Genomic DNA, 144179 nt, shown 5'->3' with positions numbered 1-144179 from the left:
GGAAATGATGGAAGTGTGCTGGTAAAATTTGCAAATAGCATATAATTTGGGATATTATGAGTTAAGATGATTAAAGAACTGCACAGAAAGATGAACTTGAGGCTGGAGTAATAGCGACGGAACACAATTCAGTGGTACTGCTTGCAGGGTCATTTGGGGACTAATAACAAAAAAATTAAGTTGTAAGCTGAGTAATCATCGATTGCAAATGAGTGAGGAAGGGAAGGGTCTTAGCAGAGTAGTTGATAAGAGCTTAACTCTGAAGCGGTGGTGTGACGCAGGCGTGATTACAGCAGTGCACTCCGAGGATGTATCAGCAGAGGCATTTCTGTTCGTTAGGGAAATGTTAATATCTCAGCACAGGCACTCGTGAGACGTCAGTTGGAAAACTGCAGTTCTGATCATCCACTTTCAGGAAAGCTGATTACAAAGTGGAACAGATACAGAAGGGAGCTTTCAGAATGATTTGGGAAATGAAACGTGTGATTGCAGCATGGAAATATGATTGCTATTTATAACTGCAGGGAGTAAAAATGAGATTAACGAAATGGGGGGAGAAGAAAGGTGGGTTTTTTCAAAGATAGTGTAGCCCCAAAATGTAGTTTACTAAAGTTTTGAGAGGAATTGTATGGTTTGTGTTGCCATCAGAAGCCAGACAAGGGACTTGGTGATTCAAGACACCCTTCCTAAACCCTCAGGGGAGATGCACGTTTGAGGTGTCGTTATTTCCAGACTCTGGGATGGCATCCATCATACAACCCTCTCAGGCACGCAGAAGGCTGGGAAGGCATCTGTAACATCTGCAAGTGGGATACTATTTATCTACATGCAGAGTTTGTTGTTCACAGGGCTCCGATAAAAGACAAGGGACTTGGTGATTCAAGACACCCTTCCTAAACCCTCAGGGGAGATGCACGTTTGAGGTGTCGTTATTTCCAGACTCTGGGATAGCATCCATCATACAATCCTCTTGGGCACGCAGAAGGCTGGGAAGGCATCTGTAACATCTGCAAGTGGGATACTATTTATCTACATGCAGAGTTTGTTGTTCACAGGGCTCCAATAAAAATAATAAATTTTAGATTCAAAAAAAAAAATGCCAAACCCTGTAAGCTTTTAGCTGCTGACCTCTGCTTTTGGGCTTATTCTTGGCTTTCCTGTCAGAGCTCCACTTCTGTTGTCACTCCTTAATGTAGCAGACAAACCTGTTCACCTCCCTGGGATAACCCCTCCTATTGAACTGCTGTAGAAGTGCTTTGGAGTTGTAACCTCTGTACTGCTTGAAGTACTTAACATTTTAAAAAGTTTAATAAAAAAGGGAAAAAAACCCTCCAAAACAATGAAAGCCAGTGGATGTTAAATACTCTTCTGTACATGCTCATCTGGAAACTTTCAAGCGTTGACATTTGAAAGTGGTGAATATATATATATGTATACAGTATCTTCTTCAGGTGAATTGTGAGGCTCTGGGAAGGACTATTTAGGATCACCCACCCCATGAGTATCCATATGGACAGCGGTTTGAACATCCAAGTGTCTGATGTTCTCTGAAATAGGTGTCTTTGCTTCCTACCTGTGTTTCCCTTGTGGGGTGGGGAGGAGTGGCCAGGTTGGTCTCCAGCCTTTCCTCCTGGAAGACAACCCTCTTTCAGGTAGTTTCCCATCTGCTTTAAAATTCTTATTTTTATCTTACTTGTCCCCAGCGTAAATGATTATTGGCCATAGATAGATTAGGAACATTGCTTCTTTCCCAGTGTTTCCAGAAAAAAAGTTAAAAGTTAGTCTTGAGCAGTCTTTTGGGAAAACATTATTTTGCATTTTACTGCAATTGGCGTTTATTCTTGATAACCATTTGTTTTAGTATCCACTCAAGGACATTGTACAGAAGTAAAATCTAGCCCATGGGCCTGTAATTGTTTAGTACTCAACTTGCTTTTCTTCATTTATTTGAAGAAAATACATAAGTGACAGCTTTATTGAAAATTATCTTTGTTATTATCCGCTCTTAATTGTTTTGAGATGGAAATTAAGCAACTCCTCAGTGCAGTCACAAGGAGATGATGTTTTGCTCCCGCTGTGCCCCTCTAATTTCTTGCCCCACTCGTTCCCATTACATATTTTGTCATTATCCCCCTTCTGCATCTCACACTTGCTGAAAAGTGAAAAAATGTTTGGACGTTGTCTGCGTAGAATTCAGCACTCACCTCGTGCTCCTTGTACGCTGAACCTCCTTATTTTCTCCTCGCTTGTCTTTATATACACGGCTGATTTTGAGAGGAAGCTCTAGCTTTTCTCTGTTAATGCTTTAGGAACTTCACCAGTTCAGCCATTTCCAACTGTATGAAAGATCTTCTGCAGAAGTGCAGACAGACAATTTAAACTATTGTGACAGCCACACAATAAGTATCACTGGGCAAAATCCCAATTTCTGTTAGTGTTGAGTCAAGAATTCGCCGTCTCAAACTTAGTTGCATTTTTGTTGCTTGGCATGTGTTCTGCTCTTCAGTATTTAAAAGTGATTGTTTTTGTTATGTCTAAATGGGAAGGGAAATTGGGACATGTAGCCCTCATAATAGAGAGGCAATATAAAAGTGCTGGTATAACAGTTTCACAGTAAGGGACCATGAATTTGTCCAGTGTAATTCTGGAAAGTCCTTGTTGTAGGGGTTTGCTTCCAGTCCTGTTTATACATTAAATGCCAGTGTAATGTTGTTTTCAGATGAAGACTTTTCTGTCAAGGACACAGCAACCTCTAGAGCCAAGCGGCACGGGGAACAAGAAGACACTCTGCAGGAGTCGTGGAACTCCTTGGTAAAGTTCAATTATTCCCATCGTGGCCGGATCTCTGACATGGATTTTCAAGGGGATATCTTTGATGAATTTCTCCATCAACAGAAAATCAACCGACCTGGAGAATATCAGCAAGTGAGAAAAGAGGGATTACAAACACTACCAAAAAGGCAAGAAGAAGAAAATGCCACGGAGGCACATGATGGAAATGATTTTAAAATTCCTGTTTTACCTTACGGGCAGCACTTAGTGATAGACATTCGAACAACATGGGGGGACAGACATTATGTTGGTCTTAATGGAATTGAAGTTTTCAGTTCTAAAGGAGAGCCTGTTCAGATTTCAAAAATAACAGCTGAACCACCTGATATAAATATATTACCAGCTTATGGCAACGATCCCAGAATAATAACCAACCTAATTGATGGGGTAAATCGGACGCAGGATGATATGCATCTCTGGCTGGCACCATTTACCCCTGGAAAACCTCACTTCATCTTTATTGACTTTGCGAATTCCTGTCAAGTAGCTATGATTAGGATTTGGAATTATAATAAATCTCGCATACACTCTTTCAGAGGTGTGAAAGACATTATAATGGTGTTAGATGAACAATGCATCTTTAAGGGAGAAATTGCAAAAGCTTCAGGAACGTTGTCTGGAGGTATGCTATCATTTCTTATTTTCTTTGTGGAAACAGCAGTACAGTACAAACAAATACATTTAGCCTGTGCTATCATTTCTTATTTTCTTTGTGGAAACAACAGTACAGTACAAACAAAGACATTTAGCCTGTTTGTTATCACTTCCCACTTCAAAGTAAGCTGGCACTTTGTGTAGTGTTTAGTTCTTTTAATTTCATAACATGATACAAAACACACTAATGTATTCTTCAGTGATATTGTGAATTTTAGTAGCATATAGAGCTTATCTCAGTTCTTAACAATGTCTTAGTAACAATTATATTTCAGTAGCATCAGATAGTCACTAGACATTTAAACATTGCAGATTTTTACTTGTTTTCATGGATAGGATGTTTTGGACAAGGTGATGAAGAAGCTTTTCTCCCATTTTCTTTTATATGCATTTGAAATTTGACTGAGTTCTCTAGGTTTTTCTGCTGTGCAGTTTAAGTTTGGGAATGAACACACTAATTATACCGGTAGTCAGTATCAATTTGTCCTATATTATCTTTAAACACTACTGCAAACTAAACATAAAGAAGGATTGAAATTAAATTTTATCACTCAATATTATCTTTAAACACTACTGCAAACTAAACGTAAAGAAGGATAAGGATTGAAATTAAATTTTATCACTCTAATAATTCTTATCACTCTTGTATATTCTCTTGTGTGGTTTCTCCACTTAATTCTGTGTGTTGGCTTCAGCTCCAGAGCACTTTGGGGATACTATCCTGTTCACTACCGATGATGACATCCTTGAAGCTGTGTACTGCTACGATGAGACTTACGATGGAGAAATGGAAAATGGCAGCTCCTTGAGATACGAGGAAGAGCTAAAGAGGCCCACGACTGCTGACAGGGAGGGAGATGAAAGACCTTTTACACAAGCGGGGTTAAGAACAGAGAACCAACAGGTAGGGGCCTCTGTGTTCAGAACTCTCTAAAAATGTCTTTCTGAAACATGACATGGAAGTATTAGACACTGATTTCCATGATGGAGTATGGCTCTGCAGCACAGCTAATGCAGCTATTTGTCTATTTTGAAGACTTTTTTTTTTTATATACCAGCTCAATAATTTGTGATTTTTTTTTTTTTTTTTTTTTTAAGCCCCAGAGGTCCTCCAAGTTTTGGTTTCCCTGATAAATTAATAAGACTATACTGGATTGTTTGTCTTATTTTCTTTACTTGGACAGAGATTAGAGGGAGCTCTTAATTTAGGCACTCCTGAAGTTTTATGCCACTGTTGGTGATTTTTTCCATGCAGTTATTCGTGTAATGAGTAATTACACTCCCTGTTACTCCAAAATAAAGATTTTCCCATCTTTTCCACACAGAGTATACTCTTGCTTGTTCCTTCCTCCACAAATTAAGTGACTTATGTGAGAAGGATCTCCCCCTCTCAAGTCATATTTTTTTCATCTTTTCTTTTTTGACTCGTGTCTCCACAGACCTCAGTGCATTTTGCAGTATAAAAATGCCCCATTACTATTCCATATGGTGGGTATTTTACTACTTGGAGGAAAGCTGTGTTTTCAAGCACTGGAGTCTTGCCTCACACCATTCCAGCCCAACAGTCTGGTGTCTAAGCAAAGATCTTGCAAGATTTTCTGCTCAAGATGGTGTGAGGCAGTATTTGACCTGATTTCCATCCAATCTTCTACCTCCTTAGAATGTTCATGAGCACCTGCTGTTGCTTCAATGAGGTTATATGTTTCTAGGGGACACACTCTTGTAAGTCTGTGAGGAGATCAAAGCTGAATCAATCCCAATTCCTGCTGGTTCAGCTACAGGGCTCTCAGTGGTATATGGTTCCTAATGAGTCTTGTGCTGTTGTCAAGCCTTCTTGTCCTCTGTTGTCCTCTTCTCTTGGTGGCTTATAAGACAAAAGACAATGTCATGACACTGGAATTTGATCTCACTGCCAAGATCATGAGTCAGTGACTCTAATCAGTGCTACTTAACAGTGGCAATAGTAATTTTTGTCTCCTTTTTGCTTGGGGTGTCTTAAACTGTTCAGACACCTCATACAGTGCAGGAGTTCATGAACACAAATCGAAGTTCACCTTTCTTTTCTTTCTTTTCTTGGTCACTTGTTTATTGTGAGCACTCACCAGGACCTCTTCCACTGCAGAAGCCTAGACCTGGATTGTCTGCTCTTTACTCAGAGCCTCTGCCTTTTTTTTTTTTTCTGTTCAGCTCTGCTGCTCTTCATACTCCTAACTCTGAAACATGCTGTATCAGCAATGGAATAACAACAGCTGTTGTGACTGAGCCATTGATCTCCCTGTCATTCTCTATTTGCTGGTACCTTCAAGATTTTGTAGGTGGATGCTTAGACTATCGGAACGATACAGGTCTGCCAGATGACTTGTCTTGCCCAGCGTTACGTTGTCATTCACACTAGCGTTGGGTTTAAACACTCTCTACCAGTTGATCATTTGCCCTTTTTTCCTATAGCATGTTCAGTGGGTGAAACAGTGTTTTAGTGCACTGACTGCAGAACTTTTCAAAAGCTCTTATGGAAGTGTCTTGCTTTCTTGTGAGTATTATCCATGATCATCTGTCTTTCGCATGAATTCAGTAATCCTCAGCTTTTATAGCAGGTCAGAGCTGTAACTGGTGCACTTGATCCAACTCTGACCGTGGGCCAGTAGTGGATGCCGAGGGAGAATGTAAGAATAGAGCAAACATGCAGTGGTGTTTCTCTGAAACACTCATCCAGCCCTTAAAATTTTGTCTCACGAGGACTGTTTGACTTAACATTTGTGGTTGTTATCCTGCTGTGGATTTCTGTTGTGTTAATTCACCCACTAGCTATTGAACCCATGTGCACTTTTACAACGTGCAGTGCTCAGTGGTCAGTTTCCCACCATACCTTGCACAGCACAAAGAACATCTTTTGCTTTTTCTCTAGCTTCATTTTAATGTCCCGTAGTTTTTTGTGTTGGAAGAAACTAAGCAATTATTTCCCATTTCCTTCTTCAAGCCACTCAAGAGATTTATACCCCTCTGTTACAATCTCTTTTAAATCCTCTTTTCCAGAATGGTTAGTCCTACTTTAGCTATTCCTCACGTGGAAGGTGCTGTACAGTAAGGTCAGGCATAGGAGCATGGTATTACTTTCTACTTTTTATTGCTTTTCCAATAACTCCTGTGCTATGGTGGTATTTTGTTCTAGCTGTAAGGATCTCAGAACACAGGTAGAACAATGTTCACAAGCAGAAGTAGTTGAAATAGACAATTAGACGGTATTTGAAAGAACAGATAGCGGGCACCAGTGGAATGAAGGGATCTGAGTGTCCAAGAAGGGAAAAAGAGGGAGAAAAGAGGTGATAAGGTGGCTTGGCACAGATGGTTTATGGCCTGCAAGGGAGGGCATTATCCTGCATCCTATAAAACCGGTAGCTTTATTGCTTCCATGGGTTTTGATATTCAGCAGAGTTGCAAATTTTAATTCCCAGACTGGTCTTTTAAAGTTGTTCTGAGGAAAAGGCATCAGACATCACAGAGAGAGTCACTGTTTTGTGAGAAAGGTACCCCCCAATAGGAGGGGTTTTTCTGCCTTCTGTGTGTTTATTTCAGTGCACAGTTCTTGTTCAGTGTCACCTCCTTAACTATGAGAAGAACATTTGGTACTGCATGAAGTATATTGCAGTCTGGGAACACACACGCATAAGATCCAGCGTGTCAGAGGTTACTGCAGAGATCTTATATAAACATAGGGGAAAAGTGTTGACCATCCTTTTATATTTTTTTAGGCGCAATATAGGTCCATTTGATATATTCTGGGTGACAGGAAGTCTAATGATGAATGAAACTATAGAAAATGAGTCTGGACTTCTAATTTGCTGTTTGGCTTTTTGACCACTAATGAGGATTGAGCTAATGTTTTTGTAGAACTGCTTATAATAATGCCACGACTTCATTCTAATCTGCTGGTATTTTGTTTGGAGCCAAATACTGTATGTATAAAGTTAGGATTGTTTTCTTTGTGTGTAGCATTTTTACATTTGCCTACAGTGAACATAACAAACCATTTTATCATGCCCACTCAATGAAATGAAATCTATCTTCAACCCTTTGCAGTTGTCCTTTGTCTTTACTACCCTAATTGCATGATCAGCAAATTTTATCGTCTGTTTATTCACTTTCTGGTTTGCCATGTTGAATAGCATACACTCTTATTAGTTAGTGCTGTCAGAGAACAAAAGCAAGCTTTTGGAGAAGTTTGCTTGTTTGTTCTGCCCCTCAATTCTTGTGAAGAAGTTGTGGTGGCACTCTCTGCAGTCTTATCTTCCTTCCAGACTTCTTGTCTCTGCAACATGTTGCAAATACAGCAGATTATCATTAGCTAATGGCAGTCTGCAGGTAAATAACAGCGACTATAAGAATAGTAAGAATTTCAGGCTCATTGAGAATAGGTAGCCCACTTTAGGGAGTGTCCCATTTAACACTTGTATGTGCACTAACAAAAAAACCATGCTCATACTCTTGAATTTCTAATGACCCATGTGATATTCTACATTTTGGAGCATGTTTTCCATTATTTGCAGCACAGCCTGGGTGCTGAGGCAAAGGGGAGGTTAATATACAAAAGGCTGGACATAAAAAAATACCCACCCCAAAAAACCGAAATAGACAAAACCCCCCACTTTATAATTAATGTGTCTGCAATGTATATATGGTATGCATGTTCACTGCACTTGTCTATTTACTTTTTAGGTTCAAGAGCCAGACCCTCTCTCTGAATGTATACCCAAGGAATCAGGAATATTTACTGGAAAATGTAAGTTCTTACATCTACTTCTTGCTTAACCACCCTTCCCCTAGCATGTCATCAAGGAGGATCTGATTTGTCAGAGCTGTACAGAACTTTGTGACAGATGTCATGTCTAGAATAAAGAAGAGTAATTTAATATTTAAGGCAGAAGCTTTGTTTTCTATGGCATTTTGAACGTTATATTGTAACAGTTGGCTTTTAATCTCAGAAAAATTGCACTAGCCATTTGCCTAGTCCCTGGACAGGATTTGTAATAGCTGTGTCCATTACCCAGTAATTCTCTCCCAATCCTATGTATTTATGTAGACTGACCAAATTTCTTAGATCAGATTGACAATAGAAACCCTACAGTAAAGCTACACCAGAATGTTACATCCATACTTCAAGTACCTGATTTCTTTATCCTCTCCAAAACCATCTCTCTATGGACCTTTAAATTATTTTTCAGAGAGCTTCTGGATGGCCCAGAAGTTTCAGTAAGCTATGAGCTGACTTTTGCCAATGGTTTCTACGTACTCTGTCCTGCCTGTACATATTGTTCCTTGTTCTCCTTACAAAAGCTATGAGCTGACTTTTGCCAATGGTTTCCATGTACCCTGTCCTGCCTGTCCATATTGTTCCTTGTTCTCCTTACACTGTGGGTGGTCCTTCAGACCTGGAGTTAGAGTCTTCTTGCTGCTTCTTGTTTTGGGAAATTACTGGATATTGTGCAAAACTTAAAATCAGTACTGCCTTTTTGGTCTGGGACTCCTAGTAATAAATTGTGCATGGAGTCACTGAGGATTTGTATCCTTGACCTGTTGTAGGCAGTTTGTCTCTTTCATCCTGCTGCCAGTCATGATGTCAAGGAGAAATAGTGCCTCAATGTTTAATTGGTTTATATGTACCAGCTTATCACTGGAACAAAGTCCAGCTAGTGGCTAGTTACTAGAGATGTCCCTCAGGAATAACAGCGACTATAAGAATAGTAAGAATTTCAGGCTCATTGAGAATAGGTAGCCCACTTTAGGGAGTGTCCCATTTAACACTTGTATGTGCACTAACAAAAAAACCATGCTCATACTCTTGAATTTCTAATGACCCATGTGATATTCTACATTTTGGAGCATGTTTTCCATTATTTGCAGCACAGCCTGGGTGCTGAGGCAAAGGGGAGGTTAATATACAAAAGGCTGGACATAAAAAAATACCCACCCCAAAAAACCGAAATAGACAAAACCCCCCACTTTATAATTAATGTGTCTGCAATGTATATATGGTATGCATGTTCACTGCACTTGTCTATTTACTTTTTAGGTTCAAGAGCCAGACCCTCTCTCTGAATGTATACCCAAGGAATCAGGAATATTTACTGGAAAATGTAAGTTCTTACATCTACTTCTTGCTTAACCACCCTTCCCCTAGCATGTCATCAAGGAGGATCTGATTTGTCAGAGCTGTACAGAACTTTGTGACAGATGTCATGTCTAGAATAAAGAAGAGTAATTGAATATTTAAGGCAGAAGCTTTGTTTTCTATGGCATTTTGAACGTTATATTGTAACAGTTGGCTTTTAATCTCAGAAAAATTGCACTAGCCATTTGCCTAGTCCCTGGACAGGATTTGTAATAGCTGTGTCCATTGCCCAGTAATTCTCTCCCAATCCTATGTATTTATGTAGACTGACCAAATTTCTTAGATCAGATTGACAATAGAAACCCTACAGTAAAGCTACACCAGAATGTTACATCCATACTTCAAGTACCTGATTTCTTTATCCTCTCCAAAACCATCTCTCTATGGACCTTTAAATTATTTTTCAGAGAGCTTCTGGATGGCCCAGAAGTTTCAGTAAGCTATGAGCTGACTTTTGCCAATGGTTTCCATGTACCCTGTCCTGCCTGTCCATATTGTTCCTTGTTCTCCTTACACTGTGGGTGGTCCTTCAGACCTGGAGTTAGAGTCTTCTTGCTGCTTCTTGTTTTGGGAAATTACTGGATATTGTGCAAAACTTAAAATCAGTACTGCCTTTTTGGTCTGGGACTCCTAGTAATAAATTGTGCTTGGAGTCACAGAGGATTTGTATCCTTGACCTGTTGTAGGCAGTTTGTCTCTTTCATCCTGCTGCCAGTCATGATGTCAAGGAGAAATAGTGCCTCAATGTTTAATTGGTTTATATGTACCAGCTTATCACTGGAACAAAGTCCAGCTAGTGGCTAGTTACTAGAGATGTCCCTCAGGAATCAGTGTTTTAGTCTAGTCTGATTAATGTGTTTTTTAAAGAACTTAGATGATGGGATAAAGTGGAATCTCAGCAAGGCTGTGGATGATACCAAACAGGAGTGTGGCTGATATGCTGGATAGCAAGGCTGTTCTTCAGAGGGACCTCAACAGGCTGAAGATATTATAACCTCATGATTTTACTTAATGTCACCTCATGAAGTTCAGGGCAAATGCAAAGACCTGTGTATGGGATGTAATAACCCATAGCACAGCCTGGGGGCCAGTTCTAGGAAAGCTGCTTTGCATGGAAGGGCCTGAAGTCCTAGTAAGATCACAAGTTGAGTAAGAGTCAGGATTGCAGCCTTGCAGTAAAGGCTGTTGCCTCCTGAGATGTAAAAATCAGAGTGCAGCCAGCAGGGCAAGGATGGGGTTCTTCCCCTGTGTTTGACACTTGTGAGACTGTATTTGGAATATGGTGTTAGGTCAGGAGCTCCCTAGGAAAAGAAGCAATTTGACATCCTGGTGTGAGTCCAGTGGAGAAGGGTGACAAAATAGTCTGGCAGCTGGAGGACTTGACACGTGAGAAAAGCATGAGGGAGCTGGGTTGGCTTGTTCATCCTGGAGAAGCGAAGGCAAAGGGGAGGTCATCTTGCTGTCTACAGCTATCAGGAGGCCACAGAGAGGGCAGATCCAGGCCCTTCTGAGGGATAGAGTTGTATTGAGAAACAGTAGAACCAACAAGGTAGAAGACAAGAATTTCCAACTGGATATTAGGAAATCTTTTTCACCCTGAGGGCAGTCAAGCACTGGAGCAGAGGCTGAGAGAGGTGTTAAAATCTGCCAGCCTTGGAGACATTCAGACTTTGACTGGATAAGCTCCAGATAGACCTGATCTAATAAGCGTGCTCTGAGCTTGGAATCGGACTGTAGACCTCCAGAAGTCCCTTCCACCCTGCATCATTCTGAGATTCTATAAAGGCACTGGCATGGTGAATATCGTGAGTATTAAACGTTGTGTAGGTGGCTGCTTTGCCCTCAATTTTCTCTTTTGTTTGAAAATATACTCTGTTTTTGCCCGAGAACTCTCGCATGTTTGTGCACTGAGCAGGTTTAGTCTTAGTGATGGCCTTGGGAATAGCATCTAATATCAATGTAGCCATATCTCCAAACTTGTCAGCTAATGGAACTATTTATTTCTTCATGTCCTTGCAAATGCTAAAGAGATCTTACACCCAAGTGAATTTATGTGTACATCAAGACTTAGTCTCATGTAAATTGCTACAGCTATTTATAGGTAATTGGACTGGATGGCTTAATAGCTTTAATGCTTGTTTGTTTTACAGGGCATATCATGACTACTGGTGCTTCTTTAGACGTTATCCAACCTGATTATTTCTGGGCTTCTGTAACGTGTGAAATGAAAGATATTTTTAATTTACAGTGATGGATTTTTATGGAACCTGATCAGATTGGACTATTACTTGTTATATCTGTATATGCTATTTATATTTTTCAGTAAGGCATGAAACAGGTGGATGTGAAGATACACGTACAACCTGTTGTCTTGCCCAATTTTTCTTACCTATTTATTTTCCAGAGATGCAGGTTAATCAGCATTTCTGCTTTTCACTAATGCTGCCCCATTAAAATGCTTCCGTGTGTCCAGTTCAAATATGAAGTTAGTCAACTTAAACACATTGGGAAACCAAATTTGGGGTTTGGTTTAACTACGAGTTGGTGTTCTCTCAGTTTATGGATTTATGTGAGAGTGGATTTATACGAGTCCATATAGTCATTTGGCTGGTAAAAGGTGATAGATGGGCTTCAGACTAATAGGCCTTCTCTGTCTCTGCATAATCACAGAATCTGTCATGTAACTGCTTAAATGTATTGTTGAATTACTGTCAGTCTACAATCTATGTAATGAGACACTTGATCAGGGGTTGGGTAGTTACAAGTGAACAGGATGTTGGTAGCCCACTGAGGGGGTCTAGCACGGATGTAGAGAAGCTGCTCTAAATCTTCACACATTTAGAGTGCTTGTATCAGCTCCTTGCTTCACACTAGTAAATATGTATGTAGATATATTACACATCTATTCTTTTATCTAGGCCTGCAACTGAATTTTACCATGACGTGGGGAGACTCTCATTACCTCGGCCTGACAGGACTTGAAGTGATAGGAAAGGATAGTCACGCGTTAAAAATAAGTACAGAACAGATTTCTGCTTCACCCCAAGACTTAAATGATCTTCCAGAGTATACAGGAGATTCCAGAACATTAGAAAAGTAAGTAGCAAAAGAGTTGGATTGTCCCAAGCATTTTCTGCACAGCGCTCATTTTTTTTCCTTTGTGCCTGTTGTTTCCACCAATAGTTTTGGACTTCATCCATTTTAGATGCATTTTACATCAGACTTCATAAAGTGACAGAATTATATAAACTTTTATTATGTTAACACATGTAAATGCAAACATGATTTTCATACCATCACTGCTCATTCTTGGATTTCACAAGTTACCCAGGAACAGCTTGTTGTAAAAACATGAATGACATGTTTCCAAAAGATGGTGTTTGAGTTGGGAGATGATAGCATGCTGGGTTGGTATCTCTGCTAAGGACTTTCCAGGAAGAAACGTGGGTGTTCTGTAGCATCTGTCTATGCATATGCAGTGATATTTATGCAAGATTTCTGGATAATTTCAAGGAAAATTTTCTAGTTAGCAAAGGGTTGAGGATGTATTAGGGAATTGCATGACTAGGTGGCATTCTTTTGGCAATTCTGCAGCTTTTTTTTGGTCACTCCAATGAGGTGTTATTCATTGACAAGTATACTTCCTCAAATTAACTTGTACTTCTTAAATGGTAGCAGTATAGAAATCATAGGCTATAGGTCTGGAGAGAATTTGGCATTTGGATGTTTTTGAGTCATATCTCCATTTTAAAGGGTATTTTTCACTTGTAATCCTGTCCTCTGGCACGTTCAGGGTCTGTGAATAGGTTTATGAATTAGGAATTCTCTTTTCAAAGTCTTTGTTGAATCTTCCTTTAGACTCTTGTATTTATCTGTATGTACACTAACTCTGTTCTTTGTAATTGCTGCTAATTTGACTAATATAGATGTCAAGCTTCCTTGTATACAGTTCCTCAGTTCTTCTGCCTACTTGTATGAAAATCTCTTCTGTAGGCATCAAGATCTAAGAAATCTTCCCATGAGATCCCCTGAGATGAAGAGGTTCTGGTGGTGGAGTCTCTCCATAAACCACTGTGATGGACCCAGATGCAAAGAATTCATTTTGCCTTTCTGCTGGTGCCTTATCTTCTCTAAATGTTCGTTTTGCAGCCTGGTCCTCTGGTGATCCTGCAGAATTTCTGGCAGGCTTTCTGCTCCTGATGTATTTGAGGAGTTTTATTTATGGGACCTTTTCCTTGCTAGCCTTCATACTTTTTTTTGGCCTGTGCATACGCATTTAGCCTTTCAGAGTTTATGGTCCTATCAATTTAGGGGTTTTTGATCATGAATTTTGTTGAAGGATCTCTTGCAATAACTTTCTTTATCCTTTCACTGAGCCAGGCTGGCTTTGATTTTTCAAGTCCTCCCTCTTTCTAACATCTTTCTTAGTAAGTACGATACATTTGTTCTGTGCTTCCAGTACAACGTCCCTTAATATTCTCTCTGCTGTGTGTAAGGATTTTATTTTATTTTGTTGCTCTTTTTTTTGATATATTTAATGTTGAATGTTGAATTTGAGTACACTGGAGTGCTCTTCAAATGTAACATTTGAATAGCTCCTGTGTATTATTCAGGACCGAGTCAAGGATTATATTTTCTGTCATGGGCTCCCTAATCAGTTCCTCTGCGAAAGAGTCATTATTCAAATCTTTTTCTTTAAGGAACTGCCAAGTCTGGCACTCATTCTTCCATTAAACTTTTAAATAAACAGTAAGTACGTAGGGCAGTGTACCAAAGTAATTACGGTGGACAATTAGTTCATATTCTCCTTTACTCCATTTTGTGTGCTGTAATTTGTGGTGGAAGAATATAAAGTCAGGATGAGGAAATCACACAATTAACTTTATCTAGTCAGCCTGAAGTCTGTGCTCTTATGAAAAGACTGTCATGCCAGTAGAAAGCCTTTTGGAAAAGTAGGAATGTGCATAAGTGCATGAAGAAGGATGTGAACAAACTCTGCTTCTGCTCTGGGTTATCCAGCTGCCACCCAGCTCCTTGTCAGGTTCAGCAGAGTAGCGTTGGCATAGTAACACACTGCAGAGAGCCAGAGCTACTGCTTTAGGCATGGAACTATATTAATAACTTATATTGTGTCTGGGCCTTAGAGTTTTGCCTTCAGCCATTTTGCTATAAAAGTAGTTGAGCTTCCGTCTGCCCGGCCCTGTTCACACAGGGAAAACCAAAGGATTTCCGGCTACATGTACCCAACTAAACAAAATGCTGCTTTTTCTCCCCTCACTGTCTGTAATTGAACAATTGCATATTATTTTTCAGGTTTGCTGTGCTTTTTTAATTGTGTACATATGGGCACAATAAGCCCTGGAAGCTGAAAGTGTCATCTAAAAAAAAAATTAACACCTAGTAAAGTACCTGATTTTCATGATAAAAGCAAGTTTTTTTGGTTTTTTTTGCAGCTAATGGATTTTTCTCTTTGTAGGTTAATAGATGGGACTAATATCACAGTAGAGGATGACCATATGTGGCTCATTCCCTTCTCTTTTGGGGAAGATCATCTGCTCACAATCCATTTTGATAAAATTGAAAGTATTGCAGGGCTTCGCTTTTGGAACTATAATAAATCTCCGGAGGATACCTATAGAGGGGTAAGTAAAAGAAAAGGAGCACTGCCAGCAAAAATATACAGCAGTGCATTGGAAAATTGGTACTGTGATGAATGAATATAGCTGCCTAAATGGAACGCCATAAATCTTTCTAGATTGTCTGAGTCTGAATTTTGTGGCAGGTATAATGCATTTCTGTCTCCACAAACAGCAAATATTGAAAAAAAGCCAGAGATAGTTTAAAGAAATCTTCACAGCTGATTTTTTTAAGAGACACGTACAATAGCACATATTATTTTCAAGATATATGATTCTGAATTGGTATCCTCTCAGTATCTAGTATTTAGGCCTACCATATGATTCTTTATTTCCTGGAACACAGGATATTATAGAAAACTTCTCCAACTGAAATTCTGTTTAGGTAAGTTACAGAAGGCCAGTCAATCAATACTGCCTTTTCCAAGAAGCAAGAAGAGTCTCTAGAGCTGTAACATTTATTAGGAAAAGTTGACATCTTCAAACAGTTTGGCTAAAATAGTTTAGCTAAAATTATATAACGTACCTCCTATCTTCTTTTTCCAAATAGCTTGTTTTATTCATTTTTTCATACTGAATTCTCAGAATTGACTGCCAGTTGACATCTGGTGGAGAGCCTGTTAGGTCTCACTGGTGCTCTGAGTTTGGCTGTCCCTCATTCCCCTGGGTTTTTCTCAGAAGCTGTACGTGCTCTTGTAATGTTAATGGAGATGTAGTTGCTGTTCACTGCACAGAAAGTTTATGAATCCATTTGCTTCCAGATCTTCCCCTTCACATATAGCTGTTGTATTCTTGATGAGAGTCCAAACCCAGTCAATGGATAAGAAGAAAAATGTTGGTATGTGTTAAACTAGAGAGAGACAGGACAAAAAGGATAGGCAAAGTTCTGGAAAAACTTCAAGAATTGGAGGCCTGGATCCTTCATAGGGCTGGGCAAGATAGTGGCAAAACTTGCAGAACTGCTTCTTTGTGTAAATTTACTTTCCAAGGAATTGCCTTAGCATGAACACTGCATAAACAGAGCCCTGACATCTTTTAATGTCAGCATGAGGTGTTGTTGAGTGCCAAAGACTGGTCAGTGTCTCCCAGAGAGCCAGAGCGTAAGATCTTTCATTTAAGTCACCATTGATCTAGAGATTTTAATATATGGCACCTGATTTTGTAGGACATTGCATTAACCCAACCTGTTTGACACATGGGAGGGTCCAGGAGCATGTAGAGCTTACCATCTAAACGTACCCCTGTATAAAAACTAGGGGGGTTTAGTAAAATCTGTTACTTGGTTGATGTGATTTGGCATAAAGAAAGGACTCTTTCCAATGAGCACGGTCCAGCTCTGGGACAGCATTGGAGGGATGGGAGACTTTTAAAACTAAATTTGACAAGGCCCAGATCCACCTGATTTCAGTTTGCAGGCTCCTGTGCTCTGAGAAGGAGCTCTGATTGGATAGAACCCACATCTTTTTATGATTCTGTGTACAAGATGCAATACAAAGCGGTGATGTGGAATGTTTTCCGCCACCGTTGTAAGCCCAAGCTTTTCCAAGGCAGAACAGGGGAGAAAAGTTTGAACAGGACTTTTGTGCCAAATCAACTCCTTGTATGTGTGTCTCAGTTATTAAAGGAGGGAAAGAGATAGCTAAATCTCTAAAATCTAACATGGAATTTGGTCTTTTGGAGGTCAAAGAAAGTAAGATATATTTTCACGGTTTACTTTGCTAGGTAGAAAATAGAGGTGAGTCTACTAAAGAATGCATGCAGGTGGCACACCTGTAAGTTCCGTAACAGTTAGTGGGTACAATTTAAATGATTTCATACCTGCAGTCCTGTAAAAGGATGAAATAAATTATTTGGAAAACTGAAGATGCGAGGTATCAGCTGGGTCACAGCAAAGAGGCTTTAGACTGTAAACCTGGGGCCTCGTGACATCTGTCTGTTGAAGTATTGCCACTCCTTCTAAGAACCAGTCCCCGGGTATGAGATACAGTGATTTGTGAGGCAGCTGCAGACTGGTGGATTCTATTCACAGCTTCAGTACGAGAGGGTAATGGCAATGAACTGTCAAAATGAAGGCTTGTGTGCTATTTCCAGCTCTGTGAAAAATTACCTTGTGAAGGCTTTGTTATGCGATTTGTAAAATGCTATGTGTGACGGTTGAGTACCTTCTCAGATGATGAAAATTACTTAGAAATGAGGGCTGTAAAGGGCACATAAATATAAGCAGCTGTGGTATAATAGGTAAGATTTCATCTCCAAGTCTCTAGACTTCCATTCAATATGTGTTTCCTAAAGTTAAAGTGTATTTCAGTGGATTTTTCACTTCCTCTCCTTAGCCCTGCAGACTGAGTCAGCTGGGAAGTAACATGTGAAACAGTTTCTGATATGAAAAGGATATTTCCTTTCTTTGTTCCCAAGCGTATTAAAGATGAAACAAAAAATAGTTTTCTCCATACTTAGTAGTCATACAGACGTCCTCTCCTAATTAATCTTCATGCTGTGTGAAAATTAACCAGCCACTTCCTCTAGTTTAGTACAATACCTGAGATTTTCAAATCAAGAAATGTTTGTGTAGGGGAAAAAAAAGTCTTCGTGAAAATTATCTGCTTTTGGGGTATTGCATGTGGAACTTACTGAAATTGAATAAGAAGTCATTTATGAATATGAGAGCTGTTACAAATATCAGGTCAGTGATAATATACAGGCTTTGCAGAAAACTCTGAATGTTTATAAGTTCTTTCGTGAAAATTATCTGCTTTTGGGGTATTGCATGTGGAACTTACTGAAATTGTAATGAGTAAGAAGTCATCTACGAATATGAGAGCTGTTAGAAATATCAGGTCACTGATAATATACAGGCTTTGCAGAAAATTCTGAATGTTTTTAAGTTCTCCTCCAAAAGACACCTGAAATGGGAATTTTAACTATCAATATTACATATGTTTTTAAATAGAAATTGTAATAAAAAATGAAAATTAAATATTTGCATACAAAACTCAAATTATCATATATCCATTAGTCAGTATAAAATCCAAAGATTAGAAAACTTTACCTTTAGACTGAATTGGTTTTTGTTAACTAACTCTATTTTGGTTCTAGTCCCTTAATCAGTAAGCTTTAATCATAGTGCCAGTTATAAGGCCATCTTGTTACATTTTACAGGTATTCTTCCTTCCTAAACCAGCAGTTAGTGAAAGAGTGCAATAAATGCAGCTTGTCATTAACATTAAGTTATATTTAACATATCTCAGGGCAAGAAGCAGGGATAATTGTTGCTGCAGAATTAAATTCTTAGTGACTGGGATCATGTGTACAACACCAGATGGTGCTAATTGGGGAGGACGAAGGGGCCAGGCAGGGCTCCTGCATCATCTGAATAACTGTGCATGAATTATTTAGTTTAATCTTCAGAGATTGCATGACGTTCATGTGTCTAGGGTGTGACAAGGCTCAATTCTTCCTGCCTGGTACAGGTACCTCTGCTTTATTCATATGCCCTTAGGTTACGTATAGCACTGGTTGGAATACGAGTCCAAGTGCCACCTGCCACAAAGATAAATAAAACTGTTGAAATACATGCTTTCCATAAATGCAACAGATACCCAAAAGAGTCTGCTCTCAAGAGAGCACCAGGCTATTCGATTTCTTGATGGTTTCAGCCAGTGCTGGGCAATCAGGCCTGATCCAGCAGGACACTGAGGAGAAGGATGACTCTGTCTCCTCAAAGCACCTTTGTGACATAGGCTGATGTGAAAGCTGCGTCTCTCCGTTCTGTGGATATATGTATGTGCTGCTGCAGGCTCAGGAGTCATAGAATCATTTAGGTTGGAAAAGACCTTTAAGATCATTGAGTCCAGCTGTACACCTAACACTGTCAAGTCCGTTGGAAAAGACCTTGAAGATCATTGAGTCCAGCTGTACACCTCATACTGTCAAGTCCACCACTAAACCGTATCCCTCAGCACCACACCTATGTGTCTTAAACACCTCCAGGGATCGTGACTCCACCATATCCCTGGGCAGCCTGTTCCAATGCTTGATGACCCTTTCAGTGTAGAAAGGAAGCTTCAGTTCACTGAGATCTAGTGAGATGCAGTAATTGAAGGATCTCTTCAATACTTCATTTTTCTTTTTTTTCTTCCCAAATCCTTGTCTCTCCCATCCCCCTCAGTGTCAGCTATGATACTCTGAATTGCACACTGTGGATTGCAACTGGTATCTGCTGGTGTAGGCTTTCTTTTGCCAAAGAATGTCATACTGTAGAGGAATGAAATAAATACAACAGAATTATGGAAATTATTTCAACCTGTGAAGTGAATGCAATTGTTTTGGATCTATTTTTATTTTACGTAATGTAATGTAATGTCATCTAATCTTATGTTATTTTAAACAAGGCTAAGGTAGTCCATGTGTCGCTGGATGATCACAGGATCTCCCCACCAGAGGGCTTTCTTATCCGCAAGGGACCAGGCAACTGCCATTTTGACTTTGCCCAAGAAATTCTCTTTCTTGACTATCTGCAGCCCCAGCTGATTAATAAAGTACAAAGGAGGTAAAATAGGACTTTTTGCTACCTGAACGACACAATTTCTCTTAATTGTTTAGTATTCTTTCATATTCTCTGTTGAAGTCAACTGTATGAGGCACCTGGAAGAAAATATGAAGCCCTTAGAGCATAATGTTCCATTGGATTTTAACTATGTTCTGTTAATCAGATTTTATTGAGATCAGAGGACAATCTAGTCCATAATCACAGCCAGAGAGGGTGTGGGGGAGCTGTTTGTGGAGATTCAGTTCTTTGGGTTTGTTCTCTTCTTTTCTGAGTGAGCCAAGGGTACGTGAAGAAACCACTTTGTCTTGTTTTTGTGGCAGGACTGGTTCAAAGAGAATGGAACAAGCCAGTATGGACTATGAAGCACCATTAATGCCGTGTGGTTGTATCCTTCTCTGTCATTTTCTTACTTGTCGTATAGAATAGAGCGATATATTAATGGTTATGAGTCCTGAGCTTCTTAAGTGTGAATTAAGAACATAATATATGAATGTGTGACCTGTTTTCAGATACTCTCGTAGCTTTTTCTTTTATAATTCATCCAAGCCGGAGCTAGAGGTCCGTTAGCACAGTACCCAGCCAGCCTGTCAAAACGACAAGTAGTCTTTGGGTTTTTTTGCATATTTTTGAATGTTTGTTTCATTTTATATCTTTATTAAGGTTGACCAGAACTGTGTAATGTTTTTGCTGTTTTTCTTAATGTTTGTGGCTGTTTAATCTTAAGTTTTCCTAGATAAATATAGGCTTTTGTGATGATCCTTGCCATCCATATGACAGGCCTTTTAAATCCTTTAGGCTGTTCTAACCAAGCTCGGAGACAATGAGGTCTCAGCAGTACTAAGTTCCTGCTGGTTTCATGAAAACTGTCTGGGTAGAGCAAAGAGATATAAACAAATGCTCCATTGGAGAAACAGACAGCACAGACTCCAGCATTTCATTTTCTGCCATTTAATTCAGGGACATATTTGATGGCCAATTATCAGAACCAGGCAAAGGCATATTCAGGAAAAACAGGAGGGCACTAAAGGCTCCACATAGGAGCTGTGGTGTTACTAAGTTACAGCGTACAAGAAGGTAACACACACGCTAAAAAAAATCCAATAGTTCTTCATGTGATGAAAGAACATATATAAACATATATATATGTGAACATGTTTACATGTAAACAGAGAGATAAGACTTTTGCCTAGTTGTGCCACCTGCAAATGTTTGTGTGTGTATTATCAGTCATAGAGCTGGCAGGTTTCTGGTCCTAAATGAAAATAGTTTATTTGGAGAGATTTAAAACATAGTGAAGTCAGAAGTGAAAAGCAGATCTTTCCTCCCTCTCCTAAACTGCAAATAAGGGTGTCTGACATCGGGATGTGGGTTGCACAATGATTTTTGAAACTGCAAATTAAGTAGTCTGTTAGAACAAAGTATCAAAATATTCCTTAACAGCTTTTTGCTTTTCAGTTATTTTCCAGTTTCAGCTCCTGACAAGCTGGGGCGATCCATACTACATTGGTTTGAATGGACTTGAGTTGTTCAATGAACATGGAGACCAGATCTTGCTGACTGAGAACAGTATCCTTCTACCACCCACCCAGACAGTTTGCTCCCTGGCACATTGGCACCTGGCATCGCTTGCTACTTCTTCCAAATTGCCAGTTTATCCCCTGTGATTACTCTGCTTGTATTTCTCTGTATTTGAGTGACAATACTTATAGCAGGACAGCTATGATGTAATCGCCATCACAGAAACGTGGTGGGATGATGGTCATAGCTGGAATGCTGTGATGGATGGCTATAAGCTCTTCAGGAGGGATAGGCAAGGAAGGAGAGGTGGGGGTGTGGCTCTGTATGTTAGGGAGTGTTTTGATTGTATGGAAATTGATTGCAGCAATGATAGAGTTGAGTGTTTGTGGGTAAAGATGAAGGGCAAGGCTAGCAAGGGAGATCTGGTGCTGGGAGTCTGCTATAGACCACCCAACCAGGAGGAGGAGGTAGACGAGGCATTCTATAAGCAGCTGGCTGAAGTCTCTCGATCGCCAGCCCTTGTTCTGGTTGGGGACTTCAACCTACCGGACATCTGCTGGGAATACAACACAGCAGAGAGCAGGCAGGCTAGGAGGTTCCTTGAGTGTATGGAAGATAACTTCCTGACACAACTGGTAGGTGAGCCGACCAGGGGAAGTGCCTCTCTAGACCTGCTGCTCACAAATAGGGAGGGACTAGTGGGAGATGTGGTGGTCGGAGGCCGTCTTGGGCTTAGCGACCATGAAATGGTCAAGTTTTCAATTATTAGAGAGGTAAGGAAGGGGGCTAGCAAAACCTCAACCTTGGACTTCCGGCGGGCGGACTTCAGCCTTTTCAGAACACTGGTTGGAAAAGTCCCATGGGAGGAATCCCTGAAGGGCAAAGGTGTTCAGGAAGGCTGGGTGTTTTTCAAGGAGGAAGTATTAAAAGCCCAGGCACGGGCCATCCCTACGCGGTGTAAAGCGAGCCGTCGGGGGAAAAGGCCGGCCTGGCTGAGCAAAGAGATAGGGTCACAGCTTAGAGAAAAAAGGAGAATTTATGACCTTTGGAAAAAGGGGCAGGCCACGCAGGAAGATTACAAAGGTGTAGCAAAGTTATGTAGGGAAAAGATTAGGAAGGCCAAAGCCCACCTAGAGCTCAACCTGGCTTTGGATGTTAAAAACAATAAAAAGAATTTCTATAAATATATCAATAGCAAGAGGAGGTCTTGGGAGAACCTCCATCCTCTACTGGATAAGGGAGGTAACATAGTGACCAAAGATGAGGAGAAGGCTGAAGTCCTAAATGCCTTCTTTGCCTCAGTCTTCAGTAGTAGGACAGGGGGTTCCCTAAATATCCAGACCCCTAAACTAGCAGACAGGGGCGGGGAGCAGAGCGAAGCCCCTGCAATTCAAAGGGAGATGGTGAGGGACCTGCTCCAACACCTAGATGCAAACAAGTCTATGGGACCAGATGAGATCCACCCGAGGGTGCTGAGGGAACTGGCAGAAGTGCTTGCGGAGCCACTCTCCATCATTTACCAGCAGTCCTGGCAAACTGGGGAGGTCCCGGCCGACTGGCGTCTGGCAAATGTGACGCCCATCCACAAGAAGGGCCGTAAGGATGATCCAGAGAACTACAGGCCTGTCAGCCTGACCTCGGTGCCTGGTAAGATCATGGAGCAGATCATCCTGAGTGCCATCATGCAACACATGAGGGACACCCATGCGATCTGGCCCAGCCAGCACGGGTTCACAAGGGGCAGGTCCTGCTTGACAAACCTGATCTCCTTCTATGACAAAGTGACCCGCTTGCTGGATGAAGGAAAGGCTGTGGATGTTGTTTATCTGGACTTCAGCAAAGCCTTTGATACAGTCTCCCACAGTATCCTCCTGGAGAAACTGTCTGCCCATGGCTTGGATGGGAATACCCTCTGCTGGGTTAAAAACTGGCTGGAGGGACGGACCCAGAGAGTGGTGGTGAATGGAGCTAAATCCAGCTGGCGTCCAGTCACGAGTGGTGTCCCACAGGGCTCAGTACTGGGGCCACTTCTCTTTAACATCTTTATCAATGATCTGGACGAGGGGATCGAGTGCACCCTCAGTAAGTTCGCAGACGACACCAAGCTGGGTGGCAGTGTTGATCTGCTGGAGGGTAGAGAGGCTCTGCAGAGAGATCTCGACAGGCTGGATCGATGGGCCGAGACCAACGGGATGAGGTTTAACAAGGCCAAGTGCCGGGTCCTGCACTTCGGTCACAACAACCCCAAGCAGCGCTACAGGCTGGGGGCAGAGTGGCTGGAGAGCTGCCTGGCAGAAAAGGACCTGGGGGTGTTGGTCGACTGTCGGCTGAACATGAGCCAGCAGTGTGCCCAGGTGGCCAAGAAGGCCAACAGCATCCTGGCCTGTATCAGGAACAGTGTGGTGAGTAGAGCCCGAGAGGTGATCGTCCCCCTGTACTCGGCACTGGTGAGGCCCCACCTCGAGTACTGTGTCCAATTTTGGGCCCCCTACCACAAGAGGGACATTGAGGTGCTGGAGCGGGTCCAGAGAAGGGCAACGAAGCTGGTGAGGGGTCTGGAGCACAAGTCTTACGAGGAGAGGCTGAGGGAACTGGGGTTGTTCAGTCTGGGGAAGAGAAGACTGAGGGGAGACCTTATCGCTCTGTACAAGTACCTGAAAGGAGGCTGTAGAGAGACGGGGGTCGGTCTCTTCTCCCAAGTTACAGATGATAGGACAAGGGGTAACGGCTTCAAGTTGCGCCAGGGGAAGTTCAGGTTGGATATTAGGAAACATTTCTTTACTGAAAGGGTTATCCAGCATTGGAATGGGCTGCCCAGGGAGGTGGTGGAGTCACCATCCCTGGAGGTATTTAAGAAACGTGTAGACATGGTTCTTCAGGGCATGCTCTAGTGCCCAAGATTACTGGTTTGTGGTGGGGTATTGTGTGGGTGGGTGATGGTTTTTTGGTTTGGAGGTTGTTGTTGTGTGTTCAGGTGGTGGGAGCTGGTGTTGTTGTGTGTGTGTGTTTGGTTTTTTTTTTTTTGTTTTTTTTTTGTTTTTGTGGTTGGACTCGATGATCTCTGAGGTCCCTTCCAACCACTACAATTCTGTGATTCTGTGATTTCTATATATTCTAATGTATTCTATATACTTTCAGAACATTTATTCTCTGAACAAAGCAGGACAAGGTTAGAGAAGGGAAGGCTGAAGAAGGATATGGTACTTCTTGCTATCAACATTTATTGCCTCTATAGTATGAAAGGAGCAGAAAGTTTGATGAGCTATAAATTCATAAGTAAAGGTTGAGCTCGGTTCTTTGTTATGGAATCTTTCATTGTGCCACAGGAAATAAATTTTTCATAAATCTTGTTCTGGAGCCTTAGGCGATTCTGGACACCTGATCCAGTTGTGAAGATAAGGGCTGAGACTGAATTTGATTCATTGTTCCCTGGGTGACTAACAGAGGGAATGAAGGACGTGTTTGAAAGATTCACAGTCATCAGGGTTACACCTTGGTGCTCTGTATCAGCTGAAGTCTCTTAAGAGCTGAAAGCTTCATACCCTAACGTGTAATTCATGTAATTCCTTCATGTGGAAGAAACAGAGTTTCTCAGCCAACTAGGTAAAGAGCATGGAAGCTGCATGAATTGTACATCTCTGAGGGTCCTCATTGCCTAGGAAATAGAGGATACAATGAAAAAGGAATAAAGGCTCTCTCCTGAGACCTATTTTTATTGGTATCTTGTATGATGCATGACGAACTTGAAACATCAGTAATAGAGAAGAAGCATTTTGAAATTGAAAGGTGAGAACAGATTGTTTCTAAGAGCAGGGGATCTTTAACTTAGCTTTTAACTGGTATGTCTTCACAGTACAGGTGAAGATACCTCAGCTCGATTTGAATGATTGCCCGTTTCTGCCTGTACAGCAGTGTTGCTTGGATATATTAGGATCCCAAAAAGACCATATTTGTCTTACTGCAGTACTAAATGTGATGATTCAGTACCGAGTCTGGAGCAAGCTTTTCTTAAATGGTTGAGGCATTGCTGTGTTATTGCTTAAATTCTTTATAAATACTTACAGACTCAGGCTTTTTAGAAAGCAAGACAAGGGGCGAATAATGTCCCTCAAACTGGATTGCAAGGGATTTATAATTCTGAAGACAGTGCTATCTATCCACGTTTCTTTGTATGTCTTCAACATACATCTGTGTTTAACATAAACATTCTCTTATGGAGGAAATCTGGTTACCCAGAAAGCCTGTTCCATAGAAGGTTTAATCTTTCCTTCTCAAAGAACTGAAAGAAGGCCTTATTCAACAGTTAATGATTTTTATCACAAACCTTGAGGAACTCAAGCAAAACCTAGTCTGACTGATGACTACCTCCTGCAAGGATACTTTTCTTGAGATATATTTCATATGGAGAGCTTCACAAGTTTGTGCTAAAAAAATGGGGCTTTGTCACAAAGAAGCTGGGAAGTGCCTATTCCTGATAAGGGAACTTCATTGATAAAGTCGTAAACACACATTTGAAAATAAATTAAATGCAGCTAGTTAATTTATTCCTATATTTAAGACAATTTTGAATGCCAGAATCAGTAAGGGTTGTCCTGCTTTGAAAACGTGCCCCCGAGTTCCTCAGCTGCCTGTGTGAAATGCTCAGAGCATTTTTAAGTTTTACTGCTGTAGTGGCAAATGCTCATGGAGTCTGGAAGAGCAAGCATGAATTAACTTGTAAGCATGGTGTTTCTGAAATGTATTTTTTGGTTATTTTTTCTTAAAGTTTTTTTGTTCAGATATTGCTGCTTTTCCAGATAGCGTCAACGTTTTAGAAGATGTATCTGGCGACGTCCGAACTCCAGACAAACTCATTGACAGAGTAAATGACACAACTGATGGCAGACACATGTGGCTTGCACCAGTTCTTCCTGGTTTGGTACATTATTTTTTTTTTCCATTTTAGTGATGTGCATAGATGTAGCTAAAAGCATAAAGCAAAAGGGAAGCATACCTAATTTTAAGGTAAATTTGACATTAGTAAATGATGCTAAATAACTGCCATTTAGAAGAAGTTCTTTTTATTCCTTTTTCTCTTCACTGCACAGATAGCAGCTGTATAGATTTCCCAGGTTTGTAATATCCTCCTGTCTCCATGGTGCAACAGCAGAAGAATTTCCAATGTAGAAGCTTTTTCAGTTACTATGATAAAGATACTGACAAAGGAGTTTAATATGCGTGTTTTATGCAATAAACACCTTTCAGATGGGAGAAGACTGGGATCTTAAATTCATTTTTACAAAAAGCAATGAATGTTGTTCCAGCAGTGAGAATTTTTTTAATCTCATTATCCATGTTGAATTCAAATTCATAAATTAGAGATGACAGGCTTAGTATTTCATGTCCTAAGGCCCCAAATGATTCAGCCCTTTTAGAAAGCCCATGTTTAGAATATGGGATATCAAATATCTAAACAGGAAAAGTAGGTAAACCTAGATGGGTTCTGGCTTTGTTTTGGGAGAAGACGTTTTTATGGGCCTGTTATGGACATTGTTAAGATGTATTTATTTCTTAGAAGTGGGTGGATTTGAGAAGTAACAAAATTTAAACCTTACATGTGATATCTTGTAGCTTACTGTGTTGGAAAAATCTTTACTCCATATGTTACAGTTATTAATTAAAATATTAAAAGCAAAGAAGTCAATTTTGAAAATACTTCATATATCATTATATGTTGTAATGCAGTGGGTATAATTAAGATGAAGCTTTTAAGTACAGTTGGGAGTACTGACCACTTGCATTTCTTAGGGAAATGGAAGGTCTGTGTAATGCTTGAGGCTTCTACTGTGTAGATCCCACATCTTGAATCCTGGTAATTAATTTGATGGGATGCTCAGATATCCATTATATCGTCACGAGTGATTGATTTGACAGCCATCTGAATTTGCTCATGTCCTTATAAAAGACATGCTTGCAGAGCCTGTTTCATCTTGCTAACAGGAAAATAACAGTACCTGGAGTTGTAGCACAGAATCATGTGCTGTCTCGTGTCTGACACCAAAGTACTGTAGAAGAACATAAGATACCAGTAGTAAAAGGGTAAATTGATAAAGTGTGATATGCAGGAGGGAAGAGTAAGCAATTTAATGGCACTTTCTGTCCTTAAACTGTAGCAAATTATACCTTTGCAAGATCTACATAGTACTTTTCTCTCTTCCATCTCCCGTGGTATGGTTGTACAGCCAGGAAGCACAGAGGGATCCAGCAATCAGCCCATTCCTCACCCTCCTGGTGCTGGGCTGCTGAACCAGAGCCCATGGGTACTCCCATCCTCATTGCTAGGCTGCTTTGAAACCTGCCACTTGCCTAGAAAGCTTAATTAACTCTTTGCTTTATTGGAAGGTTCAAAAGCCTTAAGGAAATTTTATATCATGGCCTTTCTTTTCCCTTCTGAATACCTCTTCCTTTCTAATTTGAAAAATTGGTTTATCTTTTGCAAATTTATTACTAATGAAAGTACAATGTGAATTGTTTGTTCCCCTGTTACTTATTGTCATTTCATTTGTTTGTTTGAATGTATTTTCCATCAAATTTATCATTTGTTGTGAGAATGACAATTATTATTGGACACTATGCCCAAATTGTCTTCTGTAAAATCAGATATAAACACTTCTGTTGATCACATCGACCTTTCTTTCTTTGGTAGAAAAAGTGCATAATGATTTAATGCAACTAACAATATCTCTCCAGTGCATCGAAGGATTAAGACTTCAGAGGATGCTAGAGATAAAGCTTAAGATATTTTGACCCGAAGTTGATATAATAGCTCATCAAAGGAAGAGAAATAGCATAGAATTAACTGTAACAGGCGAGATTGCTTTCCTACAGCCTAATCTCTGGTCTTAACATCTTGACATTAATGTCACTGAAAGTAAAATGAACAATACCGCAAGGAATAACTGCTTGGGAAGCATCTGGAGAATTATCTCTATATTCCTACTAGTGTACCTTACACAGAAATTGCACAATTTGTACAAGAGTTTTCAAAGTCAGGGGATATAGGATAAACTTTAGTCTGGCAAATAGAAAGGTGGATTCCATTCATACTTGGTAGGAATGGAATGGAACAGAACACCAGCTTGTCTTATCCTGAAGCACGTGTCCGTATTTGGTTGATGAAATACTCATTGAAAGTGTCTCCTCTGATTGACGAGCTGTCCAGGATGACAGGCTCAGGTGTAGATGTCATCTTCTGGTGAGTTAGAAGTACATTTGAGAAGGCAGCTCTGGGGTAGAGGCAACATCTCTGAGTTAACAACACGGAGGATACCTGAACTTAAATCCTGAGCATCACTTAGCTGTCCTCGAGCTTGTTAAAGATGGACCTCTTTTGATGCTACATGCACAAGAATTTCATTTCTTTGGGGAATTTGTGCTCATAAATATAAATTAATTCTCTTTTACAGGTGAATAGAGTATATGTCATTTTTGATGTACCTACTACTGTGTCAATGATCAAGTTATGGAATTATGCCAAAACACCTCAGAGAGGTGTGAAAGAATTCGGTGTAAGTAATTTTTGTATGCATTTTGTATGTTCTGGTGAGTCAGCTTGCTTGATTGCTGTCCTCATTTTTCACAGTTTACTGAAGTGTGATTCCATATAATCTCAAAGGATGGGATTCATCTTACTTAACTCTGTATTTAGTATTAAAATGACTAATCTATGCCAGTCATCTGTCCTCCCTTTCTTGTCCTGGGAAAGAACACTTTATCTGATTATTTTTTTTTCTTAGATAATTGTCTTGAGATAGGATAATGCTTTTCTTTTTCCAGTGACTATAGAGCAGGCCTGGAAAACTTGTTTAAACTGCAAACCCAAGTTTTAGACAGCTGAAGTGAGGTGAGATTCATTAATTCCTAGATTTAAGAGTGATTCACTCCAGTTAATAGAATGGCAATTATATAAAACACGAAATACATTTTTAATTACCTCCTTGAAAGCTGAGTTAGAAACATCAGTGAGAAGACAAAAACTTGGAAAAAAAATAAAATCAAACCCCAGCAGAGAATAGAAAGAAATGTAAGTTTTAGGGACCAAAAGCTAAACTAATGACCAGACTTGTAAAACAAATGGGGCAAAATGATTTCTAGTTAACTGAGACAATTGCTGGAGGCACTGCCTGATTTCTAGATGGTTTGTTTGTTTGTTTGTTTCTTAAATATCTTTAGCTTCTGGTGGATGACTTGCTGGTCTACAATGGGATTCTGGATATGGTGACCCATGTGGTCTCGGGCATCCTGCCGACCTGCGATCCAGTGGTCCCGTATCACACCATTCTCTTTACAGATGATGAGAAGATTTGCCATCAGGAGAAGAGAACTGTTATCAGGTATGTGAGTGGATCTTGACTGGAAGAAAGAATCTTGTTTTCAGAAAATGTTTTTGTGTGACTAATGTCAGCAATATGTTCATTGCTATAGAAAGTTCCCTTCCAAAGCGTATTCAGCTTCACTTAATGAGAAATAACCGATAGGATTTTAAATACCAGATTACTAGCTTTATTTGTAAGCATTTTTTAGCACTTTCTGGGATTTATGATTCATATGTGTATATATATTTTCATGGAAGCCTATAGGAATAAACACAAAAGAAAGAAGGTAGACTTCCTTAGAGAAAAAATAATAAATCCCAGAGGTATTACATGGAGGAAAAAAGAAGTTAATGACAATGAACAAAATATCAAAAGCAAAGCAAAGTAAGTCCTCTGATTTGACACAGATACTAATTAAGGAACCAGAATTCTACTATTTCATAAACGTTCTAAAATAATGAACTTCTTAAATGAGAAATGAATTGCATTCAGAGGAATGACACTTTGAAACCACTAAGTTGGCAATCTCACAGAAAATATGAAATGCGGTGAAAAATGCACTTAGATTTAGCAGGTCAGGATTGATAGGAACTAAAAAGCAGTCCCTAGCAAGGAAAATAAAGATTGAAAGAATAATTTGTTTTAAATGAGATTGAAAAGTGAAAAAAATCAAAAGCTTATAGAAATAAACACTTCCTTAGACATTGCACAGCTAACAAATAGAATGTCTTGCACGTACATCACTTGGAAAAAAGGTGACAGTTTTGCATTCAAAAATAGCACAATTCATTTGGAAGAATATTCAAATATTTAGAAATAAGTGGAAGGAATGTAAGCTGTCCTGATGGAGAACAGAAGTTCACATTTACCTACAGGGTTTGTTTTCCAGTGTTTCTCCAGAGCATTGGCTGTTGGCTACTGGTACTGCCAGATGTTGAAATAAATTGTTTGGCTGTTTGGCTGTATTCTGTTAGACTCATGTTTTTGTACAAGTGACTGTGTTGTCGTGGTTAAATTTGGAAATAAGCAATTTTTCATGTGAAAAAGTTACTGAAATGAAAATGTCTTGAGGAAAGAAGGGTTTTGAGAAATTTTTCAGTGGGATACAAAAAGGAGGAGGAAAAATGAACTTTTACTTCCTTCTTAACATCTTTCTATGAGTAAAGTTATTTTATGGGAAGCAGAGAAGCACCAGCTGTAATCATAGATCTTTTTCACATAACTTCCTTTACACACATTTAGAAGACATATATCCTTTGATTTAGTTTTAAGAGGTGTATACTTCTGCGCTCACGCAAACTGCATGATCTGTTTTCCAGTCAAGAACATGCTGAGGCTCTTTTCTAGACCTCTGCGCAGGAGCTTTCTTGCTCTTAACTTCTCATGCTGTTTTGCAATGGTCTTTTCCTTTTTTTCACTTACTACCTTGCTAAAATACAGGATACTTCAGCAGTAGAAGACAAATCCCTTACTACATGCTGGATAATATCCCTCTATTTTAAAAATGCTCATGTTGCTTCTGGTTTTTGGCCTATTCTCTTTCACATGTCACTGTTCAGTATTTGATGAACTCTGAACCTGAGTCTGATGTTATCATCAATAGCATAAGTTCTGATTTACTTCAGTATTGGTTCCCCTGTTTCACTCTGACAGTTTGGGAGACATTACATTTTTCTCCAAAAATAGAAACCTATTTTGTGCAGTATTTGTAGAGGAAAGAAAAATACGCTTCTTTTTTCCAAAGGCATGGATGTTTTGTTTTTGTCTGTGTGAAAGGGAGATGTTATTAGTGATGTTTTCTTTAACTTTCCATTCAGCTAATATTTTTTTCCCTGTAATTTGTTTAATTTAATTTAACTTTGAAGTTATTGCTTCTTTCCCAAAAACAAGTTGTTAAAATTTTGCAGCAGCCTGTGAACAAAAGTTGTCACAGTAAATGAATTTTGTTTAGTTCAGAACACTTTCAAATAATGCTATACCAACATTACAAAACAGCGTTAAGTTCCATATAGGGATTTTTATACCCTCTTTGTACAGCTCAGATTTGAAATCTCACTTTGCTTAATGTGGTTCAAGCTGTGTAGGCAGGCAGGAAAATTGTAGAGTGAATATAATATTTATATTGGAGTATGTGCCTGAATGAATGCCACTAATTAAAACTGGCAAGGAATTCTTCAGGTGGATGCAGACACAATGCCTTTCCTTTCTCGATCATCTCATCTAATGTTGCTGTGCTTCACAGCTTTGTTTAGCCTCCGGGACCTAAATAACTTATTTGGTAACCTTCTCTGTGGCTCTCATAACTTTTCACAATGTTGATTGTTTTGGCTGTTGTACTGATTTTAATCTTTTCAGCAATCATGTGGGAGATCAGGATGTACGAATGATGAATGAAAATGAGATTGTCACCAACAGCAAAAAGAAGCAGGTTGTGGCTGATCCAGGTTAGTTCTGTCTTCTCCAGTTTTCTTCTGCTTACTTTCTACAGATACAATATGGATAATGAGCACTTTTATAGACCTAAACTGGGAAAAGTGGGGTGATTTACACTTCTTTTATATATTTAGCTCTACTTTTTCTGCCACAGGAAGGCAAACCCAGAATGACATACTCTGGTGGTTTTTTATTCTATGTCTAAATCTGAAAGTGGATTGTGTAAATCAAAGATGTATGTGGCATGTAGTCATAGCTTGTAAAGCACATACTCAGAAGTCCTCAGGAAAGAAACTGAAGATAAACTGAAAACTGGTGTTAGTTCTGCTGGTTCATAGATAGCTTTTGGAATAATAGGCTCATCGCATCTCCGCTGTCCTTTTAAGCAGCTTTAGAGATGATACGTGTGTGTCTCAGAATTAGCTGCTTGTTGCTCCTCAAGCAAATACAAAAATCACGATAAGTGTAACAAGGGGGAAAACATGTTGACTTTATTCCTCCCACTGTCTTTCTGGTTGGTCTTTTCTCTTACAAAGTGATAATTAAAAAGACAACCTCTTTTTTTCCCAAGGAGACAGAGTAGATTGTATTTATAGTCTGAAGAGTCCTAGTCATTCATTGTAAATTACTCAGAATAGCTCCCTAAATACATTACAAATTCTCAGCCAAGCTGGTATATTCATGATTGGTTTTCTCTCCTGAGCATGACACTTTCTCCAATTAGTTCCTTTAGAAAGTGTTGCAGAAATTGTTTGATGGCTTTTAATAACAGTTCTGTAGGAGAAGGATTTGAAATGCCATTGCTTGTACAAATACAGCTTCAAAGTTATTAGTATGTCAGCACTAGCCGTGTCCAAAGCATTTAGAACATCTCTGTGTCTGTTCTAATGACATCCAGCTCCAGTGCAGACATACCCCATGTCCAGCAAAGAACAGCTGTCATGTCCATGGCCATCACATCAATTGTCCAGGCATTAAGGACACAGAATGTCTCTGAAGTCAAGCTGAGGGTTGCCTATTGCCATATGCCCCATGGCTCCTCTGTAGCACTTACTGTATCAGCTGCAGTGCTTGAAAAAGGAGATTTGTGGAATGATTTGGATTGGAGGAGACCTCAGGGTGTCCCCTCCTGTGGGAGGGTCCAACCTCCCACTCAGAAGAGCGTCAACATTGAATTCAGACCAGATTCCACAGGAAAGGGATTCTGTGGGACTGTGAAAAAATTGGCAGCACTCGGTGTAAGAACCACCAGTGAGAAAAGTAGCTTCAACCTCCCACTCAGAAGAGCGTCAACATTGAATTCAGACCAGATTCCACAGGAAAGGGATTCTGTGGGACTGTGAAAAAATTGGCAGCACTCAGTGTAAGAACCACTAGTGAGAAGAGTAGCTTCGCTTTCTTTCATTCTGGGATAGAAAGAGAAATGGGAATGTTTCTTCCTTATTTTAGTCTGTGGCTTCACTGTTATAATACAGGTACAGTCTTAAAACAGCGCTCAATTTTCCCTAACAGCTTTGCGTCCAAAAACCTGCATATGTGAAAAAGGACTGCAGAGGAGGAAAAGATAACAAGGGATTGTGACTGGAAGGTCCTGAATACATCCAGCCCTACATAACTGCAATCTAGATCTCCGAGATGTGTCGTCCAAATGGAAGATTTCCACGTCTGCTGTTGCTGAACCACCTTCTGTCTTATGAGAGGAAGTTTTATTCACTAGAGGAAATTTTCTTCAGTAATGAAATTTAAAGCATTAATTCAGTTTTCTGGGTTTTTTTAATTGTCCTTATCTGTCTGATTATTTTTTCCCCTTCTTAATTGAAAATCCAGGGAGGAAGGGACATAAAGGAGTATGTGAGAACCTTATTGCTAACTGACGACTGTTCTGCCCGGTACCAAGGCCTTGGCTGAAGCAGGATGGTTATAAGGAGATCTTTCAGAGCGTTTCTCAAGCTTTAATTCCTAAGTCCCAGCTCGGATGGTCATGAAGCTCCTCGCTAGAAGGAAGTGTTTGCTTTGTTTCTGATGCCTGTAAATAGTTCTTTGGGAAATGCACTTTATTAGAGTGCATTCTTTATGTCTCTGTTTCTGGGCTGCCACTGTATGTTTTGATGCCATTGCTCTCTTTAGGGGCTGACGCTGTTTCTGACATCTGGAGAGGCTCCACTGGGTATGGAGAAGTGTGCTGAATGCTTTTAGAAAAAGGAGATCAGGAAGTAGGTTTGTCAAAGTTTAGAAAGTAAGTCTCAGCTGCCACTTCTTTCATCTTCTGCAGTGAAGTAATTGTTTCTTTCATTATTTCACTACTACGAGAAAAGCAAAATAGGTGTTTTGCCTGAAGTGCTGTTGACAGGCACTCTACACCTTCTTCAGAGTCTTCCTGCTACAGAGCAATGCTCTTTTCTCCTATTTTGCCTGAATTTGGTTATATGAACAAGGAGGCCCTACCTCTGTGCTGCACCAGCCAGATCTGTTGCCAGCAACAGATCATCACTTTTGAGAAATGGTAAACACATTTTAACTACTAGAAGGTAAGGAGTGAACTGCATTTTTAAACACAAAATACCCTGCATATGTAGTCATTTAAATGAAAACTCTAACCAAATAATTATGCTGCAGGATTTGTAGCTATGCAAATGTACTTTTCACTTGAAAATTTGTCGGTTGTGACAACCTGTAAATCTCTTCCGTAGAAGAGTCTTCCTTTCTCACTTAGAGCTCTCTCATTGTGTCATGAGAGAAGTGAACACTCTGAAGTAAGTATATGCTTTTAGACACAAAACAGAGATACACTATTGCAGCTCCTGATACAGAATCAAAATGTGCTCTTTCCCTTTCTGTACTAATGAGGAGTGCAGTATCTTGTATATTTGCTTATAAAAAGTGTACTTCTTAACTGTTGTTGACTAAGCTGAAAAGACACGACAGCAATGTGTTTCCCAGATTTCTGTGTACTGATGGAGCAACAAAATGTATTTTGTACCAAATACAAAACACTTCACTTCTAAATGTCAAATAGCGTATGTGAGTGTATTGTACTTAAAGGGTCTTTATAGCATGTGTGAGTATATTGCATTTAAAGGCTCTTCCCAAGCTGCACTGACAGAAGAACCCTCTGTTGTTCTGAGGACACTGGGGTGTTCACCAGCATGGCTCTACCAAGAACCAAGTTTTAACCTTTGCTCCAAATCAGGTAATCGTCACATGCAACTCCAAAATGAGGAGGAGGAGGAACTGAAAGGAGGGTTATTGGTTGGGCTAAGAACAGGTATAAATGTATGTGTGTGGAAGAGGAGAGGCTACAGTAAGGGTTTTAAGATTTAAAGCACAATCACAGATTTTTCATGTAGGCAAACTCTAGAGGAGGCCTGTCACATTGTTTATTCTTCAGAGAAAATTGCATTGAATGTGAAGAGAAATGAAACCCGTCGTGTTTCCTGGCACAGAATAGCATCCTTCTTATTGATCAGAAAAGGTAAGGGGGAGAGAGCTTTCTGTGCTCATCTGTCTTCCCTCTGTCTGTCTGCAGCATCTCAACTCCTATGTGATGGACTAATGACTAATGGTGTTTCAGTCCTAATCCTTTGACATAACTCCAGGTTTTGTAAATTATTGCAAAATACTTGGTCATGCTCAGATGGGTCACAGTTCTGTCTATTGTCCGTTTGTCTGCCACCAGCTCTTCCTCACTGGTCAGTTGGTAACAGCAGCCAGTTTTCACACCTTTTGCCTCTGGAAATCTGTATCCAGTGCAGCTGGTCTGGCACAGAAACACTGGCTTGTACCTTCTGACAACCTCTCCTACCAGCTCCTTTTACCCATGCAGGAGTTCCCCACAATTGCCACCCTGTGGAAAGACCATAAAAGTCTTTAAAATATTTACACAAAATTATGAAGTCGTGGAACACCCTGCCCTGCAGTGTCTGTCTGACAGAAGGGTTTGCCAGAGCTGTCTGCTCTGGGATGACACACAGCACCAAGGCAAGGCCTAATGAAGTCCTTGATTCTAGTCAATCATATATAGAACATAGCATAATGTTTAGAAAATACTTCATTAATCTCTGTGGGGTAGGAGATGTCAGCATTTGCCCTCCTAATTGGAGCTGAGATATAATAAGCCCTTATAGAACCAAAGATAATTAAGTGTCCTTGTCAGCCCTGTATGTTCAAACATAGATACTTGACCCATTTCCACAGTGAATCAGGATTAAAAAAGTCTTATTCCGTTTTTCACCTTTTTTTAACTAACTACTCACAAGTACATTGATGTCAGGCTAGCATTTACAACAGGGAAAAGAGGAAGAGTAAACATGCTATCAAGAAAATCCCCACGGAGCACTTCAGTCAATGTCAGGCACAATTTCAGCAAGAATGTGCACAGTAGCATCATTCAACATTGTCAAAAGCAGGAGAAAAGAAAAGGAAGGATTAATATGAATTCTTGCTGAAGCCTTTGATGTAAATTAGTAGACTTTTGCCCAGTTCCAATTTCTGTGCTGCTCAAAAACCTTTATCGTTGCTCACCTTTACCTGTAATAACTTCCTTTAAAGGGGCTGGATCAAGATAACAGAAACAAGTTTGTTTGTCCCACAATGACACTGAGAAGGGCAGAGGATAAAGGAGTAATCTGTGAGGAAGTACCTGTCATGCTGTCTACTTTTTGATCTTTAAAACAATATTTTTTTATCCATCTTCACAGTGTAATCTGAAAACCAGGGTGCCTGGGAAGGCCTGCAGCTTCTGTTTTCAGTTTCTGCCTTTTTGTGGTTTATTGCAGCAGGCTTTAACTAACAGCAAGAAGCACCTGTCCTGTGGAGCAAGCAGTGATGCAGGCAGTGTAGAAGACAGCATAGAAGATATGGAAGTTTGTGTATTACTGCGTTGGGAGACTCATCCTCATTTTGGAGGATGAACCCTTAAGAACTACATGAGGAGCCACGTACAGCAGCTAAATTAAACTGAGCCCTTCTCATGGCTCAGGCTGGACCGGAATATAAAATTGCACCACAGCATCCTGCTTAGGTGATGCTGTTTTCTCTAAGATTTCCTGGTCCTTGGCTTTTCCCATGTTCCTGGTGTGTTGGTGTTTTTCCATAGTGATGTTTGGTCCTATCATTTCAGGGACATTTTGCCAGACTGATAACTTCAGCAAGAGCTCAACAATGTTAATGAGTGACTGGATGTTGTGAGATTGGACAGAGATCTTGTACACCAGATAACATACCGGAACCACCAGAGATAGGACTTGCTGCCAGTGGTGGAGGATTAGAGCAATTGGTCAGGGAGGGTGAATGTTGAGTCTTTAAACCCTCACTTCTCAGCCTAAGTCAGGTAAGAGCAAACACAGTGCTGTATTGACACCTGAATTCTGGCTCATGCAGGGGATGATGCCTGCTTTCCCTTGGAATCAGTGGGTTTTACTCTGTAAGACAGAAGCATTTCCCATTCCCTGTCTGCTTGGGCAATCCTGGCTGCTGGGTGCTCCTCTGCACCAGCCTGGGGAACACAGGGAGCAATTGGAGTGCAAACCAGCACTGGTGTGAGCAGACTTGTTGTGGAGGGATGCCTTAGGCTGGCCTCAGTGTTCTGGGGCTGCTGATCCAGGAGACTGGACTCTTAACAGGTGCCACTCTTCTGGTAAGAGTCACTAAAGTAGCCAAATTCCTTTCAATAGTCTTAAAAAAAAAAAGTAAACTCCAGAACTGACTGCCTAGTAATGGTTTCACTAGTACTATAGATAGTGTAACTATGCACACTACAGCATTTGATGCTCTTTCCTTTATTCCCTTTCAGCTTTATTCATTGTGTCTATCTTGTAGCTGCATCATTATGTTTAGAAGGTCACTCCTTTTCTTCCAAAATAGTCCTGAAGGTCCTGTTGGGAATGGTTGCTCTTGCACACTCTGCGAGTGTGACCAATCTGTTTTACTCTTCAGACGTGTGTGCTCAGATGTAATACAATGTTAGTTTCATTTAATTTTTATTTATTAATTTCATTCATTTCATTAGTTTCCCATACATAGGCCACTTGCTATTTGTGGTGTCACCAATCACGGTGGCTTCTGTTTGCACGGGGCCCTCGTTTGTGGAGGTGCTGGCCTGCACATCTGCCTGCCTGATTATTGTCCGTTCAGACGTGCTGCAGCAATAAGTGTTCATTTTGGAGATGTGCACTGATGTGTCTCCTCGGAAGAGCAGGGAGGAGTATAACATATTGGGAGGGTGTTTGCTTCCATTTGAGCGCTGAGGTCCTGGTATTTGGAGCACAAGGAGGAGGGTTCCTGGCTCAGTGGTCTCTTTGCCCATTTCTGTGACTATTTGCTTGTTTGCTGAGAAATGACTTACAGCCCATGTGAGACACAAACATCCCTTTATCACGCAGCTTGTATCGCCCTAATGGAATTCTGTCAGCTGAGGATAAAATGTGGACTAAGAAAGCAATTATAGAGTGAATCTCCTAGCTGCAGGAAGAGCTGAGAGATGGGCACAGAGTGCCCAGCTGGAGTAATTTCCTGTCCAACTGGCCTCTAAATCTTGCTGGGAAGAGATCAATTTTCCACCCTTGTCTAATACCACCAGCTCCAGTCGCCCTGGCTCAGGACCCTGTGAAGTGCTGCAGTGTTGAGATCTAGGCATTAAAGGAAACATTTGCAATTTGTGACTTCTTTCCTACTGACCTAGAAATTACTGGAAAAGGGGAAAACAAGGCTACAGACCTGTCTGATGGCTCTTTGTTTGAAGGAGGGGATTGATGGTCCCAGTGATCAGCAAGGTAGGAGTTTCCCAGCTGGGACTGTTGTTTCCAACATGGTCCTCCACCTGTAGCTCATTGCGTTGTCTCTAATTAGGAGAGGAAAACCACCACCTCGTGATCTGCTGGCAGCCTTCCCTAGGTGCACTGTTTATTTCTGGAAGGTCCCAATTATACAGTGAGACCACAGTGAAATCCTACCTTTAGCTTTCAACTCACTTGATTCTCTTTGGTATGACTAAAATCAACTTGACTCAACAAATCCTTAGCGTGTGTCTCGGTGCTGTTGCTCATGGGACTTCCAAAAATGTCAGCATGCACAGATTTGGTGCAGTTTTCCCAAGAGGATGGGCATTCTGGGGAACCATAAGCCTAAGGAGATATATCAGACAGATACAATTAACTTGTGCTCAACTCTTTCTTCTTACTCCCACATGATCTGTTGTATGAGAGCTCAGTTACTTGTGTTCCTTAGCTTACCTGCATCTAACTGGAACAGGAGCTTTCACAGTGGTTGTTGAAAGGTCATCGTGCTGTGCTGAGCGTGTGAAGGTGAAGGTCAGAGAAAGCTAAAGGAGCTTAGAAATAGCAAAGTCTCCATCTTCTCACCAAAGAAGCCAGTTGCTACCTGAAAGTCTTCTGGCCCTAGAGGAGGCAGAGGGTGGGTGCAGTGCTCTAGAGAGGAGTTTTAGATCTGGACACTGCATCTCAGAGCCATTGCAAGGGCCAGGAGGAGCCTGGTACTCAGCTGCTGCCTCCTGAGAGTGTGAGCCCAACTAAGCACTACGGACTGAACTCCTCTCCACACTGTATCCCAGTCGGTGCAGCTGGAGCTGAAACAGATCCTGGTCCAAGGCTCAGAAAGCAGGCGTGGAAGGCGTGAGGGTAGGAGAACATAAGCTGCTATTGCTGTGAGGGTTTCTCAGGGAAACGACTCTTCACCCAAGGGGATCATTGTACCTGGGAGAAGAGTTGTTTCCTGTGGTAGAGATAATGAACTGGGAGCAGTTGAGCCCTATTATCTTTTTCAGTAAGATTTCTCTTCTGCCCAATGGTAGCATAAGGTGGCTGCGGGAACAGATGTTTCTGTCTGTAACAAGCCGAGGAAAGAACTTTCATCTTGAGCTGGAGAGAGGTTTCATCTCCCATCAAAAAGGGTGAGGACTGAGGCAGCACGGGCACAGCAGCTTCTCCGAGTGCACGGGGTGGTTGGCAGGAAAATGAGTCAGCAGCACAGCGACCGGGCTGCGGCTCCGCCGGCTGTCAGCCCCGCTTGTGTGGAGCGCGCCTTAGCAAGTGTAAAACACTGATGGGTGCTGTTCCTGCCTGTTATTCATGGCCCTGTGCTCCCATTCATCAAAGATTTTCCTGGCTGCTTTCCCCAGTTACAAACCTTTTTTTTTTTTTTTTTTTTTTCCCCTCCCAAACGCCCTAAGGGTTGTCAGGAGTTAGAATAATATTAGTTATAGTTGTTCTTTTCATAAATCCACAGCATTTGTAGGCCTCTGAGCTTGCTGTATACTTTTTTTCACAATTGTTATCTATCTTTAAAGGTTTCTTTAAACTTTTTTTTTTTTTTTTTTTTTTCACCTCGCAAAAGTCAGGCCAGGTTACACAGGGCTTCAACCAGTCTGGCCTGGAAAAACTCTAGGGATGGAATCTGCACAACCTCTCTGGTTTAATACTTGTCTGTATAGGGAAAAAGTTTTTCCTTTGGCATATAATAATCTATACTTTCTCCCTCTGATTAAAGGCCTAGATCAGTGTGGATAAGACTTTTGGCATTGCAGAAAGGTCATCTCTGCTGTCGTCATCTAGCTGTATAATCATAAATTCAGTCTCCCAACTATAATTTCAGATTTGCAGATTAGCAGAAGTCTTATGATCTGCCTCTTTCCTGGTCTGCTGGAGGCACTGCTAAAAATAGAGTAAGTAGCAAAGCTACCTGAAATGGTATAAGCCTAATCAGTGGTAAAAAATTAATTTACAATGAATGTTGGTTCTGGCTTGTTTCCAAAGGAATGTTTTTGGGTGGCTTGCTATATACTGGAAACTGTTTGGTAGGGTTTAGTTGGTGAACAGATGAATCAAACTGACATTTCCATTACCAACAGGAGATCTGTCTGTGGCCAGAATTCATGGAGAAGGATGTGGGATGATAGTAAGACTCTTCATTATGTTTAATATTGTCAGAGACACGAAATAGCTCCTATTATTCATCTCTCTGGGATGGTAATGTATCTGAATATTAACACAAACGGAGAGATCTGATCAAAACCTACTGACCCAGCAAGACATTGATATGTATTTTAATCGCTCTCATTGGGGCACCGAGAAAATGTGCTGTTCACAATAAATGTGCAGGAAGCTCAGATCTGCATTTGTCAGTACAGTACTCGGGTAGATCAGTGCATGCTCTGTCCTTGTGTGTTCTGTCCAAAGTCCTTTGGGATCTCCTGGTGTCACTCTTTTTCCTGGGGGAGTTGCAGTAAGGCCCTAGGGAGATCTGCACCTTGGTCATCTGCTGGTGGTTTGAGAATAAGGGTTGGGGCACGACTTGTTGGACACTTGTTTGCCTGTCAAACTCCAAGGGGAGAAGAGGGCCCTAGGGGAGGGCTCCAGCTCATAGAAGCATACAGATAGAAGAAATGGAAAAGGGTCCCCAGAGGCAGTTTCTCCTTGGGAAGCAAAGAGTGTAGGTTTAATGTGAAAGTAAAGACAGGCTGAATTGGTGTGTGCAAGAGAAACTAGGTGTATAAATCTATAGAGAGCACATCGTGAGAAGGGATTAATGGTAATTAATAGCACCACCCAAACCCTTGTGACTCAGATTTCAGTACAGATGATGCCGACAACTAATATAAAGATGTTGACAGTTGCCTAAGTCTAGTTCTGCTGTGTTTTAAGTCATAAACCAGAAGGGCTGGTGGACTTTTTTGCAGAAAGGGTTCCCGTTATGCAGGGATATTATTAACAGTATGAAGGGGTAAGCATGAGGTCATAAAAGGTATGATTCAGTGACTGATTTTGACTGCAATTATGCATTACAAATATTAATGAGAAGTCTGAAAAATGAATTGGCAACGCATATAGATCTGACGATAGTAAAGAGCCCTCCAAAACAATGCCACAGAAACTTTGCCATTTATCTTCCTTACCCACTGATGCAGATGTAAATTAAGTTTCTACAGGCTGATTAGCCTGGGGAGAGCCCCTGTCTAGATGATGTCCCAGCACAGTGCTGCCGGGAGAAGAGAATGTCTCAGATTTTCCTGTGGTGGATCTGATCTGCACGCGATTCCAGTGCAGGCTGTTTTTGTGGCTTTGCTCGTTTTTTGTCATTCTTTTTTCTTTTCAGTTGCTGTCAGATATTTGTTGTATTGCAATGGTTCAGATTTTGCAGCACAGATTTCATTGTTTGGGTTCTTTTACCACAATACTGTCTAATCAGGGGGGTTGGACCAATTGACCTCCAGAGGCTCTCTCCAGCCTAAATTATTGTGTGATTCTATGACCTATATGGATCAGGACCCTGTGTTTAACACAACTTGGCTGCTGTAGAATCTGTTCTGCCAACTGAAACCTACCGAGCCACAGCGTGGTGAATATTAATAGGTTGCTTATTTAACGCAATCAATCAGTACAAACTACAGCTCGCCTGAGGCTGGAAAAAAGTATTCATGTCCTCACACTTCTGCCTAGACGCCTGCTCCTGGAGATGGCAGAGGGAAAGACAACCTGTGCCGTGGCTCTCAGGTCCCGGGTTACCCGCAGGGATGAATGCATAGCAGGCAGAGCGTGTCGCTTGAATAAGAGTAACGCTAATGAATCTCTGGGTCTGGGTGTGATTGAAGAATAGCAAATATAATGGCTGTAGTTAAGAAAGGAGAAGAATCATTTGGTTTGGTAGTGGGTGCTCAAGGGAAAAAATAGAGTTATATAGTTTAATGGAGAATAGATGGAACGCAACATGGATTTATAGCCTAATTTTTCACCCTGTGTCTGATTGCCTTCCCTGCCTGTCTCTATACAAGTGAAGGTGATAACATTTTGGAGAGAAGGCTTATTTGGGCCAAGCAGCAATGCAGGCACAGTGCAAATCAGTATGAATTGTCCAAGAAGAACAATGGCAGAATCTTTTTAACTGTCAGAATAATGGGACTGTGTAATTGCCTTTCTGTCTGAATAGCAGGCAGCAAGACCTAAACTCTTAAGACAGAATATGCTTGTAACAGGACACAATTCTGGCAAGCACAGGGTGCAAAAAAATAGCTTTCAGGCTCGTGTATTTAAGATATTGCTGCCTTATTTCTGTTATGCTGACTCAGTTCTGTCACCCTCCAAGAAGGTCTCTTTCTGCAGGTGTAGGCGTTCAGCCCTCGTCCTCCTCTTGCATTAGGAGTGGGTGATGATAGAAAAAATAGACTGGACACAGAAAAGCTCTTCAGAACGGTGGGAAGACTGCTGTGCTTCTCTCCCCAGCAAACCTAGGTAAGCAAAGCCAGCTTAGCTTAGGAAAGCCAAGGCTTGTAAAAGGATTAAAGGACTTGGTAATGTGTAGGAATACAAACAACAGGAATGCTTGGTAAAATGAATAGAAAATTAGTGGGTTTTTCTCCCTGTAGAAACATTGGGGAAAGTGGCTCGAGTACTGGAGATGGTCACAACGGCGCAGATAATATAGTCACTGAAGAACAAACCATCTTCACAGAGACAGAGCTGCCTTCAAGGTACAAACTCGGCAGACAAAAAGAAGGAAGCAGGGAGTCTGGACAGGGAGGCTGCAGTGGGTATGTCCTGTTGCTTTTTTCCCAGGTTCCCCGCAGCCGATCACTCGGGCTGCTGCGGCAGGTACGGCCCTGGGGACAGATGTGCTCTGGGTTTTGATGTATTTGTCATATTGAGACCTGGGAAGTGACTGTTTCCAAGAAGTGTCAATGATGCTCTGAAAGGGAGTGGCTGAACCAGTGGGGTAGGAAAGCAGTATGTTCCATTGGTACTGAGCAAAACAGCACAGGGACATCCCTCCACCCTCACCAGCTCTTTACAAAACAGGTTCCAAGGCCAGCCCTGTGAGCAGAACCTGACAGACAAACTGTTGTTCATCCATTGTGCTTTGCTGGCTCCCAGATGGGGAGGAAGGAGCCCTAGGGCCATTTTCCTTTGTGTCCTCTGTGACCAGCAGCCACCTTCCTTGGGGCAGGCTCCATAGCAGCCATCACCTTGTGAGGTCTTTGCAAGGGACCAGCCTTTCAGTGTCATTGTCACGGGAAGGCGAAGCACAGTTGCATGTGAGCTGCTCTGTCAGCTCAGTCATAGGAGATGGGGAGAGGTGGAGGTCACAGACCTCTACCTGTTTCACTGGTGGGTTGGTGATTTAGGGACATATGCATATTTTACACCCTGGCCCCCAGTTACCTGGATGGAGATCTGCTGGGTCCAAGCTGCCAACACTTGTGTCCTGGTGTTCATAGAATACAGAATGGTTTGAGTCGGAAGGGACCTTAAAGATCATCTTCTTCCAAACTCCTGCCATGGGGGGACACCTCCCACTAGACCAGGCTGCTCAAAGCCCCATCCATGTTCTTCCTGTGTACCCCGGGGTGCAGATGGGCAGGGAAGGTGGTTTGCTGCATGCCCAGCTCTCATCCCTGTGTGGTTTCAAGTTATGATTGTTAATCGATTTGATGTGCAAAGCATTTTTAGACCAAAAAAAAAAAATCAATAAAAAAGAACAGGCACAATTTTCTAACAAGTAATGTTATTTAATGAATGATATACTCTAGAAAATAGAAACTACCCAGATGCTGGTTGGTTGGTCTGTTTGGGGCTGGGAGAAGGCCCTTGCTTAGACATACGGTGCCTTCTCTGGATTCTTTTGTCAGCCTTTGTAGTTGCTGGAAACAAGGAAATGTCCATACATTGAAAGAGAACACCAAGGGGGCAATTTTTTTCTAAAAAGTGGGAATTATGCAGAATGCCTTCCCACCCCATTTCATTGGGCAAGTGGCATGAAGGGCTCAGAGCTCACCAATACCTTTACGGATGATTCACACCTAAAAGGGATAGACTCAACCAACGGTACCTACTACAGTTCAGCCCTCTAAAATCATTAGAGACTTGTCACTTTGCAGAACATCTTGTGGGCTCTGGTGTTATTGCACTTCTTTCTGGCTGCTTTTCTGCACGTGTTGTGTCTCTTCCCTCAAGGTCTGGCTGCTAATTCCAGGGAATATGCTTTTCAGAATGTCACAGTACACCGTGTACAGCTCTGGGTCCAGTTTGGGCTTGGGCAGAGACCGGGAGTTGCAGGCCTGGTCAGTGACTGAGTGCTGTAGCAAGCAGACGTCGCTGAAGAGCGCGGTTAGGATCTTGTGTGCAGCCTTGTAAGGGTCATCTTCAGACTGCACCATGGCCTTGAGCTCCGTCAGGGTGTAGCCGTTGTAACGCTTGCTGTCTTCAGCCAGGGGCTGCACAGTCTCACCAATGTGTCTCACTTTCCACTTCAAGCATTTCAGTTCTTCTTTTACATCCTCAAGTTCTTTCTCCATGGCTTGGAATTCCTTCGTGGTTACAAATCTCCTGCCAAGGAAAGAAGTGGCAGACACAGTGTGGAGTTGAGAGGAGTGCAATCAGCCCAGCTTGCCTGGGGTCGGACCGCAGAGCCTGAGGTTTGAGAAGGGAGACACCGGCCATGTCACCGAATACCATCCCCAGCTCTTATCTGTCAGGCTTCATGGCACCAGCAGAGTTTCTCTCTGCTACTACAGGGAGAGATGTGCTTTCTCCTTTGGAAGGAAATGAGGCACCTTAAAGCTGTTAGAGGAGCTGAGGTTGACAACCCGGCCCAGGGATGGTCTGTAATTGGGTCTGGAGAGCTAAATGAATGGATGGAAAATGTGGTGTTTTGCTTCTTGGATAACAGGGTTTAGTGGGAGCACTGGGTAGTTACTGGAAAACAAAGACTGGGTACGTTTAAATCATAAAAGATATTTAATTTTTTTTCATGAGGGGCTCTGAATGACCCTATACAAAGTTGAGTCATTTGAGGACTTAAACATGTGTATGGTCTGGATACATACCGTTCATGATCAGGATCTTCCAGATCTGATTCAAAACCCTTTCCTGTATTCTTTAATCCAGTTTTAGAATAGCCAGGAGACTGGGAACTGTCTTCAGGAGTCGTTGTTGCTGGAGGCCTTGTGCTTGTCCTGGTTGGGGTCGGTGTGTGATCCGATGCTGAAGCTCGTACGCTCTGTGCTGTGTGAGGACAGAAGGTGTAGGAGGAGGTTGCGTTGATCCCTGGACTGAGCGGTGAGGAGTCAGAGTATTGCTGTGGCTTGGCTGAGCTGGGGGTTAGACTGAGCCTGGGGCTGGCTGGGCGAGGTGCTGGAATAGTCCTTGCTCCCAGTGGGCTGGAACACGATATTGCTAAAATTTCCTCTCTTTGCTCAAATGGTTGAGGGTTTGGTGATTCTCCCGGGGCCAATCTAGCGATGGAGGCAATGTCCAGCAGGGTTTGATCCTGAACCATGGAGATCTGGCTGGTCGGTTCTGATGAAAGTGAAGAGCTGCTTGATATGTCACTGGAAGAGCTTGACGTAGCGAATGGGGGTATTTTCTGAGCATTATGGTCACTCCTGTTCCTCTGCGTGCTAGTGACATTTAGAGCTGGGTGTTGTGAAGCCCTAAAGAAAGATAAACACAGACTTTTTCCTCTGGACTGGGCTAAAGGCTTATAAGACAATTGTAGGCCTATTTTGGAACAATTTTAAGTCTGTTTCCCATAACTGCCTTTCCCCAGAGGCTGATATGCATCTCATGTCTGTATAAAACCCTTTGCTTCTCATGACCAAGAGCAAAGTGTTTGAGAATAAGGCACTTAAATTCAGGACCCATTCCTTCCTGGTGCCAGCTAAGCATTCGTCAGCTATCATCAGCGTGATAATCCCTGGCACATCAATGTTCACCTTCCCAAAAGTCACACAGCTCTGTGACAACCAGGGATCTGGTGCTGGGGAAGGAAAGGAAGGGAGGAAAGCTACTGGCATATTGACTGTGACAAATCCCAGTAAGAATGTGAGAGAGTAAAACCTGGCTTGCAGGTGGCCACAGCACCTGCCCTTGATCGTCCCTGCAAAGCATGAAGACCTGCCTTCACCTTAGACCCACAGGCTTTAGTCTCCTGGTAGCTCTGCACGGTTACACAGTGAATTAGGGGATGAATAAACAGGCAAGATTAAAATAGAAGGGCAGCACAGAATGACATCATTGTTCCTGTGGTGACATTACAGGACACTTCCTCTATACAGTTCAGTGTGTTAAGGACTTTTCTTTCCCCCCTCCTAAGCTGTAGGCTGTGTACAGGGCTGACTACCTATTTCAGGTGGCTGGAAATGCCAAGTGCATGGGATGACAAACCAACCCTCCTGAATATTCCTTCCTGTACTTGTCTCCTGGCTGCTGCCAGGTGGGAGAGGTCCCAGTGCTTTATTATTTTTTTTTCCTATGACTAAATTTTACTTAGTTGGACAAGACTAATAGCCAGAGAGCAAGAGGTACCCCCCTAGACCAGAATTGTCCTGATGGGTAGTGAATGCAGCTAGAAATGCCTTGACCTTGAGGGGGAGCGCTGTGCAGATCATGATTCGGGATTTCTAACAGCCAAAGGACGTGAAAAGCTTTTGGAGCAATACCAGTGACCAACTGGTATATTCATCTTTCTCTTGTGGTGGAGCAGAAAATCCTGCTCTGGATGGGTTATACGAGATGTAGTGCGTGAAGTCCCATCCTGTTAGTACCAGTGGCTTGAATTAGCTACTTAATCACTTCACCTCCCTGCACCTTTCTCAGTGTTGGATGCAATTAAATGCCCATTTTTTAAGGTCCTAAAGAGGATGCCTCACACCTAGGCTTCAGTAGGGCTAATTAAGGCCTTTGCTAGATCACAGCATAATTATCAGGTTTAAATCAAATTTAGAGGTTTTATAATTGGAAAAGCAGACAGTAGCAGAGCTACTGCATAAAACCGGAGCCAAAAAAAAAGCATTAAATGAGTTATATAAAAGGCAGGAGAGAAAACAAGAACATACATGTGTGCAGGAGTACATGTCCACAGAATTGCCTGGCTTTCATAAACTGGCTGAACAGGGGTGGAAGACAAGAATTGCCAGATAGGAGGAAAAACTTTTTCACCCTAGAGGTGTTCAAACACTGGGACAGAGGCCAAGAGAGAGTTATTGGGATCTCCATCCTCGGAGGTGTTCAGGACTCAACCGGACAAGGAACTAAGCAGCCGGATCCTAATGGACATCATGTGAGCAAGGGGCTGGGCTGGAGCCCTCCAGAGGCCCTGTCAGCCCTGTGTTATTCTGTCATTCAGTGATGCTGCCTAACTATGAAAATAACTTATTTCCCCCACAGTTTCCCTCTCTCTTTTCGCTTTTCTCCCGAGTCCCATCTCATCCGTCTCTTCCGTTGGAGCCTTCCCCTTCCATACTGATTTTATAGTGCCTGTTGCAGGAGAGTCCCTGATAAATAAGAGGGTTTTTAAAGGAACCCCAGTGTTAGTTGCAGCCCTGTGGCTCGGATGGATGGCTCCCAACAGATCCCAAAGGGCAGCACAGGCCTTTGGAAGAGCAGAGTGTGGGAGCGAGGGCAGCTGGGGCTGGGCACCTTGGTTGTGTTGGCTTTGTGAACTGAGCTGCAGTTTCTCAGTCTCTCCTAAAAACGAGGAAGGATGGCTCGTAGTGGGTTTGGTCACACTGTGGAGGTGTTCAGAAAGCTGGAATTTGGCACAGGTGAAGTTGGTTGGTCATTTCTTGCCAGAGAGCCCCAAAAATCTGGTAAACTTGTGAGGATCTTGAGCTAGAGCTTCTGGCCAAAGGAGTGCACCCCAGCATAGGTGGGTGGGGAGAGAGCTGTCTGCTGGTTCATGGGCTGCTCTGGGACCAAGAGGAGGAGTGGAAAAGGGTGATCTTTTGGTACAAAGGACACAAAATTACTGGGTATTTAAATCAGAGCCGAATCTCAGGCATTCCTTAAGCTTTGCTACAGAACCCCACATTCAGGAAATACCTTTTGCTGTAGCAAAGTGTAGGAAACTTATTCCAACAAAAGCAAACCCCAGCTTAAGGCAACTAAAATAAATGCACGTTGTAATTTTTTTTTTTTTTTTGTTAAAAATGTATGTATTTGTCCTCAAATATTTTGACCCCAGCTTAAGGCAACTAAAATAAATGCATGTTGTAATGTTTTTTTGTTGTTAAAAATATATGTATTTGTCCTCAAATATTTTACAGTGTTAAACTATCTGAACAGTAAGTGAGCAATAATCCCTACCTACATTCTGGGGGGCAGACCTATGCACAGTAACTGAAAGGCTGTTTGGGTGCACATACAACCTGAAAGACTCCACATCTTTACCAGTGTTGGACAGGGATGGATTTTTTGTGGTGTTTTGTTTTTGGGTTTAGGTTTGTTGGTTTTTTTCATAAATCCAGGATTAGCTGTAGGAGATGCAATTTAAAAGAGTGACAGAAAACATGTTTCATAACTAATCTCACTGAAATTTATATAAGAAACATTTCCAATTCACCTGTGCACTAGAGGAAACAAAAAAGCATTATAAACTTCATTTTGCTTTCCTTTTCCACCTTTTAATTTTCACTGGCTGCAGTGCTAAACATGGGACTGAATTTACTTTTATCATCAGGCTTATCTCAGAAGCAGAGGAGCCGGTTGCTTAAGAAGCAATTTGAAGCTTGTTTAAAGCAAAATGTCAGTCTAGATTTTAGCAGAGGTAAATGAGGATGGAACTGAGCCCCGTAACTTTGGAGTCTGCTCGTGGGTAAGGGTTTGCCCAAAGACAGGAGTGAAATTCCCATTGCTTTCAGTGTAGCAAGGCTGGATCCGAGATCTGTAACCATGGTGCTTTATCAGAGGGGATTTTTTTCCACCTGTTTTTATGTAGTGAATCACTATGAAGTGAATAAATTACAGGAAGAATTGCAAGACCTGGAGTCGAAATCAATGCTGACATGAAATAGGAAGGTGATTGCAGCTGTCAGGTACCTCCACGAGGAGAAACCTTGACTCAACTTTGAGCGACACTTCAAATGCGTCAAGCCCTTGTTGTCTGCCTCCCTCCAGCCCTGTGCTGCTCAGCATATAAAGCATGTTCCCCGTTGTCAGAGTGACCTTGTCTGCCGTCTGTGCCTTGCCCTCTCCAGCTGAGCTTGTGCAATAGACTTTTTGTAGCTCAAAATTTGGAGATATTTGAAAGTTGCCTGCAAATCCAGCACCGCTTTCCTTCTGTGGCACTTGCAACCAAGAAAAAACTCTGGATATTCTTGGTTTTGTGAATCATTTCCACCATGTTTTAAATGTAGAGTTCTTTCGATGATCTTGTTTGAATAGAGAAAAATGACAATATGTTTTACGGTGAAGCACTGGAGCTGGTTGCATAAATCTTACTGTAGACAGTCAGGGGTGGGAGGATGGTAGCAGAGCTGTGGGATGGACCCAGGGGAAATGCCTGCAGGGTGTTGATATGAGAATAAAATAAGTTTTTTCAAGGCCTCCTTTTTGTCAGGTGACCCTGCTAAAATGCCCACACTGCCAAAACAGTGACTATATAATTTATTTATTTTTTAATGCTGAATACATTTTTGAATAGTCTTTCCATTCTCTACAAGAAAAGCTGGTATCTTGGACCCTGGGTTGATCTGTCTGAAATGACAACCAAGGCTTTTAGCCACAGACAGCAACAATATGCTCTCCTCTGTTAGGGTCTGGTCTCTTCTGAGCTACCCATCTCCTCTTTACCCTTTGTGACATTTCTCCTGCATCTCTCTTACACCTTGTTCTACTTCTGTCACCCATATCTCTCCCATCTGCCCTGTGGGTCCCCCCCACATTGATCTGAGTAGCAGGTTCATCCTATTAACACCTAGTGGTGGGAGAAGACTGGAGGAGAGGGTGGAAGTGGCACAGACATACAAATGTCTGAAATCAGGTACCAATTGCTGTCTGGAACCTAATAACAGTGAGCATTTAGGGGTAATAAATAACTGCATAATAGCATAAAAAAAAGAAGTCCTAATGTGAAACTTTTCTTTGTATCATTTTTGTGTAGCAACTGCACAACCAGTACATCGAGGTCTCCCAGCCCTGCACATCTGAAAGAAAAAGCTGAGACCTCCAAGGTCAAAAATGACAGCAAATAGACTATTAAAAGTGTTCAGAGCTTTGCAATGGACACGCTAAGTTTGGTATGATCAAACCATGGTTGGGAATCTCAGATTATATAGGGGCCAGCGCCATATGTTTGCACAGGAAGGTGGCTTGGTCAGAGTGGAGGATGCCAATTTATAGCTAGAGCTCCCTGATGCTGTTCTTTGCCCAGCTCAGGCAAGTTTAAACCCTGTTAAAGGAAAACTATAGTTTAGTGATGGACATTAAATGGTTCAAGATAGAATTATCAGGAATGAATATTGCATTGCCCTGATCAAGATTCCTCTGGAATCAAGCTTCTGATGAAATTTATAATTTAAGGCTGCTTCTTAAAACAGATAGCTTAGTCTTGCCAACAGAGGAACCTGAGATCCTGCCCTGGTCCTGGCCTGACATAAGGCCCTTAGTCTTGCCAACAGAGGAACCTGAGATCCTGGCCTGGTATAAGGCCCTGTGCTACCTGTGCTCTCACAGTGCTCCTGGGCTGCTTGCAAACCTTTAATATTTTCTCTTCTGAAATCATCTGGCCAGTCAGTGATTGTCTTCTATGATTGCTTGGTGTCGTTCCTTTATTTAAAGTTTTTACTTCAGCAGCACTCCCCAAAAATCCCTGCCTCTCAACAAGGACCACGTTCCCTGTTTTGTCTTTGTGGAAGGACAGAAAAAATCATGGTGTCCAAGGATGAGTGAATATTCCTTACATGCTCTTTGGTTCAAATTAGAGCAGCCTCAGAGCATTTCTAGGGGAGGGCAGCTGACAAGTCCTCCAGGGAATGACATGCTGGTTGAAGTGAGCAGCAGGAATAACTTCTGGTGATGATATGTCCTTCTCTCGTTCCTTTATTTAAAGTTTTTACTTCAGCAGCACTCCCCAAAAATCCCTGCCTCTCAACAAGGACCACGTTCCCTGTTTTGTCTTTGTGGAAGGACAGAAAAAATCATGGTGTCCAAGGATGAGTGAATATTCCTTACATGCTCTTTGGTTCAAATTAGAGCAGCCTCAGAGCATTTCTAGGGGAGGGCAGCTGACAAGTCCTCCAGGGAATGACATGCTGGTTGAAGTGAGCAGCAGGAATAACTTCTGGTGATATGTCCTTCTGTCCTACTGGTACAGGAGTGCCTTTTTGGGAAGGGTTCAAAAAGGACTCAGAACAACTCAGTTCTCTGCTGGCCATGAGCCCAGTGCACGGGTAACGAGACAAAGGAAAGTGGGAGTGAATGAAGTTAGGAACAAGGTTAAGGAGAATCCTCTGGTCAGGTACAGGCCAGCTATGGCTTGGTGAGGCTTGTTCCAGGAACAAGACTTTCATCTGAAGGTCATGAGGCTTTGTGCCATCCTGAACAGCAGTAACTAATGGTGTTTCCTCCCTAATAAGCATGAATAATAAAGATTCTGAAGCTTAAGTTGGATTCATAAGTAAACTGTGAACTGAGAGCAGAACTTCATTTGTTATTTTATTAATATTGATCTGATTTCATTATAGTAGGTAACTGATGTGAAGCTGAAACTGATGTAATATTGAGGCACAGCCACTGTTCTTTAACCTGAGCCCGGACTTCTCGTTTGCAGTTTGCCTTCACAGCGGTGCCAGCACCTCTGGAGGTAAGCTCTGTGTCCCTTACATGGAAGTACTGGGGCAGGGCTGGGCGTAGGACCAATAGAGCCTTGTTGCTATTCCTTGGAACACCTAATGTCAAGAATTGTTATTTGTTCCTTGGAAAAAAGGCCTTTGGACAGTCTTCATAACAAAATAAGCATGTCTGAGCGGTCGCCAGTAGCTTGGCAGGCAGGGAATTTTCTTGGGAAATATGGCCCAGATCAATTTTGTACTAATAGACATTTTCAGGCCTTTTCAGTGAAAACATTCATTTCAGTGAAAACAAAGGATGTGGCTCTGCCTGTGGAAAGGTCCGTAACTGACATAACATTTTCAAGGAGCAGGAGTTAACAAGTGAGGTGATGACAACCTGAGCTAGAGAGCAGTGCTCACACTCTCGTGCCTGTGGGGAGGCCACCTGCAGTGACACGGGACTGGAGAGCTGTTCCAGCAGGTCTGATGAGGGGTCAGGACCCTCAGTTCTTAGGATTATGGATACCAGGTTTCCATGAGGATGTGGCCGAGATGTGCATCTTGGCATGACAGAGGCAGCAAAATGCTGTGAGGTTTCCAAATGTTAATAGCGCAGAGTCAGCAAGTCCCTTTCCCAAGTCTCCCACCTGCTGAATGAGGAATCACTTGCTTTCTTTGCAAGGAAATAGATGCATGAAACTGCACAACCACTTTCCCCCAACTGATTCCCATAGCTTAAAGTAAGATTTTTTGCAAACGCTGAATAAAAGCATAGCAATTTTCTGAGTAAGTGCAAGAAATGGCATTAATTATACTAATGTTATTGTCTACCAAAGCTGCTTTCAATCTTTTTTATATTCAATAGCATGCATCATCATGAATTGGTGATAAATATAGATGAAAAAAGGTAGTGATAATGAAAGTTATACAGGTGTAAATTAGAGCATATTTTTAAACTACTATGAAGTCACAGCTTCTTGAGATAACATAAAATTATAGGATATGTGCACATCCTAAATTGAATCCTGGAGAATTTGGTGCTGTTCATATGCTAGCTGATTACCATTTGGGCAATGCTGACTGGGAAAGTTAAAAACCTCTATTTAAATAACTTCCTACTCCAAACCTTATTCTTAACCCCGAGGAGCCAGCGTGGGGACGGTACAAGCCATTGTGCATCGGACATATTCGAGCCATGGTCACTTACTATTTGGGGAGCAGCTATGGAGGCACTGTAACCTCAGGTCCCCAGCCTCAGCCCTCTCCTCCTCAGTCCTGGAAAAGAGAATATAGAAGTAGCACCTTTAACAGAAACAAAGGCTGCTCCCAAATGTACAGAAATGGAAGGGTCAAAATCAATAAGAGTACAACATACCTGGGCTCCTCCATCTATAGCCAGCCAGGCCCATTATGGAGATCGTAATGGTCTCGGGAAGGACTTGGTTCCTTTGGCTTTGCCCCTCTCGGGGGAAAGCTCATGTAAAGAGGCCATGGGGAATAGAAATGAGGGGCTCAGGGCTGCGTCTCTCCCGCTCTTTCACTCTTCAGGATGAATCTAAGCGTCGGGGACTAACAGCATTGTACAGTACGTGTGTGTTGGAAGTGGGTGTGTTGCTAGTGCTACACCATTTAAGTGCCAGTCCGTGTAATTTTCCAGAAGGAACAGCTCTGCAGATAAACCTTCCTGTGTTGCAGAATAAAGTACAGAATAAATCCAAGGCAGAACGTTACACTCACCCCTGTGTGCTAATGAAAGGTGAATGGTCAGGTTGGCAATTCTTATTGAAGTCCATATGAAAAGATACTGACTCTGTCAGTGGGAGGTGCGGTAGGCGAGGAGCTTAAAGCCTGTTCAGGTGACCAAAGAGGAAATCTGAGCAAAAGGTTGGCATGTCTTTGGGAAGCATTGGTATGATCTGCACGACATCTGATACGAGTACAATGGAGTTAGAGATAGCAAGCTGTGAGTAAGATACATCAAAGAAATGTACAAAAAAGGAAACAATAGCGTATGTGAATGGTGATTTGAAAAGTTCTGATTCTTGTAGTGTTGGGAATAGTCCTGATTTATTATCTCTGCAATAGCTTTGGTCCTGCCGTCTCTTTCAAACTGCTCCTAGCACTTCAAAACTGCATTTTCTGTTCCTGCAGAGACATTTTGTCTGCTCTGGTACCTATGGCTGTTTGAACTCGGTTCACTCTAGAATCTCACCAGTAGCATCCGCCCGATGTTGGGTTGGTTTTGCAGATCAGAGTAAGGGCTCAGTCAGCAAGAAAAATGTTGTGAAATCAGCTGCAATGCCACAATGGGTGTTAATGGACAGCTGCAGGTTGGCAAATGTTGTGCTATGGATGAGTGAGCTGTGGAAGGCTGAATCTTCCAGATTTACTTGCTAAATTTGTATGTTGGTTTAACAGCACCTAATAAGTGAGATTTGCTTGACAGTGAGCACATGGCTGGACATCAGACTGGAGACAGGTCTGTGCTTATCTCTAGGGTCCCCTCTACCATTGGTGCCAGGGCAGGCAAACCTCCTTACCCCTCTCTGCAGTAGTGTTAGTTCCAATGGGACCCAACCCCCCGGGCCTCATGCAGCCTGACCAGCCAAGCATGGATTTCCAAAAGCTGCTACTCTTTCTCCTCTTGTCAACAGTAAAAGAGGGCAATGGGTATCTCAAGTTTTCTTACATCATAGAACCATAGAATGGTTAGAGTAGGAAGGGATCTTAAAGAACGAAGATCTTAAAGTCCCACCCCCTGCCCTGGGCAGGGACACCTCCCACCAGACCAGGTTGCTCAAAGCCCCCTCCAACCTGCTCTTGAACACCTCCAGGGATGGGGCAGCCACAGCTTCTCTGGGCAACCTGGGCCAGGATTTCCCACCCTCAGGATAAAAACACAGCTTCTCTGGGCAACCTGAGCCAGGGTTTCCCTCCCTCAGGATAAAAGATTCCTTCCTGAGATCTCATCTAACTCACCCCTCTTTCAGCTTAAAACTGTTCCCCCTTGTCCTATTGCTCTGCTTCCTGATCAAGAGTCCCTCCCCAGCTTTCCTGTAGGCCCCTTTTAAGTGCTGGAGGGATAACTTTTTGTTCCTTGCTCAAGGCAGTGACTCGCTCTCCATGCAGAGCTCACCTGGACTTGATTTCCACCCTTTCAGGTCCCCTGTCCCTGACCCCAGACTCCGGTCCTCACCTACTTTCACCCCAATCCTCTTCATTCCCTTGACCCAGGTCTTCCTCCCCATAGCTACAACCATCCTTGTTCCAGCAGCTGTGACTATTGTCCCAGGGTCTCCATCTGCCCCACTAACACTTTCTGCTTTCCCCCCAGCATACCAAAGAAGCAGAGAGGAAAGTTTTTGTTCTTTACCTGAAAGCAAAATCCACCAGAATTCTGGGAGCAGGGAAAAATGGTGGGGAGTGGCTGAAAGGGGATTTTTTAATATATAAAAAAAGGAAGGTGAGAAACTCGGGTCTTCTGCTAGCTGGGGTGAACTGTAGATGATGGACCATGCTTAAGGTCATATGGGACAAGAGTATTCATATGAAACAGAGCAGAAAGAAATCAAGAGGGAGGGAAGAGAGGTATCTATTATGAACTGACACCTAATAAACTAAAAAATTGAAATAGATGAGCAAATGTTATAGACAAATATTCAGGTAAAAGGAAAACCAGGGAAAAAGGGAGGACAATCAGTAACAGGACAAAGACTGAAAGCAGACATGCTGCAGATAATTCTACTGATAATTTTATAGAACACTTAATACATGAATAATAGCTCCAAGCCTGTATCATTTACTTGTTCTGCTTAGAGTTACTCTGAGGACTATCACACCTTTTATATCTGAAGAGCTATAATATCTGTTGATTTTATGGTGTGAACTACACAGTCTATTTTGTCTAGGCTTTTCAAGTATCCCAGGCCTGGGAAAGGAAGTACTTGTTGAATATAATGCCATGAATTTCTGATTTTTTAGCAGCTGTTTAAATATTTTCCCACTGATAGAAACAGTGAGATGCTCAGCTGTTGAGAGACAAAGTCTGTGTCTTTGTGGTTGGGGGCGGTCAGAGAATTTGTGTGTCTCTGTGTAAACTGTCCCTGCAGCCTGGTTGTGCTTTTGTGCAGATGTCGGGCTGGGGGCTGATGTGTGCTGTTTGAGGTGGAGTCAAACCAGGCTGTGGAGCAGCATTTGGGGTGTACACTTAAATTCATGGGATTTTAAAGGTCTTTCCTATGTTCCTCACAGCTGAGGCAGTTCTTAGGGTGTGGAAGTCATCAAGCAGCAGTGACACGGGCTGTGGGAGGGGAGGGGATGGGGTGAGCTGATGGAGGTGGCGGTGGGGGTCAGGGCAGCAAAGCAGGCACTGGTGGGGCTCATCCCCTGCAGCTCCTGCACATGGTGCACACTTGTCAAATTGGGAGCTCTCAACGGAGCATTTCAGCATCTAGTGCCTCTCTAGTAATTCCTCTGTTGTTATACGCAGTTACATGCAATTAAAATTAAATGAAATACAATGATTATGTTTGACAAAGTACTTGCAAGATTAGCAAGATTTTACTCTTAGTATTTTTCATAAAGCAAATTTCTTCTCTGGGAGCAGGGGCCCGTAGAATAATATTCCAACAAAAAACTTTTATCAGGCAAAATGGGGCTAAAGCTTTTCTTCCCTGTCTCTCAGAAGATAAACTGCAGCTGTTGGGAATAATGATAAAGCTTCAACTGTCACTGGAAATATATTGCTCTTAGAAAACTGCCTATTGCACGACGTCTGTTGAGCACAGAGGTTGGATGTGTGTGTACACTGAGTGCTGGATGTGTACGGAGGCAAAGGAACATGCAAAGAGGGTAGTGATATGTACAAAGTAGCTGGGAGGAAGAAAGGCTGGAGGGTTTTATTTATGAGATACGAGAAGGAACACAGAGGTGGAGGAGTAGGAGGGAATGTGAAGTATCCCTGGGTATATGCACAGGAAGGAAAGAGAATTTAAATTATTTTCTATTTGTGCAAAGGGAAGTTGTGTGTTTGCTGGGACTGCTGGTACCCACAGCATGGAGCAACACCGTGTGGCTGATTGATGATCCCCAGACCCCCTGCAGTCTCAGAGTATTCCTGGTCACAGTAGGGAAGCTGATCATGAATATGCTAACTTAAAAAAAGGAAGTATTGCTGCACAGCTTTAAATCTCTGGAATGATCCCATGGTAACACTGTCTCTGGGCTTCTTATTATGTACTCAGATACAACAATTAAAATAATGCGATATAAAAAAAGAAAGTCATAATCATGAAGTTTGGGAACAGCACGTGCTTGAGCTGTGTTTGCCAAGTGTGTGTGGAGGGGCTTGGAGGATGTGACCAACAAGTGAATTGTTCATGCAAATTCAAAATCAGCAAGGAAGCTGGAAGGACAGAACAAAATACACAGTTCAGTCGTAAAGCAAGTGGTCCCTGTATACTGGTCAGGGTGGCTCTGACCAGTATGCAGAGCAGTCACAAGGAGCAGGCTGTTCTGTTTGCACGTTGCCTAGTATGGAGCTTGTTTTGAAGGATGCATATAAAATAAGAGTTAAAAACCACACTGGTTTGTACTGGCCAAGGTGAGACTTGTCATTTGCCTTGCCTATGTATATTTTAAATACCCTGCTAGTTGCTTGGGCAAGTTCAAACCTTCTTCCCAAGAGACCTGAAAAAGCCTTGATGCTGCCTTTGCCTTGTTGTCATTCTTTGGGGCCCTTCCCCTGTTTATGCAGCGTGTTGGGGCCAACGTCTCTCACAACTAGTCAGACGTGGCTTTGATTGTAAAGTGTTATGTGGTATTATTTACACATGTGAAAATGGGGCTGTGTAATACAGCTCACAACTAGTCAGACGTGGCTTTGATTGTAAAGTGTTATGTGGTTTATTTACATGTGTGAAAATGGGGCTGTGCAATACAGTGAGTGCAAGAGGAACTGGAATCAAACCACACAATATCTATGTGAGATAAAGAGGGTTACTGTCCTCCATGCCATTGTTTTTTGCTATTTACTGTTGCAGAAAGGGCAGTAGTGGTACTTTATCAAGTTTCCTTAGCATTTCCCAATGTAACTCCACATACTCTCTTTGCTTAAAAATCTGCCAGTCTCTCACCTGCAATTCACACTGCAATAATCCAGTGAGTGTTTTCCCTCACTGAGTGTTGATTTCTCCCGAGGCACATGCTGACCCTTCCTTTTCACTCCGTTTGTTTTTTGGGTTTTTTTTCACACACAGAAATTTTAAAAATTCACTGTCATCTCCAAGTGCAAAATTAGGAAAATCATGGTTGTTTGAATAATTTTTCTTATCCTTCCAGACTGTCTGAAAGGTAGAGGGAAAATTTGGAAGTTGGAGGAGGAATAGCTAACAACAGAAACTATTAGTTAAGGTTGGGTAACCAAAGCAAAGTAATATGCATGGAAGTTCTCTAGTCCTTCCTGCTCAGGAGAGCTCCTCACTTTGTTGCTGAAATGTCTGATCATTTCAAATCTTCTGTCTCCTCAGAGCTTCCCAACCATCCTCTTCCACCACCAAGGAACAGTCAGATTGGTAGAACAACAAGAATGAATCCTTCTTCTGTTTTCTATCCCCCAAATATCTTTACATTATTTCCAAAACCAGGCTTTTGGTGAGGATTCTTCGTACTTATCAACTCCTCACTCTGTGAAGGAGTCCATCTCCTATGGAGTCCATCATACCTTCCCTGCTCTGTGAGGTCAATATTTGCGTGTTCTTTACTTTCTGCAATTTTAAGCAAAGCCTTAACCTTCTCACAAAAAAACAAGTAGCCCAGTGCTGCCTCATGGGCCAACTAAGAGTGCATGGGGTCAGCAGCGTGGTGGGTGGGCAGTGCGTGGTCCTGCTCTTTGAGGTCAATATTTGCATGTTCTTTACATTCTGCAATTTTAAGCAAAGCCTTAACCTTCTCACAAAAAAACAAGTAGCCCAGTGCTGCCTCATGGGTCAACTATGGGGTGAGCAGCGTGGTGGGTGGGCAGTGTGCGGCGACGGGCAGAGTGGAGGAGCATGAGGACTTAGAATCTATCTGAGACCCTGGTAGCAGCGTGGGTGGCACCGTGGGGATGCTTCTGCAGTGGGATATGATGTATGTGCTATATTTGTGTGGAGGAGGTCGGGAGGATGATGGGTTGTGTGGAGGAGCCTGGGGTGGGTGGTAGGTATGTGACTATGGAAGATGGCAACTCCAGAGTGGCCTAGTGGTGGCTGGAACATGTCTCAGCAGCCCTTAGGATTATTGGGAACAGCCTATTACATGTGCTGAGAAAGGATGGCTGCAACATTTGCTATATTCCCACAATTTTACCTTTCCAGAGAGGGAAAATCAGCTTGCGTTGGCAGCATAACTTCTTATGAATTCCTATGAATCAGATGCATACTGTAAGCACTTGTGAGTCTTGTGTTTTAAAGTATATAAGAAAAGGCAGGCACTGGGACATCACAAAATTTAAGAAAAAAACAAATCAAGGTCGATCTTTTGTGCTTGTCTTTAACACACATCTTCTCCAAGTATCTCAGAGGCTTCACCCACATGTGCTGAGCCGGGTGAGAGCCTGGATTCTCCGAGACTAGAGGAGTCCATGAACACCTCCACTGATCAAGCGACTGACTGCACTGACCTTTCTCTGAAGTACTTCATGGCTTCCTGGTCTAGGAAGTTCTGCTCTTCTCGAAAGCCCTGCTCAAAGATTTTGCGCTTGTGTCTGAACTCAATGACAGTCTTAGTGTAAGAGTTCAAGGTAGTGACGGAGGCCGCCATGCAGCAGGTGAAAGAGCCCCATGCCAGACTGTGGAGAGAGAAACCAGCAGACAGAGCTGGGTTAAGACAGCAGCTCACATTATATTTCTGACGCCAAGAGATACACATACACAGGGTGCGACGAGGCAGGTAAGTCTGTGGTGACAAAGCCCTTCTCCTCACCTTACCTCCAGTGGCCCGTGCTGGGCGAGGGGCTGGGCAAACCGCGGAGAACCATGTGGCAGAGTGATAACGTGAACACTCGGTGCACTCTGACAGAAGAGTCCAAGGCCTCTTGATTTCCCTTTGAAAGGTGTCAGAGCCTTGCAGACAAGTGCTAAAACCCATGGAGCAGTAATGACCTCCTGGAAGAAGTAATGCCCCAGAGAGCACCTCTTTTGGACCAGTGGAATTTCTCCAGTATCCATGGGACACTGACTCTGCACAACGCTACTGCAGGGATGGTTTCTATTCCATTTTTTATGCCTTCATCAGACTACTGTATTTCCTTCTTTCCTGCTTTGTGGGCATTTCTAACATTCCTGGCTTATGTCTGGTCTCTGAAAGCCTGACCAGAACAGAAGAGAGCATTTCTGTTTTGTGGAGAGACCCAATCTGAGGGCAGTGCCCAAGCGTGCAGGTAGTACCAGCCTGTCTTGGTCACCCAGGGGCAGGACACCTCCAAATCCCAACCAAAAGCATGGGGAGGCAGAGGGAGAAGGAAAGTGGAAGAAAAAAAAAGTGACTGCCCCAATGCCAGGCTGGAGCCACAGCAAGTGTTGTCCTGGGGTCTCCTGGCAGGGAACGTTCAGCTGGGAGCTGCTCTGCTCCCTGCTTCTCGACTGGGTTCCCCCTGGGTGCTTTCTGCTCTCCCTGCACCTCTCCCCTCCAGCCTTTACCTCGCCCATCTCAAGTTCAGGATGTGGCTGGGGGGAACTCATGGCCTCAAGGAGTTCAGGTGCTTTTTGAGCATGAAATGGGGCTACAAAAAAAAAGGCAGGGAATTGCTCCTTTTGCCTGCAGAGCTTATCCGCGTTCAGGCTCCCCTTGACTTCAGCCCATCTGCTCCAGCTACTTAGAGTTCACAGTGGCTTCCTAACGAGCTGGGATTAACTTTGATCATGTGTGTTGGCTACAGTCCTTACCTGCGCCTCGCTTTCACCTTTTCTATAACCAAATTGAACGTTACTATAAATTATGCAGAACAGAAAGAACACAGCCACAGTAGCATTATCTTATAAATACACATTATCAACAGAGCCCTCAGCATGAGCTGTTTTCCCATTCTGCAAAGGATCTGCAGACAAGGAAACAGCTTCTCGTTTCAAATTAGGCAAAACTTGAAAAAGAACACATATTCATGAACTGAAAAATCTGGAAAAAAAAAAAAGAAGTGGTTCAAGTAAACAGAAATGGCTCATTTCAATGATTTCAAAATTCAGTGCATAACAAGTCCTTCAGGGACTCCCATGGCAATGAAGTGTGTGGAGGCAGCCCTTTCCTCCTCATTTCTGAACCCGTTTGCCAGATGCAATCGAATGAGAAGGGAGTGTAGTGAACCCTGGGGTGATGAAGTGCCCTTAGGTTCCCATGGTTGGGTGGAGAAGTGGAAAGGAAACTCGTGCTCTGTGCGAGTGTCCAGGCACAGGGAAGGCTGGCAAGTGTCTTCCTCCTACTCCAGTGTGTGGAAAAGCTCCAACACCTCCAAACATTTCCAGCTGGGCTCCTAAACAGTGTCACGGAAGAAGCCAGCTGAAACCACGCTCTTCGCTGTGCCTGGCTGGTGCCTGGGGAATGACATACGGAGAAAAAACTTGTTGTGAAAGTTTCTGGTAATTTCTAATCATTAACTCAGAAATGCTGAAAGGTTCAGAGAAGGAAATACAGAATGAAGACACTAATGTGACCTCAGGTCTGGCATTTGGCAAGTCATAATAAGACAATTAGGATTTATATGGTTTAGTTTTTATGGCCCTTGGTTAAATGTTATTTATTTTTAAGTGTAAAGAGTGGTTCTCCCACCTGTTAAGACTTACATCCTATCTTGGGTGAAAACCTCTTTAACAGCAATGCCCCTCCGTGCCAGCTGTGCCCCAGCTGTGGTGGGACTGCACCTGTAGTGCTTCTGGAGCTGAGCTTAGGGCTGTGCTTTCAAGTTCCTGTGTGGCTCAGGTTTTTGTATTTGTTTTCTTTCTAGAGGGGCCCAGCTTGAACATTGCCTGATCCTCAGAGCCACCGAAACCCCCTGCCTGGAGAATCCCCTGGCCCACTCCTGGCTTGTGCCAGAGCACAGCCCAACCTCATGCTTTGCCAACGGCAAAGGGGTAAGATGACAAGCAGTGGGACATCTGAGCAGATCACAAGCAGCCCCTCCTCATTTTGAGGAGGAGTATTTTTATCATTCCCTTCAATAGAGGGGAAATAGTGACAGCAAAGACAGTTTTCCCGTTGGCACTTGGGAAAGGAAAGGCAATCTAGATCTCTTGGCCATGGGTAGGCCATTTTCTGGCCCCAGTTTTCAGAGGTGTCACAACTCTCTGTGCTCTGACAGGTTGTCTGGCAGGATGCTGCACTGGTACTTTTCACAGAAGGCTGTAAATAGTGCTGATGTTTGCACTACTGGTTCATGGATATTTAAAGCTGGTGCTTCAGGCCATCACCTGAACCCAGATGGAAGAGAAAGAAATTCCTGCGAGTGCAGAGTTTCCAAACTCCACCAGCAGTTGGGGTGGGCAGTTCAAGGAAGGAGTTCAAGTCTGGGCGATGCCAGGGGAGGTTGTAGCTCTCTAGTCCTTACAGCAGCGGTGGTTCAGTGTTAGCTGGAAGGAAGGAGCCTTGGTTTTGCTGCATTTGACTTTCAGACCTTCCTTTGCCAGGTTGTTACAAGTCACTGGCGTGGCGTGAGGAACCCCATGGCCTTCCTCAGGCTGCTGAGCACCACTGCAGGCTGGAAACACTGCCACTGTTGACACCTGTCCCAGAGGAGCTGTGACTGGGCTGATGTTTGCACCTTGCCCAGTGTCCTGCATAGGTAAGTGTGTTGCCTTGGAAGGTATTAGGGGAGGGAGAGAGATTACCCAATCTGAGAAGCTGCTTTGTGACAGCAATAGCTTTATCAGAGCTCAGCTTTAATGAGGGTGAGCCAACAGCCGCTGTACGGAGTGAAGCTGAGGTCCCTCTTCAGGAATATGGGAAGAGCTGAGCTTGCTCCCACACGTTTGTCTGCTTGTTGGGTACCTCCAGCATCCTCCAGGGTCACTCCTGCTCTTTAAAGCAAAGCCTGCTGTGCCCTGGCTCCGGGGGGAGCTGCAGGAAGGGGGTGCAAGGTCTGCTCTGGGCCCAGAGCTGCCATGGCAGGATGGGGTGCTGGGCCCCCAACAGCTCAGAGCCTGGGCAGGGAGAGGGGAGGGGGGGGCTCCCAAAGCCCTGTGGCACCCACCAGCCTCTGGTGCCCCTTCTGAGACATGGGGACTCTTGGCTTGCACAAGGTGAAGGAAAGTAATCTAATGAGTGATATATCATGCCAGACATTTAACAGCCTTCTGAATTTTGAGTATTGCAGCAAATTATAAAATAGATTACTAAAGACAAATGAATAGAGAATATGCCGATTATTTAGATACATTAATCATTATACAATTGATATGACAGAATTGTTATACATATTTATACAAATATTATAAATATATTAATGCATTAGATTTAAATGTTCATTATTATATGCAGTAAATATTCATTATTAATACACAAAAGAAGCTGGTTTTTTAAATATAATGCCATTTATATTTTGTAACATGTTACTAAAACGTTGGTAACTCCTCCCATGAAACACAGTATAGTCAGGGGAGAAGGAAAGACTAATAATTCCCTGCAGTGCTGTGCTTAAGAAGTATGTGTATTTATTTATTGGTGTTAGTGAAGGTTGTTGTCTCTGCTTTGAGATAGAATGAAAATAATATGTGATATTTAGAAATTAAAAAAAAAGAAAGTATTTTCCCCAGCCATCTGAAGTGGCTGGTGCCTCTGGAGGGGTGTGAATGTTGTTTGCAGGTATTTCTATTCTCTACAGCATCCTGTTCTTGTTAAGCTTCTTATAACCTTGCAAGCAATATAATATAGTTGATGTATCTTGACCAAATAATTTTTATGTGATTTTTTTTTTAGAAGATACATGGGAAAGGTTAAAAAAAACCCCAACAAACCAGTCTCCAAAATGTCATGTCCAGTTTTCCCAATTCTTCTCCCCACCATCCACAGGGAAGTATCCTGGTGCCAGGAGCACCGTGCCTTCCTCTGCGGCTGTGTTAAAATTTGCACTGTAAGGTTCAACTGAGACATTAATTAAAAACAAAACAAAACCAAAAGAAAAGCTAAAAGTCTCTGAAATGCCATGGCAATTATGTACCTAAATTGAACTTTAATGAGGGTGCTCAATCTGTGTTGGTAATTGTGGCTGCTGTTTATTTACAAATGCTGTGTACCTGCTGATAGGCACAGCTGCTGCTGCTGCACAGTCACTGATAACTCTCCTCTAACACCTCACCAGTCCTACGGCCCTGGTGGCATTTTGCTCCTGGCATTTTGGCAGCTGGAAATTCACATGTGTGTTCCTGGAAATTTGAGATGGTACGTACAATCTCCCCACAGACTGATGGAACGACTCGAAAATGAAAAGATATTAACTGGTGGTGACACTTACCAGAAGGACCATCCATAGTCCCACGAATGTGGTCGCCAGTCCTCTGGCCCAAGGCTGACTGTCACTTGGAAAACTTGAGTATACATCATGTGTGCCACCATCCCCAAGAGACCTGAGAAGCAGGGATTATAACAGGAATTTTTGTGCTAATGGTTTTTGGTTTTTTTTTTAATTTTTGAGATAGCTACTGCTGGAAGTGCTTTGAAAGCTCCAGAAAAGTCTTTGTTGTACTTTTATGCCTCCTATTCTACTGTGGAGGAGGGAGCTGCATGGGCAGAGGAAAGGTGTGACTGAGAGCTCATTACTTCACATCATACTGAATTCTCAATTAAGAGAAGAGTTAAAGAAAGAAAGTCGTTGAAGAAAACGTTGCACAATTAGCATCACCACCAACCTTGCTGCTGCAAAACAGGGGTAATGCCACCCACGAGCTATCTCACTTAGCCCAGCACAGACAGGCCTCAGGTAAGAAAACAAGGAGAGAGGCTTCTGTAGGCAATGCAAGATTGCAGGTGTTAAAGCCAAACAATGACATTTTATCTGAACAGTTGCTAAGATTTATAAATTTGAACACTCAGAAACCACTTGGAAGTTATAGAAGGAAGTTAACTTAGCATTCCTGGTGACGCACAGGGAGAGGATACCTTAGAAATACTTTTGATGGTAGAATGTTGATGATGCTTGCTTTTGTGACATCGTTATATTTTGCTGAGATAATTACAACTGGGTGAAGATTAGACTGTAGTAGAGACTCTGCTCACCGCGATGCTGAAGAGCAGGGCTGGAGTTGGATCACTGAGTTTGCTCTGCCAACTGGCTGGCCAGCGTGGTTCTCCAGCTTCAGCAGAAAAAAAATGCCAGAATTTCTACATCTAGACATCCTTCTGAGGAACATCAAACCCCGCTTTCCACAAGTGGTGGCCAGTAGCAGCTCTGACGCTTGGAGAATTTTCTAGCTACAATAATTCGGGATGTATCTGCTTTAGTACCCAGGCAGCACTGAGTGACGCTCCCAGCCAAGCTCCCAGTACGCAGGGGCTCAGGCAGTTGGCCAAACCATCTGGCAGGATCTTCATTTCCCAAACGGACCTTGGACCTACAGATGCCAAAAGCCCCTTGTGCTGCAATGATGGTTCAAGGCACTTCAAAATACTGATGTTCTGCTACAGTGAGGTACAACATGGGCCCACGTGCTACACTTTGCTCCTTAACCAAAGTTACCGTTTCCTGATATCTCTGACCACCTGATTTTTTCCACAGTTGCCCTTCCTCCATATGGAAGATCCTGATTTTTCCTCCACAGACCCAAATTTTGGCTCTCCTTTCCCTTCTGACTTTCAGAGTCTAAAGCACTTCATTAGTCTCACCAGAATGGGGATGATTCAGGGCAGTGCTGGGGGAGGGAAGTCGGGGAATGTCATGTTTGTGTTGTGGGTATGTTAAGCAGGACCTTCAGCGAGACAAATGGCCTATTTGATACAAACAACTGCAGAGGCTGGAAGAAGATGTTTTATTACCAGAAGCTGCGGTGGTTTGCTCAGTGGCTTCGTGTTGGTGTGACAGACTGGGAAGTCAGGAGGTGGAAAGTGCAATTCACACTGGAAGAAATGATATTTCAGCAGGGTGGGCAGGCTAATGGGAACACAGGAAACCAGTACACACCTTGCTTGTTTCTGGCTATATTTAATTTTCAGAATTCATAGGGAGCTTGCTGTACTTATTATATCAGTGGATTTTTTTCCAGCTGACAGTTATGGTGTTGATCTTAAAAGTTGGGGGTTTGCTGTTCCTATACCTACTGTCAGTAATTTTTCAACCTTAATAAAATATTACAGACTGCCCTGAGCCATGTCACAGTCACTCGGAGCCATCAGGAGGCTTGACACGGCCAGGACTCCTTTCAGAGAAGCTGTTCTGCTCTGCCCTGCAAAACCTTAATGGGGTTTCAGCAACGTTACGCTGCGTGGGAGGCCAGGATGGCAGTCCCCTGACGCAGGTGAGTAGGAGGTCACCAGCAAGTCCTGCTGTAACACTGGGATCACAGTGGAAATGTGGCAGTTACTGTTTTTTCTCCTTAATGGGGAGGAGGATCGGGGGCGGACACGTACCTGGCTGTGCTGTCAGTGGCATTGTGCCATCTACAAGCGATAGCAAAATGAGTCTGTCTTTCATTCTGCTGCTTCATGCACTTTTGCTTTGGTTTGTTCCTGATGACACCCATCAGTTTGGTCTATTTTAGATATGCTTTGCCAAGCACTCCGTGGGGATATCCTAGGATATTTTATGTTGTACATTTAATAGTCACATGTTGGATAAAATGGCCTGCCTGTAACATAAATCAACAAATGCTGTATTTACAAGACCATCTTTTCCTTTAACTGGCTGCTTAAGGCTGGACAAAGAGGACAAAATGCCTGTTTGCCCACCCCTGGGGTCCAGGGCAACGGATGCTCCCAGGTGGAAAATCCTGCTCAAATGGTGGACTGGAGTGACTGGGAGTGCAGAAACACTCACCGCTTACAGCTGGCTTAAGATCATTAGCCTTGCAGGACCAGAGCTGTTTCTAGGAGAGCTTAAGGGACTTAATTTGGGAAATACGATATATTTTAAAGCTTTTTCAGATACCTTTACTAAAAATACTATTTATGGAATATATCACATTAATTAAAATTCTGTATTGTAAATATTCCAAAAGAGACTTCTTATATAAGTTGTTTAATTTGTAGAAGGTTATGAAGAATACCAAAATGTCAGTGTTGTGGTGGTTTTTTTAATGGCTCATAAGAAGTTCAGTAGCAGCAACAAGTGGCCAGGCTGTGAAGAGTAATTTTTCCTAACCTTTAGATGTTGAGCTATGAGAATTTGAAGATCCCATTGCACTTTTAGGAGGGAACTCTAGCATGAATTTAATGAGAGGTGTGTTGCTCCAAGGCAAAGCCCATTTGTTATCAGATTTCTGTAAAGCTGTTTCATTATAAATATGCCAAGATTAAAGAAATATGCGTGTCTTCTTTCCTCTGAGATCTGTGTCACTGAAAAAAACCCAACTAGCAGGGGTTTGGGTTTTTGGTGGGGTTTTTTTTCTTCCTATTTTTCTGTCCCTTTTCTCTGTAATATTTTAAAGTTTATATTTGGAACATCATGGCAATGGACTTATAAAGAGGAAAGGAAAAATAAAAATAGAAAGATGTGTAGGAAAGAAAATTTCATAAATCTTACAGAACTTAAAACTGCGGTAAATGGTGACAAGAAAGAGAACCAGTATGGAAATAATTGTTTGAATGCTGAAGAATTCCACATAGTTTGATTTTGAAAATTGAACTGATTTTTTTTAAAACCCAAATTACATCCAAAGATGAAAAATATGCTTTGGCAGTTTTTACTCAATTTTTTTTTTTTGGTCCTTTCAGCTCCACTTCTAATCTAAGTTTTATACCACTAACTGTATTTCACAATTTGTAGCTATCCCTGAAGATAGAAAATCGTTTGCAGAAATGTACACTGCATGTTATAATCTCTTTCAGCTTGAAATACAGTGGAATAAAATGCACTTTTATTGTAGAAGTTCTTTCTGCCAGAGAGGTCCATGCAGGAGCGCTCACAAAAGCCAGCTGTGCCTGGTTGCTTGTATAAATCCTGGGGAGTTTTCAGCCGGCACAGAAGTGAAGGGGCACTTAATTGCATGGATAGATTTGATAACTTCTTTTAGGGAAGTGAATTTCTCAAGTTCATTCACTGAAGGGCTCCAAGTACCGACCGAGCGTGAAAATAGCCTGAAACATTTGTTCTGAGGGACGTACGTGTCCCCAGATTACTCTTGGGGTTGCTCCAAAGTGAGATTACTAGAACGCTTTTCATTCATAATTTTGCTAATGAACAACAAGATGGGGCTTCTTTCTTTGCTTCGAAGCATCAAGCCATCACCTACTTTTAGGATTAACAGAGAAAGAAGAATTTGCAATACTATTTGGTTTTCCTTTTCTATTGGATAATCAGCGTGGTGATACTGAAGATGAAGGCTCAGGCTGTGGGTGTGGAATGGCTGGATGGGCCAGGGGAGGCTAATTCCTGGATTGCCCTTCTGAAACCAGGAATACCTACTTCTGCTTCTCCCAGGCAAGAGGCAAATTTATCATGTGGTCTTTGTGTGATAAATGCAATAGTTAAGTGGGGATAACAGAGTCTTGTAGCCCCCAGTTTTCATTCTTTCACAATTTAAGAAGTTTTGTCTTGGCTTCTCAGGCAAAAGGGAAAGGAAAGGTTCATACCTGAAAGGACAGTGAAGACAGCAGCAAAGGCATTTAACTTGAGCCCATCTATCACACTGCTTGAATGAAAGAGCTCGAGGCACATAAGGCTGAATCCAACGACTAACAGCATGATGTACAACACCTCGGATACCACCGACAGCCACAGGACACCTGCAAGGAACAACAGAGCAACCCGCCGCTTACTTGGTAAGTACGTTAAAGAGGTGAAGTTGGTAAAAATTAATTAGGAAATCAGGAATATCTAGGAGTAATTGTGTAATCTGAAAGTTTAAATTTAGCAACCACCACCCAAACTCTGGAAAAATAGAAAAAGTGGTGAACAAAGATTTGAATAACGGCAGGGTGGTAAAGAGATTGCAGAAAGAACAAGCTGTTGCCGGCTTGGCTAAAGGACCTCTTTGGGTGTATCTAGAACCTCTTGGCTCCTATGACCCAAAGCATAGGACACAGAATCCATTTTCCAACCCTATGTCATGGTTTAGATGAGCAGAATCAGTCGAGGTTTTAAAATGCTTATCTCAGTGTAGTCTCTCTCCCAGAAACTGGTGTCCTGCAGAATGGCTGTTCTGAGTCAGGGCGTTGGGAGCGGCTGCACAGATCTCTGTCCCTGGGACTATACACAAAGGCTGCCAGGATACCTGTGGGGTGGAGCCAGTTATTTATAACATGCTCAGTTGAAGAGCTGCAGTTACCAAACTTGGGCTGCCTTCTGTTCTCTCAAGCCCAAGGTACAACCCCCGGGTGAAGGGGGAGCTGCTGTGCCCCGTTGGACCCACACATTCTGCAGGATTTTGGGTCGTGCACAGGTGAGTGGTTCTGGCAGCATTTGGTAGGGACCAGCGAGACTAATTCATCCACTGTAGATATTACATTGGGAAATCTCAGCACAAGTCTTCTAGCAGGATCTGCTGAGTCTTTTAAAGTCACCAAACCACAGGGTAAATTTGAGAGGATGCTAACACGATAATATTGAGCCCCTGCCAGATTTCCAATTGCTGTTTCAGCATGTGAATCTGCTAGAATTCTTCAGTACATTTGCTCACCTGATTGCTAGAGAATTCACCTGGAAACAATGAGCAGTGATGGAAAATTTCAGCCTAAGCAGTTGAAACATGGAAAGTTAAGCATCTGAAGACAATGGCTTATATTAGAAAACGTTAGCTGTAACCATAGAGACTGCTACAGGCTTCACTTGGATTAATACATTCTCTCCTCACTATCAGAATATATATGTGATAATGCCTATGGTTGAGCTTATCAAACCACATATGCAGACTCACTTTTATCGAATAGTTGAGTGTCCTCTTAGTGACCAGGATGATCTCAGCTTGCATTTTGTCTGGGAACGTGTCTTTTTATAATTGCAACTAATTAATACGTGCTATTAGTTGTTGGTACCATATCTGACCTTTTGAGTTTTTAAACAATACTGCAGAGAGAGTAATAAATAAACCCTTTAATTCCTCACAGTGACTTTCTGTGTAATATTGCATCCATCAACAGCAAACAGCTGGTTATCTCACTCCTATTAGTCAATTTGGTATCGGGGCAACTGGCACACTCTCCCGAAAAGAAATACGAGTGAGAGCCAGCAAGGGTGTTGTTCTGAGATACAGCAGGATTAAGAAGGGATTTTGCCTCATTTTCTCACAAACAGAAGTTTCTATGACAATGAAGTTTCTCTGAGAATGACGAAATGTTATGAGTTGGAAAGAGTTAGATTATGTAAACCTGACCTATCAACTGCGGCAGCAGAGAGCTCAAACTAATGAGCTCTAATTCATAAATGTTTCAGCCCAGATTTAAAGAGTAATGTACAACATATCTGCCCATTTTGGACTCTTGAGGATACTCACTGCTGGTATCTACACACAAGGGCAGTGCTGGAGCAGTGACTGCAGCTCCAGACTGTGGTGTGGCTCTGCTTCCTGGGGTGAACAACTGCCTGAAGGGTCAGGCTCAGAGAGTTGTGGTCAGTGGGGTAACATAACATCAGGCTGGTGGCCAGTCACTAGTGGTGTTCCTCAGGGCTCTGTTTTTGGGCCACTTCTCTTGAATCTTTTTATCAATGGCCTGGACACAGGAGTTGAGAGCACATTAAGAAAGTTTGCTGGTGATACTAAACTAGGAGGAGATGTTGAGTCCCTTGAGCATAGAGAGCCTTAGAGAGAGAGCTTGGTAGATTTGAGTGCTGGGAAATCACCAACCCCATGAAGTTTAACAAGGACAAATGCTGGATTCTGCTTCTGGGATAGAGCAAACCTGGATGTGTGTATTGACTGGGGGACAAGAGACTGGAGAGCAGCCCTGCACAAAGGGAATTGGGGGCTCGGTTAGTGGCTTGGGGGTTCAGTTGGTGCACATCAGCTGTATACAAGTGTTATTTATTGCCCACTTCTGAAAGAGTGCCTGAAGCTGGATGCTGTAGACACAAGTGTAGTGTGCTCAAGAAATAGCAGGAAGCTGAAGAGATGCACATGTGTCTCTATGGGGAGGGCCCACATTAACGTGTCCAGACGGGAAGTGAGGGGATGCTGCTAGAGGCAGCCTCGGGCACACTCAGAGCCACAGGAGTGCTCTGGGACATGAAGGTGGAGGGTATGGGGACTCGGGTGGTGTTCCTTATCTTGCTGGTGAAGGAGGAAGGAACGCTGACTGGCTGCTGTCACAGGGAGTGTTTTGGCTTCTCTAACCACAGGGTGCTCTGAGGAACAAGGACTGCTGAGAGGAATGGGATCCACCTGGTCAAAAGGGACAAGAGTGGTTTTCCCAGCAGGATAACCTTGCAAGGAGATGTTCAAACCTGATGTGTTGGAGAAGGCTTGTCATAATTTGAAGAGCTGTAATGGCATGGGGGACAGTGAGGAAGCATGAGGGGGCTGGAGCACATGGTGTACAAGGTAAGGCAGAGAGAGCTTCACCTTCTTATCTCATAGAAGAGAAGGCAAAGGTCTTGTTGTCTACAGCTGCCTAATGGAAGAATATAGATGACAAAGCCAGACTCTTAACGTTGAACAGGGGTAGGATAAGACAAAGTTTGCAACATCAGAGATTCCAGACTGAGCTAAGCAAAGAGGTGGTCAAACACTGGAAGAGGGGCCCAGTTTTGCTGTCCTGTGAAACCTTTTTCCAATGAGACACAAAGACTGGGTGAGTTTCCCGTGGAAGGTATAAACAATTCTTTCTTCTTTTTTGAGCCCTGTTCCTCTCTGAAAAGGAACTCTATGTCTAACTCTCATGTCTTATTTCGTGGTGTACACTGAATATCTGCTCTGTGCCTTTTGGAAATGCGTTTAATGTGGGGGAAGGTAAGTCACACCTGCAGTGTTTGCATAGTTCTGAGTATGTCCTGTCCTGCCTGCTTTGATTTTGAATTTCATCTGAACTAATAACATCCAGAAAATGCAAGCTATATCTGGATTTTGCATCTTCCTGTGGCTTCCAGAAGCAGAACAGTTGATTCAGGTTATTAATTCAAGAGACAGTGTCTTTCTGTTCTGTGCTGATGGTGAAGTGATCTCCCACTGTTCTTCTCTCAACATGAGATTCATGAGGCAGTCACTTGGCATCACTTACTTCCACTTACAATCTCTTACAGCCTCCTTCCTGCAAAGAAGAGAGCTCCTTCTCTTCAGGAGACCTCAGTCATTCCAGGTGACAGGGAAGAAGCTCTCCAGAGGACTTTTCTCTTTTCCTGTCTTCTCTGCTGTCACCTTTTCTGTCTGTCTTATTTCCCACCAGCCTGTTTCCTCTGCTCTGGGGATTTGTCTGCCCTAACTCAGCTTTTGTGAAAAAATCTCTTCTTCAGAAGAGTCAGCACTTGATTCATTTGGAGACTCCTACCTGGCTGGCCTGAGTTGTCTGTATTCTTATAAATCACCCTCTTTCTCTCATTTTTTGGTCTTTGTCCTGTTTGTGCTTTTTCCTTGCCTGTTCATCAAACTGACTGTTACATGTGCAGGGAAGGGGCTGTGAGTTTGTGCACAGAGCTCAGCTGGGCTGTGCCTGTTATGTCAAGGACATTCCTTGTTAATTCAGAAAGTTTTCGAATTCTGAGCTGCCTTCTCCTCACTCTGGGCAGCATTTGTCAGACAGTGTGTCATCCCTGCTCACCTTGTAGGAAATAATGCTGTGACATTGTGGCAGCAATGTGAGACCTCCTAGGAAAGGAGAGTCTTTTACTTTAAAACAAAACTAAATCAAAACTGATTTCACTTACAATCCCATACACACATTCTCACAGGCATGAATATGTACGAGGAGTCCATCCAGCATGCAAGCTCCAAGATGCATGTATTCAGTCAATCTTTCCAAGATTCCCTGAAATAATAGAGGATGGCAGCTGTCGAGTCCTCCTCGTGTCTTCTGGGCTTTTCGTAGGTTAGCAAAGATGTGCTAGGTTTGCATGTTCCTTTTTGTCCCATCTGGAGGCTGACTGTGGTCTGTCTTGCTGTTCTCTCATGTCTCTGTTTCATATCATGCTTTACCTGTTGTCCTGTAGCTCCCAGCCTCATATCTGAGAAGCTGCAGGTAGATTGGTACTCAGATCCTGGTGACCCAATAATTTCAGTACCATCAACACCTGACATTTTAATGCACCTTATCCTGCCATTTTTCACTCTGATGCTTCTACACCAACCAGTCTATCACATCCTTGACAGTGTTGCTGACAATTACAGAGTTATTTTTGTTTACTGTGGGCCACTTTGGGTCTTTGCTCATGCCCTGCAGATATTATGCTGTGTGTCACAGGTGGGATTGTTCTGAAGCTGAACACCACAGACTGTGAAGCTGTTCCTGGAGGTAAAGGCATCACCATCTTCAGGAAAACCTCCTTATGAAGCAAACACACTGGAAGTACAAGACCTGGGCTGAGCTGCTCACCTGGAACTTGAGATGGCAAAACTGGGACTCACTGAAAAATTTCGTATGCAACAACTGACATCATAGAACTCCAACCTCAGAAGGAATCCTGTCACCTTCATATCATCTGCACTCTCTATGTCACCAGCTTTGCCTAAAATGTGAAAACATAGCCCTGCTGAAAGCATATTTTTCATCTGTGTTTCTGTCATGGTCCAGCGATTTGGATTTCACAAGATCAGTAAATTATTTGGGACATAACTGAAGTTCTTCATGTCTCTGGGCTACTGTTATTTCCTCAAGAAATTGTGTTCTCTGTGGAGTTCATGGTGGAAAGCATCAGTGCCACCTCCTCATGGACTTAGCCACTGACAATCAGCATTGTTACGTGCCAAGGAAATTCATTTTCCGCAACCCCGGGTGAAGTGAACATACTCTCCATTGTGCCTGAAAAGGCAAGGGTTACCCACCCCATTGCTGAAATGTCAGGAACTCAAGCACATCATGAACCATCTGACAAGATCCGTTCCTTGCGTTGCTGTCAGGCAGTGGAGGGCAGCATCAACATTTTGAAAGATTTATAGCTACTGAGTGCAATTCTGCAAAGCTGGTGATCATGTTAAGTGCATCTGCCAGAGACAGCGTGTTAACAAAGGGATGTTGCAGACAGTTCTGAATGAATGAACCAAACTGAATATTTTCCTGACAGTGAGGTAAAGGAACTTTACCTTGGCCTGCAATGAGTCTCAGGGCTCAAGAGTTCTTTGCAAAACTTGAATTTATTTTAGCAGCCATGATCACCAGGGAAGGCACTGTAAATGAACACACTATTACCTCTCACCGAGGAGCACTCTGAGTCAGGAATCTCCAAAGCTGACTTTCCTTTGAAATAGGAATTCTGAAAAAAGCCATAGAAATTCTGCTTAGAAGAACTCGAGGCATTGTACCATGTCAGTGAATTCCTGATTAAGGAATCCAAAGAACAGTGTGATTAATGACTTCCAGGAGTTTTGAGCTGGGAGTTGGACTAGATGATCTCTATGGTCCCTTCCAACTCTAGAAATTCAGTGAAATTCAGTGAAATTTTGACTGTTTGGCATCTAAGTTGAGTACAGATGTGAAACTGGGGTAGCTGCTGCTGTTGTCAGAGGTTATGCTGTTGGTACGCATCTGGCCTTTTTCCTTCAGAGTAAGAAAAATGAAGGACCATTCACAATACCCTGAGCGAAAATCCACATCAAAACATCAAGTATGCTTTGTTCAAATCCACTGCAATTTCCTGGCACAAAAAAGCAGCAGTTGCCGAGTCCAACTTTTCTGTGAGAGAGCTTCTGACCTCAAGAATGTCAAGAAATTACTGACATGCTCTTCTGTGTTCTTTCCCCACATCATGGAAAGATGATTCTTAGTTGTCTTTTGCTGCATTATTAAAGCCATTTTCAGATTCATTAGCAATTTGGACTGAAATACCAAGAACTTGGATACCATCTGAATGAGGTTATGTGCAGGATGATAAAGAAACATTTGCTGCTGTTTCTGGAACCATAATTTCAATTACTGTTGTGCTTCTGAGATTAATACAGCCAACAAACCAGTTCTAGAGAGTTGAAATACACATCTATACCCCCAGCCGCCTACATTCACATGCTGCCACCGAGTTTTATGTTACATATGTATGACTGCAAACTTGTCAGCAAATCGGAAAAGTTTCTTTTTGGTGCCAGCTCAGTATGCCAACAATTTCTGATGCCAGATTGTGAGGTCCTATCTCCAGATGAAATAATGATATTGAAATCCCCTTCTGGCTACTTCTCCGGGCTGGTCAGGTCATGAAAATGACTGTCAAAGATCCAATATTAGTACGTGTTCTCAAGGCAACACTGAAGAGGTGGCCAACAGAGAAATTGCTGTTAGAGTTCAAAGCATTTTTAATCCATAAACATGAGCTGTTTGCTCGTAAAGGATCTCTTCTGGGAAAATCATAGTGCTATTCCTGAAGGAGATTGCTGAGTCATGTTAACTATGTTATATGCAGCATAGGCAGGAACTGTGTGCATGGAAATGTTAGTCATGCATTTTTGGATAGTGGCTTGGAAATTATGCCAGCACAAAAGTACCCCATAAATGGAAGTATTACCTGCCAAGCTATGTGACAGTGCCTGCTGAAAGCCCCAGTGCTCCCTGAGCAATGCCCAAGGAGCAATAGTCCAGAGTCTCTATTGCTTTCTGAGGCCCCTTTCAGACAGAAAGTTAGCTTCCTAATTGGGGTAAACACACATGCAGAATGTCTCTGTGGGATTTCATCCTCCTTAAAAACACCCACTGCCTCCCTCTCTGCTCCCTGCTGAAGATGATCTGTGGTTAGTGCCCACAAGCCCTTCTAATAGCACAACTGCCCTCCTGGTGATGAGGTCAAGGATCTGACCAAAGCAGCCTTGTTTGAACTGTCACACTGTGCCATCCTGTCCTCAAGCAAGTAATTGGACTGGACGGTGGTGCAGACAACCAAAGAGATCTTGAAAAGGTTTATACTTGTCACGTTCCTCCTAACTCAGTGTTGCACATCTGCTCTGATAGTGAGAGGAGTCTCTGAGCTACGACGAGGCATCATCTCCAGTCACCCCTCTGTCAATTCAGCCTTAGGAATCCTGATACAAGCAGGCAGAGGCTTTGGGGTTTGGTTTTTTTACATCACACTTTACGACATAACAAAAAACTTTTATGTGCTAGAAACAGTGGAACTGAGCACAATGAGATCCTTAATAACCATTGAGATTATCAGACCTGACTGAGATGGAATCCAGAGTTCTGCACCCAAAGGACAAGCTGGGGCTGCTTTGCTGAGCAAAACACGTAATAGGTGCTGGTTTTATGGTGAGTGATCCATAGACCTAATGGGTGTTTGGTTTTCTTACATTACTGGTTTTTCAGATGTTCTGTTTGCCTGTGTAGAATGGCATTTTATCTGTCTGCTTTGTTCCTTCTGGTCTATATTTGCTCTCCCTGTGTTTCTTGACTGGCTGTTGTTGTTCTGCTTTTCCAAACCTCACTATGTTGGAACTGAGACCTGGATCTCGCTTTAATCTCTCCTCTTCACATTCAGGGCAAGAGAGAAGAGAGGAAAAAGATACACAAACGGGCACACATTGAGAAATGTTGTGCACCTTGTTTGGGAAAAGCATTAAAGTAAGCTTGAAAGGGCCCTGTAAATCTCACGCCTTCTCTTCCAGTTGCATTGTGGTGGTTTTAGTCATTTGTTCATCTCTGCTGCTCCAATACTGGGAATTACAAGCCAGAAATATTGGAGTGATCAATAAAAAATGGTGAAAGGAGTAAACATTGAGCATGCTGTTGTGGCTGGCGGAGGGACTCGGCTCTGAGCAGTCAGCCCATCTGTTGGTTAATGCAGTCTCATAATATCAGACCATCTGCCTGCTCCTCTTGTGCTGCACTGTAAAAAGCTGGGAGGACAGAAGTGGACCACAAAGCTATGAGAGACGTTCCTCCAAAACAAAGTAAATTCCATGATCCTAAAAGCCATCAGAGATACCTAAAACTATCTGATATCATAAAACAACTAAGACAGTCAAGATGGATAAAGAGCCAGCACTCGGATGAGAGAGTGCAGTTTGCCGAATATGAGAGACCAAACAGGGAGAGAAAAGCACAATCACCAGAAGCTGTTTAGGTGAGAGAAGAAATGCCAGCTCCCCTGGTTCTGTTTGGCTCTAGTTCTTGATTGGGTTCTTTATTTTGAAAAGTGAGGTGGAGCCATGAGCTAAATAAAGTGATTTTCTTCTACGTGATTATGTTTTCTGAGTTTTTATGGTCCTGACATTGAGCTTGGTTCTGAGTTTCATCCCGTGTTCGGCACTGAGCGGACTGTGGAATATCTTTGTGCCTGTATTGGCACAAAGTGTGCCTAATGTGAAAACAGTAGAGTAACATAGTGGAAAAGACCACGAAAAACACTGTAAAGCAAGTATTTGGGCTAAATGGAGCTCCAGTGCTGGGTCTGTGGTGTGCTTCCATCCTCAGCACTGGGCTGAGAAATGATTTATGTTCAGACCCTGTGGCTGTCATCCACACAGCAGAGACCATGTTCTCCATGCCTTTGGCATCACCGGTGTGAAAAGCAAGACTGTTGCTTCCTTTTAGGAATTTAGCTGGAATTTTGCTGTTAGGCATGGCTTCATCTTTGTATATCTGATTAGTTTTTAAAAATAACTTCAATGATTCAGAACAGATGTGTAAGAAAACACAGATAAAATATTACGCCTTTTTTTCACTGCATGCTTAATCATAACTCTCCTAATACAAGTGCACAGGTACTTGCATGTGTGGGTATGTATATACCTTGTTGCAGATATACTAAGAATAATGTAAGCAGAATGCAAAATATTCAAGAAGACATTGGGGACTGCTTTGGAAACTGCACAATTCTTGTGGGAGACCCAGTTACATTTCTTTTCCCTGGATGCAGGTCTCTAAGTGGTCCTTTTAGAAAATCTATCCTCCTTTTTTCTTCTCAGGAACAGCTATCCAGTACCCAAAACCTGGCTGTTACGAGTTTCACTTGTCTCTTTTCCAGCCTGAAATCTGTTCTGTGTTGCCCTCCTCATACAAAGAAGTATTCCCTGTCTTTGACCATAACTGTCAAACCCTGCTACCTCTTTAAATTTTGTCATAAGATTTTTGAGCTGGGGCTGGAGGGGCGGGATGAGAGGTGCACTCGGTGCTGCGGGTAGGTACATCATGAATACGTGTGGTGGCATGGTGACTTTTTTGTTTTGTTCCTTATTTCCTACAACGATCCTAATATTTCTTTTCATCTTTTCTTAATCTCTGCAGAGCAATGAATTAATGTTTTCATAGAAGTGTCTGTCATCGCTCCAAGAACTCTATCCTGAAGGGTAAAAGCTAATTCAGAACCCATCACGATGTATGTAAAGGTAGGATTACTCTTCGTGTTCACCACTTTGCGTTTATCAACACTGAATTTTATCTGCCATTGTCACACACTCCATGACTGAGAAAGAAAGATTTGTATAAAGACTTTGTATAAATACCCTATAAATACTTAAAGGGTGGGTGTCAAGAGGATGGGGCCAGTCTTTTTTCAGTGGTGCCCAGTGACAGGACAAGAGGAAACGGGCACAAACTTGTACATAAGTTCCAGCTAAACATGAGGAGGAACTTCTTCACTTTGAGGATGGGAGAGCCCAGGAACAGGCTGCCCAGAGAGGTGGTGGAGTCTCCCTCCCTGGAGACATTCAAAACCCACCTGGACATGTTCCTGTGCAGCCTGTTCTGGGTGGACCTGTTTTGGCAGGGGGTTGGAGGAGATGATCTCCAGAGGTCCCTTCCAACCCCACATCATTCTGTGATTCCATGATTCTGTGAATAGTTTAGATACCTGTGATATATCTGGTATCTCTAAAGTTTTCACACGGCATTTGTCCTTTTAGCGGAATGTTTTAATTTCTTTTAATCGGCTCTTGTTTTTCTTAAGTTCTCTTCTTTATAACTTTTTCAAAACTTTTATTGCTTCTGCAGGGATGCTGAAGGGATGCTGAATTGGTCTTTGTTAGTCAGAAATATAGGTTATCTCTTACTAAGATTTTGAACCAAGTTCCCCATACCACTCAGGAGTAAGTTATGACTTACATTTCCCAACTAATTTCCCCATGTTCATAAAGTTTGTCCAAATTTTAGTCTCTGCATCATACCAAGTGTGACATTTTCTCAGTCCATGCATGGGCTTTTGAAGTCTGCTCCTACTGTTTTGCTTTCTGGCCTAATACCTTTTCTGATACCAGGTTTAACCCTGCCACTCTAAGCCATCCCAATGGATGATCGCTAATATAATTCTGTATTTTTTTATCTGAGCATGGAATCCATCCATAGAGATTGTGTTGCTCATTAATGACATTACCTTGTTTTTCTGATTCAGCTTTAGTACACGACATCTGCTTTGTCTTTCAGTCTAATCAGTACCAAGACGTTATTGTCCCACTAATTATCTTTCTCCCATCAAATTTCTGGTACACCTATTATGTCAGTATCCATTAAAATCAGGCATCTAGTTTCTCTTCTCATTAATTGCTGTTGTAGTGCTGGCTTAGAAGCATGTATAGATTTGGCTGAGCTCTCTCTTTTTGTGTGCTGTGTTTAGGTGAGAGTTTATTTCTATTACTTGCTGTTTGCCATGTGCTATCTTAGTTTTGCCAGCTACTTTTTAGACAATACAGCATTTTTATTGCTTCATCTCTATGGGATGCATCATCATGAGCTGTGTAGAGGACATGCAGAAGGCATCTCCTACCTCTGCCAGTAGAGCCTCTAATTTTAAAAGTCCCCTGTAACATTTTGGACTGTTAAATGCTCACTAGCAACGAGCATTTTTCTTCTGCAAGGCTTTGCCTTGCCTCAACCTCCACAGTCTCTAAAAAGTCTTATTTTATGCATGTGAATTTCCCTATAAATAAGCAGAAAGCAATGCAATATAAGCAGTTGCTGATCACCTGCTGCTTTGCCATTCATTGTGGGTATTATTCCATAGATATCACAGCTGAAGCAAGTGAGGTCCTACCTCACTACCTCATTAGTGTCACTTAGATCTAATTGTACCACACCTGTAAGGGGTTTGTCCTGTGAATCCTGCCATATGTTGGTGTGCCCATCCCTGAACTTTGAGCCAGCACTGACCTTTGAGCCTGTTCCTGAAGCAACTTCCCAACAGGGCTCCTCTGGCCAGAGCACCTCATTTCAGTATGTGCTGCAGGCACTGCAGGTGTTCAGAAGGTGCCTGAGTCACAGTCCCCCTGAACACCATCCTGTAAACTCTTGGGGTGACCACATTTCCTGCAAGCCCTCACTCTTCCCCAGCAAAGTTCTTCCAGCACAAATGTTGCTTCCAACTGATTTCTATTGTATATATCAGCCTTCCCTTACACGAGGAGTTGAGCTGGTCATGACTCCTCGTCCTCTGGCTCATTTATGCACTTATAGAAGGACGCGGGAGTTCAAAGCCCCACACAGTTCTAGGCAGGGGGAGGAACAGACCTTTGTGTGTGTATATATCTACATATATCTATATCTCGCTGTGGTGTTATGCTAGTCAGTGAAGTCATTTATCAGATCATTTGATGGGGCATATTGCTTTTGCTTTCCATTGTGGTGCCGTAGTTTCCAGACATAATATCTGGCTTGGTTTCTTCCTTTTAAACGTATCCTCCATGGCCTCTTGGAAGTCCTCTTGGACACAGAGAAGGAAGCAATGGAGAAGGGGAGCTAGAAGGTGCACCCAAAAGGTGTGATGAAAGGAGAAGGGTGGTGGAGTGTGTCCCAGGTAGAGTGTTCTGGGTGGGCACTGCATCAGGGAGCCCAACAGAAAGCTGCTTTAGCAAGGTTTTTAATAGCCCAACGGCAGAGGAAAGGCTGAAAGCTGTGTTCAAAAATGGACCAAATAGCTGAAAACTGAGTGTACTTTCCAGGGTAATGCATGAGTGTCCCTCACTAAACAGGTTACCCCTTTCTTCTTTGGGCATCAAAATACTCAGTAGGAACAAAACTCGGATTAAGTTTTGTGGAGAAGATCCCAGGAGCAATTCAGAACTGACAGATCGGGCCCAGCCCTATTGCAGCAGTTCCCTTCCAACTCCTTTGGAAAGACTTGCTATCTTCTGCTCGCATCTGTAATGAAAATCAGAAATAGCACACGTCGTGGGACCCAACATCTCCTCTGTGAGAGCCCATTCAAAGTCCTGGCCAACATAACCAGCTATTGCCCTATCATCCTTTATCAATAGCGAATGGAAACTGTCATAAGAAATATTTGTGGACACAGAAAATGTGGTTTTTTCTAGCTATTATCTACCATCACCAAGCTGATTTTGTTAAGCAGATTTGGCACTAACAACCAGCAATAGCTAATAAATTCAATGTTAGGCTTACAGGGTTCTGACAGATTGTTGGCAGCTGCCTTAAACACAGGGAAGAGCTCTCCTAGTGTGGGTTGGAAATGCTTATTTATACCATACTGTGGGTCTGTTTGCCCCAAATTTTGCTGCCTCCTTTTAGTAGATGTCATCAGTGCAATATATGCAAAGGGTATAATAACTGATCAGAAATAGAGTATCCAGCTACACAGAGATCAGCACAAATGGATTAAAGATAGGAAGCTCAAGCATAAGCTATTACATTTTTGCAGTAAGTATAAGAAACCTTTTCAATTATGAATGCAAGATTTGTGATAAGGATGTAGCTAGGCCTCACCATAGATGTTTTTATTTTACTGTGAATGTTCCGGTGATTAGCTTTCCTATATTAAGAAGATTTTAAATATTATGCAGAGGTTTTATACTGACTTGCTGTTAATTGGTGAGGGACTCTAGGAGAGACTGCCGACACAGCTAGACTAAGTTTGTTCTTAGGCTTTCTTTAGCGTGCCTTAAAAGTGGAAGCTCATGTGCTCAGAAACAGGCACAGGCTTCAACAGCTGTATTTAGCTTGGAAGTTGGTTAGGTAGAGGTCCTCTTTAGATCAGGGAAATTCAACTGAAAAGAAAACTTCAGAAAGCTTGAATGTTCAGTTGCAGTAACTGCATGGAGACGTTTTAGATAATTGAAGCCTTGAACAATCACTTTAGTGTTCAGTGATGCTGAGAATGTGTACAGAAACTGAATAAGCTGAAGTCTTATTGCGCAGATGAGTGTAGTCCAAAAATTCCCAGTTACATAAGGTATGGTGAAAACCCCAATATGTTTGTGTAACTGAGCTCCATGCTTTATATTCAATGCATTTTATCATTGGATAATTTACTTGGAAGAATCAAGAATCTGTCCTAGCACTGGGTGTAACTGGGTAGTTGACAATCCTATGACCGTTAAAGTAAATGCTGAGTGAGAGGATGAAGAAATTAAAGGAGTAGGAAGTTCCTTCTAATTTGGAAAGAGAAGAAAAGTAGTCAAGAGATTGAATTCTACAGTGAAGGAAAGTTGAGTACAGTTGACACACAAAGTATAAGATTGATGGTGAAAAATTTAGATTAACTATGTTGCACTGTCAAACTTGATCTACAGTTGTTTATCAGTCAGAAGGTCAGCACTTTCCATCTCTGACTGAGCATTCCCCTCTCTTTCTGCCAATGTGCCTTACAACTCCATGGCAAGAGTTCAGAAATAGTTCTAAGTTTATTTATACCATTACACCAAAAGATCTATTTTTTTCCTCAAAAAGGAAAAATAGAATAGTCTAGAAATATACACTGACATCGTGCAGCAACTCTAAAATTCAATTAAAAAAAATTGTTGACAGTATTTCACACAACCAAAAGAAATACTTAAGTAAAGCACTAATGCTGTTTTGGGAAGCGTGTGGGTGATGCAACCAAGCATTGTGCACCATAATGAACTTGCAGAGAAAATGGATAAAGCCCCAAAACATCCCATTGCCTTTATAACAGACATATCATGCTTCTTTTGAGTCTGTCTCCTGAGGGTGTCATCAATGCCAAGTAGTCATTGTATTGGGAAAGGCAGTGAACTACCATTCCCCAGGCTGCCTTTTTGGTCCCTCTTACATCTATATACATGTCCATGATATCTCTCCTCACATGTCTCTCCTTCAGGCTGAAGAGTCTTAACCTCATCCTTGTACAGCACCTTCCAGAACTGTGATTATCCTCGGTGCTGTTCTGTGAGCTGGACTAAAAAGGACAAAATACCACACTATATTTTTATATAAATGTGAAGCTTTCAGATGTATACAGTCCTCATGCGACAGGATGCTCTCTGCTCTGCTCTCAAGTCTTTTCCTAATGCTTTCTAACAGATGAGTTTGGTTTTTGACCGCTGCTGAGTATTGACCTAGTGCTTTCATAAGAGCAGTTATACCCCAAGGTCCCATTTGTGTGTGTAAATTCAGCTCAGAACCCATTAGTGGCAGTAATCCCAGGATTGTTCTTCCCTTACGTGCATAATTTATTTAGGTTTACTTACAATGAATTTCACAAAGGCTGTCTCTGTTACTTTTTCTCTCACTGAAATACCCCACTGCTTTATTAATGGTAATTGCCCTTCTCTTTCAATCTGTCTAGCTGACCAGCAATTCAAACTAAGAACAATTGCTCCTTACACCACTTACTGCCACTCTGTCAGACCTGATGAAGGTACCATATGCCCCAAAGGTTTTGTGATTGTCTCAAGTGGTCTAACAAAATAGACTGCTGCTTGGCACAAACATGAATTTTCATCATCCAAGCTCATTATCAGTGTGAAGGACACTGCGGGGCTCGTGCCCCTCTTCAGCTGTGGGCAGAGCGCTCTGCCGGGAGCAGGAAGGGTTCAGCTGCCCTGTTTGTTAATTGAACTCTGCCCAGTTTTTTTCCTGATAAATACTGTTTTGAAACATGGGTTGAATTGATATTGAGAATTTACAACTTCAATACCAGGGTAAAGAAAAGCTTTGCAGCCTGCCTCTTTCTGTGCACTTGAGTATTATTTTTTTTTTCCAAGGGCAAATCAAACAAATAAACATCTACAAGGTTCCCTCTCACAAAGAGCCATTTGGTACTGTGACTGCCGGTTTTTGACCACAAAGTGTCCTCTTGGCCTGAGGAAACCATGTAGTCTGTCCTTCCTCACTAGAGGAAGAAGGGAAATGTCTGTATTACATTATTAATCTTTATTTTCTTGGAAAAAAATCAGCTGAATGAAGAGAAAATGCATCAGAAAAATGACAGATCTGCATAAACTGAGTAAACAGCTCTCTCAAACCCTTGGCATTTATTCCACCTGGCTGTGTGTAATCTGGATGACATGTAGGTCCTTGTGTGCTCAGGTAGTAATGTTTCCCCGGCACTAAAGTACGACAAGAAACAATACCAATGCAATTTGTGAAACAGGAAGAAACCTTGACTGTATTGTCTTACCTTTTTCAGAAGCCGGGGCAAGGTCAATAAAACTTCGACATTTTTCACCTTTAAAAGAAAAGGATTATTTTAGAAGACAGAAAGTGATTGGTTTTGCTCTACTTTCTCTTTCTGACTGGTGTTTCTGCCATGGCTCCCACCTGAGCCTCCTCAGGACCAGTAGGTTGTCCCACACAGAGCAGACATTTACCTCCAGCCTGGACCAAAGATACCGTGCTCACAAGGCTGGACTCTCCCTTAGGACTACAGCCCCTTGATCACAAGTACGAAATCCAGTTAGTGAGGAACAATGTTCTCTCTGATGCTGGGTCAGTGCTGCTCTTTCCCAAGGCCAGGAATAGTGTTACACTCCACATGGAGTAGCACTGGGAGGGCACAGTCCTATTTCACTAGCGCTTTTGCCCTCTTTCTCATGGTCAGGACAATGCCTGAGCCTCACCAGCGTCTCACCGAACCTCCCAGTGCCAGGAAGCATTGCCATGGGCACAGATGTCTCAATAGATAGATATGACACATGTGACTAGGACAGACAAAACCTGAAGCAGAAAGCAAGCTAAGCAATTGCATAGAACTTTTAAAAAATGGTTAAAAAAGCAGGGAAATGCCTTGCCATGACCATCGCCCAGCCCTGTGCCACTCCCTCTGCTTCGTGGCTACTGCGTCCATTTATCACTGGAATTTAAATTTTCTCTCTTTACGACTGCACCTCCATTTTTGCAGGCATTCTTGAGAAGCCTATTGCTTCTGAGCGGGAAATGTATCTTAAAGGTGGATGTATTGGCCTTTCTCTTTTCTTTTTACTTCGTTAGGCAAATAAAGAGAGCATAAAATAGCTCCTCTGCTCTAGGTGTTTCCATCCACCGTGTGTGTTGTGTTTCCTTCAATACAGTATATTCCAAGGTGACCAGTAGCCTGCCTGCCTTGAGGAGTCGGAGCCCAGCGTGCCTGCCAGAGGTAATGAAGAAGAATCCATTTTTTCCCTATAAGATTTCAATTGATGCTAAGACAGCTTCGGGAGGAGAGTTTTTTTTATTAATTTTGCTCAATTTTAATTGCACAGTGAAAAGATTATTTAGGAAATGTGAGCCATTAAAAAAGACTAAACAGTGTAGTGATGTTGAACTCAGTGTGCAATTTTTTCTGAGTTTTAATGAATTATACGTACAAACTGATTAAAAATGTTAATCTTTCTGGTGTCTTAGTTGGTGGGATTAAGATAAATGTAACTTTTCAAATTATAGTTGTACTGAAATAACAATATTATTATGACCCTATTATTACCACATTTATTTTTTGCAGTTTTAAACCTATGCTAAATATGTTTAAAAGTGTTGTGTACATATTCTGTAGTCTGCCTCTATATATGTTGCTATAAAAGGTTCACTTGACATTGCAATGAATGTTTTGATATCTCCATGGTATAGGAAGGACTTCTGCTCTGTGAATTCAGGCACTGTCAAGAGGACAGGCAAGAAAAGGAAGGGACACTTGACTTATCAAGCACCATCTCTATTTCAAAAGAGGTAGGTAGGACAGTCCGTATCTGAGCAGAAGGAAAGTCAGATGAATAAATTGCTGAGTTTTGGGACAGACAGACTGAAAGATACCTGGTGGACCACAGAAGTCACAGCATCATGAGATTTTTGTGTTGATGGAACCCTGCAGGTCTCTTGTCCAGCCTCCTGTTCAGAACAGGACTATTGCTAACACCTGATCAGTTCAGCTGTGACTTTGCCCAGCCAACTCATTAAATACTTCAAGGATGATGATGCTCATCCTTTACTGACATCCCCTGCTCTGGTCCCAGGGCTGCACCACTCTTCTGGAGAAGTGTTTCCTTATGCCCAACCTGAACTTCTCTAGCTGCCCTGTCATCTCTGTAGTCATCCTTCCTCTATTTGGAGGGACATGAACAAGCCCAATCTCTCAACTTCTTTTCACACATGGTGTACTTTAGGCTTCTGACTGAGAAATCCAGAAAAATAGGTGGACTATAAAAGTTACTCAGTTGTAAATAAGTATCATTCTCATCCAGAGCCTCTGAGTTTTAGGGCAGGAGGTGTGTCAGGAATGCATTGACATAAAATCAAGAGAATATAAGGAGAGTGACCTTAGATTTGGCCTTGATATAAGCAGATTAAGCAGGATTTTTCATTCTAGCCATATGGATCTGTGGTTTGTGTTTGGTTTTGTGTGTTTTGGCTGGTTTTTTTTTAGATTTAAGCTACTACTTTTATCACAGTTTTATTTTAACCTGACTTCAAGCTATCTGGCTAGCACTGAGTCATCTCTCACCTGTGGTTGCAGTGAATCTGAAGTCGTATTACTGGGAACTTTAACGAATATGTGACTCTAGCATGTTGTCCCAAGACAGCCAAAGAGGAATGGCACTGGCTGCTACAGAAACTGCACAGGCTGTTGTGAGAGCTGGAGATAACCTGGTGCCTTTCAGATTGTACCTTGTACCCAGCAAGGTACAAAGCCTTTCTGACACACATGGGTGCTGAGGAAGCTGATGGTACCATAGTGTTGGACAGCAGATGCCTTGTCTGCAGGCAGGATGTAGAGAGTGGGATCACAGGCTATTTGAAGGAATGTGCATCCTCATCCTCCCTCAAATTGGCTTTCCCAGAACATAATGGTTTGAGAGAGCTGGCTGTGGTTGAGGTCTCCAGTTTAAATAATATGGACAGAAAATGGTGGAACGTCCAGAAGAAGTCCTTTTGGAGCCATAGCACAAAGAATGACTGTAGATTGGAGACAGAGAAAAGCCTGGAAGGAGATCACTTCATTTCCAATGACTGATGCCTGGATTGTGCCTGGCTTACTGCTAAAGGTTGTGGTAGGAACTGTGCAAGCAGCTCCTGATCAAGAAGACTTCCCTTCATTGTTCCTGTTGCTTGAGTGCTGGAAACCCCTCCTCCATTTTCAATGGTAACCACTGGTGGTATTTATAGAGTGTATTCATATTGAACATGCAGACATGCATCTCACTGAGAACTGAAGATGTCAGCAGTGCTTTCACTGTTCCTCTTAGGATTTATTCTGTTATTTTTGGGTATCTTGTATAACTGATCTCTTAAGCCCTCTTAAGTTTAATTTTAGACTTGGCAGAGTTTATCCTGCTGTGCTGCCCTTTTCCAGATGCATCTTCTCCTCATAACCAGGCTCATGGTGAGTCTTTAGAGAATACAGAAAAGGCTGTTTAGAAATGCAACAAGAATAGTGTCTAGGATGGATCCCCCTGGTAGCCCTGCCTTCCCACTGTTGTGGCAGCGATTCTGACAGAGGAGAAGGCCAAGGAGCGATCTCTCCTGCACATAACTCAAGTAGAAAGAGGTGTGACCTGGCTTGAATGTCCTCCACGTCCATGCAAGAGGAAGCTTCACAGTGCTTATGAAGCTCTCTGGAGCTCAGCAGTGTCAGGGAGCTGCCGGAGGCGGAGGAGACCACCTCAACATCAGTGAGAGCAAAGCACTTGGTACCGGCTGCTTCTGTGGCTTCCCAAGGGTGAGGTAGAAACATCATCTCTGCAAGCCCTTGCCAAATGCATTCCCTCATACAGACTGCTGCACTGCTGCTGCACGGGCTCAGTTGTGTCTCTGCTGGGCTTCCCGAGAAGGGGGCATGGGTCATAGGGCCTGTAGGTCTGGGTACAGGCAACCCCAAAATTTGTGTGCATTTTCCCCATTCTCAAATCCCCCAAATTTAATTCTGCCAGAAAATTGAGACAAACAGGTCCTGTAGATCCATCAGGTGTGCACGCTGTGCTGGATTCAGGGCTGTGGGCTACTTTCTGCATTGTGCCCTGCACACTTTTTCATGGGCGCAGCAAAAGTGCACTGCAAGAGATCAGCAGTGCCTGGCTGAAGCTTCAAAGGTGGATGCGTTCTCCTCGGGGTCTATGGAAGACCCTAGGGAGCAGTTAGAGAGCTATATAGTGGAAAGGCAGGTCTAGGTGCACATAGATTGGGGCTAAACTGTATCTAAGCTCAGTGTGCACACTGGAATGATCCTGACTTTAAGCCTCTGGGAGACCCACCTGTATTCTACTGTTTCTTCCATCCCTGGTCTGAAATGTATGGTTTGTTTGCTCCTGTCTCCAGGACCCCACATTGCACAACAGTAGTGAGATTTGTCCAGGGTACCCCTCACTAAACTGGACTAGAAATCAGGAAGAGGGTAGAAAACACACACAGAAAAGCATAGGCTTTAAGAAAATATTCTGAGTTTATAACATGGCTGTTCCAGAAGCTGATGTCCTGGATCATGCTTATTGCTCCTACATTCCCAAGTTCTTTCCTCTCCAAGCCAGTGATAAATGCCTCATTAATAACCAGGGCAGCAAAAAAATCCCAACTCTGAAAAATCCTAGTTTGCATGTCTTGCAACTACACAGTTTCAAAATATTCTAGTTAAATAATTTACCTTAAAATAAATCTGGTAGTTCTGACTGAGAGAAGGATCTCTGTTATAACTCTGCTTTTCATCTTGCAAAAAAAAAAGAAAAAGAAAAAGCTGTCTGTATTCACTTACTCTGCATAAAATTTTACGAGTTCAAAAGTACAGTTCTGATGGAAATTTAAATGATTAAATTTCATTTAAACAGCATTCCCTTTTAGTAACACTCTGGCTCCCAGCCTACCAAAGACAAGGTCCCCTTTTTTCCTAATAGGCGCTAACAAGTCTTTATATCTCCAATTATATCTGTGGAGTCACGTGATTCTGATGAGATTCCACTTCATCTACTGAGAGTAAAATCATTGTATTTGTCTAAAAAAAGATGTAACCCTTAAGGGATCCCAGCCTAGACAAGGCTGAGGACTCTAACATAACTTCAGTGAAATAAAGTACTACATTAGGGAAAATACAGGTTAATGAGTTCAATCAAACTGAATTGTATCACATTAATTAATGAATGAAATATTCCACTTTTGATTTAGATTATCTCAGACAGAATATTTAATCAAGTTTTTTCTAATGAAAAATCAAGTATTAATCTGCAAAATCAACATTTTCCAGTTGACCGTGTTGATTTTGCTGGAGCAATATTATCTTCTGGAAAATAAGCAAGTTCATGCAGAATTACACTAAGATATATCTTAACTATGAAAACAATTGCTTTCTCTCACTCTGACAGCTGTCATTCACAGCTCCTGCCCATCAACATTTCTCTTACTTCCAAGTAACATGAGAATTTGTTCAATTTCTCAGCCTCTGCTGACTCAGAATCGTTCTCCCTTTTGGGGTTGTTTTTATATCTGAATGCTATACTACTGTTCTCTTCCAGCAAACTCCAACTCTTAAAACTTTCTACCTTCTAAAGTAAAAAAGCTTAAAGCTTTCCACGTTTTCATTTCAGGGATGCATTTTTCCTCAATTCACGTATTCATAAAGAAATGGAAATAATTTTCTCCATGCTCTGGAGTTTCCCCTTGGCTCGTTGAGCAGTAGATAGCTGTGCTGGGGGCAGAGGGTGCGGGCAGAGCAGGGAATACTCTGGTGCATCTGTGCTAAGCAGGGCTATGTGCCATGGCAACTGCGCTTTCTGCGCTGAAACTCTCCCTGATGTGAAAAATCTTGCACAGGATCTGAAAGCAAACATCTCCACAGGCTGCTCTCAAATCACGTCTAATTGAAACGCATCCAAGTCACAAGACTCATCTGATTATCTTGGTAAGACCTGATGGATGTGTACACACATCTATCATTTGGAGAGCTGGAAAATAACTCAGATTTTTAAGTGATTGGGAGAATCAAGAAAACAATGGTGCTGAGAGAGGCTTTCGATGATTCTGGTGTCAAATTAGACCTGACTGTATAATCTGGAAAACATTAAATCAGACAAAGAGTTCAGAGTTGCTTTAAGCACTTCAAACCACAGAATGGGAAGAGGATGTTTTTCACCTGTTCAGCCCACAGGTGACCATCTGCCACACTCTGCTTACCCTGTGCTCATGTAAACATGCCAAAATAAACTCGTTATCGAGGGTCTGCTCTCTGTGGGACCATAACGTCTCCCCAGAAAACTCTGAAAGACAGAATTTTTGCTCTTCACAGAACACATAGCTGACACATATACCCCATGTCTGACATGCCTTCTACAATCTCCTGTGTGACTGCATTAGCAGTTGCATTCAGGCTGGTGATTAACAAAAGATCAAAGCAGTAAGTAACCAGTAAGACCCTAACGCCCTAGTTATAGAAGAAATGTGGTTCAATAGCTCCCACTCTTTCCAATTATTAGCTGTGGATCAATGTAGCTTTTCTTTTAACCATGCCAGTGCTTCTCTCCAGATAATGCCCAACCGGAGTATTTGCATTGGATCTGTTCCCTAGCTCTGGAGATACATAAACAGGGCAGGCAGAAATGAAAGTCAGCAAAAGCAAAGAAGGAAACTCCTTTTCACGGGTGGGATTACTCCAGAAAATGAAAACATTAAAAGCTGACGTGCCAAAATGGAGGGAAGGACAGATTCAGGACCGAGCATTACTCTGATGGCATGGCACGGCGCTGGGAACGTGAGTCCTGAGGCTGCAGCCCGAAACACGTGCAAGTGACTGTAGGTAAGAGGCAAAGGGATTGCTGGAGCGGAGGGACCTTGAATGTCAAAGCTTGTACTACATCAACCTGTACCTCTTCTCCACAGTTAACACCGTAACAGTATTTCTTCCCTGGTTTACCTATCTATCCAGTTCCCCTTAGTCATTTCAATTTAGGCTGCTTGTTTCAAAGTGGACTCCAGAAACTTCTCCCACCTTCTGTACCCAAAGGTGCTCAGTTGCTTTTTGGGTTGAAGCATCCTGTTCTTCCAGGCAGGCACAGCTGACTTGGAGTATGGAAACTGAGATAACCTTAATCTTTCAGCCACAGACTTTTACAGTAAGTACACTGCAGTACACTGCAAATGAATATCCACTTTTTTGAAATCAAGTGAAAAAAGGTTTGCTTGCGTTTCTTCTTGTGAACCCTATTTCTGAGCTTGTACCTAATAACTTTTCAACAAAGTCTCATTTAGTGGTTTTTGTCAGGCCAGGTGATGCAAAGTGAAATCAGGCTGAATGACAGTATGATATGGTTTTTGGTCTTTCCCAAATCTAGTGAGTCTAGACATGGTGGAATAGCCCTACTTCCCAATCAGCTTCCCACACTGTAAGCGTGGTTTCTGTCCTTTTCCCCACTGAATGCAGCCAAATGCAAGGTGGAACATCTCAAAGTGAGTTTTGTTTGCCTGTGACTATTCTATAAGCCTTGTCATTCCATACTAATAACATCTGCTTCTTATTATTTACTGTCTTCTGTAGGAAGTTATAAGCTAGATCAGCAAAAATTTATATTACCATTTTGTTTACCAACAAGAGCACTGAATAACATTACACGAATTTCTGATTAACAGAGGATCCTACTAGGAGCAGCCCTCTTCCTTGGTAAGTCCCTGTTTTGAGATCTGTCAATAAGCCAGTGCTGTTAATTTTATGTAAGGAAAATTTTAAAATCAGAATTTATTCTGGTGTAATTTAAAAACCATGAGGATACTGTGATGATTGATATTCCACCCATATTTATTTCTGTTGCCCTGAATGCATCTGTTCATATTTTGCACTAACTGGCTTCAGGGTAAGCACCTCAGTTCTCTTTGAAATATGGGACTTGTGTATTAGTCTTCCACCACTTTGATGTTTATTCCATTTACAAGGAACTATCAGATACCTCCTTGAAGGCTAGTGGGTTAAATGGTTGAGGATAGACACATCCAAAGAGAAAGTGACACAGCTTTTGTTCATGAGATACAGAGTAACGTGTCAAATACAGAGCAGTTCACTGCATAGTCCCTTGCTTTACTATTATGAGTCTCAGCCTGCAGGGATTTTATGTCCACATTTTTATGTATGATAGATGTTCATACAGCTAGTCTGTCTAGCAGGATCAGGAAGACCTAAAATCCAAAATTCCCAGTGCACTGCAGACACAAAATATCCCCAGCATCCTATAAAAAACCTGAATGTCTGTAATAAAGCAATGACCAGCACAGAAACCACAGCTATCATGTACCACAGGAAGAGAGCAAGAGGCATCTTAAGGAACATGAACAGATCTGAGGGCTCTTATCATACAGCTTAATTTCCTATGACCAGGCGTATCTAATCCTGTAAGTGAAAACCAAGGGATTTGTTAGGAGTTCTCAAGCGCTTTTCTGAAATGGACCCTTCCCCATCTTGTAAAGGAAGGCAAAAATTTGTTACTATCCCTGTAATCTAGCCTGAGGGAGATTTCTCTTCTGATCCCAAATTAGATCATCAGTTTAATGTTCAGTGCATGAGCAGACATACCAATTAGACACTGAGAAGCTGTAATAGAGTCAACGGCAGCAAAGCAACCTCCTCACATACTGTCACCACCTGTAGCCAATTTCTGACGCTTTACAGAAGGCATAAAACCCTCCAGAAAACGTGATATGCATCAAGTCAGCAACTATTTTTTTTCTTGGCTCCCCCTGGTAACCAGCAGCAACCCTGAAGCGTGGATGTCGTGTAACAGAGCACAGACGTGGGGTGAGCAAGGCAGTCAAGCCAAGATGGCTCCTCTCAGACCTCCTTAAGATACCAACAAATCAGCTATGCAGGACTCACTCCAAGCTTCCTCACGCCAGAACCATTCCCCTTCCCTCATACAGCTCTTTCTGTGACTTAAGAAGTATCCATTTCAGCCCGTGGATTTCCTTTGCTCACACTGCCCTCTGTGGCAGTGAAGTCCAGAGACGCACTGTCTGGGAACCCTTCCTTGGATTTTCACTTTTTATCTCAATGACAAGTTGCTTAAGTCTTTTTTTTTTTTTTTTTTTTTTTTATATTTATCCATATATATAAGGTACCCTCCCATCCCTAATTTGCTATTTTAAAGAGGATCAGCTTTTCTTTTCTTTTCTTGCAGGAGATTCTCTTTTCCTTAACTATCTTGGAAATCCCACTCTGCATCAGTTTCACCTCCCCTTTTTCTTGCCATAACTCTGCAGGATGGCATTAACTAAGTGCACTGGTGTTGCCTGTGCCTTGCACAGCGGTGCTGATTCTCCCCTGGAATAACCCCTTAGCTTTGTATCACAGCCCTTTGCAGCTCACAGTCACACCACAGTCAGATACTGGCCCACAACTTGTTTCGTTTCTTTTGCTCACAATTGACAACTACTTGTGACTTCAGAATCTTAAGCCTTAATGTTTACTACTTGTGACTTCAGAATCTTAAGCCTTAGTGTTTGGTGCTTTTCTTTTTTTTTTTTTTTTTTTTTTTTTAAATTATAATTATTTTAATACTATTCTTACAACTCTATCAGACCAGCTCCCATTTTCAGGTATGGAGAAAAATCTCTCCTCTGAAATGCCAATATTCCCAGACTTTGTGTCACAGCATATGTAAGGAGGGCATTTAAAATAGGATTATTCTCTTCAAATTAAGACTTCTGTGTTAGAAATGGCAACTTCATAGGCAGACTCCTTTTTGGCCAATGAGGAAAACACGTAATGCCAGGGCTTGGTTCATCCCATATGAGGAGGAACTCAATCTCTGCAAGAAGTACTCACTACTCTCTACTGATGTTGGTCAGTTTAGGCACAGACACCTACATTTGCTAATGTCCACGGGTTTGCTGTGGGATTTAACTTGCTAACTTGCTTTTTTTCTTTTTTTTAACAAATGAGATGAGGTGAATTGTATCCCTAGTCCTTTATCCTAGATCAGGAATCTCAGCAATAACAGAATCAGTCCCAAAACCGAATTTAAGGACAACTAGAAATATCTCATCTCCATTGTGATAATTTCGCTTTTTATATTACTTGCCATTCGGCCTCCTTGTAAAACTGTCCTTTAATCAGTTTACAACCTATTTATCCCCGTCATAATAAATAATATAAAGTAAAATCTGCACCACAGACTCAAGCAAAAGGTCTACCTGCTTCACTAGCTTTGTATCACCATCCAATGATAGATGTTTAGGGAAGAGCAAAGGGGTGGGTGTAGAGTGATTCTGTTCACATACTCCCCTTGTGATAGTACTGCATGAGTAGAGGGATTTATTAGTCAGAGGTTGCTCTCAAATCATCATGTCATTAACACAAATGGATGTCTCCTCCCTGGATCCATGCAATCCACAGTTTTGATCCTTACAACATTCTGTGGCAGGTAGCTCTGTAGGAAGGAGTATTCAGTTTTGTCTGTTTTGCCTTATTGTTCTTAAATCACAGAAGCAGTCAACAATATTTCTTGTCTGATCTCTGTCAGTCCCTGTTGATCCCCACCAATATCATAGTTCTCTTCACAGCGTGCCTTCCTTCCAGTCTGCAGAGGCTCAGGCTGTTTAGCAGTACCCAGTGTGGAAGCATGTCTACATCCATCACCACATTGTTACCTTCTCTCTGCTCTCTGTAGTTCTTCTGTAAAGAATTTTCAGTGGGACATTCCATCAAATCCTTTTTTGTGACTCCATAGAGACTGGGTCTAATGCATTACCTTTGTCTAAGAAGTGATTCATCTTGTTAAAAGATTTACCTTTAACAAAACCCTGCCTTTGATAAAACCCATTTGTTGCCATGGACTGAGTGCTTTCCCTGAAAACCGTCCTTAGGTTGTTGGGTCAAGTGGCCTGTATCATTTTTTTCCAGTCTTCTTTGAATACAGCGATGTGCAGATTCTTGCTACTAAACCTGCATTTTCATCTGCCAATTATTTCAACATCCTTGGATGGAGATTGTCCAAGCCCCCTGGGTTCAGTTCCTCTATCGCTGGAAATTTTATTTTTAATATAGAGCTCTACCTCCTCAATTTCTTTTACCACTCTTACCCTCCTAAACAATTTATAACTAGCAATTTTTACATTCCAGTCATGCAAATAGACCCGCCAGGTTTGTCATGCCAATTATATTGTATTTCTCGATAATCCAGCAAGAATTCCCAATTCTTCTTGCTTTTAATTATATACTCATGAGGTGCTTCTCCCTGGTCCCCCTCTCTGGACAGCTGCCTATGGTGAATCACATATGCTTATGATCACAGGGTGGCGGGGGAGAAGGGTGATGCAGTACCGCTCTGGATCCGTGAAAGTGTGTGGCAAGTTCTTGTCTTCACATGTTACAGATTTATTCTTTTCTGCAGGATACACCTCTCTCATTCTCTGGCTCCTTCTCAAATGTGCATTTAATGTCCATATTTATGGCCCGTTTTGATGCATCCTTACATATCATGGAAGTTCCACTCTACCATTTCCTCCTTACAGAGTGCTGAGGAATATGTGATACAAAGAGTTACAAACCCCTTGCCCTCAAAATATAATTCCAAAAATACAGTAAAAGCCTATGGATACCCATTCCTGATCTCTCTGGCTTCTATGGAGCATGGTGAGCAACATGGAAAAGCTCATTGTTTATTTAATGGGATAATACAGTACTATGGAGCATGGTGAGCAACATGGAAAAGCCCATTGTTTATTTAATGGGATAATACACTAAGCGAGGGGTCTAGAGAACAAGTCATATGAGCAGAGGCTGAGGAAACTGGGCATGTTGAGTTTGGAGAAGAGAAGGCTGAGGGAGGACCTTGTTGCCTTCTACAACTACCTGAAAGGAGGCTGTAGAGAGGTGGGGGTTGGCCTCTTCTCCCAAGGGAATAATGACAGGAGCAGAGGAAATGGTCTAAAGTTGTGGCAGGGGAGGTTTAGATTAGATATTAGGAAGAATTACTTTACTGAGGGGGTGGTCAGGCACTGGAACAGCCTGCCCAGGGAGGTGGTGGAGTCACCATCCCTGGAGGGATTTAAGAAATGTGTAGACGTGGCTCTTCAGGGTGTGCTCTAGTGCCTGAGATTGTCTCTCTGTGGGTGGGTGTGGTGTAGGTGTATGTTTTTTGTCTGATTGGGGTTTTTTTGTTTGGTTTGGTTTGATTTTGGTTTTGGTTTTTTTTTATGGTTGGATTCAATGATCTCAAAGGTCCCTTCCAACCATGAATATTCTGTGATTCTGTGTAATACTCTTAACAGGCACCTAGGCAGCTGCTTTTCCCTCTGAATGTGGATGTTATTACTGAGATTGCCTGTTGATTAGCAACTAAACCAAGATCTGAGTTTGTGAGGTTTTTTTCTATTAAAATCAAAATAAACACACTATTGAGCAAAATCAGCTAACTTGTTATTGCTTCCCAGCTCTCAAACTCCTCTACCTGCTAGGATAAGGTATGCCACCTTACCTACTTCATATGTTCATTTTTTTCATGGCATGTATGTTCTTGAGTCATGGGATCTACCAGCTAGTTTCCCACTGCTGCTATTAGCACACCACTTGTCTGGTATCTCGTGAAGATGACCGGTACAGACACAAACACTGACCTAGACTGAGGTGTAAAATAAGATATGCACTCAAAGTCATGCTCAGTAAGAAATGAAATTAGATGCCTGGCCATAGCCAAGAAATTCACAGTCCAGGAGGAGGCAGCAAGTGCCCTGTGCAGGGTGTGAGTGCAGGGCAGGACTCGTGACCAGCACGGGCTTACAGAGCTTGCAGGGTATGCTTTAGCTTCATCTCTCTCTAGAGATTAAGTGCATTGCTCTTACAGAAGGTGCCTCCACCCATGCAGGATCCAAAGCATTGGACCCACCCTAGAAGGAAGAGCCTTCATCCTCTTTTTAGTAGACTGGGATTCAGTATATTCTTGAGTCAGAAATTGTGCTAAATAATTACAGGACTCATCCACCAATGAAATACATACTCTCATGTCCTTCTATTCCCAGAGGGGATTCACAATTATATTTCTCAGGTGCTAAATGCTTTGCAGATTCTTCAGCTGTCGTAGACATGCTGGATAAAAATAAACTCTATATTCATAAATTATTTCAGAAATAATCACAGTATTTAATTTCTGTTAGAGATGTTAGTGAAAACTCAAAACCTGCAACAAGATGAAGGTTTGCTTCACGAGTCTCTGATGGAGAGTGTATGGCATGCTCTTAGCACCGCCACCTCTGGAATCTAAATAGACATTTCAAATAAGCAGTGAGAAGACACTCAATTTTTTTTTTTTTAAATTCTAGTCTAAATGTCATTTTAAGGTGTGACTGAGCCCCAGCCCCTCCAGCCAACTGGAAGCCCAGTGATCCTGTCCTTCCTTGTAGTATCAGCCTTCTGGGAACTGGTCCTGTTGTATTGGCACTACAAGACCAGCCGTGTTTCAGCTGCACCAGTGCAGAGAGCAGAAAGTTTTGACAGTGCCATGACTGTAGGAGAGATAAATGAAAAGCCTGGTGGCTGGATGAAGAGTGTGGCTCACAGCTGGGAATGTTAGGAGTCTCTGGAGAGTTTTGACAGCACCACAACAACAGAGCGTTACTGGCATTCATGTGTTCCTGGTGGGATTCATGTTGCTTAGCCTCAGACATGGGTGGTGAGGAAGCAGGGACAGGCCAAGAGCTGCAGGACCAGTGCTGATCATAGGTGGTGGCTTTATGTTCTGCTAACAGAAGTGTGAGGGTATGGAGTGGCTACTGAAAGGAGAGTGCCTGGAGGAAGGCTGCTGTTGCGGTCATTTTCAGTATGCTATTGGTAAAGCTTTAAGGAAGGTGTTATTGAGAGTATGGAGTGCATTCAAGCTAGGATTTTGACTGATTTGATACACTGCTGTCTGTGTGCTTAGTGGTATTTTCTGGATGTTCTCCTGGCATCTTAGGGTGTTTATTAACAACACGGTGACTGTATGACTTGTGATGCCTACAGGACTGTGGTTGGTACGTGTGCTGTGGACAGAGCCTATGGGATGGATTACTCACTGATACGTTGGGTGTTGTGGCTGTATGTATAAGCATGATCACAGTGCTGCTGGACTGGGGCTGGCTGGTGCCTCACTGCCCTGGAGCTCAGATAAAATGATGACCAGTCAGGCTGCAAAAGGCCTTGACAGTCCAGTGTTGCAAACCCAGAAGTCTGAATGAAGACCTTTCATGGTTATTTTATGTTGACACTCTTAGACAAATGTAGACCTCTTTCCATTTCACCTTTCCTGTCCTTACCAGAAAAGCTACGGTAAATCCTGAAGGAAGCAGCTGTCTGTCTAAAGCCCATATATCCCTGTACCTGGCTGGATTCCTTCTAAAGGTTGGTCACTCCTGGTCTGCTAACTGAAGAGAACTTTTCATCAAGTTAGTGTTTCAAATAAGAGGAAACACACGTGGCTGCTGTGGTGGTGAGGTGAGGGAGAAACAGGCTTCTCTCTCCTGCTCTCACCATAATTTTCTAAAGCTGGCTTCCAGCTATCTCCTGAAATCACCCACTACAGCACAGCTTTGTTTACCCAGTACAGAATAGATCGCTGCATTTCTCTTCTCCCACAGATAACTCAGTTTTCTGAGTGGGCTGGAGTCACACAGTTACAAGTTATCTCACACATAAATCTTGGCTTGGAAAGCTTTCAGTATCTGCCAGAAATTTGAGCATGCTTGGTCATCCCAATCCCAGCTAAGACGCTCAAAAAGTTGGAGAGTCTTAAGCTGCTCATTCAGGCTGCTGTGGCCTAAGTTTATTTCCAAATCAGTAAGGCTAAGACAAATAATATTTTTTTCTATACTTTCTTCTAATGTCACCAGGGTTACTTTGGTACACTCGTTTCAGCATGGAGCTGCTTATTGACGGTCCCACAGCCGAAGTTCATGAACTTTTCATACATGAAACTGAATTTTAATTCTCAAAGCACTATCCTCAAACATACCACTGAATATACACAGTACCTTGGGATGGAATGGACTGTGAGCTGCTCCCCACCTTTCCCTCACTTTATAGTGCATCTTACAAAGCGGTTTTACCAGGACCTCATAAATCAGGGAGGTCGTGTCCTCAGAGACACGTGTAGGATGATTAACTGTTCCTCTCCCAACAGTGGTGAAGGACCAACTCCCCAGCCCAATCCTTGGGCAACAGAATGGAAACAGCCCAGCAAGGAGGAACCAGTATCCACGAGCCATCATCATCTCTACTGTGTCACATTTGTAAACTTTATTTTCCAGTCACATAACCTAGAAAAAAGCTCTTTCACAGGCAGAGTTTGGATCTTAGCTCTACCAGACAGCTCTGGGAGTAGGGACTGCCAGCTTGCATCTGTTGAGACTTAAATCAGTCCCCATGGCTGCTACCTTCCTTCCACCCTCCAGTGGTTTATTTCTTGGTAAGTGCCAGGGTACAGCAGAGGAAATGAATGCACTGAGAAGCTGGAGAGGTGTCTTCTCGAGTGGTTCTCAGCAAGTAAATGGCTGAGCAGGGAACAGAAATGAGCTTTCTTGTGCCCAGCTGTGCCCTTTACCTGCCATTTCTCTACTCTACTCCAATAAACATGCAATCCAGCCACCGGGAAGGGTTTGTTGGGCGATCATTCACTGAAGGGATACCAGAAAAGCAGCAGTCTGGGCTACAGCATGATAAAAACTGTGACCTTTGTGCTTTTCCTGTCATTCATACCACTGTCCTAGGGGTTATCTCAGAGGCAGTTACAATTAGATGTCAGAACCTCCTTAACAAGTACCAGCCACTGGTTTTTGTGCGCTCTATGGAGCAGCTCCCAGATGGGAAGCACTGACCAGTCTCTGGCTGCAGTGCCCGTGAGGGTAGCACACACTGCTTATCGGAGGTTCAGCTGGCTGGTTCAGACCCTGCATCAGCCAGCAGGTAAACAAGCAAATCCTTGCTCTCACTGGAAACAGGTTGCTTTTCAACAAAGAACTGTTAAAATCCTGCCTCTCTCTGCAGGGCGAATCTGCTTTAAGATACAGCACAGAACAGCTTGCCTGTGTGTTTATCACACTGAGCCAAACAAAGCAACACAAGCTGGAAGGAAGTTGGTTTATACTTACCAGCAGCATTGATATTTTCCTCACAGGAGTACCAGATCCCAGTGTGGAAATACCTGAAAAGGAAGCGGTCATCTCCCGTCTCCCAGCTGTAATGAACCACATTCTGGTTTGTCTCATTTGCAGTCTCATTCCCGCTGTAGTTGAGGCAGTTTGTCTTCTTCTCTTTCCCACAGCTCGGCTTGGGGACCCTCTGTGTGCCCTCACACCAGTGGGTCGTGATAAAAGCTGTTGTAGAGAAGAGGAGAGCCATCAGATTCAGACTCACTGCTAGCAGGGCTCTGCATCTTCGATTTGTCTTCATGGTAAATCCGCCCTCCCTCCCCCTCCTGCTGAGAGAAGAAGTCAAAGGGGGTTGTTTTATTTGGGAGGGGGGGGGGCGAGTTGAAAGCCTTTCACGATTCAGAATCCAGTTTTCCAGGCATCAAAACTCTCAGCTTCTTCCAATCTGTTGTTGTAGCAGGGAAGGAAAAGCTGCAGCCAGACTCCCATTCTTCTCTTCACTTGAAATCCTGCCTTTGTCCGTTAAAGGAGCAGCTGCAGGCGCGGGAGTGCGGCCATCCTCTCGTAGTCGGTGTGCTTCAGTGCGCTGACGGGATCAGAGAGGGTCTGTCTCACACAGAGCACCAAGAGCAAGTGAACATCTGCTCGGGTACCACACATGATCCCAAGGGGCTCCGCAGCCTCCTCCGCTGGGAGACACCTGCAGGCTGCGGGACTCGCTGTCCTCTGCTCCCGTAGGATGAGCAGGAGAAACTCAGTGGGAGGCAGGCGGCAGGGCCAGCTGCTGCCACCCTCCTCGGCAGAGCTCAGGGACCACTGCAGCGCGCTGACGGCTGAGTTGGACTGGGGGGAGGCGTCGCATCTTAGTCCCAAAAAGAATCGGTATTTGGAGCTGCGAAACACATTTTTCATATACCAGAGGGCAGAGATTGGTCCAGGAGGAGGAGGGATGGAGCGATACTTTAGCTTTTCTGCTCTGAGCTACTGAGTAGTAAATCGGGGGGTTGATTCTGCTAACAGCATACCAGTATAATTCTCTGTCTTCAGGGACTTGCTCTGGAAGTCAGAAAAGCCCCAGAGGAATTTAGATTTGAAAGTGTGTAATGAGTAAAACCTACATCTTTGACAATACCAAGTGGAGCCCTTTTCTCAGGCTTTCGTTTCCAGACACAGCCCATGCAGATGCTCAGTTTGAAGTGGGTCTGTAAGACATTTTGTAGGTTCTGGTTTGTGCAGGAGAGAGCTAATTAGAACAAACCATGGCTAGATGGCAATGCTGTGAGAGCAGGGAGCACTGCATAATATCCCATTTCCAAAGAGAAGTGTATTGTCCTCTCTTGTTGATTGGCTGACTTGTAGAGTTTATGATCTCTTTCCACATTGCTCAGAGCTATCTGGTGAATACTGAGTGCTGTGAGGAGACCGGGGCACCTGATTTTGGTGGTGGTATAATCTGTAAGTCCTTTTATCCGAGCACTGAGGTTGGCCACATTTGCCATACAACATTTCTATGTCCTTAGTAGATGAAGGCAATTTTCTGCAGTAAAGAAGTTGCACGTACCTCCTGGGCTTTGGACTGAGTGAGATTTCCTGTCAGCCTTGTTTGGACTCCCTGCAAGGACCACGGGGATGCTTGTGGCCTCTCAGAGCAGTCCAGCACTGGGTTGGAAATAACCCCTGGAAATAACCATGCAGCCACACAGGCTTATACTAATAGGCAGGACAATGCTCTCATCTCACACCCTGTACTCTGTTAGTCAGCACATTGACTCAACATGCAAAGCTTATCCTGTGTCGTACTGCCCACAGACATGAAATGCGATGGTAGTTTCTCCAGCTCCTTGAAGAAAGCCAGGAAGGACCAGGTGGACCCCACAGGACATCAGGGACCTGTTCCACTCACAGGTACCCGTAGGACTCTCTATTATGCCTCTTCTTGGTGCCTGTCTGGCATGTCTGGTTCCAACTGTTTGAGATTTTTCACTACTTGTACAGACTTATTTGGCTCTAGCCATTTTGTTTTATAAATAAACCAGAGTTACTAGAAAATGCTGCTCAGTGAGAACAATTGTGATGGCAACTTTGCAAAACTAGTGAAACAGCTTTGTATTGCAGATACTTCCCTACTTAAGTGCCCGTCATTTTGCTCGCTCCTGCCTGTACAGGATGGCTACAACCTCCTCACTGCCAGATTTTTCCTAGTGGAGTGCCTCTGTGCATTGTGCAGCCCGTTGGAGTTGCACTGCACCTCTCCATGTTCCAGTTACTTCAGCACTTCATCTTGCAGCCAATCAGCATTATTTGGTTGGTTTTAATTGAATGGAAGAAATACAAATGAAAGCTATTTAGAGGACCACAGGATTATTACTTCAATAATTTTTATATTGCAGACGATTCCACTTAGAAATGCATTTGTACTTTCCTGTACTTCTTGGGCTTATCTGCCTATTTAGAGGAATAAACAATGCAATTTAAACTATGCCAGAATGCCTTCACAAGAAAGCTAGTGCTCTTCTTCAGGGTTATCTTTCAAGTGGCTGTCAGTATCTGAATCGTCACACTTTTTCAAGTGTGAATACAGGTCTTTGCAGTGTTTTCTCACAAATCTTTTCTATCTACTGCTCTGTGCCTTCTGTTTTCTGGTTCCAGCCCCAACTTTTGCACATTCTGTTTCTCCCCGTGCCCATCTTCTTGAGGGATGGGCATTGAAGAGTTTGCTTATCTGTGATAATTTTGTCCGAAATACTTTTGAGATTTTGTTTTACTCCTAATCCTAACAGCTATTTCTATGTTTGTGCCTCCTTATCTTCTTTATTCTTACTCTTTGAACAAGGGCTGTTGAGAACAGAGATGGTGACATTGTATATATATACATAAATGGCAAAATAAAGCAGAAATTTTATTTCTTTTGTGATAGAGTTTTTAGAATCTTAAACATTTAAAAATATTCAGCACAAAGTAAAGAATGCTCAAAGCTGGAGAATTTTTTTAACACGAATTGTTTTCTTTTTCCTAACAGAAGTCAGTCTTCTAATTATCAGACTCCTCTGGCTGTATATGTTGGGATTACTTGAAAAGAAGGAAACTAGTCTGTGCTACACTCATGCTGTAAATGCTCCAACGAGCTCTCTTTATATAATCTCTGTTTATCAGATTTGTTGTGTATAAAAATGGAAAGATCATACATATGTTGCAGAAGGCAGTTCAGATGCCGGGATTAAGTTGTATTTATGTGGTATTATCTTCAATAGTAAAGCAGAACTGTTTGAATGCTATAGAGAAGGTTTCATGGTGTGGTTACAAGAACCTTTAAAATCCTTTTTGCAGAAATAGCTTTTCTCTGATGTTGTGAGAAAAACTACCTTCATGAGTTATAGCTAAACCCATTTCCTTTACTATTTCTGATAGGATCAGTGTAAATTATTATTACTCAGTATTTACTCAAGTACAAAAAGAATTTGACCCAGAGGATTTAAAATAATGATAGCATTTTCTAAAGAACCCTTTCAATCAGGCTGTGTTTTTCACTAGTGGGAAACAGAAGCAATATTCACTAAAATGAGAAGCCGCCCTACTTTCGGGTCCTCTGGTGATGATGGGGAGCATGGTGGGCTTAGTCTAGTTATTTATTTGATACTGGCAGTGTCAACTGCATGGGATTATATGCCAGTTTTAAATCAACTTTTAAAAACCCTATAGCTATTCTTTAGATTGTCATTTCTTACAGGGCTTCCTCATGTGTTTGTATTGTCTTTTTCAGCTGTCACTGGACAGAGTTTCCTGGTTCCTCCTTCTGCCTTGGGGTAGACACCTTCTGGTAGCTCATCTTTGTTTTCCCTTTGCACCACAGAGCCAAGAATCCACTTGTTCAATTGATTTGTCTTGCAAATGATTCAAAATCTCCTTTTCTATTCAGAATTTTCCTCCTTTGACGAGAGAGATCTACATAGCTCATCATTTTTGTGTTCTCTTACAGTGGCTAATATGAATTGTTGGTGTGCCTCCAATACAATTCCCCTGTGCCCAGTCTGTCCAGAAAAAATGGTAAGTTTTTCCTTCCCTCAGTCACTCAACAGGATTGACTTTAATATTTGGAGAAGGTTGGGACGGAAATGCTCTACATACTTCCCTCCGACCAGTACCACATATGTTAGTCAACTATGCATAGTTTGTCTTCTCTCCGTTCTGGATCTAAGCTACCTTTTTCTGTTTTCACCTCTTTTTTTATGGTCTTTGAACTCTGACCCAGAGTAGTCTGTGATCAGCACCTATGCTTAGCACTCTGAGCTCACAGGCTGAGCTGTACAATCCTGTTATCTAAGAGCTGCTGCTGAAAGACATTACTGATTTTTTCACAAAAATCCAGCCTTTAGCAAATGACAGTCCCACCAGGGTATGTTTGAAGGTGGGCTGAATATTGATACCGTATGAAATCTTGGTCTTCAGTTTAATTTTTGACTTGAAGTGTGTCTTTCATGCACTTTGCTCATGGGCATTGAGTCAAGCACAAGAAGATGGCTCAAAAAATTCTTCCTGTTCAAAAAATGGTTTCTGACAGTACTGTAGCAAAGACTTCTAGCAATCTTGACAGAAAGGAAAGCAGTAAAACAAACTGTTGAAACTCCTGTATGTTTTTCCCACAACTTCCTTGGCCCAGTGTCAGTGGTCAGTGGACAAGCCTTTCCTAACTGCCCTCTTCAGAGTAGCTGGTTTTTTATTTTAACCAGTTGTTAGCGTTGCTCATCCTTTCTTGGACACCATAACTGTGCCATTCAAAGAGTACAGGCACTCTTTCTCCTGAGAACAAGCGGGGTCTCTTCAGCACTCTGAATTGCAGTCTGTCCCAAACAGGGTTAGATTAATTATCATGTGTAATATGGGTGCTCCATATATTTGTAATAGGATTGGGATGCTAACAAATTTGTACTTATCTGGTATCTGCATTTAATTCTTCCAGCAGCTGATGGAGAGGGAGATGAAAAGAAGTGACAGGCCTGAGTCATGCTGTAAATCATGTCTAGGAGAGCTGGCTGGCTAAATTGCCTCAAAAGGCAGTTCAAAAGGTCATGCTGAGCAATTGAGATATTCCCGGGGCCGTTCCCAATAGGCCATTTACATGTGTCCACCTATTCAGGGAGTGAATAAAACATAATGGTATCCTACTTCCGTCCCTGAAACAGAAATTTTTCTGTCTTGGAGTTACAAGAAATATATCCTCACAACCAAGATGCATCCTGTTGGATTGAATTAAGATGAAAATTTAATTAATATTTATGACTTTTGTTAAGACTAATTTTACTCAGATACATTTAAGCGATTACAAGAAGTTACAGGCTCAGTTAAGAAGAACTCCAGAAGCAGAATTCGTGTTCTTTATTGCTACAATTAAAGAAGCATTCCTGCATATCAAAGCCTTAATGGCAGTTTGTGAGCCTTTCAGTATTGGTAGACTCCTTAGCCTGGCAAAATAGTAGCCCCAAAGCAAAGGTAGCCACAATAAACATAGCGATGCTGAGAAACATGCTCTTTTATAACTCAGGCATCTGATTTCCATATTCATATAAAGTTATATATGTTCATATCCCACTGTTCCTTTGGAGGTGCCTAAACCATTAACTACATTTATAGCAATTCCATTTTTTGAAGCATTGCTAGGGTTACGCTGATGGTACGATAGTTGATGAAAATCTTTTGAAATTGTATAGCTCTCAGAAACATTGCATCCTAGCCCTTGTGGCAAAGCAACCAAATTTGAGATGGATTTAATAAAAATTTGACTTCTTCCTCAGAATAGACTCAAACACCGAAATGGCATTTTAACTCCTCTCAGGTATCACCTTGCCCTCCCTTTTTTTTTTTTTTTTAAGAAATTTTTTCCCTTCTACTACAATGTATTTTTAAGGACAGAAGCTAGAGAGTTTAAGTTACTGTAGTTTTCGGTTTCTGTCTGGCAAAGGAGTAAACTGTGTACATTTGGTGTAATTTATGTGAAGAATACTGTTGCTTATTTGTATGTCCATTTATTTTATTCCCATAATTAGGACTCATCCATATGCCCAGGCATTGTAGGTGGTACAATATGATTTGGCAATGAGATTTTAATTCAGAAAGGGGCGACAGGCATTTCTTTGAGCAAGGTCTGTATCCTGGGGTTCATGTTTCTTTATCTTCTTTGCAGAAGGTGTAACCTGTACAAAATGCAATATTTGTGAAAATAGACTTGAGCAGAGCAGGAGAGGCTACTTAGAGGGATGGCTTTTTGATGGGGCCAGTATGACTTGCGAGAATGAGCGTATGTTCTGTCAGAGAAGGCGTATTCCAGGCCAAAGAATTGAGAGCCCCCAGGCTGTGCTCATGATCCCAAGCAGTGTTGCTGGCTCAAAGACAAATGGAAGCAGGGTACTGACCCTAAAGGTGAGTGCAAAGTTTGGCAACCACAGGAAGGCAGGACAGTCAGGTTGGCTCTAGAAGCTGAAGCTGAATTATACAAAATACCACATTCAGTCTACATTGAAACAGAAGCCATAGAACACAGCAAATTTATATATCCAGCAAGCAGATTTTAAACATTTTGGTGCCAAATCTGAATTTGAGCAGAAGCCTTTTCCCCTGGGAAGACAGCAGAAGACAAAGCAACAAAAGTAAAAATCAAGAGATCAATAGTAAAAGCAAAACAGAGAGGAAAAGACATCTCTTCATGGCAAAGCTAGGTAATTGCATAACTGTTCCAAGTGGAAGAGAAAAGGTCAACTGGCAGATGACAGGCTGGTGCACAGAAAGCTTTTGCCTAGCAGGGGACAATATTTCACAGTGCATTGGAAGAAAAACGAATAATTATGCAGAAGTGACTAAGAAAATGCCAAACTGTGTGGACAATATGAGAAGCTGAGCAGGCCTAGGTAAGACTATCCCATAATGACACCCGTGTCATGGTGAGAGACATCCTCTAAACTGCAGGACATTTGAGGTAGCACCAAACTCAGCAGAATGATGGGAACAGTGTCAAAATTAACAATGAAGTCGTACCAGATGGCAGAAGAGGGAGTCAAGGCCAGGACTTGGCAAAGAGAAGGAAAATGTTAGCCATCAGCCTGCCTGGATAGCAGCAGGAGGGACAAGATATATGAGCAACCTGGAGGACGAGCAGGACACTACTTAGCAGAATGAAAGCATAGCAGTGAACAGATAGGGATTATAGATCTAAAAAGTGGGAGGTAGGTTTGAAGACCACAATATGTTAAAAAGTATAGAGCTGCAGCTGTGTTGTATCAAACACCACTTTCACAGGACCATGTGAACTCTCTGGCCTCAGCAAGGGGGCAAAATGAAAGAGCAATTGTTCAAAGGAAAAATGCAATAAATCTGGAAACTTAAATGGGAATGAAGCTGCAGGAGGGAAGAAGTTCAGCGGTAGCGCAATGACTGCTTGCTCAGCTCAGGAGTCTGGGGTTGTATTTCCAGGCTCACAGCTGATCATGAGTATTTCGCTTGTGAGACCCCTCCTGGAGTACTGTGTCCACCTTTGGAGTCCTCAACACAGGAAGGACATAGACCTGTTGGAATGGGTCCAGTGGAGGGCCACAAAGATGATCAGAGGGATGGAGCACCTCTCCTATGAAGACAGGCTGAGAGTTGGGATTGTTCAGCCTGGAGAAGAGAAGGCTCCGGGGAGACTCTTTGTCAGGAAGTGTAGTGACAGGACAAGGGGTAACAGTTTTAAATTGGAAAAGGGGAGATTTAGATTAGATACCAGAAAGAAATTCTTTACTGTGAGGGTGGTGAAGCACTGGAACAGGTTGCCCAGGGAAGGTGTGGATGCCCCATCCCTGGAGGGGTTCAAGGCCAGGCTGGATGTGGCTTTGAGCAATCTGCTCTAGTGCGAGATGTCCCTGCCCAGGGCAGGGGGTTGGAACTTGATGATCTTTAAGGTCCCTTCCAACTCTAACCGTTCTATGATTTACTCTTTCTGATCCTTTTGTTGACTGAGTTTTGGATGGGAAAAAGTCCTTTCTATTCTCAGTTTCCTGCAAGGTCTCAGGTAGGGAACAGTTCAGCTCTCCACTTGGCCTTGGTTGTGGTATGTGTTGACCCCATTTTCTCCACCCCATGCTCTAATGGTAGTCTGGAAATCATTCAGGTTTCACAGAAGTCTATTATTCTGCATATGTCAATATAACACCCATAACACAAAATGGACTGCATAATTTGATATAGATATGGAGCGCTCAGTTAAAATAGTTCTGCCAAATATGAATTGTAGAATATTTGTGTTTGGAAGGGCTGTCTGGAAGCTTTTGATCCACCCCGACTCCAATCGAACTTCAAACCTAGATCAAAACTCTTGGAGGCCTTGACAAATTCAGTATTATACCCAGTAATGCTTCTGTCCAGACTTAAGGAGACACTTTTTCACTGTGAGGACATTCAAGAAGGTGAACAGGTTGCTGAGAGAGGTTGTGTGATTTCCAGTTTTGGAGATTGCTAAGCCCAGACTGGATAAAGCCCTGAGCAGCCTGGTCTGACATGAGAGCTGACCCTGCTTGGAGCAGGGGGTTGGAGTAGGGACGTCCTGAGGTCTCTTCCAGCCTGGATCATCCTGGGATCATACGAGGAGCTATGCACCACAGCTAGTATTTAAATTTCCCACCCACACGCAAGAACTCCAAGTTGAATATTGGAATAATTTATCCATTTTGTTCCTAATGAACAAACATTCCAGCACATCCTCTCATGAAAGGTAATTCTGTGCTTTCAGGAATAAAGATTCAGCATGGGAACCTTCATAAACTCCCTCACAGTAAGCAAAGTTATTATATAAATTTAGTTTTTTTTTCTGGCATTGCTCTAGCTTCTCCAAGAGCTCCTTTGATACGTGATCATCCGCTGACCCTGTAGACTCCCTGGCAAGCATCCCACTTCTATGATCTATTATTAGTTTAGATGTTTGTAGGAAATGGTATCTCAAGTTCTTTTTGTCCTGATTTATTGTGTGTTTACATTTAATCAGACAGAAATTGCGATCCCTCCTTTTTTTTCTCATTTGGACATGACTTCAGGTTTTTGAAGGATGCCTTATTGCTTGTATTACCATCCCTCACCTTGCTATTTCACCATGCCAATGCTTCTCTGCTCTTTGTAGTCTTTCTTAACAGGTGGAATGTATTTACTTTAAGCCTCTGCTGTGTCTTTAAATAGGCCTTGTGGTCTTGATTCAGATGTCTGATAAAAAAAATAAAGGATAATGTAAAAATTAAAAAAAAAATAATCAAATGCTGGTAATGTCCCAAGAGAAAACGAAAAGAGAGATCCTCAGCTTGCTTCTAGAGGAGGTGGCTAAACCTCCTGGGGTCAGTGGCTGGAGGGCCTGTTGGGAGATGGCAATGTTTCCCACCTTGGAGCCAACTCACCTTGCAGAGCCATCACTCTCCTCCTGGGTCTGCGGTGAGGAGGGACAGACTCAGGTGGCACAGCAGCCCCTGGTGTGGGCAAAGTTAGCCATTAACATTGTTAAACACAACTGCACTTGGAAAGTTCAGGCTGGCAGTTTATCCTGATCTGAGATAGAACAGAACCAATTTTCAGTAATTTTACTTTTCAGCTAAGTCTCTTCTACCTGCATTTTCTGAAATTGACAGCATGTTCTTCAGAGAGGGTCTGCTTCCAGAGTGATAACGCCTGATGTTTATAGTGAATACCAAGGAACGGTATGCAGAGAGGCTCCTGCTTATACTTCTATAACAGCCAAGGCCAGCTCACTTTCATGTCTGCCACATTGGAGGGTCGGAGGCAGAAGAGTGTAGAGGGGTCACACCAGTGGGGAGGATCAGACAGGACAGGTGACCCAAAACTGACCAACAGAATATTCCATCCCATCTGCATCATGCTTAGTATAAAGCTGAAGGATCACAGGGGTCAGCCTCTTCCTTCAATGACTGGCGTCCAAGGAGGACTGTCTCTCTGTCCGTGTTCCATCCTGATCTGTGCATTCCTGAGACCAGCTCCCAAGTTCAACTCCTGTCCATCGCTGAGTCCAGTCTGGGACTTGTACCAGTGCCTGCTGCTGATGTGATCATCATCCTGGGAGCTCGATACTGGGTTTGTATATATTGTATATATTTCATTATTTTCTTATTGACATTATTATCTTTCTTTTTTATTATTTTTATTATTAATATTTCATTAAAGTAGTTTTAGTTTTCTTTTCAACCCATAAGTTTCTCCCTTATTTTCTCTTCTGGGAAAGGGGAGAGAGCAAGTTAAAGAGAGCATCTGTTGTTCCTTTAGTGGCAAGCCCAGCCCAAACCATGACAGTGTCCTCATTTCTCTATTTTATTCCAGCACTGAAGATCTGCAAAGCAAGTGCAAGCTCCTGTCAAACCTTGCTCTGGGACTAAAGGCTGTAGAAGTGAACAGGATGTCTTCAGGGTAGGACTACTGCCTGCTGGCCTGCACCAGGAGAGCGTGTCCTTGGCTGTTAACGAAGGTCTGTGTTTGATCCTGAGCAAATCATGAACATTAAAACTCCTTAGAAGTAGCCATTTCTGTAGTAATAGCTAAGTTATAGCCCATACGCTGAATGAAGCCAAATTAGGGCTCCATGTGCGTTATTTTTTTGGGCAATTTCACTTAACCTTGCCATCTTTTATATCTTGATTTAGTAATTCCTGAAATTTTTTATAGTTCCATTTATTCAGAGGACCACAAGAGACACAAACTGAGTAACTTTCTGTTTCTGCAGTTTTGTACTTCAATAGCAACAGAATCATCTGTACATAAGCTCTTTAAACCATAAACATCTTTATCTGCAGTGGTTTAGATCTTTATTATCCTTGTAGCACTTCATTTGCAGGACATACTACCACCTTCACAAGAAATTGAATCGATTTCTAGTCAAGGTAGTAATTTGAGTTACTTTTTGATTTTGTAAGGAAAAAAAGGTAACTTTTAAAGAGAGAAAACCATACTGTAATAATGTAGAAAGTAGTTTAAAATGGTAGTTTATCAAACTAAAGATTTCAGTTTTATTGGACAGTGAAATGCTGGGCTGTATATTAATATCAGTCCTTAAAAATTGCCAACAGTAATATACTTCCAAGGAAACATACTTCACAGGAAAAACTAGGCTATATTTCAGCCAGTTAGTGTCATGGAACAGGTAATTGAATTCCTTGGCATTACTGGGTTGACAAGAAAGCAAGTAACTTTTTAAATGTTCATGTAATCAACAATTTTATGCTGGTCTGTATATAATAGACTAAATCATTTTTTCTTTAAAATACAGTCTTATCAGCATTTCTTCTGTTCTTGCAAAGTGTGCAGGAAAAAGTTGCTTTTTGGAATGACATCTCACAGGTTACATGCACCAGAGAAACAAAATTTGCTAGAAAGGTGATGCAGGTTTGTGCTTTATTTTCATGTAATATTTTTTGAGGAGAGTGAAAAAGAAGTATATTTTGAAAGAAATGGAGCCTCTTTCTACCACATCAATGGAAAGAAACAGAGCAAAGTTCACCAGTACACATTGCTCTTTCCTGCAGTTACTTGCCTGGTCCTTTGAAATGTAGTATCCTGGTTGTGGGAGCAAAATCAGTTATCAAAGGCAGCCGTTGCCATGACTGCTGAGGCACGATTAACTCTTGCAATGCACAGAAATGAACTAAAGGGAGTGACTGATGGCAGCTGCTTATGCCAATGCCACCGTGTACATGGATGGCAAAGGAATCGCTCTTGTTCTATACCATGATTTTTAGGCTTAACAAAACGCAGCACACACTTCAAAGTGAGAAGCTTTCCAGGGACCAGGGACTTTCAATCAGCATCTCAAATGTGACTTCAAGTCTCCACAGACAAAAACTGGAATATCCTGATGCAAATTGCATATGGTTTTGCTATGGCACTTAAACAATTCCCTTCCATCTCCCTATTGTAAGAATTTTTTCAGGTGGTTTTTTTGTTTAACATTGTCTGAGCAGTTTTGTACAACTGTTTAACTGCTTTATTGGCAATGAGGAAGGGCATAAAATCAGTTATTGCAAGTAAGAAAGAAACATATCCTTAATATGCAGCTAGAAAATATGCATTAAAATAATTTTTAAAAGCTCTTCAGATTCAAGGGCCTTTTCTTTCTCTGCTTTCCTCCATTTCCCTAAACAGTTGCTGGTACTGCCATAACGCAACAATGTCAGAGGGATGAGCAAGAAGGAACTGCTAAGGCTTTTCAGACCTATGGCAACACCTCTGTGGGGCACACTAGAAACCAAGACACCAAACTGATCCAAATCAACAGGGAACAAAATAATGATAAATGCGAGGCACAGAAGCTCCTCAGACCAGCTTTACCATCAAGGCTTCTATAATGGGGAGCTATACCTTGAAAATTCAAGCACTGGGGAAAGGAAAAGAGCCTATAGCCCTGCAAGGGAGTGCACTTCTGTGCTGACTGTCCTCAACAAACCATTGCACTCTACTGCCTGCTGCCAGAATCAGCCAGTCACTGGTTGCCTCCCATTGCAGCCACCCCAGCTTCATTCAGGGAGGGCTCAAGACCTTCTCCTCTTCGCTCACAAATCTCCTCCTTGTCTGGGGTTTTGCAACTATGAATGTCTTAAGTAATTATCAACAACCATGATAATCAACCCTGAGTCTTCAGTGCTCAGGCTTGCCCAGATTGTCTCCTCCCGTAATTTGCTACAGGTTCAGCAGTACCAATCTTACTATTTCACACCAAAGCTCTATATCCTAATATTGACCAGACAGAACTCAGTGAGACAGGAATAAAACAAGCAAATGGGCTGCAATATAAAAGTGAGGTGCTTGCCAGAGGCCTCAGCATGAACTGCCTCTACAGGAGAACACAGAGGTAGGAACAGTCCTGAGTCACTTTCACTTGTTTCACAGTGCTTTGTTGCCACCTGACGGCCTGATGGAAGATTACAAGAATGAAATTTAAAAAGGCACATCCTTTTTTAAGAAAGAGATGTCTTGCATTTCATCAGATCCACAAATAGCTTTAAAAAATGCTTTTCAGCTCAGAATCTTTTCATGCCCCGTTAACACAAGTCTCTGCTTCACTGGTAATAAATTACTTTTCTTTGAAATGACAGCAATAATTGCAATATACGCAACGACTGTATTTTATTTGTATTTAAAAGGAAATTCTCTTTGTCTTTTGCAGTTTCCTTCTGTAAGATGACAAGATATGTGGAAGATAATGATGCCCTCAGGCCTGGAATGGCCACTAAGATGGTAATGTTGGGATGCTTGATCCATCCATCCTGATATTCCCCCACTAGCCATAAGTTGCCCCTCACCTGTCTCTCCTGATGACAAAAGCAGGTTTGCCTTGTGTAACATAGTCAATGTCCTGGTTAAGGTGTGGGGTTGAACGATAGGGATGCCAGCAGGCACCCTGGAAAACACTTACCACATGATTTGAACATCTTTTTGCCCCTTTTCCCATTTCTTGAGCCTGCATTTCTCTGACCTTTCCTTACCTTTCTCCACTCCAAACTCTTCTCATTTAAACAATTCACCCCTAATTATCTTTTTCCTAAAGGTCTTAGCTTTCCTTGATGCATATCCAGCTTTCATATTTTTGACATCCTTGCCTAGGTGATCTTGGACCTATATAGTATTAGCAATGCTTCTGGTCTTGCAAAGCTCTGCTCCACAAAAGGTTCTCAGTGCTCCCTCCAGCCATCTCTGAAGTCTGGCTCTTTCTCACATCACTCCTCCCTAAGCACTGGTGAAACCCAGCTATGCTTCATGGCGCCGTCTGTAAGTTTTGTTGGCATTGTACATTGTTCTCTGTCACATGCAGCAAATTATTATGTTGTGTCCCATCACTGTCAACGTCCTTTTCAATGAGTGTAACCTCAGGTTAGGGTCTGCAGCCCTAAAAGCAATTTTTTCCCTGCTCATTCTAGCTGGCTTAGCCATGTAAGAAGCTCCTACTGGGTGCTTAATTTCTTTTAAAAATATTGTAGCAAAAATACTGAGGCTGAAATGTTTTGGAACTAAGGGACTGGGCTCTACGTTTACTGCTCTGGTGCAATCCTGGTGGCTGAAGGGTGGCTTCTGCCTTGGGACCATCAATGTGGCTGACAGAAGTAAAGGGAGCATGAGTTAACTCATGTCTGGTCATGGGTATGGATATGAAGGGAAAGTGTAGAAACAGGCAGTTATCACCTGTGTTTTTTATGTAGATGGATATAGATGCTACAAAGGGGACCAGAGCAGGCTACATGCTCATCATACGCAACACCTTTGGTTTGCGGCAGCGTTTAGACACAAAGAAAACAATGTTACTTATCAGCAATCTGAGGAAAGTGGTTCTGCCATCTCTGCTTAGAAGATTTGTTTCCACAGGCTGGTTTTTTCTATCTAGGGTGCTCTAAAGTGTTTCTTGAATCCACAGTCGGAGAACTTCTTCTGAGGGCATCACACGCACCATCAGATCACATTGCTCAGCTTCTTCACTGCCACGAAGTATCAGCTGTGCAGGGGGCTCTGATACTTTCTGTAAAACAAATGCATTCACTCAAACACCCCCAGGCTGATGAGCAAGCCTGTCTGTCTTCTTCTTTTCCCTACAAACTGTTCCTCTCATCCTTCCTGCTATAACTGCCCAGAGACCCAGTGTTCAGGAACCCAGAGCCACAAAAGCTGCTGCCTGCATTCTCACTTGAACTTGACAGAACATTTAAGCTACTAACTTAGACATACTCCTCCTGAGTGAGTGAGAAAAGAGGCTGCTTTTGATGATTGGTTTCTCCTCACCAAGGAGCTGAGAAGCTCAGTGCTGGTAGGGACATGGAGCAGTGTTGCCAATGACACAGAGTTTTGTTCGGGGAGCAGCTGGGCAGTCAGCCCATGCCTCTCAAGCTGCTTCTCCTCAAGCAACCAGGAGCATCGTCCCTACCCAGGGCTCCAAGCCAAAGGCAGTGACAGCCGTGCAGCCACCTCATGTGGCTGCTTGACCCTTGTGGCTCAGCTCATCACCCTGGAATGAGCAAGGCTCCCTATGCAAGTGTTTGCTTCTTCTGTCTGCCCCATGCTCCTGTGAATACCCAGCACCCTAAAAACCAAGAAAAGCATAGTAAAAAAAGTTACCAGTGTGTCTGGCAGGACACCAACGGGGCAGCAGGAATACCGAAAGACTTGACTTGTTTTCCAGGTAAGGAAAGGCAGGGTCAGGGCAGCCACAGCAAAGCCAGCAGAGGAGATGAGGGCAGTAACCAGCCACATGGACGTGCTACCTAGAAATAACAGAAGTAGCAAAATTTCTCTGAGAGACTGTGAGGACAAGCCACAATGCAGTCGTCCTGCCCGCTTTGTAGCTGCTCTTCCCACCCACCCATCCTTTGTCAGCACACTCCAGGAAAGGATACCACTGCAATAGGGCTGCACTCCTAAGTCTTCCTTTCTTACCTCCCCAATGAACAAATGGGCAGCACATTTGCAAACAACACAGGAGATATCGGGTGGAAACAAAAGGAAAAGCAAGGTGTTGGGGTATCCTTGGGCATGACTACACTGAGGGAATAAGGACAGATGGCTGTTACCTTGTGCTCTCACACACTGTGTCTGGCTGAAGCTGCTGCTTCTGTTGATTGCCTCGACGTATGTCTGAGCTTTTACACAATAATCAGGTCCTGCCTCCATAGTGTCCAGGTGAACCACGGAGCTGACCTCTTTCACCACCTTCTGCTGCATCTGCCACAGGCCCAGGAGAGAGAGCATCAGAACAACAGGCAAGGACCTAATTAAGAACAGAAGTCCTAACATGATGCTGGCCCAGACTTTGCTGGGAGAAAAGGAAAGAGCAGCAGATGTCAGAGAGGACTGTGTGTGTATGAGGAGAGAGGGAGAAAAGCAGCAAACAAGGAAGCACAGCGGACTGCAGAATGAGACCACACACATCTGAAAGGGTAAGAGGGGATGGAAAGAAAGAGTTGTGAGTCAAAGAGGCATAATGATGATGCTGGGCCAAAACACTAGGCCATGACCTACTCCCCTGGGGTAAGGTTTAATGACTCAGGTCTTGACTGATCTGACTTGTTGCTGGGATACCAAAACCATGCCTCTGCTAGCATGATATGACAGGAATGCCAGAACCATGCTGTGTGAGGGGTGTGAGAGCTGTGTCATGACTCTAGAGCACAGAGAGGGGATGGACTGGGCTACAAAGGAGCAAGTGAATTTGATGTGTGCAATTGGAATACGCTTCAGCAACCCTTAAACAGCATATGAACACAAGTACATTATTTTCTTGCAATAAATAGGACTCCATTAACTGCTAGCAAAATGACATTGCTATTCCCAGTCTCCCCAGTCATGAGGGGACAGGTAACAATTAGCTAGTTGCTCCTAATTCTTGCTGTGTTGCAGATGCAAAGCCTGCACTCACAGAAGGCCTGATTAGCCTCCAGCATCACACACAGTCCTTCTCTCCATTGTAAGATCCTTCTCCACAAAAATGGGATCCAGCCCTGTCTCTGGTCCTGTCTCCTTTTTGCTCCTGGCCAGGGTCCCTGGACGGACCCTGGGCCTGGTTCATTTCTTGCCTTGTCTGGGGCTGGTGATGGACCCTGTTACCAGTACCTGGTTCTGCCCACTGTGGTCAAACCCCGTGGGACTGTGCCTCATTTGGGAGGGCACTGTTTGCACTGGGATCACCCTTGATTCCTGGCTCATAGAGTGCAGCCCTGCTCCTGCCGATAGAAGAAAGAGTTTTGTATAGCTAAATTGCTAATCCTTTCTCAGAGTGGAAGGATGTCATGGGGGAGACTGATGCAGATCTGTGCTTACCACCATATTACTACATATGATCAGGAAGAAAAATGAAAACTGATAGATGCTAATGATAATAAAAAAACCACTTCAGAATAATAAAGATGACAGCTAACTGTGAAGAACTGCAGGAGTAGTAATAAAATGACAAATGAAATTCAACACAGATAAATGTGAAATAATGCTCATGAGAATTTTTCACCTTCATTTTTACAGTTAGTGACTGGACTTTTAGTTGATCATCCCCCATTAGAAACAGGAACTTGGGGTTCAGGTTTCATGGAATAATCAGCTCTGTGGTAGTCACCCATGTTAACAATTGCTGGGAAAATAAGAGTGTGAAGACTTGTTTTGTTCTATTGTGCTGACCCATAGTGCTCTTGCACCTTGAACTATTCAGGTTTACTCCCTGCCCACCTTGGTAAAGGCAAAAATATCTGGAAGCGCTTCCACAGGGAAATACTAGTTCTGGGAGTCCTTGGCCTGGAAAAAGATACACAATGTAAAAGCATTAGAGTGGTGGGGAAAGAGAATAGGGAATAACTGTTGTCTCTCTCTCCCTCCTAAACCAAGATTGAAACTGCACAACAATTAAGCTGCAAAACTACTGACTACAGGAAGTTGTACATGCTAGAAGTTTACATAGCTTGAAAACCAGAATAGGTGAGTTAATGGAAAAACAAATCATCAAGGGCTATTAATGATACCATTTCTGGTTCAGGAATTTCCTGGAGCTGTGTCTCTGAGATCTCAAAAAATAATGTAAATGTAATTACACGCAGGCTCTCTCCTTATTATCTTCCTTGGTCATCTCCATTGCCCACTGGCATAAAGAAGATACTGGGTTTGATGGTCTCATGATCTGAGTGCTTTCATGCTTTTATGCTTTTAGGTGCTCAGAAAAAAAAAAAAAAAAAAAGATGAGCTGTCTAGTGAAAAGAGAAGGACCTGAATGGAACATAAATTGTCACTGCTTCAGTATTACCCAGGTGTAAGCAGTGCCCTCAGCTAAGCAAGTTACAGCTCACTGTCACAGGCAAGCTGTTTTACAAAAAGCTCTGAAAATAGTCAGCATCTCAGTGTGACACCTTAATCTTGGTCTGAGTAAACCAAATGATATTCAGAGAAGAAAGTCAGCATAAACATCTTCAGTTCCTGACTTCTGGTTTCTTGCAATAGTTGAGGTCCCTGTTGGGATTCCTCTTCCAAGAGAAGGAAATGTGGAAAGAACAGACTTCTCCATGGGCATAAGAGCAACCCACGAGTACATGCAGAGGAGGTCCTCCAGCCTCACAGCAGGAGCTTGGCCTGGCAAACAGTTCCCGGGCAATGTCTGTATGCTTTCACTCTTAAGTATGTGGGCTCTCTGATATTGCCCAAAAATCCAAGGGTAAAACTCACCCTACTCTCCTGGCCCTTCTTCCAATAGAGAACACAGAACTGAAACGCAGGCCCCATGTCTTCCAGTTCCACTAGTAAATGATACCCATCTGCTATGACCTTCATCAGAGGTGGGGTCAGGGAAGCTGCCAACACAGAGAGAGCACCATTATCACATCAGAAGCAACCTTTAAAAACTGTCTTCCCAGCTAGGAGAGGAAGAGAAGTTGCCATCATGAGCACAGTAACATTAATCTGGAATAATAGCTGGTTGCTTCAGTGGGGCAGAAACTTCTCTCTGTTCTGCTTCCCAGTATGTCTAGATACAGTAGCAGACTTGGAGCAGGAGGAGTTCCGTGACTGGCATAGCAAACAGGAGTCTGGCAATAGCTGAGTTGCGCAGAACTTGAAAGGTTTTGAATTTTCTCCAGTGGATGAAGTGTCTGGCCTGAGGGTCCCATGTGATCAACAGCAGCAGAACCAGCTGGGCGACCAGAAGTTGAGACACCAGATCAGGCCAGTTCTTCTGCTCCTGGGCATTAGCTTAGCACTAACATACAGAACAGGAGCTGTGAAACCATTGCTTCTTCATGGAAATTTTGGCAGTTATTCAAAGGTGAAGGAAAAAGCAATCTGAGCCTCAGGATAACTCTGGCAGTTCACATAAATCCTGATTTTCTTTTAGTATCTACATGGTTTTAGATAGACTTGGGCTGATGACCTGCTGTGACTGAAGTTTTTGTAAATGTATGCAAGTAAATCTGTAGGTGACTTGCTTTATGCTTACTTTGATATTCAAAGCTTGGTTCGGTCTGGGATTCTGCTGTGAGGAGTATTAGTAAAACAATCTGAATCAATCAAGCATGGATGAAACTATACACTGTACATTTGTGAACTGGGAATCAAGGCAGTACAGTGATTATATCTGCACTATTTATCTATGCCGTTCTTTACCATTCTGTAGCTGAAACTGGTTTCAACCTCCTTGCTTTCAAGCAAGGAATGAGAGCAATGTATAGCCACATACAGAAAAGATGTTCTTAATAGAATTTGCTCTTACATCCAGTGAATTGCCATTATTACTGAGCAACAGGAAAACATAAAATCTGAGTATGTTCATGATGAGTGTGCCACAAATGGGAGGTCTGGAAAACTGCTTCATACTTTTAAATCAAAAGCTGAGAATCTGCTTAATGCTATGTCTCAAAAAAAAACCCAACGATGATATCATCTGGAGGCTAAAAACAAATATGCTGCTAATGCATTAACAAATAGACATTGCAAGATGCAACTACTAAACAAACAGAAGCATTTATCTCTGTGCTGGGACACTGAATACCAACTATCTGAATTTTGACCAATGAAGAGGTAAGACTGACTAAATTGTTAGTTTTAGGAAGATCTTTTAAAAGTGTTTTCCATGTGATATCATATTTTATGTGTATCTACACCTAAAGCTTTGACACTGGAGCTATATACTCTAGAAGTACTGTGGGCTGTGCTGATGCCCTGACTGTCTATGAACCATGTACAGAACCTGTGGGATGTGCTTTGAATTCCTTAGTTCCTCTCAGACTCAATGCCAGGTTTCCTAAGAGATGCGAAAGCAGGGACGAGGGAAAGTGAGCAGTAAAAATGCGTAAGGACAAGAACTTACAGTTACTTTTCTTTCTCCTTTAAACATTTGTCCATATATGCATATTCGCATTGCAGCCCATTGCAAGCTGTATCCTCTGAATTTTCACAGCTTAGAGGAGTCTCTTGAGGTCTCTAAGGCACAGGACTAAGCTGTCAAATACTTCACTGTACCATGAGAAAGTCGCTACTTTTCTTCATGAATATGGTCAAATTAAGGTATATCCTTCTCCAATCTCTGCCTGACAATGGGGTCTGTGGCTCAACTATGTGCCACCATAGCTTCTGGAAAAGGTAAGGATTTTTCATCTAAATCACTATCCAGAAAACATTTCTACACCAAGAGACACACTCACCAACTTAGGTGGCACTTCTGATGGTGCTGCTTTGACTAAGTGAGGGCTGCTCACTCATGAAGTAGATAACTTGCAATGACTGATGAAGGTTTAAGATTGGGCCAACTCTGGTCTCAGACAGGCAATTTCTTTCCTGGCTAAAACTCATGGCTGCTGCCCATCCCAGACTGAGAGTTGCACTCTAATAGTAACCTCAGCAGAGGTTTTCCACCAGTTTTTTTTTGCTGAAAGCAGTTGACTACATGGCAGAGAACAGGTAATGATTCCAGCGAAACACTGGAACTAGTATGCTAACTTTAGGCTGCAACATGATACTTGGGTTGAGCTGGGCCTCCAGCTTTGCAGGAGATAGAGAAAATATCCTGAATTGCTAGGACTGTAGCAATGCTACTGGTTCCATTTTTCTTTCCTCTTCTGAGGTTACTTTGTACATCTGACAACATGGGAGGAGGGAATCCTGTCTGGAAGAGAGTGGAATTCCCAGGACTGATAGGGTGACATGGCTGATTTCTAGAATAAGTGGTTCTGGACCCTCAGAATTGACTAGATGACATGGATTAGATGGAGCATTGACAGCAACCCTGAATGATCAGAACTTTTCCAAATCAGGGGCAAGAGCAGCCAATTTGCCAAAAAAAGATGTCTGGAGTCTTCTTAGCTATCTTTGAAGCCCTTGAAATTCAAGGTAAATTCAGCCCTGCCTCAGGAGGAACTCATGTCCAAGAACACAGCATGGCTGTCTAAGAGTGAAACATCCCAACCCAGCAAGCGAGGAGCTGATAAGTAGATGTGCTCTCTGCATTTATGGGCTTTGTGTGACATGCACAGTACACAAACATGCCCTTGAGCAATCCCTCAACACTGAACTCTGAGAAATTAACATGACTGATACAGCTTAAGCCAAATAGCAGGACTCACTTGTGATGCGATTGAAGAAACCTTTCAGGGTGCCCCACTCTGATCTTCTAGCACCAACATCTGCCCTTACACGGAGATTATAGGCCACAGTGGCTGAGATGTCCTCTGTGATGTTACACACGGTGGCTGTGATGAGTGAACATTCACAGATGGGAATCCAGCTCTCATTGGCATACTCTCGTTCATACTCCCTGAGGAGAGGAAAAGAAAGCAACAGTCTGATATGAGATATATCTGTAACATGGGCTAAGACTGTTTGCTAATTCTTTCCAGGTAAAACCAGTACTGGGATACATTTGGGGCTGGAATACCAGGAGTATATGAAACCAGCATGGGTGTGGTTTAGATCTTATCTAGAGAAAACCTGCCAGAGCCAGCTTGTTTATGAGCCAAATGCAGCATGATACTGTAGGAGGTGGGGATAGCAACACAGTGTTGATACATCAGATCCTGCCCACTCACTTGACTTGATCATCCCTGGTAAAACAGAATTCCAAAGCCATACTGTGATACAAACCATAGCTCACAATGCATCAGAAACCTCCTGCAATGTGTGTTAAATGTTTAAAAGATTAACACTGAATAAATCTCAAATGTTTTCTCTTTCTTCTTCTAAATAAACTAGCAACAGCTGGTCTTCCTAACTTTTTAATACTTTGGACAGAGGCAGTTTTCATATGTGAGCTTAATGAGCACCTTGGATTACTCAGGTTTCTATTAACCTGTAAACAGTCTCAGAATCAGAGCAAAAGGATTTTTTTTCCCCTTACTTGTGATCAACAGTGCTGGAGTATCAAACTTCACACCTGTGAACTGAATAGCACTCAAGGCATCCAAACACTGCAGCATTTTAAGTCTAAGTAAACAGTGTTCAAAGGGCAAATAAGAAGAAAAAAACCCAGTTACCCCTGAAACTCAACGGAGTATCTCACAGTTTCTCCCTGGACGATCACAGGACTCCAAGTTAAGAAGTGTTTCATGTTGGTAGAAAGAATAGAGATATTCTGAGGTGCTGGCAACAAAGTATCTTCACCTAAAATTCCCAGCAAAAGAAAAAAAAAGAAAAAAGGTATATGAATGTACTAGAAAAAAAAACTGTAGAAGAATAGTGCAAAACTGTTTTGCATCAGAGAAACACATGCTTCATTTCACTACTGTCACTTCAGCGTTTGAAAGTATTTTACAGAGAAGATGAAATGACAACCAAAGAGCAAGTGACAGGGCAATTAGGCTGGTGCGGCTTACAGAGAGGCAAAGCATGCCTTTTTATTATTTCAGAGCTCTTCGTTGTATCTGTAAAACATTGAGAAAAGGTCAAGCTTTTATAAAGCTATCCAATTCAGTTTAATGAAGTCAAATAACAGATACTCTATTGCACTCTATATAGACTGTTCCAATGGATCCATGGTTCAAAATGTGTTATTTCTTTCCAGGCTTGACCAGACTGGACACTGTAGAAGATTCTAGCTCTGGTACAGTTTTTTTCAAGCGGCAGGATTCTAATAATGTAAGTGCTTGTAGGCTGTAATCAAAGTACTTCTTAATAGAATAAACTTATTCAATGGTCTATAAATGAAATTATTACATCACTCAGGTCATCAAAGCGTAAGTATGGGATGGTACCTACAGTGTAGTTGATTTTATCTTATGGCATCTTAATGTAAAATCCTTAGCAGTGTTTGGGCCAGAGCGCAGAAGGCAGGATTGGTCTAGAACATTCCCTGTATTCCTATCTTTATAAAACCATTAACGATGTGGAGAACTTTGATTCCAACTCTTTTATGATTCTTTGGTTCTAATGGTTCTGTTTGGTAATATGGTTCTGTTGACACAATGCTCAGCCATTCTTTAAACTAAAAGTCAGGTATCTCTGGGACAAGAAGCTTTCCTCCGTGTCATTTAGGCAGCAGAAGAGTCACTGTCTGCCATATCAGCAGTTTCACTTCTGCCCAGTTGGGGTCCATTCCACTGTCAAGGCACTTTTTGTCTTTAAACAAACCCCAACTCTTTATTGACCTTCACTCTGCAGCTCAATCTGAGTTGGCATACCCAAGTGTGTGAATTACACAACAGACTTCAGTCACATATCAGACACTCATTTTTCCACATGACTCAACCACACAATGATGTTCCAGGTCTGAACAGGGGTGAACTGCACTGGACTGTTTCCCAAGTTTTTGAGTCCTTGGCTTTAGGACTTTTTGGATATGTATTTTTTGTATTCAGCAGCACTGAGCCCTATCTGAAACCAATTTTAAACGAAGATAGTTCTGGATTGGACTATCTACCTCTTAATAGCCCAAATATTATTTTGTATCTGGTTGAGACCAATCTTCATTTGCCAGCTATACTTAGCTTAGAGGTACAGTTTTCCCAGTTTGCTGGATAAAACAGTGACTCCTCTATTTGCACAGTGAGACCTGTCACCTCACTTCAGCTGAACCACAAAAGTTTGTATATAGACACTAAGATTTCTTTCTTCCTTTCATTAGGAAAAACTCTGGGCCTACTGACAGTGTAATGTGTCTCTATTTTAAAAGTTCACTGATTTAGCTTTCTGTTTGGTATTAATAGATTCAGGATGGGCACAAATTCTGCTACTCGTAATAACTCTTCTCCAAGAAAAATAAGATACACGAGAACCTAATATTCCTGTGTGCTATCTATAGAACACATTTGTTGATTTTTACAGAGCCACATACCTTCTGGGGCAAAGCTATAGCACGCAGCAGCTATTCATTCTGTGCCACGGAGTGCACTTTAGGGTCAGAAAATGAAGTCTCCAGCACTGCAGGTAAGACAGTGGTGGTGGGATATAGTGTTATGGACATACAGTTCACATGGACATTGCACTAGTTTGTGCATCTGCCTTCAGATGAAGGGAACTGTATCCCTAGAGAAAGATATTCTTTACCTTTCATGATCATAAAATATAGCAACAGATATCTGTGTGGGCATAAGTATACGTTTATATATTTGTGTGTGTAGTTGTGATATATAAAAATTTTAAGATTTTGTGTTTGTAAGGTTAAATAACTAAATAATCATAAGTGAAAATTATGATTCAGCTTTAATAGCTTTAATATGTCTGACGTGATTGTACTTACAGAGGTGTTTGTAACTGCATAACCATGCCCTACTGCAAACACAGTGTATAGCCCTCAAGACCAAATTAAAACAGTGTAAAGCTAAAACTTGAGATCATTTCATCCAGTACACAAATTAAATGGGGTCCCTGAGCAATAAAAGCAATAATGCACTTGCATGCTTTCTGCCTGGGACCCAGGCCCAGGCTGAAAGCTGTAGTTTGGAAGAGAGTTTCATACTCTTCCAGAATACTGTTAATCCAGACATATCTTGTGTCATATCCAAACAAATTATATTCATGGTTTCTCCATTCCATCTGCTGCAACAGCCCACAAAACAATTGTAAGCAAACACAAAGGAAAGACACTTCTGGGTTGTATAAACAGGGAAAGCACTGAGTATAAACAGTGAAGTATGTTGGTTTAGTACTAAAATATTCCATTAACTCAGTCTATGCATTTTGAAGGGAAAAGAAACAACAATAGTGCAAAGTGCAGGAGACAACTGGCCAGAGAGTCTCTAGGAGACATGTTTGGAGCCTAGCATTTACTCAGAGAAGCAGATTACAGATTGCACAACCTCCTCCCAGGGTAAAGGAGACCCTCAGTGAACATTTTTGAGCTATTAAGACTTTACACCCTTCCTCTCTGACCATGAATCCATTCCACAGGCAGGGCATCCCCCCGGGCTCAAAAAGATCAGCATTAAAAGAGGACCTGAAAGTTTAACTTCTGACAGAACAGCAAGAGTAGAGACAAATAGAGTAATATTAATTTCCTTCAAACTGAAACTCCCCTTTAGATTCCGAATTGACTTGCAGAACATAGAATTTATGGATTGTCTATTTCATTCTCTTATTCTAGTATTCATTTTAGACAAAGAATTAAAATTCAAGACCACCTGACCATAGTATTTGGCTTAAGTTTTGTAGATGCATATCTAACAAAAGGACAGAAGACTTTCTGTTTCTCATAACCCCTTTGTCTTCTGACTTAAGTCAACTGACGATATTTTAGCCATTTACCTGTGAGATTTGGTGCAATCAGACTGCAGAGGAAGAAGCAGATGAGCTTTAGTGACATTTTGCTCACGCTTGTCGCCTTTTCCCACATTCATACTCTGTCGTGCAGCTCAGAAATTTCCCTTCCTAGCCAGGGAGCCCTCTCTGAGCCAGCCATTGTGCGAGCAACGCGGAGACTCCAGGGGAATATCGCAAACGCCGCTTCTCTGCGCCAGTGCCAAAGACGTAGACACATTGTTTGTAAGGGTGTAGTTACAGGGAGTGCCCGGATAATCCCATGCCAGCATTTCTTTACAGGTCTGTGCAACTGCTAAACTAGATGGCATAACTCTGTTTCACTTAGTTTAGCAATTATATGCATTAAACAAAGACATTATAAGGAGGAAACAGGATACATTGGATATTTCCATGTAGTTTATATAACTGAAAATGCTCATTTTTCTGCTCATCCCCCAAACCAGATAAATCCCGGATGCTTCCAAGCACTAGGAAAGTTCCTCAGTATTACTAAGGTAGGCCTGTAACCACAGACCTTGCACAAAGGACTGGTGAAGGATTGTGTGCCTCTGGGCTGGCAGAAGGTAATTGTGTGCTCCAATTTACCTCCAAATACTATTTTTATGTCAGCTACGTTGGGTGTGTACTGAGGAGGATATTCTGTTTTCAGATCTGATCTGGTGCAGGCACATGTATCCCAAGTTTTTTCCATCTTTCAAGGTCCATTGCTCTCCATCTCACCTCTTGAGCAAAGGCAGGCTCTTCAGCCAGATGCCAGCTCCAAGGCTGCAGCACCAGGTACCTTTGTGCTTGTGAGGCTGCTTTCTTCAGAGGCCAAGGGCAAGACAAAGTTTAGGTGGAAGCTTTTAATGTTCTGCAAAAGGCCATTTTTGCAGAAGAGAGGCAAAATTAAATCATCAGTTGAAAAAAATCTGTTCTTTGGTTGTACCAAGAAGGTATAAATAAGGGAATACTGAGGTTTGAGCTATCATTCCGTTTGGCCTGTGCAGCATATCCGATTCTTCACTGGTTTATATCTGGTGGTGCCATAAATAAGGGGATGTATACACTCTGAGTAAATATTCAAACATGAGAAGTATCTCAAAACCCACATGATCTGTATCAAATTACGCCTCATACCATTCACTTTATTACTGAAACAGATGCACAGGAAAGAGTTTGCATGCAGTTTGCAAGAAATATATGGGGATCAGATACACAGCTAGAAGTTTTCCTTTCCAAAGATTTCTTATTGTCTATGAGTCAGTCAGTCTCCGTTTCAGAGGTGGTGAAAACGAACACACCCCCATATCACAGTTATGAGCAATAAAAGAGGTAGAGTGAGTCTGCCATAATAATAAGGATTGCAGCTGTCTTGAGTTATCAGCAAGCCCCTAAAATGAAAATTATAGTAATATTATACTATATTTCCTTCCTTGATTATAGCCACCTGAGGCACAACATAAGCATAGAAATGGATTTGTAGAGCATCTAAAGAAAACTTGAGGTGGAAGCTGAAGGTAGTGTATACACAGGGCTAAATTGTGCAACAAGTAGGAGGCTTGGGAGGCTTGGGATAGAAGTGATTATTCAGATTACAGCAACAATAGAATAAGTGACAAAACACTTTCTGAGATTTTCCCTTATTTTGAAATGCTGTATGGAAATATTTGGCTCGACAGAGATAGAAGTAGTCTTTCAATTCTACTGTTTTGCTTTCAGAATTTTATCCGTTTTACAAGTCATTTTGAACTTGAAGAAAGAAATGTTTTGATAGCTTTTCCTTCACAATTATGGTTACATTAATGTTTTGGTGACAATTTTTTACAATATTAAGCATGTATTTCTAAAGATAAAAGTTATTAAGCATGTATTTCTTGAGATAAACGTCTGTCTGATCAACGTTGCTTTGTAATGCTTGCCTTGTATTTCAAGCAATTCAGGTCACTAGTTACTCCAGTAAACCTGGATGCAGAGAGCTGATTCAGTTATTTTCTCACTTGCAGATTTGTGCTCTTGGATAAGCAACCTGATTTTTCATCATAAACCAGAGCACTGGACTTTAAAAAATAGCTTGAGGTGCTAAGAAAAAACATTGAGAAAAAGATTAAAAATTAACAGATCAGTAGAAGTCAGTGAGAACTGGAACCAGATCAGTAAGAAACTACTGGTAATTTCCAACAGTTGCCTACTTTGGAAGTATTCTGGATTATTTTTGCTCATATAAATCAATGTAAAATATTGCAAAACTATTCAGATGGTCAGTTTACCACACGCTCTTGGCTCAGGAGATAGACAGAAATGGGATTCTGTTGCACCAAATTTGACTAGCATAATTTTGATGATACTCAAAATTTACATCCAGAAAAAAGAGACTGTACAGCCTTTGCCATGCTGTTTCAAGTCAGCCACTAGCTTAATTTTGCCAGGATATAGTGGAGAGCTGGATAGAGAGGAAATTGGCAGAATACACAAACACACTCAAGATTTTGACATGTTTGATACAAATGAGGACTCCTAAAATACACTGGCAATAAATTGATTTATTTATACTTGAGTAGACTTGGCTTTGCAAGGGAAGATCAGCAAAAGAAAGACAAAGACATACTGAGAAACTGTGGAATTTGCAACAGAGTTTTAACAATTTTTGTAGCAGCTCATGAGGGAAAAAATGCTGCCACTACCAGGAAAAGGAAAAATTGACTGCACTAGGGCCATGACATTTGCCACATATATTTGCAACAACGATCATTTAGTCTGTAAAAGAGAGGAAATAAGCAGTTCAATTATTTTCTACTATTTTGAAAAAAAAATATTGCTTGAAAACCAAAAGGATGTTTACATACATAAGGCTTGCTGATAGATATGTTAAAATTTCCTAAGGGAATACCCAATTTAGAAGGATATCAAAGCAAAATATGTAAATCTGATTGGTTTGTTTACATTCTTAGTAAATCACAGGAAGTTTAGCTGTGAGGCTAGCTATTGTGTGTAACAGATTTGCTAGGTGAGTGGAAATCACACAATTGGTTAAGAAAGCTTGAGAAAAACTAAGTGTGCTGGGGAGGAAGTCCTTACCAAGTTGAGCCATGCAATTAGTTGCAGGAAGCGAGAATTTATATGAAATAGGCACTTACTCAGAAATGGGTTTGAAATGTGTGCTGCTAGAACTTGAGAGGGAATTACTGATAGTCAAAGAGATAAAAGCTAAGAATATTTGCTTGGATTTCCTTATGATAACAAACATACCCAGTCGGTATCTTATAAATTCTGATGAAAATCCTTTTAAAGATGTGCATGAGGTGAAACAAGAAGTTGACAGTGATGAACAATCCTGAATCTGGGGACAGACTTTTGGGACTATTGCCACTGTGGTGGCCAAGAAAAATATTCCAGCAAAAGATATCTTATACATACCTTGGAGTCTCTGACAGATCTTTTCTGTACCTAGAGCAATGATAACAGAGACCTGTTCTCTTTGCTTGGCTTTTTCAGATAAGATACAAACAGTAAAAAAGCATAGTTACAAAATATGAACTGGAGGGCCTTGTTAAAACTCGCCAAATAAAATAAGTTTAAGGGGAAAATGGATGAATATGTGCTTCCAGAGTGTTCTCTGGGTTTGTTGCAACATGAAACTGAAAACTTAAGTTACTGCAATGTCGGGAGGCAGAGTGGTCTGGGTAGGAAGCTGCTCTCCATCAGAGAACAGGTCACACTGCCCTGGCAACGTGCAACACTGACCTTGTAGGAAACTGCATTATTAACTGCTGAGCTTCCTGCTGCTGGTAAATAAGCTATGTTGGTCTGGCTGAGCCAGGTGTCTCCACACTGCATCTCAGTGGCATACCAGCTACTGCTGTTGTTTACGAGTTGGGAACAAGGCTGACAGAAGAAAATAAATGACTAGAGGGAGAAGTACTATATTAAAGCAAAATTCTAAGTTCTTCAAAGAGAAATTATAGCACTACCTGAAAGCAACTCCTGGCTGTGGTTAAATCTATAAAACATTTTCAAAGCTCTTTATAGGGAAGAAGTTTGGTCAGGACAGACAATACATCCCTGAAATAGCCCCTTAAATTCAGGAGTCTTGAAGGATAACTTTAGTACATGGCTGGAAAAAATGCAGTGCTGTGTTTTCACAACTGCTTATGGGCTTGGGCATCCAGGTAATATGAAGCTTTCTCCAAACTGGGACACTAATAGCAAATACTGCCCTAAGTGGGAAAACAAGGAATTAAGAGCTCAATGAAATGAGTAGAATCAGGAAAATATAGTCATGTCCTGATTTCTGATAATTTGGCAAATAGCAAAACTATATGTTTTATTCATCCAGCTCTCTCCAAAGACTCTCATCTCTATTCTTTCAATGCTTCCTATTATGTAGGTATTAATTTACTCCTTCCATTGAATGGCGGTGTATAACACAGACAAGAGGAGTATGAGAGCTGCTGCTGTGGTACTCAAAATGACATTAGCTGAATGTCTGATTTTCTCCTTTGGTCTTTCAATTAGCATTTTCTCTATGAGTATTAGAGACCCAGTATGCAACACAGGATGGACTCTCAGGAGTTTACACATCAGTAGATATGTGGATACTGTCAATGGGCTAAGTTAAATAATTCTGTTTAAAAACAAGGCCAAAAGCTCTAAATGTCATTTTTATGTTCGTATGATCATAGAATCATAGAATCATATGGGATTGGAAGGGACCTCTGGAGATCATCAAGTCCCACCCCCCCCCCCCACTGGAGTGGGTCTACCCTAGAGCAGGTTGCACAGGATCTTGCCCAGGCGGTTTTTTAATGTCTCCAGAGAAGGGGACTCCACCACCTCTCTGGGCAGCCTGTTCCAGTGCTCTGCCACTCTCACAGTAAAGAAGTTCCTCCTCATGTTTAAGTGGAACTTCTTATACTCAAGTTTGTGCCCATTTCCTCTTGTCCTGTCACTGATCATTATCACTTGATCATTATCAAACACCTGATGTCCTTTGTTAAAATACATGGAATTCCTGAAATCAGAGTGAGACAAAGGAGAACAATGACTCTTCTCTATTTAATGTTTGTAATCCCATAGGAACTCATATGCCTCATTTCACATGCAAGGATCTGTCAACCCTTCACTGAGGCTGCTTCTATATGTAGTGGTCTAGATGTTATCTAACAATAAAGCAATCTACATAGAATTATGTATGAGACACTGAATTGCTGAATTTGAACAGGCTGTAGCTTCCATAAGAAACGTGAGGAATCAAATGTAGGTTTGACAATGTACCTCGGTGTTATGGTATTGAAGTATTCTGGTGCATGTGTTGACCATTTCTTCTCTTGGCTCTCTTCAGAAGTATTCCTAAAACCTGTATCAGAAGGAACCTATGTCTATTTAAAAACAGAAAAACTTTGAACTATTGTATTGGGTTTTAGACCTGGTTGTTCACTCTGTGCTGAAAGATAGACCATGGCTTGGATTGTGCTGCAGAATAAGTAAGCAATGCCTAATGTTCCTGAGCCTGTGGCTTCTAAGGTCAGGAAGGGGGCTGCTTTTGGTGTTACAGCATGGCATCTAGGAGAGCCTTAGCTCTGCTCCTCTTCCCATTTCATTTGCAGAGTTCTGCAGACATAATTTAAAATTGTACCTATAGGGGTAAAGACATCCGGGAAAAGGGAGTTCCTATGAAGTGAAGTTGGAAACAGGGACTTTGTAGGAGCAAGTACATCTTGCTCATGGTTCAAAGAAAAACCACAAAGGTATGATTTGAGCTTAATACTAGAATGTCAAGATAACCAAGTGAAAAAACAAGGGAGAAAATGGTTTGATCTAATCCTTGGAATTTGATTTGTACATGCACTGTTTTGGTCTGATTCCCCAAAAAGCTGGAATTTATTTGACTATTAAGTGTTTCATTATGATATGCAGAAGAGCTGACTTTCGAGGAAGACCCTCAAAACAAAAACTGATGTTGTTAAAATGCCTGTGGTAATCTATTATAGGAAATAACTTTTTACCCCTTTGTAAATATTATATTACAATATACAAAAGGATGGGCATAGAAGGACATGGAATTTAACAGTGATTCACAGAGAAGGTGACAGCATATGCTAAATGTTCCCAGGGTCAACAAGACAATAAAGGGTCAAGAGGATTTAGGAATTGCTTCAGTGGCCACTGAATGTCACTGTTGCTCCACAAAATGGCCATAGGGACCTTATTTTGTCAAAGATTACTTGACTTGTGAAGACAAAAACCTTTGGAAGCTATAATACACACTTGTGAATGCATTTCTGTTACTTCTGGATGAGACCTATCCATAACTAATCCAGCTAAGAAAGAGTATTAATTTTAGAAAAACAGGCACTTTGTTAACACTGTCCACAAGTTGAAAAAAAAAGGGATCCTTTTTTTTCTTGAAAACCTTTTATTTCTAGTATGTTTTCTAGAATCATAATTAGAGCAAACCTAGTGTACTAAAATTTTTATTTTTTTACAAAATACAGTAGAAATAAGAGAAGCAAAATAAGGCACTTTTACGTAAGAAAAAATTGTCAGAAATCTCTAAGAGGTACATCCAGCAATTCAGTGCCAAAAGATAATCTGGGAGTCTTGATTTTGGGAACAAGCCTAATGTGTATTCTAGTGAGGATTAATATTTTCTTGTTTGAAAGAAGTATCTCTAGGTTGGATGAATGTTTAAATAATTTAAACTGGTGCAAGAATTGCAAGCACAGTGAACAAGAGAGACTTGTGAAAGATGCAATGGAGCTGCAATTAACAAAGAAGATACCTGCTTTCTCTAGGGTGAGATGTTTTTGAGAGTTTTGCTGCGTATATAGCAGCTGCTTTTCATAAATTCCATTTTAGATTTTCCGGACGTAAGGAAATAAGGAAAGAGAGTGTAGGTTAGGAGAAATGGAATCTAGAAGGATTTTTAAGAAAAAAGGAGTTAACAGGAAAGAAGTAAGCATGCTTTGAAATATTTATGCAGGTGTAGGAGACAAGTTGCAGTATTAAAAACCTACTGGAGTTCAGAAAAATCTATGTAAGCCTTCAGCTAAGGGAAAATTCTTATTATAAATCATGTTTCTTTTCGTACTCTTTTTTTGAATCTGATTATTTCTCAGGACACTAACATGGGAACTGCATATTTGTCTGAAGTTTTCTAAAGCATGACCTTACATTCTCTGTTTCTTTACAAACTAAGCCAAATTCAGTGGAGTTGCAGTAGAGTCAGGCCGGGAAGAACTTCGTCCATGTATGAGCTTACAGCCTCTTGCTGAGGAAATCATAGTGAGAGCACTAATACTAATTTTTGATTCTCAAGTCTCTTATTGTATGCAGCACTATGGCACCTGAATGCCTTCTGTAACTGTAAAATATGCTCATGAAGATAGGTTTACTTCTTTGATTTTCAGAAATGGTATACATTTCAAAATTATATATAATGTACAATATATACTGGGACTCCATAGGTGAGAACAGATTGCTACTTTATTGAGTAATTTCAAAAGAAAGCCTCCAAATCTATCTCTGTATGGTCCCAATAACTGCCTGTAGAAGTTTGTAAGGTCATCCGTACTGAATACTTTGGGGAGATGCAGGAGTGTGCATAAGGATATCTGACTCTCCTTAATGTTTGTAGGTGTATAAGAGAGATCACTCATTATTGTTGTCAAATTTCTGTGTTTGGCCTGATGGCCAGATATTGACAGATGAATATGGAAGTAAATTCAGAAGACACTTCTCACTTAGCCTGCCATCAGGACTAAAGATGAGAATACAAGAATTTTTAAAGAAGAGAATCATGTTTGTGCTGAAGATGTCTTTGGGAATACAAATGAAGAGAAAAAAAGAAATATGTGAGATAGCAATAGCTGTGACCAGTAAGAATAATCCATCTGGTATTCAAAAATTATATCCTAGACAATTTGAAACATGTGCTTAAAACCAAGCCCATTAATTCTACCAAATCAGCTCAGATTTACATTTTAGTCTGTTACATGGGTTCATATACTTCTCTTCTGATCATCACAGGCTGTCTAGCTTATGAAATGTTTCCCTTTAGAAGAGCTTTTATTCTGTAACATGGTGCTAATGCTACTGGGGCAGTAGTCTCCTAGTCTGTAATGCTTGTTGCTCAAAAATTATTGGCTCAGACTGTCTGCTGTTGCTATTCTTTATCCGCTTCAGCTACCAATGCTCCAGAACTCCTGGAATGTGATTTTGCTATATACCATGGGAATTTTGAGAAGATCAGAAGGATTCTCTGACCTCTGCCTGACGTTAATAGTTTGGACAAAGCTACCTGCCACCTGGTAATAGCTAGGTGTAAAAGTTCAGCCCACTTATTTGGTACCTCTCATTCTTGCCCGTACACAGTAGGTGAGTTTCTGATCCAGTTACACAGGTTCAACACCACTTGCTGACATCTGTCCACAGTCTTGACTTAAGGCGAGAGACCATACATTAGATACATGGGCGGAGAAGTGGAAGAGGAAGGGTAAGAGAGGTAAGGTGCCTATAGGAACAATATGTCTTACCCTCTGTTACAACCCTATGCTACAAGCACTTACTTTGGATACGGCTAATATAACATTAGCATAAACTTCATGATTTCTTATTGCTACATGTAAGCATGAGAAATTGAATGAGCATAGGCAATATACACTGACTTACTATCTTCAAGTTAGCAGAACTGACCTTAATAAAATTTAAAATATAGTTCTGTCTCATGCTTCTGTTCAAGGAGCCTGCTAATTTTCTTAACATTCGCGTGGAAGAAAAGCTAAGGCAACCTTAACTTAACTTTGAGCAAAGCCTGAATTTCTAAAGGCTAAAGTGTCAGTTTTCACAGATCATTGATCTGTTTCAAAATAGCCTTAGCCACTTTGAATCATTAATGAAAGGATCACATTTATTCTCTGAAGGTAGAGGGAACAGTGCTGGCACAGAGAATGTTTTGACATCAATAAATTTAGACTAGATACAGACTCTAAAGTATTGTGATTTCTCTGGCCATCTTATGCTTAACATATCTCAGAAGTTCTGAACTGCTGCTTTTGATTGTGCCATACCTCTTTCCTATAGTTCAAAATGGAAAGAACCAGAAAGGAGACTCTAATGAACCTTCCTCTATGTAGCTTCAGCTTTTCTCCCAACAAAAGATATTTTATATGCAGCCAGATTCTCATCTCAAATAATAATTCCACTGCATTCAATGGTCCAAAAGTGAAATCCCTTCTCATTTTTACTGTTCTGAGTGGTAGCAGCAGTTGGTTCTGTGAAACTCCAATGTGGAAATGCAGAACTGAAACCTTTTAAAAATAGGCTAATAACATCAATTTAAAAAAATGTAATACTGCTTATTATGAATAATCATCTATCTACAGCTTATACTGACTTACAAACAGAATTCACATATTTCTGATGAAAGGCCTCAGCTGATATCTAAGTGAACTGCTAAGAGAATATACAAATTCACTGATCTTTCTTTATCATAAAGTTTATTGTTTTAATGACTTGGAGAAACTATAGACCTTCCAAATGCTTTTACTTGGAAAACTTCTTTTTGTAGCTTAAGATGTCTAACATGCCAAGACTTCTAGAAATGCAGAAAAAACATAGACCAAAATGTATCCTTCCAATGTCTTCCACTGTAATCTATTATCCAAGGCCTTCATGCATACTGCATCATCAAAGCAATGCTCTTTGATGACTACTGAGTTCGTTTATAAATTATTAATACTTCTTTTTATAACACCTACTGTGGCATCAGCCAGGGACAAACAAATATTACAAACATGGCACCAATAAAAAAGAATGCATAATCAGTCTCTAAAAATTCCTTATATTCTGTCAAGTCCTGCACATTGCTGTAGAATACTAACAACCACTGGATCCCTCTAGTTTGAAGGTCCCATTCTGCAAAAAGCACGTTGCTAAGTATTGTTTGATAAACTGAGCCCGTTTTCTACTTTCATAGATGTGATTGATTCCATTTGAACATGGGGTTTCTTTTTGGGGATTTGAAGTAACATATATGCTACTGTTTGTAGTTCCTATAACCTTCACTTAGTAGTGCAATCTATTTCTTGTGCTTTATCTTCATTCTTTTAATTAGCACAACCTAAGTATTCCCCTGGGATTTATAATCTCTTACGTAATGCCCCACCTAAATTATAAAGTTGTTCTCAATAACCCAGAATTTAAATGATTCCTTTTTTTTTTTTTTTAAATTAAACTAAACTCTGCGGGCCCAAACAGCAAAGAAATAAGGCTTGCAAGGAGAACAGAACTGGAGATAAGAGCAAACAAGACTGTGAGGACTGCTTTGATCAGCTCTAAAGCTCTTCTGAAATTGCTGATACCCTAGAGGCCCCCCACACCTTTTACAACATGGGAATAGGTTTGAAAGTGTTTGGCTACCATACTGCAGCAATGGAGAAAACACTGTCTGTCACCAGTGCAACCAAATTCACCAGCCTTACCCCAAAGTTGAAGAGATGTTCAGCTCTGCCATGGACAGGTATGTCAGAGACCCCTGGGGTACCCACCAACTTCCAAACTAAACCGGCCTGCAGATCCAAGGGCTTTTATTATCTTCCAAAGCACAGTATCTTTGAACATCTAAATTCAAACAAAAAAGGGTTGTCTGCCTCAATTTTTTCTCCTACAAATGATGCTTTCTTTTAGTTCCTTTTCTGCTTTGTCTTTATGAAACATTTCATTCTTGTTTTTTCCTTTGATTCATATCTATAGTGATGTATAAGTTTGGCTGTTCTTTGCCATTTGCCATTGATTGAAGACTAAATAAAATGGTGCCAAACTATTAAAACAATTTAAATTTACAAGATGAGGCACCCCTCTAAGTGATGAATGGCTGAGATTTTGATTTATTACCTTTCTTTTCCCATATAAAATGATGACTTCGTGAATAAATGAAAGGAGTTCCCTTAAAGCTGAAATGCTGCCAGTATACTAGAATCATAGACTCCAGGGAGTTTTCTGTAGCAAAGGGTTTTGTGTCAGATAGTGGTTATTTCTAAAACTGTAAAGTCTATAAAAGCCCAAGATAGAAATAACTGAAAAGCAGCACTGATACAAGTGTTTGGAGTCACCTCTCCATTTACAAACATCAGATTATAGATGTTTTGGTAGGTCTTAAAAGAAAAATATGATAGCTGTGCTGTATTAACTGACCTTATAGGTTAATTCCACATGGAAATTAGAACAGGCCTGCTGGAAGCTCAAATGAGTAAGTAACCCTGTTCAGTTTTGTTTTCTTTAGTATTAACTTTTTATCTTTATTTCATTTCTGATAATGAGTGTTGTTGCTGTCACAAAAGACCTGCTTGTATGCAATTCAGATTTAAGCACCTTCAAGAGGAGGGAAGAAACCATGAGGTCCAAACTTCAACCCTCATTAGTGTCATATGTAATCCTTACTCTGGACATAACAGGCTTATGGCTTTGCTGCATTCAGTGTAGGTATCTGTAGAGGATGTCAGAAAGCAGAATGAGGAAAAATTGTACAGAATGTAATTGAGATTTTTGCTTCCCTTTAATTGCATAACTTTGTAAATATTCCTTCTCTAAAAAGGCAGCAAACATTGCGAAGTGACCTAGAATGATATATACATTATGTTATCACTAACACCAGACATAAATGGGTAAAAAAAATACGTACTGTGTAATCTCATTAGTGCTGCTGTGAAGCTGACAAATTAATTCCTTTAACATTTTATTCAACAGTGAAATACAACTGTAGGGAATATACTTAAATTTAAAAAAGCATATACTAGAAAGGGTTTCTGTTTGCAACATTGTCTCTGACTAATGAGTCTAAGAAAAGAAGAGTCGAGAAAAGAGGAAAGGAAAGCTAGCTCTCCAGCTATTATCTTCTCCGCAGAGTTGACATACACAGACTCATTATTGCATTATGTTTTATTCAACAAAATCGCTTTAATGTTGCAGCTTAAATTGAATTCACTAAAGCATCTTCATCTCTTACTTAATGTGTCTCAAGCGTCTGCTTGCTGTTTGCATTTTCTTCAGAATTATGGCAGGGAATCTTTGGAAACAGCAAAATTATATGCAATTCACAAAACAATGTGGCTGTAATGGGGTAATCGGCCTTCAGCGTAATTAAAGGAACATTCCCTCATCAAAGTAATTCTGCAAGAGACCTAGAGGCTGTATTGTACAAATCATCCACTTAGTAAAATTCTTTATCTGATTTGCATTTAAAACCTAGTTATGCAAATAGGTTTACTCAGTGGATCACAAGAACTGTAATGACTTTAAAAAAAATGAGTGATTAGACAAACCTGCTTCTCCGCAAATCATGGTGTGTAATTCCCTTTTATTCACCTAGAAATATTTCAATTAGTCTGGTATATAAAGTCTTCTGGAAGAGAGGAATTGCTTTGATGCATACACATAACCATGTATGACAAATACTCTGGACATGACAATTCTCTGAAGTAAAATCATCCCAAAACATAGGAAAAAGGCAAATGCCTTTTCCTTATCTAATGATTTGTATCAGAGCAGAGGAATTGCATTTGCCATTTTGATCTGAAAGCTTGATTCCCAGTTTAAACTAAAGCAAATGGCAGTGAAAGGTGACATGTCAGTGACAATTAGCAATGCACTGTAGAAAAAGCTCATTTTAACAAGGTTCAAGTTCACTTGTAGCAGATGGTAAAGTCCCATTTCTTGACTAGTTTTAGCCTTAAGTACCAATGCTGATATGAGTCTCTAAAATCAGATCATAAGATTTGCAAGTTGTACTTGTGGTTTGCTACTGTTCTGTGGCTACTGATATTTCAGTTCACCTGACCTTTTGTCAAAACACATTTTTTTGTTTCTTTCATTGCTCATAGTATCTATATAAACACAGTACTTCTGTGGTACTTTTTTAATAGCAGGGGTAGTCCACAAAGCCATGTTAATCTTTCTCTCAACACCATTTCAGTACATGAACTAATGCATTTTAGGCAAAACAGTGTGTGAGGATGAGCAAAGGAGCTATATCAATGTCTCTTTCAGTTAAACTGTTTAATTTATACTACTCCTGAACACACCACGTTTCAGTCAGAGTATCTCATGGCTAACAAACTCTGGGAGTAGAATTTGGGGATTTGCAGCCATTTAAGGCAGATCTCGAACTACTTGTTTCAGCTGCCCTGAGACTCAGTCTGAACAGATAATTGGTCTCTTCAGACACTAGCTATTAGGTCCAGGCTCAAACTGGGACCTTGTGTCTTAAGCATTGGGAAATCTAATTTCCTTTAAATGTGCCATTGCAGCGACTGCCTCTGCTGTGTTACTGGGCTCGACCCCTGCATGTTCCTTCCCCAGACCAGGTTTCCCTTGCTGTTCCCTGGCACCATCTTTGAGATGTCTGTCTTTAATAGTCCCAACCCTAAGGACATTTATCCTGGAAACAGTGGAGGAAATAGCAGGACTCCTGTGTTGCATCTGATGAGTTTACATGCAGTCAGAAAGCATCTAACACATGGGAATATTTTGAGAAGAAATGATTTTAGTTTCCATAGAGCTAGATGAGATTACAAATTGATTGTTAAAAACTTCATACCCAGGTTGGAGCAGCTTTGAGCAACCTGGTCTAGTGGAAGATGCTTCTGCCTTCCAAGGGCAGAGGGGTTGGAACTAGATGATCTTTAAGTTCCCTTCCAACTCTAACCATTCTATGACTCTGTGTTAGGACTACTGTTTTGTAGTGATCAAGCACTTCATTGGGTTGCTTTATTTTGATGCTACATGGAAGAAAGCGTTCCTTTCCCCCCTTGGTTTAGCTTAAGAGAATTTCTAAGCTTCTCTGATATTTGTACATTTCCTATTCCACTCCAGGGCATATACACTTTATGGTAGTTAGTCTATAAAACTGAGGTGAAATATCATTATGTACACATTTTACTAGATTTGCATTATCTGAGCTTTGAAGTCAAGGGAAAACATGGAATAATAAAAAATAAGCACCAGAACTTACCATAAAATATATGTTACGCATTAAACTTTAACTTGTAGAAGACTACAGCCCCATAATTTCCATCAGTGTTAATTTGCATCACGTAACTGTCCCTTAGGCACTATAATTTAGCAGCACATAAAGAACAGAAGTAGAATTCTCTTTTCTCTTCTCCCCCCACCTTTCCATTCTCTACAAAGTCTTCAGCGAATGAGTGCTTTCAAAGAAAAGCCCCAAAGAGTATGAGGGTTCCCTAGCAGTGCTGGAAGGTGGAGAGGAAGCAAGAAAGAAGCAATGAAGAAAATGACAGTGACTCAACCAGATATTAAATATTGATTTTGGAAACAGACTAAGAATTCATATATTTAAATAAGTATAAAATATTAAAGTTAGCTTCAGGAGACAGGCGTCTTCCTCTTGTCCTTACTGTGACCTTCTGTCACTGCATCTCTATCCCCATTTATGTGAGAGGGAATAAATATTTTTAAAGGCTCTGACTAATGTAATGCTTTAGAGCTCTCATAGGAATTGCCCCTGAGTAATATAACAATATTTAAAGGGGGCCTACAGAAAAGGTGGAGAGGGACTCTTTTATCAGGAAGTGTAGCAACAGGATGAGAGGTAGTAGCTTTAAACTGGAAGAGGGGAGATTTAGATTAGGTATTAGGAAAAATTCGTTATTCTCAAGGTGGTGAGACACTGGCCCAGGTTGCCCAGAGAAGCTGTGGATGCCCCATCCCTGGAGGGGTTCAAGGGCAGGTTGGACGGGGCTTTGAGCAACCTGGTGTGGTGGGAGGTGTCCCTGCCCAGGGCAGGGGGCTGGAGCTGGATGATCTGCAACCTCCCTTCCAGCCCGAACCATTCTGTGATCCTATGATTTACCTGTTTTGCTGTATGAATTTTTCTGTTCAGTGCAAGTCTCTTACACAAGCGAAGCAGCTTCACGACAGCAAGCGTTCCCGTACCGCTGGCACCTCGCGGTCCTCTCAGCCAGTGGGAGCCGCTGCTGCTGCCGGCTTCGACCGGTTTGAACCGCCCGCGGCACCGCCGGCACCGCCCCGCTCTCCCCCACAGCTCTCGCGAGACCCGCCGGCTCCCAGGGCAGGGGGCTGGAGCTGGATGATCTGCAACCTCCCTTCCAGCCCGAACCATTCTGTGATCCTATGATTTACCTGTTTTGCTGTATGAATTTTTCTGTTCAGTGCAAGTCTCTTACACAAGCGAAGCAGCTTCACGACAGCAAGCGTTCCCGTACCGCTGGCACCTCGCGGTCCTCTCAGCCAGTGGGAGCCGCTGCTGCTGCCGGCTTCGACCGGTTTGAACCGCCCGCGGCACCGCCGGCACCGCCCCGCTCTCCCCCGGCCCCCCCCCCCCCCCCCCCGGGGCCCTTTTCGGTTACCTCAGGCACGCGCCCCCCTCAGCGCCCGCTCGGTTACCTCAGGCGCGCGCCCCCCACCTGTTATTTCAGGCGCGTGCCCCCCCTCGGTTACCTCAGGCACGTGCACCCCCTCGGTTACCTCAGGCGCGTGCCCCCCCCTTGGTTACCTCAGGCACGTGCACCCCCTCGGTTACCTCAGGCGCGTGCCCCCCCCTTGGTTACCTCAGGCACGTGCACCCCCTCGGTTACCTCAGGCGCGTGCCCCCCCCTTGGTTACCTCAGGCGCGCGGCGCTCTCCTCAGCAGGGGTCTGCATTTCAGAGCGGAGGCGCTGGTGTTTTGAGGTGAGGAGGGGGAAGAAGCAGAGTTATGAGCTCTCTGAGGGATGAAAATCTACTCGGCATTTAGTCCTAGCTAGGAGGGAAAGCCTGCAAAAGAAAACACTAGAGAAATCTTAGTACAGCGGGGAACAGAAACTGTCTTTTGAACCTGTGAAAGTGTAGTTCTTATTCACCCCGCCAACAGCAATCAAATCCTGTGTTTTCAAAAACGCATCTGAATTTTTCATTCCAGCTTTTATATCTAAATTGCAATTGACTATCAAAACTTTTGTGTGTGTGAAAGGAAAACTTAACGGTGTTCAGCAGAGTGGATGGTGTTCTGTGTGAAAAAGAAAACTTGTCTGAAAAGGAAGGTGCTCTGCCTGGTGTTTGTTCCTGCTCTCAGGTGCCGGGCTTGTGATAGAAAAACAGGCCCAAATAACTTGGTGTCTTCAGAGCAGGATTTTGCAAAACAAGAATATGCACAGAACAAGAGAGAGACTACAAAATATCTGCAAATTATCTGGGTACTATTTGTCCTCGGTATTGAATGAGTGATGAGTCTTGAGAAAAATCTATGAGAAGGTATTGTCGTGAATGGCTGTGTCATCACCCATGGTCATGGGGACTTGAGTATAACGTGATTACTTTTCTAGGTCAAATACTAAACAAAAAATGAATGTGAAAGCTGCTTTCTTTTTAAATTTTGAAACATTTCAGTGTCTCGGAAGCTTTCTTCCTTCATGTTGAGCTATTTACCAAGCTTGGTCACAGTTTTAATCCCCTTGAAATCTTAAGTATTTTGACAATTCTGCGATTTGTCAGAGTGTTTCCTAGCTTTAAGATGTGTGAAAACGTCTTGTATAGCAACAATAAATGGCTCTATACAAAAATCAATTAAAAGACTGCTGAAGTCAGGTACAAGGAACATTGACTATATTTTATTGACTGAGAAGAATGAGGTACTCTAGACTAACCTTTCAAATTCCTTGCAACTCCTACAGGATGTGTGAGGGATAGCTGTGCAAATGGGAAAGTATAAACTGTTCAATTTTTATTTGTTACTGTGTAGTTACAAAGAATGTGATTAGCAAGATTTTCTGGTATCCGGTCCTACGACTGTGCTCCGGATCAAGTTAGATGCTCTGAGAGAAGCAGGACACTGTGTGCCCTTGAGACCTGTGTGTGCTCCCTGGGGTGACAGCGTGGAGCTTCCTGCAGGAAGCCAGGAAAGGAGAGAGGAAGGCCAGAGATATAGGATCCAGCACGGGGAGATGTCAGAACGGCATGCTTGCAGTCTTTTGACTGCAAAAAAGGTCCATGACTGTGCTTCAGAAGCAATGGGAAGATTTTTCCTATCTGTGAGACATCTTACAGGCTTATTCAGTTTGAAAAGTCTGAACGCTGTGGGAGTAGGAAGACAGACTGCAGTAAAGGATGTATCTTTGCAAGACAAAAGTAGGCACTGGTGGGCTTTGCCATGCTCCCTGCAAAACATGAGGAAGATGCATCCAACAGCTTTAGCAATGGTTAATGTTAATATTATTGTGTTCAAAACTGTTTTTAAACTTACACTATCTGTGGAAAATTACAAATGGCACTCTTTATAATTTCTTTTAAACAGACTAAACTACTATCGACTTTCTCCGGTCAGTTGCCATTGAGATCGTAAGACCACCTGTGCCAGGATTACCAATATGGGTGAAATCTGGATTACACCACAGATGTTCGTGAGAGAAAAATACAAAATCCCGTCATGCACTTTTTAACTACACTTCAGGTTAGTCATGGGGGCTTTTGTGTTGGGATCAGTGTTTTTTAGGATCTCCTCGTAATTCCAAATTATTTCTTTAATGAATCCACTGTACTCCATTTTTTAATGCAGTGATCAAATGACAAGTAGGTAAATTAACATTTTCAGCCTATAGAGTTGACCCACATCACATGCATTGATCTGACTGGAACTGAAGTCTGCTGTTTCCTCTTTACCACAGTTCCTCTGGAACAGTCCAATGGAAAATACTTTCTTAAAACTCATGCTATGAAGAAAATAAAACAGATCTCTTTAACCTAATTTTTCTACTACATATCTCTTTTTCAAATCTCCAGCATTTGCAATTCTCTTATTCTGCCTTCTCAGACCCAGTGATGTGATACATGGTATTCTTCACGCAATGTAAAAATGTCTGTATTT

The 144179-nt window shown here is 42.0% G+C and overlaps 3 protein-coding genes across 4 annotated transcripts in view; 1 reads left to right on the top strand and 2 right to left on the bottom strand.

Moving 5' to 3' along the window:
• Nucleotides 1-35150, top strand: part of KIAA0556 (KIAA0556 ortholog) — a 68045-nt gene extending 32895 nt beyond the window's left edge. Inside the window, exons 14-26 of the mRNA XM_014936726.1 lie at nucleotides 2720-3454; nucleotides 4182-4390; nucleotides 8200-8263; nucleotides 12571-12748; nucleotides 15129-15294; nucleotides 19680-19837; nucleotides 20158-20222; nucleotides 21293-21403; nucleotides 26134-26273; nucleotides 28801-28902; nucleotides 29567-29727; nucleotides 32065-32153; nucleotides 33655-35150. Coding sequence (XP_014792212.1) covers nucleotides 2720-3454; nucleotides 4182-4390; nucleotides 8200-8263; nucleotides 12571-12748; nucleotides 15129-15294; nucleotides 19680-19837; nucleotides 20158-20222; nucleotides 21293-21403; nucleotides 26134-26273; nucleotides 28801-28902; nucleotides 29567-29727; nucleotides 32065-32153; nucleotides 33655-33710 — 2234 coding nt within the window. The 3' untranslated portion in view covers nucleotides 33711-35150. The remainder of the gene's footprint in view (nucleotides 1-2719; nucleotides 3455-4181; nucleotides 4391-8199; nucleotides 8264-12570; nucleotides 12749-15128; nucleotides 15295-19679; nucleotides 19838-20157; nucleotides 20223-21292; nucleotides 21404-26133; nucleotides 26274-28800; nucleotides 28903-29566; nucleotides 29728-32064; nucleotides 32154-33654) is intronic.
• A 9485-nt stretch (nucleotides 35151-44635) lies between these two features.
• GSG1L (GSG1-like) lies at nucleotides 44636-101921 on the bottom strand. Of its 2 annotated transcripts, XM_014936731.1 has the most exons (7): nucleotides 101117-101921; nucleotides 85242-85289; nucleotides 69443-69595; nucleotides 65175-65286; nucleotides 60357-60524; nucleotides 53904-53971; nucleotides 46421-46579 (listed from the first exon to the last, which is right to left on the bottom strand). In XM_014936731.1, exons 1-7 carry the CDS (start codon nucleotides 101415-101417, stop codon nucleotides 46557-46559), a joined length of 873 nt encoding a protein of 290 aa, XP_014792217.1. In that variant the 5' UTR covers nucleotides 101418-101921; the 3' UTR covers nucleotides 46421-46556. The 2 variants fall into 2 exon arrangements, with proteins under 2 accessions (XP_014792216.1, XP_014792217.1); XM_014936730.1 differs by lacking the exons at nucleotides 53904-53971; nucleotides 60357-60524 and adding an exon at nucleotides 44636-45473 and having other exon boundaries at nucleotides 45974-46579.
• Nucleotides 101922-115500: 13579 nt separating this feature from the next.
• Nucleotides 115501-126365, bottom strand: IL20RB (interleukin 20 receptor beta subunit). The gene is made up of 7 exons (XM_014936289.1): nucleotides 126308-126365; nucleotides 123103-123229; nucleotides 122197-122387; nucleotides 119309-119433; nucleotides 116680-116830; nucleotides 116228-116373; nucleotides 115501-115634 (listed from the first exon to the last, which is right to left on the bottom strand). Exons 1-7 carry the CDS (start codon nucleotides 126363-126365, stop codon nucleotides 115509-115511), a joined length of 924 nt encoding a protein of 307 aa, XP_014791775.1. The 3' UTR covers nucleotides 115501-115508.
• Nucleotides 126366-144179: the final 17814 nt, after the last annotated feature.

The sequence above is a fragment of the Calidris pugnax genome, unplaced genomic scaffold (assembly GCF_001431845.1).
Source record: "Calidris pugnax isolate Ruff unplaced genomic scaffold, ASM143184v1 scaffold17, whole genome shotgun sequence".
Classification (NCBI taxonomy): Eukaryota; Metazoa; Chordata; class Aves; order Charadriiformes; family Scolopacidae; genus Calidris; species Calidris pugnax.
Note: the sequence above shows the minus strand (reverse complement) of the source record. Positions and strands in the feature narration are given on the sequence as shown.

Bases quoted from the DNA above. Each gene is read 5' to 3' on its own strand.
- GSG1L (XM_014936730.1), bottom strand. From the start codon at position 101,417: ATGAAGACAAATCGAAGATGCAGAGCCCTGCTAGCAGTGAGTCTGAAT. The intron at 65,287-69,442 runs GTATGAACCTTT...CCTGCTTCTCAG, and splicing joins TGTCTTCACTGTCCTTTCAG to GTCTCTTGGGGATGGTGGCA. The intron at 46,580-65,174 runs GTAAGTGTCACC...ATCTTTCTTTAG, and splicing joins GACTATGGATGGTCCTTCTG to GGCTTCACAACACCCAGCTC.
- IL20RB (XM_014936289.1), bottom strand. From the start codon at position 126,365: ATGTCACTAAAGCTCATCTGCTTCTTCCTCTGCAGTCTGATTGCACCA. The intron at 123,230-126,307 runs GTAAATGGCTAA...TGGGAATTTTAG, and splicing joins GATTGCACCAAATCTCACAG to GTGAAGATACTTTGTTGCCA. The intron at 116,831-119,308 runs GTGAGTTTTACC...GGCCTGTGGCAG, and splicing joins AGAAGGGCCAGGAGAGTAGG to ATGCAGCAGAAGGTGGTGAA.